Source organism: Lissotriton vulgaris, chromosome 9 (assembly GCF_964263255.1).
Source record: "Lissotriton vulgaris chromosome 9, aLisVul1.2, whole genome shotgun sequence".
NCBI classification, from domain to species: domain Eukaryota; kingdom Metazoa; phylum Chordata; class Amphibia; order Caudata; family Salamandridae; genus Lissotriton; species Lissotriton vulgaris.
In genome coordinates this window covers 486,476,593-486,620,771 of record NC_141697.1, presented here as the reverse complement: position 1 = coordinate 486,620,771, position 144,179 = coordinate 486,476,593, and the positions used below count along the sequence as shown (strand labels likewise).

The 144,179-nt window shown below is 43.8% G+C and overlaps 1 long non-coding RNA gene across 1 annotated transcript; it reads left to right on the top strand.

The window, feature by feature from the left end:
* Positions 1-51,597: 51,597 nt before the first annotated feature.
* LOC147690308 (uncharacterized) lies at positions 51,598-141,762 on the top strand. Its single transcript, XR_015299951.1, has 4 exons — positions 51,598-52,081; positions 88,744-88,845; positions 136,240-136,340; positions 136,433-141,762. It is a non-coding gene; the product is annotated as an uncharacterized LOC147690308 (long non-coding RNA).
* Positions 141,763-144,179: the final 2,417 nt, after the last annotated feature.

Sequence of the window (144,179 nt, the reverse complement as noted above, 5' to 3'; positions counted from 1 at the left end):
AACCAAGTCCTGGGGAACCTGGACCCTACCGCAGACCGAACAGTACACTAACTGTTCTGAGGATGGAGAACACATCCGCCACCCGAGCGGCACTACGGATCACTGCGCACTTTACCACAAGAGACCCTGGGCTCACCTCCACTGAACCGCCACTCTAGGAGTTCAGGGTAAGTTCCGGAGTCTACCCGTGATGAGCCACGCCTTCACCACAGTACCACCCGGTCGGATTTCTACAAACAATATACACAAATATTCGCCCAACCCCCCTTAAGTCTGTCAGAGCGCCTACTCGCACTCTGAGTTCCCCGGAGCACACTAGCCCCAGGAGCGCACCGGCTCCTCAAACCATTGGAGACACCCTAGTCTCCCGGAGCACTCCAGCTCCTCGAACAACAACAGGTGGACCACTCACCTTCCGTATGCGGTACCGACCTCTACCGTTCTCCACCTCCGGCTGCCAGGACCAACACGGTCAGCTCCAGGTTCCGCCTTCTGGACCCCGGCATAAGATCCGAACCGGGACCTCTCCCGATCGGCAGGGTGGGGCAGCGCTGCGAGAACCAAGCTCGGCATCAGATGGGTACCCGGGCCCACCTTGCCGACCAGCGGGTCCCCGGTCTTCTGCTACCCCCCTACGGGTGAGAAAGATCTTTATCGCGGGGTCCCTGTTCGGGCGCCATCTGATAAGCGTGGCTCAAATCCACCCGAGTGACTTACCACACTCACCTATAGTAACTCAGTAAAAAGTCAGCCGGACAGTGGAGAAGAATAAACAGAGTAAATTTATTAGGCCACAAACTCCCATATGAGAGGGTCCTGTCCGACCTCACCCCTAAGAGTGCGCAGAGAGGACTGACTCATATCATCACAGCAATACATTATAATGTGGTACAGTACATTGGGGTACGCCCCTTCTGGAAAATTACTGAAACCCAGACAGAGGAACAATGTCCTCATACAAAAGGCATCTGCACCTGCAAGGGATACATTTGCTATCTTTGCCCAAGGCCGCGGAGCTAAGCCTCAGCGTCTCTGGTGCATGAGAACATTACTGATAAGAGACTTGTTAGTTTCGGCCACAGTTAGCCGAGAAACGAAAACTGCTGCATTAGTGAAATTTCCTATTCCTACGGGAGGGGTGAATGAGCGAGTGCGACTCGCAGGCTCAGGGTGATACACAAAATGGAGGCACACGAGCTAAGCTAAGGAAACTAATATCATCACACATATAAATGAATAATCATGTAAGGAGCAAGAGTAATGCAGAAACATATATATGTATGTATATATACTTCATCAGTTAGACACATGATGCTAACTCACATATGTAAATAGAGATGGATGGGGCATCGAAAAGTGAATTATATCAATTTAAATGTGCCACTTCTACGAGGCTTTTTGCGGAGGATCACCCACCCTGCATACATTATATCTGGCACAGGTATAATGTGGTGCAGGGGTTTACAAAAAAATGCATCTGCCTGGATGCGTCACTTTGTAATTAGGCACAACATGGCACATTTTTTATGCCGCTGGTGCGTCACAAAAGTGATGCACTGGTGGCATAAAAGCTAAGCAAAGCCTCATAAATAAGGCCCTTAGAATTTGGACGAGTGTTCCTTTGCTTTGTCAGGGACCTATTGAAATGAAATAGTGTATTTAATAAAGCGTACAGCTACTCAGACTAGAGTGTCCCGGGGCATGGCAGCATGAGAAAAACGCAAGTATAAGACCCATCGGTTATTAAAAAGCCAGGTTTTTACGTTCTTCCTGAAAGAGAGTAGGTCTGTGGTTAGTCTCAAAGACTAAGAGTTTATTCCACAATTTTGCGTCTAGAATGTCTAAGGGTCTGTCTCCAGTGAGAGCAGGGCATATTTTAGGAAAGATGGCCAGGTTGGCATTGGAAGATCTTAGGGGTCTAGATGTTTTGTAGCGATTTACACACTTATTTAGGTAGCCGGCTCCTAAGATTTGGAAAGCTTTAAAGAAGATTGTCATCGCTTTGAAGTCAATGCTTTCTTTTATGCGGAGCCAGTGTAGAGACTTAAGACTAGGGGGGTCATACTAAATCTAGGTTTCGGTCTCTGGCCACTGCATTTTTTACCAATCATAGGCACTGGATAAGGGATTTGGGAAGACCGAGGTACAAGCTGTTGACATAGTCAAGCTTTGATGTCACCGGAGCCTGCACCACGACCTTTCTGCTCTCAAGCGGTAACAGTATCAGGAATTCTTTTAGCATTTAGCAGCCTGAGTATGCCAAAGCAAGCGCCTTTTAGATTTTGGATTTGAAAACGCATGGAGAGTGTCTTGTCTATGACAATTCCTAAGTTTTTTACTTTCTCCTTTTCTGCGGGTGGGGGCAGCATATCTTTTGGCCACCAAGAGCTCCAGTCAGGCGTTTCTGGATTACCGAAGAAAAAAACTTCTGTTTTGTCAGGATTGCACTTCAGATGATTGATCTTAATCCAGTTAAAAACCGTTCTGAGGCAAGACCTAATCATTGCCCTGTCAAAGTCGGTTCCTTTTTCACATGTAACAATCAGCTGCGTGTCATCAGCAAAGGAAACAATTTTAGCGCCCTCTTCCTCTCCCAGAAATGCAAGGGGGGATAGATACATATTAAAAAGGGTAGGACTGAGAATGGAGCCCTGAGGGGCACCTACATTCATGTCGGAACTGGGGGTGAGAAAGCGGGATCCAGATGTCCTGAGATCTATTTGCCAAGAAGGATGACATCCATGTTAAGGCGGTCCCCCAGGCCGATGTTAGCAAGACCTCCAGGAGCCTCTCATGTGGGATCGTATCGAAGGCTGCCGAAAGATCGAGCAGTATCAGACCAGCCTTGCCTCCCTGGTCCAGCTTACCCTTGAGAAATTCAGTCACTTCCAGCAGAACAGACTCCGTTCTGTAGTTAGCCCTAAAACCACTTTGGAACTCATGAAGGAGCTTCTCATCTTCAATGTGTTTTGGAGGGCCTTATTTACATGCTTCTCTAATACTTTGGAGAGGGCCGTAAGAATGGAGATTGGTCTGTAGTTGGCATGGTCTGTCGGTTTGGCGTTAGCCTTTTTTATCAGGGGAAGAATCTTAGCATTCTTTCATAATTTCAGCATGTTGCCTGAGGAGAGGGAAGCATTAAAGAGCTGGTTTACTGTGGGGTTTATGGTGGGAGCTATAGATTCAGGATATTTGCTTCACATGGGCCGGTAGGAGAGCCAGACTTAATGCTGTGGAGAAGTGTCAGTGTCTCTTCAATCTAAAACTCAGGGAAAGCTAGTAAAGATGGAGGATCCAAGAAGTGAAATTTGCTATTAGAACTAAGGTAGAAGGTCAGTTATTCCTCCGAGATGTTAGTAAAGGCTTGTTGGATCACAGAGATCTTCTTGTGGAAGAATTTAGCTATTTGTTAAGACGATTCTTCCTTGCATAACCCTTCCTTTGTGCCAGCTTTCAGGTGGTAAAGGATTTAACTATGCTACAGATTTCCTTACTCTTATTTTGGGCATTTTCTATCTTGGTTTGAAAGACGTTTTTCTTGGCTGCCTTCACGAGAATGTAATGAGCTTTTAAAGTGTCTTTATACATCTTCCTGTCCTCAGGTAGATAAGATTTACGCCATTTCCCTTCCATTTTTCTACAATTTCTTTTGCTAGATCCGAGGGAATCATTAAACCATGAAGCTGGTGAGGCTGATCTCTTTGAGGAGCCGGAAACAACTGGTACGGCTGCACCAATGTTGGTTCAGAGCCATGAATCTCTTAAGAGGGTGTCCGAGTTGGGCCACCAGACAGCTCCTGTGAAGAATGACCGAGGGCATCTGCTAACATCAGGATGGATATTTTATGTAACGTCTTGTAATTAGGGACCCTCTGCCCTGTGTTAGCCCGAGGGGCTATGGCAGAGTTGGGAATGACAAATTTTAATAGGAGGTGGTCAGACCAGGTAATGGGAAGAGGTAGGCTTACTGATATGTTAAAGTTGTGAAAGGTTTAGTCTAGGGTATGGCCCTTCTCATGGATGGCCGAAGAAATAGATGGAAACATGTTGAAGGCCTGCAGCGTCTCTAACAAGGAAAGTGCTTGAGGGTCGTTTCCATTGTCCATATGTATCTTGAAATCTTCCAGAATAAGGCAGTTGATGTATTTTAAGGCCAGGAAGGTGGCAGCGGTATTAAGCGTAGTAATAAAATTTCTAATTGCGTCCGTTTGCATCGGGAATATACAGGCTATTGCCTATGATGCAAACTGGATTGCTAACTCAGCTGAGGAAGCGGAAACTGCGTGGATGGAAGTGAAGAGCCCAATAGTAGCCCCACCCTCTGCACAACTGGCGTATCAGCTGCGGTGGACCAGGACTGGAGGAATGTGAGATGCGAATCGGAGCAGCTAAGGAGGTGTAGGCAAGCAGAATTAAGTAAAGTGCAAGTCGTACGTAGGAGAAATTGTTAAAAGGCACAGAGTAATTCAGCCACACATATACAGTTCAAAAAGTATTAAAAACCTAATAGCAGGGCATGAAACACTAAATCCTACCACTGTCAGCTGCGTGCATCTGTTTACATCGGGAATATATAGGCTAAAGTCTATGATGCAAACTGGATACCTAACGCAGCTAAGGAAGCGGAAACTGCGTGGGAAACCGGGGCTTAAATTGGATCATAAATTCAAAGCTGTTCTGAACAGGGGTCCCCAAAATATGTTTGCCCCAGGGCCCCCAAAATCCTTAAAATGTCCCTGACTATATGCGTTCTCTGTCACTCTGCCCTAACCCCATATGAACCTAAAGTAACACTTACCTAGACTTACAGCCAATACTACTACCATAATCCCAACTATACAAAGTGTACAGATTGACACCCAATGTTCACCTTTTGTTGCATCACCTACCCTACCACTGACAGCTGGCTGGCATATGCAGTTTTTGAGGCATATGACAGCGGCAAATTTAGGAAAGAGCTAAAATAACACATCTGATGGTGTTTTAAGTATATGATATAAATGTCAAGGCTCTTTGTAAATTACTGTTTGGGTATTCGAAAATTGTGATTTTCAAAAACGAAGAAATATGCCGTAAATTGGTTGAAATATCATGTTTTGTAAATGTTTGTTGAATGTGATTTTTTTATATAATTTTTTGTTTAATAGGTGTAGGTAATGTTTTATGTAAATATTAATGTTTGTAATGCACTGTGATGAAGCAATGGAACTATAAGTGTGTTATGTATGTTGTGTCTTTTCTCTCTATGTCTATGAAATTTGGTTTCAGATGAGAGTTTTTCTACATAAATAATAAGTGAAAGGTAAAATAAATACACCTGACCAGATTCAATTAAATTGTTTATTTGGTCTCTATAAAATCATAAACTTGAAATAATATATGAAGGGAAGCATTCTATGTGTATTTGAATTCATAAACGGTCCAGCTTTCCCTTCTGTCCCACTAAGGACCTAACTCCTTTTTTTGAGCATCCCTTATGTCCTGGCACTGCTGAATGTAATGGCAGTTTGTGGACAAATTCTGGAAAAGGAATGGCTACCTATGATGAGAAAGGGGCAAAGTATTTGGTAAACATCTGACCAAATTGCCCTGAGGGTGTTCACCCGTGAGGTGCCTTCCTCTCCGCCACACATTTTTTCTGTATTAATTGTGTATGTGTGGGTGTGTGTATGGTCCTATTTAGGGCTGAAATTTTAGGTTGCGCCGAGTTGAATATACAGTGAACCCCCCCCCCCCCCCTTTTTATTAGAAATCACAAACTAGGTGTTTGTTTGGGACAGTGGGGCATTAGAGATAATGGATACCTAAACATAGAATCAAGAAGAGGTATATCCAGAATTTTACTATAGAAAATTCTAGTGGAGAATGTTCTCATGCCCGTTAGATAATTGCTAACTTGAGTCCTGGGTACAGGGGATTATTTGGATTGAATTTCACAAGACTGATAATAAGTATAATATCTTTATTGCTTGATTAATAAAGATAATTGCAATCAAAACATCTTCACAATCACACAATATATAAAAAATACTGTACCACGAAGATTATTAAGAGTCCACCAATACATTAATAGTTATATCATAAAACCAATCCAATTCACCATATATTATGCATCACAAAAAATAAATTATAAAATCTATCAAACATGGGCTAAATAATGCAATTAATAGTAATCCAACATATTATAAAGTGCATCAATAATTACTATAGTAGGATATTGCACATATTGCATATTAAAATGCCGACGTACAATAATTAGTAATTCCATTGTACAAAACAATAATAAAGTGCTTCAATAATTACAATAGCAGAGCAACTTCAATTATTATATTTCTAATTATTACCCGAGCAACATGAACAATAAGTTCTACAAAATATTAAAACTATGCAAAAGTCTCTTAAGTACAATTGATTTAGATCTAACACATATTATACTATCTGACCAAACATTTTTCGGCTGGATTTAAAAATGTTATCAATTGGCATAACTAGAGACCTAGTAAGTGCCTGGCGAGCAGATCTAACCTCGATCTTCAAAAATATGGGTTTCAAGAAGATACGCCGGATGTTGATCAATTTGGGACACACGCATACTAAATGAACTAATGATTCTTGTGGCCATCCGCATAGTCTACAGATAGTATCCAGCCATTGCTGAATCCAAGGCTGCGTGCCCTCTTTTGTTAGATGTATTCCCATTCGAAGATTTTTAAAAATATTTTTTATTTCTGAAGAGAAAGAAGCAGTCAGGTATGGCCGAATACTTAGAGACTGGTATGAGTGAATCACATACCATGCATGTTTTTCTCCTACTAGTGCATTTTTATCCAACATAAGGGATTCAGCTATGATTTGTTTTTTTTAGAATTAACTTATAATTGGGCATTTTCAATTTTTGGGGCCCTATTTGCAGACCAATATTCTTGAGGCTAACCGAGATATGAGATCTCCATTTAACAGCATAAGTAGACTTATTTATTACAAGCCAGCAATTGTTCCCTTGGGAAGCAGGAGCAGAAGAAAACATAGAGTACATACATTTCAAAAAAGTTCCTTCTGTCACCAAACATTGTCTTTGGAGACAAAACTCCAATCTTATTCCTGCCTGGCCTACTGATCTGGGGATCTCAAAAGTTGATTTAAAGGCCTTACGTACCAGTAAGTCTAAGAGCTTTGCATCTTTCCCTTTAGTAATAGGTGAACCATATAAAAGTGTTGGCTGTTATTTGGCTTTCATGACTTTAAGAATATGATCATAAGATTGACAATTCAACTATTTTTTCAAACATTTAAAAGCATGAATTAAAACCACAGTTTTGCCCTTAGGTCTTTAAAATGGTATTTAAAATATACTTTGTTATCGAACACCACCCCTAAATATCTATATGTTTTACAACTTCAAGTGGGCCTCCTCTGGCTCTCCATGTGTTAAACTTCTGTTTAGCAGGTCCAATTTTCAACAATTTCGTTTTTTTAACAATCCGTTCAAGGCCATTTGTTTGTATATAGTCATCAAAAGCATTTATGAGTCTTTGTAGGCCAATAGAAGTGTGGCTCAAAAGGATAGTATCACCAGCATATTGGAGGTAGCTGATTTGCATCTCTCCCAACCTTGGGACATGAGCATTAACAGAGCCTAATTGCTGAAGAAGGTCTGATCAAAATAAGTTAAAAAGGCAAAGGGCAAGAATACAACCTTTTCCTTGATAAAGAACTACCATCACCCAGCCTGACTTAAACCAAAGCATCCATTTACAAAAAGTTACGAGACTGGTCTTATACCGATGTCCTATTCCATTTATTAACGCTTCCAAACAATCACTAACCTGAGGCCTCTGAAGACAGTGCTGGGAGAGTTACAATTATTCCAAGTATCTAAGGAAAGTCTTTGAGGTGATCCTGCAGAAAGAACTTGAGGAATGCCACAAACAGAAACTTTCTGGGAAGATGCTCTTGATGTCTGGCTTGAAGATAGACAGCAACGAACACAGGTGAAGAACTGAACCCAAGCAGGGACTTCTCCTTGTCACAGGGAGTGAGTGTGGCTTTCATAGACTGCAGGATTCTCGAATCCTGCACTAGATGTTGATATTACACAATTCTCGAATTCTGCATTACATTCTTGAATCCAGGGGATTCTTGAATCTCTCTGCAGCCTGCCATTCAGATGGGGCATATGGTCATGGCTTTTGTAGGGCTCTGAGGTAATTGAAATTTTTATGGTCAATTGTGTCCCCTAACGTGTACCCCAACGGCTCCATGTACGTATTTCCCTCCACAACTGAATCTGAAGACGCAAATACATTTGCGTCCAACGTTAACATGTCCTCTATCAGATCCACCATGAATGGATCGATAATTCAGTTCCTAAGTATGCCGTGCCACCGTCTTTATATGGTGCACTTTCACGTTTTTTCCTGGCTCTGCCGAGCTAGGCCCTGATTTCTGTCTTCAAGCCATTTCTGTCTCTGCCTCTGAAAGCTGCAGCATGGAGATGCATCCCTGACCTCTGCCTTACTTCCTGCCAAGCGAGCGGTGCCCGGCTCAGCCTGGTCTGCCTGCCAAAAACAGTATTTTACCTTCAAGTTATCAACGTAGCCAGCTCAGCTCCTCGAAAACACATTCCTGTCTAGTGATTTAGGTAAACATATCCCCGACTACAGAGCAAAGAGCAAGTCTTCCTGTCTCCGTGCAAGTAATTTACAGTTCCCGTTACCAGAGTTGGCCCATGGCTCCGCACGTAGACACGCAGACACCTATGCACGCACTAACATTCAGTATAGAATAGCCTCTGCCCGAAAGACCTTTTACTCCAGATTAAAACATTCTCCAAATACTAGATATCAGATATGTTATAGGGACAGGTCGATCTGACATGCCAGACTTCTGTCTCCTCTACTAATGCTAAAAGTCAGACCCTTAGCTTCCTCCAGATACACGTCAATTACACGTCATGTAAGCTGCGCGCGCATTCAGGTCACAGGTTTCAGCTGACTCTGCAAGAATTCTTTATGCATCCACCCACTTGTGACACTTTTCTGTGACGTTTCTAGTACACGCCTCTGTGCACACCCCTATTCACGCCTTTTTGCTACGCACATGTGTTCTTATCATATACATTTCACTTGTCACGCCTACTGTATTCACTGCTACTGTGTCATTTTACTATATATGTCATGTACTGTTAATAAATCGTTGACATCTTTCCTGCCATCATTGCATACCCGAACCCTTGTATTGATGGAATAGATTTCCATGACTCGAGTCATCATTTATGATTAAAGCCCGTATGACTCTGATGCCACGGACTCTGCCTCTCATTTGATTGAGCTATTTCTTTACTTGACCGAAATTATCTGGCAAACTCGTATACGGTAAAATATTTACCACATAATTTGGCGCCCGAACAGGTACCCCTCCCCCACCCCACGCGCCGGTGATGCGTCGCAGGCTTTGCCCCCGACTACAGCTGTGACGGACCCCATGCGCATCTGCAGGTTTTCCTGTATCTCCCTCAGGCCTACGGAGGTGACGGAGACTGTGGTCGACATCCAGACGAGGCGGTGAGGAGTGCGGAGGATCCCGACCAGAGCCCAGCCGAGAGAGCAGTGTCCGAGGTATCGAGAGGCCCACCAGTAGTGTCGAGGCGCATGCGTAGTGCGCAGCAGCAGCAGTGACGTCGTAGCGGTCCAGTCCAGTCGAGTTTCCGAGGCCTTCCGTTCCGTGCTTCCCGGTGAGTACCGTTGCTGGGAACGCATCAAGACGGGTGCATTAATTTGTGTCCGGTCAAGACGGGTTTGGGTACACAGATCCGGTCTGCACTGTTTTAGCAGTTTATCTGTACTGTTTAGCAGTGCATCCAGTATCCAGTTATCTTTTTTGTTGTTAGTTCCGAAATGTTTCAATGTGTTTTGGTGTCGTGGTATGAGTGATTGTTTGCATTTTCTTACTGTGTTTATAGTGTCTAGATCGAGGTAGCCATGCCTTTATTTTCGAAGTTGCGACAAATAGGAACTAGGAAAGGGATACTCGAAGAAGCAGTTTCCATCCCACCCAGAGACACTCCTGGACATTTTATGTACCACAAGCACGGCTTAGATGCCATATTATACCTAGACTTGTGGATGGACTATACGAAAGACTTAGCAGAGAATCAGAAATGGCCCGTTACAGGGACATGGGATGCCGAGTGCATCATGAGAGTAGAGGAAGCGTTATGGAAAAAGAAAGCCAGACAGTCACAGAAAGATGCCATTGAATTATGGCGTAAAGAATCACATAGACGGACAGAGAAAGCACTCAGAAAAGTAGAGAAAAGCAGAGAGGATTCCGAAAAAGCTAAAGAAAAAGAACTACTAGAAGAAGGACAGCGAGTCAGAATAGAACAACACGAAAGACAGAGCAACGCAATTATGACAGGACGGTATCCAGTCCTGGCCGAGGGCCTGCCCAAGGCGACCCCGGAAATACCGAAAGATCTGCCCCCTCCATTGGTTCCGACTAAATTACGTCACAAAACCGCAGCAGACATTTTCCTTTCTTCCTATTTAGACGACTTAGCTCCCGCATATACCAATGTACCCGTACCACCTGTACCTGTACCACCCGTTGATCGTCTGCCCCCAGGTCCGCAACAGCAGACCCCTCCCGCACCGCTTCCCGCACCTGTTGTCACTTCCCCTATTGTTCTCCCTGGTATTCATCCACTTAATCCCTTTGGGCCTGGCGCTGTCCAAGGCCCAACTCCGTTACAAATACCGACCCTACAGCCAGGTTACGCTCAAGCCTCCGCCCCGGGAGGTGCTACAGGAGGTTATCGCACCCCGCCACAGTTACATCGTGTGACAATGAGAGAATTAGCAATGCAGCGGACACCTAAAGCTGCCCCAGCCGAAAAGCTTAAAGAACAGCTTACAGATTGCAGATATGACACAGTGCCTGGCAAAACAGGACCCATGATGTTAGCCTCATTACGTTTAGGACGTGTTACAGATTATTTGATATTATTACCAGAAATGCCAAACCATCTAGACAATATATATCATTTTATTAGAACAGGAGAAAGACCGGAGTGTGTTGGTGAAGCCATGGCACATCAGAAAGTTGAGACACAAGGTTTAATAATGCGATTTTTGGTTAATTGTTTCATAAGGGAACAAGACCAGCCCAGTTTCTCGCAAGAAGAGATGGGGAGATTGACCAGATGGAGTCAGAATATTGCAGAGGGTAAACATGATAGAGAGAGAAGTATACATGCTATGATTAGAAAGATCCGTAAAGAAATAGTCGCAATACATGCCCGACGAGAATCTGAAAGGCAATCTGAGTCAGACGATAAAGACACGTCAGAGGAGGAAGAACCAGAGAATGCAGCAGAAACCTTGCAATCGGCGAGGGGAGACATGATAGCGTACGTAGGTAGAGAGAAACTACCTAGACAGTATCCTCTTGATAGGCCCTTCGACAGACCCATTCGTTTAGAAAATAAGAAACGTTACCTTTGTCCGATACCAGAGCGATGTTCTCTTGAACATATTTTTCAAATCACTGATAAAGTACTGAAAGAAAGGGTAGGTTATCACGAACTAAATACCTTACGTGATCAGGAACTAGCCCGGTCCGCAGTACAGTGGGCCGGGGATGACAGCATATATAAAGACGATTCAGTAGTGCAAACATTTTTAAGTCTTTCCCCAGAAGAACAGCGACTAGCTGGTATATACCTGACCCAACACCTCATTATACAGTATGAAAACCAAGCATCTGATCCAGGTCCGTTATATAATTTATTGCAAGACTTACTCATGAGAAGATGGAGAGGTCTAGGTACCGATTTAATTGAAATAATCTTAGAACAACGACATAAGTATAGAACTTTCTTGACTCCACGTCTTGTTTCCGTTCCACCCCCAGTAAGACAACCATATCACCTAGACAAACAGAACCCTTTACGAGAAGTACATCCAATCCGGAAACCCGATGATACCCTTGAACGCGTGTTTGTATACACGCCTAAAACTAAAATGGAATTGTTAGAAATGAAGAAAATAGTGCCCAGTCATGATAAAGACCCTGCAGGTTTCCACCGTGAAATAAAAGACATGTTACTCATGGGTGATTACACCTATCCCGACATTATGAAAATACTGAAAGTGTTATTGCCTGCCGGTATTTACGAGAAACTCAAGGAAAAAGAATGGGAGGTGGGAGACAAAAAGATTAATTGGGCTGAATTAGAAACAGAAGAAACTGGTCGAACCCCAGGTTTAGGTCTTGGGGAGAAAACTAAAGCATTACCAGGATTGTTAGTACAGGTTCTGCCACGGTTATTGGCAACTAAAAAGGAGGATTGGGATGCAATCTCAGCCTGCAAACAGAAACACGACGAAGACACTAGTGATTTTTATTCCCGATTCGAGAAATGTTTTATTATTAACAGTGGCCTGAAAACAAGTAGCGAGTCATACCCACATCTTTTTGTAACCAAATTAGTCGAGAATTCCCTGCCCCAGGTTAAGAACCGTGTATTGAAGGTCGAGAGCACATGGCATCAAATACTCCTTCCCAAATGTTACAGATGTTACAGTACCACCAGAACAGAATTAGGGAGGAACATGATCACGAACAGAGACGTATGAAAGACACGAAAATGAAAGTACTAGTTGCTCAGTCAGTTCCAGCTGATGGTCATAAAAGGGGTACGACGCAATCCAATAATTCAAATTCAGCAGCTCCTGTTAAAGGGACATGCAACTATTGTAAACAGCCAGGTCACTATGTAAATGATTGTACAGTTTTGAAACACAATATAGCCACAGGTAAAACTAAAGAGAGACCGCGTCCTCCTAGACAGGACCAGGTCCAACAACACATTCCACAGAATGTTCAGCCTATGCAGATTCCACAACAGACCGTAGCAGTACCACAGCCACAACCCATTGCCGCAACACAACATGTAACACAGCAGATGTACCAGTATGCACAATCTGACTATCCCGATTATCAGCAATACACATGAAACAGCCTAGAGAGGGAGGTTGGCTTGCCTCTTATTGAGGTTCCTGTAGATCAAGAGGGTCCTTATGTACATAGTCAGGTATTAGGAAAGGATAGAAAGTTTTTGATTGACACAGGGGCAAGCAGAACGACCATCAGTCATGACGAGGTTCCAGGGGCACCCCTATCAGGCTCACAGAATGTTTCCCTTGGATTTTCAGGAAAGCCTATTGTTAATGAAGTTTCAAAACCTGTTCCCCTAGCAGTTGGTCCATTATCTCGTACTACAGACTTATTGCTCACGAAATCATGTCCAGAAAACTTGCTTGGTATAAAGACTCTGAAAGCTCTAGGAGCTGTAATTTGTTGTTCTCCGGAAGGAGTCAGGTTATTCCTTCGTGATTTTAAGGGACATTATGTATTGAGAGATTTTGACCCCAGGTTACAGAATGTTCCTGCACATTTATGGGCAAAAGGCCCCACTGATGTAGGTTGTATGCACATTACTCCATATCGTGTCACACTCAAGCCAGGAGTAGTACTGCCACGCATGCGACAATACAAGTTACCCCCAGATGCTGTAGTGGCTTTACTGCAAATCATTGACAAGCTCATTGCACAAGGAGTGGTTGTAGAAACCGACTCAAATGTCTGTAATTCCCCTATCATTCCAATTCTTAAACGCACTGATCCTAATGCACCTCCAGTTTATCGATTAGTGATCGATTTACGAGAATTAAATAAATGCATTGTACCACAGTATCCAGTGGTCCCAGACATTTCGTCCCTATTGACAGCTATTGATTCTGAAGCGACGTTCTTTACTGTAATAGATCTCAAGAATGCCTTCTTTAGCGTCCCCATTGATCCGGAAAGCCAATACCTTTTCGGATTCTGTTTAAATGGCCGAAGCTTCAAATTTGCACGCGCACCTCAAGGATTCACAGAAAGCCCCAGTATCTACAGCCAAGCATTAAAAAGACAACTTGACAGTATTCACATGCCTGCCAACACTGCCTTACTCCAATACGTCGATGATCTATTGATCGGATCACTGAAATAATATAGACTGCCAAAATATCGACCTGCAAAAATATCGTTGCCAAAATATCGACAGACAAAATATCGACTTTCTATCTACAAACAGGTAAGTACAAAAATATCGAGTACAAAATATCGTTAACAATAATATAGATGTAAAAAATATCGACTTTATTAAAAACAGTGTTAAATTAAATTAATATTAAATTTTAATTACTAAAATATACTTAAAAATACTTAAATTAAATTATAATAATTAAATAATAAATGAAAATAATAAAAATAATTTTTTACAATCTTATTTGTTGACCCTGAACCCTAAAATATACCCCTTTACCCAAAAACCCAAAACTGACCCTGAACCCTAAAAATACCCCTTTACCCAAAAACTAAAAACTGACCCTGAACCCTAAAAATGCCCCTTTACCCAAAAAATGAAAACTGACCCTGAACCCTAAAAATGCCCCTTTACCCAAAAACTGAAAACTGACCTTGAACCCTAAAAATGCCCCTTTACCCAAAAAACTGAAAACTGACCCTGAGCCCTAAAAATGCCCCTTTACCCAAAAACTGAAAACTGACCCTGAACCCTAAAAATGCCCCTTTACCCAAAAACTGAAAACTGACCCTGAATCCTAAAAATGCCCCTTTACCCAAAAACTGAAAACTGACCCTGAACCCTAAAAATGCCCCTTTACCCAAAAACTGAAAACTGACCCTGAACCCTAAAAATGCCACTTTACCCAAAAACTAAAAACTGACCCTGTATGCTAAAAATACTCCTTTACCCAAAATTTATCAAAATTATTTAATTATCAAATAATTATTAATTAACAATAACAATAAAGTAAATATATTAGCACATTAGCTGTAATTATTTTAATAATTAATATTATTTTTTCCCAATTAATTACTTAACAATAACACAAAATTATATATATTAAAATGTACTCTAATTAATGTAATTAACTAATTACAATTAATCAATTACCAATTAATTACTAATTCAAAATATGTACAAAATTATATTAATTAATTAACTAATTATTATTAATTATCAATTAATTATTAATTATAAATATTTACAAACATATATTAATTAATTAATTATTATTAAATTACTTCCCACCCTATTCCCCTATAAACCCACAACCCGCTACAGAATTACATAACGCAATTATTAAAAAAACAAAATCCATTTAATAAAATATTTTATAACAGTAATACACACTTTTCACACATATTATTACATAAAAATACACTATAAAATATTATATATTATTATAAATTCGATATTTTTGCTATCTATATTTTATACAGTCGATATTACTTCACTTACCTGAAAAACGATATTTTTGTAGTCGATATTATGTCCAGTCGATATTTTGTCCAGTCTATATTTAAAACTCGATATTATGTCCAGTCGATATTTTGGAGTCGATATTTTGTCTGTTTACCCTATTGATCACCGCCCGTAGTGAACCAGAATGTGAACAAGCATCACTGACAGTTTTGCATTTCCTGGCGGACAAGGGACACAAGGTGTTTCCTTCGAAGCTACAATTCTGTGCCCAGCAAGTGGTGTACCTTGGGCACTTGCTGTCCAAGTGGGGTAGGCAGCTGACACCCGAACGAATACAGTTAATTGCACATCTTCCGCAACCCAAGACACAGAAAGAAGTACGAGCCTTTATTGGACTCACTTCCTACTGCAGACAATGGATCCCACAATATGCATTCCTAGCTAAACCACTTATACAGTTGACAACACAGGAGGCAGCGTCTTCGACTGTCCTCCCTTGGACTCAGGAACATACACAAGCCTTTGACGAATTAAAGAAAGCCTTATGTCAAGCACCAGTTCTAGCAACACCATGTTACAGCAAACCTTTTACACTTTTTGTCACAGAACGCGATGGCACAGCGTTGTCGGTTCTCACTCAGGTTCAAGCAGACAAACACAGACCGTGTGCTTATTTTTCGAGTACATTGGATCCAGTAGCCCAGGCCTTGCCTGTGTGCTTAAAATCAGTTGCAGCAACAGCTCTAGCAATCAGACAAAGTGATTCCATTGTATTAGGACATCAATTGACAGTACAAGTTCCACATTCTGTAGAGGTTCTCCTAAACAGAACACAGACTCAACACTTGACTATAGCACGATTGACAGGTTATGAATTGACGTTATTCCAACCACACATAGAAATCAGACGTTGTAATACACTGAATCCTGCTACACTTTTACCATCGAACACAACAGACCCTACTACACATGACTGCGTAGATGTAGTTGACACAGTTACGAAACCCCGACAAGACTTAACAGATGTTGCATTACTCAATCCAGACCTGACACTTTATGTGGATGGTTCATGTTTAAGAACAAGTACAGGAGAACTAGTGGCCGCCTATGCAGTGACCACTGAAACTGAAGTCATAGAAACACATCCATTGACACCCTGTCAGCTCAAGCAGCAGAGCTTATTGCTCTGACCCAAGCTTGTATACGAGCCAAGGACTTGAAAGTAAACATATACACAGATTCACGTTATGCATTCGGAGTCGTACACGACTTCGGTGTCCTCTGGCAAGAAAGAGGTTTTTGACCTCTCACGGAGCCAAAATCCAGCATGGTCCCCTCATTCAAGCCCTGTTAGAAGCAATACATATGCCTACAGCCATAGCTATCATGAAGTGCAAAGCACATACGAAAGTCACAGACAAGATTTCTCAGGGCAACGATTTTGCAGATCGAATAGCGAAACACACAGCACTGACTCATACTCAAACGACGGACATGACAAAGACTGATGTAACCTCACTGACACATTGTATGACAGTTAAAGACCCCACACAAGATGTCATCGACATACAGACACATGCTACTCCAGATGAAATAAAGAAATGGGCTGAACAAGGAGGGGTCCAGACAGACCAAGGATGGATGACGAAGGGAAAGACCACATGGTTTCTCCCCGACTCTATGGTTCAGGTTATCATCAATACAGCACATAGTCCAGCACATTTAGGAGAAAAAGCCATGTTAGACAGTTTACAGAACCTTTGGTTCAACAAGCATTTACGAGCAGCAGCAAAACAGAAAGTGCGTACCTGCATGATCTGTTGTCAGTTCAACCCAGGAAAAGGTGTTCCCGTAGAGCAAGGTGGATTTCATCCTCCCGACTATCCTTTTGAAGTCCTCCAGATGGATTATAACCAGATGGAAAGATGCCGAGGATTCAAGTATGTCCTCGTAGTTGTTTGTGCTCTATCCCGATGGACAGAAGCATATCCCGTCCCAGATTACACTGCCCCGACCACTGCCAAGCAGTTGGTTCGTGAGTTTTTCCCTCGATACGGTTTGCCCCGTGTCGTGTATTCAGATAACGGTCAGCCATTCTCGTCTGAACTTATGAAGCAAGTCTCACTTCTATTGGGGTACCAGTGGAAGTTTCACTGTGTCCGGCATCCTGAGGCAGCAGGTCTCGTGCAGCGGCACAATCAGACTCTGAAAACTCGCCTTGCCAAAGTGTGTAAAGAAAAGGGTGTAGATTGGATAGTAGCTTTGCCAGTTGCTCTTTTTTACATGAGAATGGTAGCCCACTCTAGGAGATGGCTATCCCCGTATGAGGTGGTCTTCGGTAGACCTCCTAATATGTGGGGGACGCCTCTGCCGCGAAAAATTACCGATGTTGATAGTACTATGTTGACAGATTACCTTGTTTCCTTGATGTCTGCACTACAATCATGTCGTTCACAGGTCGCGGCAGCCTTCCCAGACAACACCGAGGTGAAGCCACATGAACTGGTCCCGGGTGATGTTGTAGTCGTTCGGAATTTCGACAGATCAAGCCCTTTGGAGCCCCGCTGGAAGGAGCCGAAGATCGTTTTGTTAACAACCAGGACTGCTGTCAAACTGGAGGGGCGCAAGGGTTGGGTGCACTCCAGTCACGTTAAGAGATTCTTTGGACTTCCGCCAAAATCCGAATCCCAGAACTCCCACGTACCAGTGACTGATACCAAACTCCCCCTTCTAGAGAAAACTCCCCAAGAGGAGTACAGACAGAAATTGAGGTCTAGTAAGTCAGACAGTTTAATTGTTTAAGTCCCCTCCTGGGTGAAGCGGTTAGGCAGTTTCTGACAATGTACAAGTTAGACCCAAATAGAGAGATAGATAGACAGGAGACCAAGAAACGAAAATATTGTAAAAGTCTCCGGAGCAGATGCGTCTGCACACTACTTATTATGTTTTTTCTGAGTCTTACGGTTATCATTTTGAGTTGGATGTTATACATGTATTTTCCTCTTGCACATTCTTTTTCTAATGACACTGTCGAGCACACGTTTAGTGCTCTTCCTCCACACGAATTGTCTTATCGCCTTGCGCTGCGCAACAATACATTCATTCGTATGTTACACCATTCTCACCAGATCAACAATGCTACTAATTGTTGGATATGTGGCCGACTCCCTCCCTATCAGAACTACAAGGGAGCTCTGCCCCTCTTTCCTACCCGTTTACACATAATGGTTCCTGTGGTGCATGGTTTAGTTTAATATCTTCTATAAACACCGAGTCTAGAGTTTCCCAAAGCAATTGGATATGGGGAAATCTGAACACAGTCATGAACAAGGCATGTTTCCCAAACGAGGAGGGTCTTCCACAAATGACAGGGACAGATCTAGAAAATGAAGTGTATGGATTAGGCAATTTTACACTTAACCTCATGATTCTAAATGTTCAGTCAGAAACCAGCCCAGACTTGCCATCCATATCAGTTCTACCAGCGAAGGGTGTATTATGTGTCAGAAAGAATGGTTCAGTACATCTCGGTCACGGTGACTGTACTACTGTGGTCGAATTCAGTGATAAAGGCAAGTCTACATTCAAAGCTTCCCGACATTCCTATTTCATATGTGGTCAGACAGCCTATGTCCGTTTACCTCCAGACTGGGATGGTACTTGTTTTATTGCATTCCTATTGCCACCAGTTTTCCTAGCCCCATCTGACTATCACAGGAATTCCCGCCTTAATATTGTCAGACACAAGAGAGATCTCCCAATAGTTGATCAGACTGAAACCACATGGGAACAATACACAGATTTCAATAAAGGATTCTTTCCCTATCTAGGCACTGTCTCCAATAGTAAACTGATACGCAAATTAACCAGAATACTTGAAGCCGTAGTGAATGAGACTACTTCTGCCTTGGGCAACTTAACAGAGGAGCAGTCTGCTATGAGACTTGTCGTTCTTCAGAACCGCCTTGTCCTTGACGTCATCCTGGCCGATAGGGGCGGAGCTTATAGAGTCATCGGATCCAGTTGTTGCGTGTTTATTCCAAATAACGCGCCATCAGTCTATAATGCCATTACCCGACTTCATGAAATTGCCCATCTGATACACCAGAATCCAGGCTCCTGGACTTGGTCCGGTTGGCTCTGGAGTGTAATCACAGCCTGGGGATGGAAGTTACTGTCATTCCTAGGAATCATATTGGCCATAGTATTCAGTTGTTGTCTGTGTCTGCAATGTGGGCCAGCGATTTGCGGCTTGTGCGCCACAGCTTGTGTTCCCCATCCAAGTTCACGTTCCCATTCCAGAAGAAAGAAAGAAGAGCAAATGATGTTATATGAACAGATTGATGGTCTCATGAACATCGACATATCATGAAGGGTCCGTAGGGGACAAGGAGGGAATGAGGTAATTGAAATTTTTATGGTCAATTGTGTCCCCTAACGTGTACCCCAACGGCTCCATGTACGTATTTCAAGTACATGTAATTTCCCTCCACAACCGAATCTGAAGACGCAAATACATTTGCGTCCAACGTTAACATGTCCTCTATCAGATCCACCATGAATGGATCAATAATTCAGTTCCTAAGTATGCCGTGCCACCGTCTTTATATGGTGCACTTTCACGTTTTTTCCTGGCTCTGCCGAGCTAGGCCCTGATTTCTGTCTTCAAGCCATTTCTGTCTCTGCCTCTGAAAGCTGCAGCATGGAGATGCATCCCTGACCTCTGCCTTACTTCCTGCCAAGCGAGCGGTGCCCGGCTCAGCCTGGTCTGCCTGCCAAAAACAGTATTTTACCTTCAAGTTATCAACGTAGCCAGCTCAGCTCCTCGAAAACACATTCCTGTCTAGTGATTTAGGTAAACATATCCCCGACTACAGAGCAAAGAGCAAGTCTTCCTGTCTCCGTGCAAGTAATTTACAGTTCCCGTTACCAGAGTTGGCCCATGGCTCCGCACGTAGACACGCAGACACCTATGCACGCACTAACATTCAGTATAGAATAGCCTCTGCCCGAAAGACCTTTTACTCCAGATTAAAACATTCTCCAAATACTAGATATCAGATATGTTATAGGGACAGGTCGATCTGACATGCCAGACTTCTGTCTCCTCTACTAATGCTAAAAGTCAGACCCTTAGCTTCCTCCAGATACACGTCAATTACACGTCATGTAAGCTGCGCGCGCATTCAGGTCACAGGTTTCAGCTGACTCTGCAAGAATTCTTTATGCATCCACCCACTTGTGACACTTTTCTGTGACGTTTCTAGTACACGCCTCTGTGCACACCCCTATTCACGCCTTTTTGCTACGCACATGTGTTCTGATCATATACATTTCACTTGTCACGCCTACTGTATTCACTGCTACTGTGTCATTTTACTATATATGTCATGTACTGTTAATAAATCGTTGACATCTTTCCTGCCATCATTGCATACCCGAACCCTTGTATTGATGGAATAGATTTCCATGACTCGAGTCATCATTTATGATTAAAGCCCGTATGACTCTGATGCCACGGACTCTGCCTCTCATTTGATTGAGCTATTTCTTTACTTGACCGAAATTATCTGGCAAACTCGTATACGGTAAAATATTTACCACAGCTCACATGGGAGTACAACTGACTGTGCAGTGCAGGGAATGGGATATTTGCGATCCTCATATTACCATGACTAGAGAATCTGGATTCAATTAAAGACACAGAGGCTGACATTATGCATTATTCCTTCAATGCAGTCCAAGCAGCCGGTTACATCACAATATTGAATGGTTCCAGAATAGAACAATAGCAACACATGAAAGGCATGGGCCATCAACAATCTGCCTCTTTTAAATGTGGAGGAAAATAAGTTCATGAAACTTGAAACATCAAAATGATCTTCTGATGAGCAGGATGAAGGAGAAGGAAGAACGAAGGTAAAACCTAAGGCCAGATGACACGCAGTTGAGGAGCTTTACCTGAAAAGAGAAAGAAGTAAATATCTCTTGATTGTTAAAAATTGTGTAAAGCTTATCAAGCTATGAGAACAAGAGATGAAACAAGTACTGTTCATAAAAAGTACAGTAATAAACTGTAACAAAAACAGCATTAAATTATTGTAAGACCACAAAGGGGTGGGATGGGATGGATAATGTCAGCCTCTGTGTCTTTAATGAAATCCAGATTCTCTAGCCATGGTAATATGAGAATCGCAATTTCATTACAATAACAGAGGCTACATTATGCATGTTGGTAGCTTTGTAAAACAACATCAGACATGTGTTCAATAGGCTTGCAATAATGACGTGCAAAGGTGCTAGCATTTGACCAGTCAGCAGCTTTGAGAAGGTCGTCCAACTTAACCTCCAGACTCGAGAGATTTACTGGCCATAGCACCTCTAAGGGAGTGATCTTGAAATTTCTTTAAGTCAATACCTGCTAAACTCATAACAGTCTTAACCCATCTAGCAATAGAGGTCAAGGATATGCCTTTGTGGGGTTTAACAAAGGATATAAGTAGTTGGTTAACATCGTGAGAGCGAAGAGCAAACATTCTGAGCTCATACTCTCTCATGCAGTCCACAACGCAAAGTTTTGGAAATAAATTGTGGGTAAAAGATTGAATCCGACATAGTCTTTGTTCTTCTATAAATCTTGAATTTGACTCCAAACAAGTTATAAGATCTATTTGATATCTCCAGGGCTTTGACATCAGAGACCCTTCTGCATGAGATTTGGCATAGTAGAGTAGCCAGCTTAATGGAAAGGTTTTTTTCTATTGAGGAGAGTATTAACAGGCCAGTTATTGAAAAGATCAAGGATTAGTTTGACATCCCAAAGAATTTCAGATTTAGGTTTAGGAGGTCTTCTTAAAAGAATGCTTTTCTTCCATCTACAAACAATGACATTTTTATCTACCGTTTTACCATTGACAAGGACATGACCAGCAGAAATAGCCGATCTATAGCAATTGATAGTTCTATAGCTGAGGCCTTTATCAAATTGTTCAACAAGGAAGTTAACTATGTCAACAATAGGTGCTTCCAAAGAATCCAGGTTCTTTTCCAGGCACCAATGTACCCAGATTCTCCATATGTTGTTATACATGTAGTGAGTGCCTGGGGCCCAAGACTCTCTGAGGAGAAATGCAGCCGTCGCCAAAAATCCTGAGATTTCATTGGATCTCCCGACACTCTCCATCAAAGAAGGGTTAAACTCCCGTTCTGAATTAGGGGCTGAACTCCTCCATCTATGTCTGCAAGAAGATTCCCTAGGGTAGTAATTAAGAAGGGGGGGTTACAAGCTAGTTCTAGAGTGGTGGGGAACCATGCTTGGGATGGCCAAAAGGGAGTTATTAGGACAAGGAAGAACTGATCCAGCCTCACTATCTGAAGAACTCTCTGAATCATGGCAAAGGGAGGGAATGCATACACCTTGGCTCCATTCCAAAATTGTAGTAAAGCGTTGACTGCTAGAGCACCCGGGTCGGGCATCCAGCTGAAGTTGTTCTCCAGTTGAAAGGTTAGTCTGCTCGCAAATAAGTCTATCTCTAGAGGGCCCCAGATCTTGTTTAGGGTACTGAACACGGAAACATTCAGTTTCAAATCGCTGTGATATAACAGGAATCTTGAATTCCAGTCTGCAGAGATGTTCGATTTCCCCGGAAGGTATTCCGCTTTGAGAGCGATCTTGCGTTCCAGACAGAACATCTAAAGTTTGTTTTCTAGATTCAAGAGGTCCGCAGATTTGGTTCCTCCCAGATGATTTATATAGGCTACCGCAGACATGTTGTCCATCTTTAGAATGACTGACCTCCCCCGGAGAGAGTGTTTGAAGCTCATGAGGGAGTAAAGCCCAGCTGTTAGTTCTAAATAATTTATGTGGTGAGATGATTCCTCTTGTGACCAGATACCACCAGTGTTCCGATTGAGAAGAAAAGCTCCCCAGCCATGAAAGCTCACATCTGATTCTAAAACAAACTCTGGTTTTGAACCAAAGATTGCATTTTCATTCCATGTGTCGAGGTTCTTGAGCCACCAGGCTAGTTCTGATTTGGCTTCTTGATCCAGACAGATCCGATCTCCGTACTAGAGGCCAGATAGTAGGGCTGTCGCCTTTTCCCTTTGGAGGGCCAAATAGTTGAGGAGACTAGGAAAGATGGCTTGGATGGAGGAGGAGGGGAGACCCAGAAGTCTGGCTAGCTCTCTCAGAGATAAGTCTTGCTGTTTCAGGACGTTTCTTATTTCCTTTCTGATTTTGGTAATCTTTTTGGAAAGTAGTAAAAGGAGGCATTTCAATGTGTCTACTACGAAACCTAGGAACTCCAGTGATCTGGAAGTGGTCAGAATTGATTTTTCTTTGTTTATGATGAATCCTAAACTTTCTAGGAGATCCATCACAGTCTTCAGGTCTTTGGCTAGTTGTGAAGGATCTTGAGACATTATAAGAATAGTGTCTAAGTGAATGATTAATCAAATGCCCTTCATTCTTAGAGATGAGGCACCAGCTCTCATGACCTTGGTGAAGCACCAAGGGGCAGAGGAGAATCCGAAGGGGAGAGCCTGAAATTGGTAAAGGTGATTTTTCAAGACAAGTTGGAGAAAGGGTTGGTGGGATTTGGCCATAGGAATGGTGAAGTAGGCATCCTTTAGGTCCAGTTTGACTAGCCAGTCTCCCTCTAGAAGTAAATCCCTCAAGAGATGGATGCCCTCCATCTTGAAGTGATGGAAAACCAAATGTTTGTTTAGTTCTCTTAAGTTTATGACAGGTCTCCAACCTTTGTCTTTCTTTTTTACAAGAAAGAGTGTGCTTAAAAATCTTAAAGTTTCTAATTGGACCTCTATTATGGCTCCTTTCTGAAGCATTGAGGAGATCTCCTCCACTATTATTTTTTGTTGCTCTGGGGAGAGAGGCATGTCTCTCAGGAAAGATATTTGTAAAGGTATGTGAGTAAAATCTATCGATTCAATTCGATTTCAAAGCTTTATTCGAGCAATATACTCATAAAAGCACAACATACATTTAGAAAATACAAGACATAAAATTGACCCTCTTATACATTCAATAATAAAAACCGTTGTGCAAGCTTTAACAGAAAAGGAATAAAAACAGTTAAATACACATTTACACAAAAATCAATGTACATTAAAAGAGATAGCCCTCCGTCTGATAGACCATGCCCACCCCAGGTATTTTGCTGTTCCCAAAACAATTGGCAAATCAGTGGAGATACAAATAATTCTTAGCGCCTCAACACCACTAGATGTCCCTAAGTTCCTACAGACGGGAACTAGCCATACTCTTCGAGGGGTTGCGTATGCCTTACAGAGGAATAAAAAGTGGCCTATGCTTTCCTTGGCTGCACCACACACCGGGCAGCACGAGGTGGTCGTACTCCTCCACCTGCCCGTCAAAGATCTCAGGGGGAGAGAACCAGATCTTAACTGGAACATTAGCTTCCTGTCTCCTGGGACGGTGATGCTGTCCCAGTATAATTCTAACAATGGACACTGTTTAATTTCCAAGAAGCGCCCCCCCCCCATCGTGTCAGATCTCGTTCTTCTCCAGAGTCTGCCATCAATCCTATCCCAATATAAACTTTTGATGGTGTTTTTACTAGGAAAAACTTCCCCAGAGGGATTATTCCAGAGATTGGAGAGGCCGAGTTCACCTAGAGCAGCCCTGAGGTGTTTAAGCCATGTTATTTTATGGAAAACATCAGCTTTGATTATTGCAAGGAACCCATCAGCATAGTGCCGTATCTCTGGGGTGGTCCAGAGGCGTCGCCAATAAAGGATTGGGCGAAATCTTACTCGGTCCTTGACTGATCTTCTTCCAAGATCAAGACCAAGCGGGATTACTGGGGTGCTCTGGGGGAGTCCCGTTATACCCCTAATAAACCTGTTCTCTGATGTCTGCAAGGGAAGAACCTTGTCAAAGCCCCATAGTTCCGCCCCGTACAGGGCAGACCCAATGGCTTTTGCGTCATAAACTGCCAGGACTGGTTTAATAGGTTTAGATTTTGATTTTTTGTGTTCAACCCTTAATGCTCCCGCGATCTGTTGGTGTTTCAGGACCGCCTTTTCTATATGGTAGGACCACTTTAGATTGTTAGTGATCTGGACCCCGAGGTAAGTAAATACACTGACCACCTCTAACTCGCAATTATTCAAAAGTATTTTTGGGCAGGCTCTACGCTTAGGCGAGAAAGTCATCAGCTTGGTCTTGCCCACATTCACTTCCAAGCCGTGTTCCCCACAAAAGTGGTCAAAGATATGTAGGGCGCGCTGCAGGCCACCCGGTGTTTTGGACAGAATTAATGTGTCGTCGGCGAACATCAGGATCGGGACCCTGAGGCCCACCAATGAGGGTGCATCAACACAGGCATCCAACATCCGAGCCACAATTCCGTTAATAAATAACGAAAAGAGCAAGGGTGCCATTGCACATCCCTGGCGAACACCACGTTCAACGGGGAAGTCGGCGGAAGATTCACCGTTCGTGCCCCATTGGACCCTGGCAAAATTAGCCTCGTGCAGCCTCATAATCAGGGTAAGTAACTCAGCTGGGAGGCCAACTTCACTCAGGACTACCCAAAGCTTTCCCCTTGGGACCAGATCGAAGGCAGCCCACAAGTCGACAAAAGCAACATACAGGCTGCCCTCGCCAAGCACCACCGTTCCCCATTGGAGTAAAGAGAGAGGGGTCCCAGTAAGGGAGGCGTTTTAATAGAGACAATTTAAATACAACAAATGAAACGTAAATGCATCTATAATGTTTAATTCACATTATAGGAAAAAGGTAATCAATTACACAAATTACAGTTGTATCAGTGCCCCTGGGTATCAAGGTGAGGAAGTCTGCGTATCAATTTATGTAAGGTATATCCTTTGTCCCCAGTGCAGGAAAGGCAAAACGTCCGTTTTAATCGGGATCCGTATCCGGTCTACTGCGGCTCAGCGTAGATTAGGCGTCTCTCTCGGCTGCCTCGAGGAGGTTCTCCTCAAGGCAGCCGAGAGAGCCGCAGTAGACCGGATACGGATCCCGATTAAAACGGACGTTTTGCCTTTCCTGCACTGGGGACAAAGGATATACCTTACATAAATTGATACGCAGAGTGGTCCCCCCCAGTTCAGCACCCGGATCGCTTCGCCATATCCCCTTCGGGATATTGGACTTTACCTCTCAAGATTGAACATCCCATATCAATTCTCTGAAATGATTACTTACCAACACTGATATATTCAGGTTGTCCGCCCCACTACCCCTATCTCGTCCTGATGAAGACCCACTTGCAAGGACTTTACTGATTCCTGCTCCACCTGGGTCGAAACGTCGACTTCCTCACCTTGATACACAGCCCCCGCCTACCCATAATTCCTGCATAGTATGGACTTTGGGGCATGTGCATTTTGAACTGCATGTTGATTTATGTTCTTTCTATTGTCTTTTTGACACTTTGAACTCATATGAATGTTTGAATAATACGTGTTTTTATTATCACCATCCCTTCATGCACTACCCCCACGACTGCCCGTCCCTCTTACCCCCAGGGGCACTGATACAACTGTAATTTGTGTAATTGATTACCTTTTTCCTATAATGTGAATTAAACATTATAGATGCATTTACGTTTCATTTGTTGTATTTAAATTGTCTCTACTAAAATGCCTCCCTTACTGGGACCCCTCTCTCTTAACGCCAGATACCCAGGTCCCAGTGACATTATTGGGTTAACCCTCCCTTTTGGTACCACCCCATTGGGTTAACCCTCCCTTTTGGTACCACCCCATTGGAGTAAGGCAAACCGAAACACCTGGTCAACCGTACTTGTGGCCCGCCTAAAACTGGCCTGGTAAGGGGACAATGCACTATTCTCTTCAACCCAATCCATTAGCTTGTTTACCACCATTCTCTCCACCACTTTTTGAATGGTGGCAATCAAGCTTATCGGCCTATAGTTAGCCGGGAGGGACCTATCCCCTTTTTTATATATGGGTATAATGATCGCCCCCTTCCATACTTCCGGGACTTCAGCTCCTTTGGCGATAGAATTTCCCAGAAGGGAAACATACCTGACCCACCGACCCATGTCATTTTTAAAGACGTCAGAGGGTATCCCGTCAAGACCCGGGGCCCTTCCCCCTTGGGCAGCACATATTGCAGCTTCTGATTCTTTAAAAGAGAATAAATTCCCAGTTGCAAATACCACTGGAATCGTTTTCACAAACCCAACCTCCTTAGACTCTGCATATTGGGGTTTAAAGTATTCCACCCAGGCACCCTCAGCGACATTGTTATCGGGTTTGTTCGGAGTGCCACCTCTACCCCACTTTAATAATTTCCAGAATAACCTGGAGTCCTTGACCCCTGACGCTTCCTTCAATTCAGCCCAATACTCTTCATCCCATGTTTTTTTCGCTAGTAATATACTAGCCTTGTAGTGCTTCCTGGCCTTACTAGTAGCTTCCCTATCCCTATTCCTAATAGCGCTACCTAAGGCTAACCTGGCTTCCCTGCACTGGTGGTTGAACCACCTAGCTGGTTTAGGTGGTTGTTTCCTGTTTGTCTTACGTGCTCTCATAAAATGTGGTCTTATGAGGGTAAAGAGCTTGTTATGTGTATCCGTTATTTCCCTAGACCCTGGGTTAACGGAATTTTCAGATTCTATTGCAGCGATTGCAACATCCAACTCGGAACTTATAAAGTACATTGAATCTGCATTCGCCAAAACACTTGGCCAATTAAGTCTACGCATATCGTTAGTCATTATGGGCATTAGATCATCATTCAATTGCTGGCTACCAGGCATGATTGACCACCAATTATGGGTCACATAGAGGGGATTGCGATCACTTTCCAATCTACCCTCAACTTTCATGTCCCATACCCACTGCCATAGACTAAGGCTGCAAATGACATAGCCTATCCTACCATGATTAAGACCATTGTCAAAGGTACAAGCACCTTCCCTATCACCTTTTGTTCTCCCGTTGAGAGCTCTCAACCCATATTCCAGGCAGATAACATTCATTAACAGCATATCTTTCGTCCACCGTTTGACAGGAGCCAAGGTTAAGGTCGGGACACCCCATTGTGTGTCCTCGTCCTGCCCCAGGGGATCATCCATACTATCAAGTGGCTCGAAAGTCCTATTCAGGTCACCAGCTACTATAATTTTGTTCCCCAAGGACTGTGATTCTAGGAAAGTGGACAGGGCCTCTAGAGTGGGGGAGCTTCCTGAGTTGGTGCCCCTAGCATAGATATTATAAATATCTATCACTCCCCCCTTTTCTGAAGCCAATCTTAGCATTTGAATGTCCCTACGGCCCAGATCGACCACTTTTGCTTCAATTTGTAAGCTTTGTGTCACCCAAATTGTGAGGCCACCCATTGGTCGACCCCTGGCACCTTTACTTGCCGGGATTGAGAAGTTTAGATAGCCGGGGAGGAAAATAGGATCGCATGCCCATGTCTCCTGGAATAGACAGACTTCAAAACCATTAACAAAATCTATCCAATCCTGGGATATCAGCTTGCCGGCCAGCCCGGCGATATTCCACGAGAAGAACTTCCCTATACTTGGGCCGTCCCTGGGCACTGGTCCTACTGGAGACCTCATTGGCGGATTTTTCAGGGTTACATCTGTTCCCACCCTATGTCTTGTTACGTCTGCATTGTTATGCTCAACCCCCTGATTACTTAAGGTGCTTGAAGTAGTCGAATCCTCACCCCCAGATATTTGGTTACATTCCCCACATAATTTCTCCAAAGTCACAAACCCCAAACCAGTGTTCATTCCATTTGGTTCCACATTTTGGTCCTTGACAAGTTTAACAAAATTCCCACATGGGTTCCGGCTAGTCATCCCCTCTACTTTGTTCGTACAATTATCAAGCATCTGTCAATACCCCCACCCCGGCTCCCTCAATACTCCAAAGCGATTGGTATTTGTGCCACCATAGTAACTATTCTGTTGAAATGGTACAGTGAAGGGGGCAGACCCTAGAAACGGTACACTGGTTAAGGAACTTGGGTAATTTGTCATAACAGATTCAACACCCGCTGGTCTCGGATAAAAGAAAGTAAGATCTACGATACCAATTCCCCCACAACTTGTACCCCCATCGTGTTTCGTTATCAAACTTGCCACCCTAGGATCTTGAAAATTGACAAATATACAGTAACCCCACAAGTTCTAAGAAGTACAACCTATCCACTCCGTCCTTCGTACTCCAATGATCAAACCATCAACTTCCCCGGGCAGTGGTCTATTTACCCTTAACCAGTGCATTACCTTATTTTTTAGCATTTGGAAGGATTCCTTTTGCCCAGCCAATAGCGGTGGCACATTTATAAGGACAGCCACGTAAGGAAAAGAATCTGGGGTGAGATTCATGGGAGGTATCCTGCGCGGCGCCTTCATTGGAAGTGGTTTAAGCAGGCTATTGGCAGGAACAACAGATCCGGAAGAAGAGATGTCATGTGGTGGTTGGGAGCTATTTGATAGAGTGTTTTTGTTCCCAGAGATGTTTCTGCTGGTGCTGGCTGCAGTACCATTACAGGGTATTAGGTTGTTCGATGGGGCTTGAGGGGCATTAGATGGGGGGCTAACACTGCTAGAACGATCTTTTGTACCCGTAACAACTATGACAGGGAGCTTAGCTTCATTGGTGGTCTTACTGCTTGGGTTATTCATTAGCTCCAAATTGGTCTTTTTAGTTTTTCCTTTTCCCTGAGGCCTACTTGGAATACCATCCACAGGTAGAAGGGATACAACAGCCGACACACCTTTCCCCTGACCACTAGGTTGGTGAAGATTACTACACTCCCCTATCCTTGTGTGGGACTTGATTAATGATTTCGTAGTGAAAAAATTGTCCAAGGTTGCCTGCTCAAAGTGGTCTAGCCTATCCGCTAGTTTTTTGACTTGTTCCTCGAGCGGAGTCAAGAAAGATCTCATTAACTTGTCCAACTCGAGTAACGGGGTGGGGGGAAATGTAGGGACTCAACCACTCCCATTTCTGGGAGGTCGTTGGTCTTGGAGCTGGAACTAACTGGCACATTACCCCCCTCAAGAGGCAGGGGGGAGACTGCAGGTGGAAGCTCTGGCAATCCCGTAGCTAGTGGATCAATGCTATTCGAGCCAGAACTAACCGCCTCAGGAGCAGCCCCCACCTCGCATGTCTTTTCCCCATTGGGACCAGCCCCGATAGATTCCTGGGAAGAGCGGGAACATGCTACAACTTTCCTTAATTTTTTCGGGGGTTTGGGCAGGTAGCACTTCTTTGGGGCAGGACATCTCTTCCTTTTGGAGCATGGCTTTGCTCTTACCACTTGATTTAACACACTCCGTTGGGCCGGGTTTGGCTGCCCTATTAGTGGATCAGTAGGTAAGGGAGGTGTACTTACAAGGGGAGAGCGAATATCAGAGTCCACAAGCGAATCAGTCAACAACTCCATCGTAGGGGGGAAAGCATACGGAGTTTCAGCTACCACTGGCAGAATTAGGGATGACCGGGGGGAAACCAATGCCGGGAAAACCTGCGGTTGTCTTTTTTCCAAGGGTATTTTAAGAAGTTTGATTGACAACCTACGCTCAGCGCGTCTCTCCGCCAATGCAATCTCTTTGTCGATGTCGTTGGCTACCCGACAAAAATATTTATCCAAAGGGCCCGAGATTGCTGGCCCCACCTCAGCCTGAGAAGGGATACCGGTGGTGGAGGTTGTAGGTGATGTCATATTGGTGACCTAAGTATTTAATGAAAGTACTATGTTATACAAGTGACAATACCTACGATCTTTATGAACACAAGCGCATAAAAGGAGACCTAAGTGTCACAAATACAGGATGACAGAGGGGGGGCCCGGCCCGGCCTCCTTCGGCCCCTGACGGCCACAGACGGTCCCGCCCTTGTCCCGGGCTTCTCCCGGTACGCTCCCGCGCAGCGGGTAAAACAGCTCCTGTTATAGGAGGGAGGTGTTCGGGGGCGGGGCAAACAGGGAGAGCGTCCAGGTGCAGGTGATGACAGCGCAGGGACTCCTGGGAAATGGAGTCCCTGTCCCTCACCTGGCGCTCGCAGCCCTGCTAGTCCGCTCTCAGCCCACAGGTCTCAGGTCCAAAGTTCCAAGCCCCAGGAAAGCAAAGCAAAGCGCCCAGGCAGACGGGCAATGCGGGACCCGCGCAGCGGGTACCGCGAGGTTCCTCGGTGGTGGAAGCAGTCAGAAGCAAAACGGCAAACAAAAGGCTCTCCCACTTCAAAACGGTAAGGCGTAAGGCGTCTATCATATATCTGTTGACAGTGTTTAAAACCCACGGATCTTGAGTGATCAATGTCCAATTGTGAAAGAAGTATTTGAGTCTGTCACCCACTTTTTGGGGGAAAGAAGGAGAAGGGGAGAGAGTACTCACTTCCGTGGTTGTTTGAGATGAAGGCTCCACAGGATCTAAATTAATAAATCCTCTGATGCGTTGGCCTCTAATTCTCTGGGGTAGAATTGAGGCATGTTGTACTGCTGATACCCTCTTCCGAAACCACAGGATCTTGGAAATGGCTTTTGATTGAAACAGCGGCCGGAAGAGAGGCCCAGTCTTCTGGCCCGCCCAAAAAGTTTAGAATTGAAAACTCTGAGAATATTTTGCTGTGCCTTGTCCAGGACGGTGAAATTGGAGACGTATTTTCCCAAGGATTTAATGAGGTCTTCTCCAAAGAGTAAACCTTTTGGGTTTCGCGAGGGTTCTTTATCCGCCATGTCAGTTAGTTTTGGATTTATTTTAGTTAAAACGACTCTTCGTCTTTCTGCATTACTGCTAGCGTTGAGAGGGGTGCCATTGATAAGGCTGGCTTCTGCGGAATCTAAGATTCTGGCTAATGGTCCCAGTACATCGAGAAGACGGTCTTGGCACCCTTTCAGGGATTTTCCATCCCATTTCTTGGATCACGTCCAAGTTTGAATAGGAATTTAATGATTTTGGGGTCCCAATTGGGGATATAGCCGCTTTTATCCTTGATAGAAGGTCTAGAGCATTCAGCTCTAAGGATGTTACGAGTGTCCCTTTCTAAGAGGTTTCTTATCCATTTTTTAATGAATTTTGCGGCGTGGTCCTAAGGGAACCACTCAGAACTTCTTGGGTGTTTCAGATTTAATGGGAAAAACATTTCTTACCCTAAGAGGTCAAGGGTAATGTCCTTGGAGGATGATGGGAGTTCCTCTTCTGAATTGTAAAATTCTTGATCAAGATCAAGGACATACTCATCAGGTATATCTGAGGATTCTATATAATTAGATTTGTTATCTCCCATATTGTAAAGAGCATTATGATATTTTGTGCCGCTAGGGGCACCCAGATGTTTTGTGCCGCTAAGGACACCCAGATAAGTCGTGCCTCTAGGGACACCTTGGGAGTTTAAAGTGCGAGGACCATCATTAGAAGTTGAGGTGCTAAGACCTCCCTGAATTGATGAGGTGCTTGGACCTCCTATATTGCCCTTATCAATGTTTTTACTTTTCTTAAGTCTTTTACCCCTTAATTCAGTGATCTTGTCAGAGTAGGGGTTTGGAATTTCTGAGATTTTATCCTCATCAGGGAGTGACCTTTGAGAGGACATGATCTGGCCTAGGTCTCAAACATGCAGGACCTCAATTCCTTATGAAGGATTTTTTGCAGGGCTTCGTTGTCTATGTTAGGAGTAGGGGCAGAAGCCTCGTCTGAGTCAGAGTCAGACATGGTATATAGGAAATGTTAACTTGTAAAAAGTGATAAAGCCCTTTAATGACAGATAATTAGGGAGGATTTCCCTCAATAATTGTAACAAGGTTTATAGATGAAGGAATGTCAAGAGAATAATTCCTCTCTCATTGTAATTAATTTTGTTATAGAATGTTGAAAAGGCCAGTTAAATGAGGATTTCCTGCTAAAACCCCTTTTTAAAAATTGTTATGAATAAGGTTGTAAAACAATAACTACGTGCAGTGATACGAAGAGCAGCAGCTGATCGCGTTAGCGCCAAGTAACTGACACTCTTGCGATCAGCTGCTGTTGCTAAGATGAAATCCAAAATAATAAAAGGTAGCGATGCAGAGCCGCGTTGGAGTGTGCGGCCTGCGTCGGTGGAAATAGGTGAAAAACTGGAGTTAAACGAAGAAATTAGGTGAGCTCATTTTGGCATGAGGAAGTAGAACAAGGATGAAATTGAAGAATAATCATTTACACAAAAAACTAATTATTAAGGTTCGATTAACATCTAAAAATGTTTAAATATATTCAAACATTAGAAATAGTACATAAGCTGAAAGAAAAGGCAGGTTAATCTGATTGATCATGCAAGGATGGGACTAGGGAAGGGGGTGTAAGGAGATCTTCGTCATTGGAGATCGGTATAGAGGCAGTAGGAAGGGGGGGGGGGGTTTAAGCCACAAGGGAATTTCAAAATAGAGATAAAAATGATTAATGGCAATGAAGGAAAATTAACTTATCTGCTTGGAGCCTGTGGTATCTAGGTTACCTGTCTCTAAGTAACCAGATGCCACTGGGTTCTGGGATGTTATACCAGAGTTAGTTGTATGGTGGCTGAGGTCTGAGGTGGTTGTACCTGCCTGTTCTTACGAATAAACTAGCTTCAACCTGATTACCAGTTCCTGTCTTCTCTACAATTTGGCGACGTTTGGGATGACTACTACTGGACCTACTACGGGATCTACCACCTTCCTCTTTTCAACAGGCAGAGTAGAAGAACTTCGTTAAATCTTCCCCACTAAATTGGATGCTTCCTGTCTACCCGTCTCTGAAGATATACTGTTAGTTTTTTTGTTTGTTTATTGTTTCTTCAGATATTGGACATTCACCGGGTGAAACAAGACTAAGGAAATTGAGGTACTTTATTTTTATTACTGACCGTTGAGCTGTGTGCCGTTGACAGCGCGTGGTGACTGTGTTGATTCGATTTGAGTGTCCTCGTGGATCCCTTGCGCAAACGAACGTTGTGCTTTCACGGGACTGCTCTTCCAGAAATCACGTCACAGCGTGAACGTGCTAACCCCCTTCCATGCTTCTACGTCGGCACGTAATACGCGTATACATCATCACGTCAAGTGTAACGTGCCGCCATTTTGATTATTTTTGCTCATTGGTCACGAATCTCCGGTGATACGCACACCTTGCCATTGCGTATTGTGCAGAGGAACCTCCGGTGATACGCACACCTCATCTCAACTTAAATCGTTACTAACTGTGATTATACGCACTCAGTACCATGGTTATATGGTGATACACACATCTTTCTACTGCGTATTGCCTCTTGCATGGTGTTTCTTGCATCTTTGTCATCATCGGGATTTTAACTGAAGAGAGGAGCAACCTTATTCTTGGTACTTACCTTATACATTATTTATAGCAAGAGTGTATATACTGTATTTCATTTCTATTGTTTTTTTTTCTTGCTTCCTTTCCTTGTGTTGCTTTGTCACTGATTGAGAATGAGCAATACTAATTCAGGTATTACCGCTCCAATTCCCTTCTTGGCACATCCAGGTGAGCCTATTCTAAAATGGCCAGAGTGGAAAGACTATTTTTTAAATTATATTTCTGTTCTGGAAGAAGAGAGTGAAGACTCTTATTCTGCAGCTAGAAAAAAAATTACTATTACACAACTTGGGCCCTGAAGGGCTACGTGTTTATTATCAGACTAGCAGCCCGTCCCGACATTGTCCGGGTATGAATTGCTGCCGGCCAGTAGTATATTGTTTTGATAGCATTTCTTATCTGTGAAAGGCCTGTGAAACGCTCCGATTCACTTTTAAGAGTGTGCGTTCAGTAGTGTGTGAACTCAAGTTTCCCTACTTTATTTTTCCTTGCAATATTATATAGCACGAACTCGACAACATGGCAGGAGCACAATTTACATTACAGAAGAACACATTCATTTGTGGAAGGCACGGGGAGACAAAGCGATTTGCATGGAATCACAGAATGTTGAGCTGATGCCGAGATTCGTACGTAGCTCCCCAGCTCTAAAGTTCGCAATTCTAGAACTTGTGGCGGGAGGTGTGTCTAAAAGTGTATGTCGGTGCTGGCCATCAATGAGAGAGACCTGTGCATTTTTCATATCGGTGGGGAAAAAATACGAGTATGTTGCTGGAGATGTGGGCCGCCGTGCAACCAATGTACTAACCGGGGGAGGGTAAACACCCATTATTCCGCAACTTTCTTTCCGCATACCATCACTCTGCATACTTTCATTACGAAAGTACCATGACTCCGCAATGCCATTATAACGCATGGCATTACATTTTATATGCTTTTACCACGCATACATTTACAACGAAATGCGTTGTAAATGCATGAATGGTAAAAGCATGTTTTTTTTTAATGTTTGGATAAGGTAAGTATCGCTATAGGGGTATATGTTTTGGGGGTACTGAGGTATATGTTTTGGGGTGTTTGGGTATTTTAAGGGTTCAGATATAGTTTTGGGTTATGGGGTACAGGGGTAGTTTTAGGGTTTAGAGATATGTATGGGTTTTGGGGTACTGGGGTATTTTTAGGGTTCAGGGCTAGGTTTGGGCTTTGGGGTATAGGAGTATTTTTAGGGTTCAGCGGTAGGTTTGGGTTTTCGGGTACAGGTGTATTTTAAGGATTCAGGGCTAGGTTTGGGTTTTGGGGTACAGGGGTATTTTTAGGGTTCAGGGCTAGGTTTGGGTTTTGGGGTACAGGGGTTTTTTAGGGTTCAGGGGTAGGTTTGGGTTTTGGGGTACAGGGTTATTTTTATGGTTCAGGTCTAGGTTTGGGTTTTGGGGTACAGGGGTATTTTTAAGGGTTCAGAGGTAGGTTTGGTTTTTGGGGTACAGGGGTATTTTAAGGGTTCAGGGCTACGTTTGGGTTTTGGGGTACAGGGGTATTTTTAGGGTTCAGAGGTAGGTTTAGGTTTTGGGGTAGAGGGGTATTTTAAGGGTTCAGGGCTAGGTTTGGGTTTTTGGGTATTTTAGGGTTCAGGGGTAGGTTTGGGTTATGGGTACAGGGGTATTTTTAGGGTTCAGGGCTAGGTTTTGGTTTTGGTGTACAGGGGTATTTTTAGGGTTCAGGGGTAGGTTTGGGTTTTGAGGTACAGGGGTTTTTATAGGGTTCAGGGCTAGGTTTGGGTTTTGGGGTACAGGGGTATTTTTAGGGTTTAGGGATAGGTTTGGGGTAAAGGGTATATTCATAGGGTTAAGATGGGTTAGTGTTTAAGAGTGTTGGGGTATTTTAAGGAGTAAGGGTGGGTTATGATTATGGGGTGCAGGGGTATTTAAAGGGAGCAGGGTGGGATTAGCACACGATAAAAGACATGGCATGAAGGGCGGAACGTACCACACGCCCCCAGCGTTTGTCACGCCCCCAGCACACGCCCACAGCACAACGCAGACACGCCCACAAGGGACTACTTTGCTGGCACGGTTCTTTTACCTTTTAAATGTATATGGCGGGCGTCTGCATAGCCTATGTCCTTCTGCTGCAACTGCCCTTTCCAACGCTGTATTGGGTGTTTTGATTGGTGCTGTACTTTTTGAGTTTACCCGCCTCAAAGGTTTAGGCTGTCTCTTTATATTATTAGTATGGATGGAGAAGAAAGTCAGAGTCAGCAGCAGTGATGTATTTCTAGAGGCATTGAAGGATCTTTTCTTACATTATCACCCCACTGTCTGTGTGGGTATTGACAGATTCACATTCTTTCAGAGAAAGCAAAATGCAAATGAAACAGTAGAAGACTATCAGGCACATGCATCAATCTCGGCATTTGCGATTCCTTAATTGCGATTTTTAAGGAATCGCAATCAAGGAATCGCAAATGCCTATGCATCAAGAAATCGCTAAATAAATTGCGATTCCTTAGAATTCCTTATTTGCGATTAGCATTTTGCGAATCGCAATTAAGGAATCCCTTCCCATTCATTCCTATGGGCCTAGAGGCCCTTAGGAAAGAATGGGAAGACAATCTCAATTTGCGATTCGCAATTAGCTAATCACAAATTGAGATTTCGATTTCAAGGGTGCAGGGGTGTCCAAAGGACACCCTGTTGCACCCCTGAAATCAAACAATGCACATATGTTATGTACACACATGCCCTAAGGGCATGTGTTTGCACAACATGAAAGTTAAAAATATGAACAAAATTGCATATTTCTAACTTTTCGCAAAATTACCATGAGGTCCAACCTCATGGTAATTTTTTCTCTCTAATTGCGAAATCGCAATTTTTTTAAGTTTCATGCATTGCTTTTAAGGAATCGCAAAATTGCGATTCCTTAAAAGCAATCGCACTTTGAAAAATCGCTAAAATAGCGATTTCTTCACTTTTAGGTTGATGCATCCCAAATAGTGATTTGGGAATCGCAAACGGCCGAATTTTGCGATTCGCACCGTTTGCGATTCCTAAATCGCTTGATGCATGTGCCTGCTAGTTGCTGCGCTAAACAAATTTGCGATTATGTGTAAATTTGGTAATTTGCACGATGATTTAATCAGGGATCAGCTTGTTATGCATTCTGCTTATGATGCCATTCAGGAGAATCTGTGGGTAGTGGGAGAATCTCCATTATCGGAAATTACTGATTTAATAAAAAATGCAGAAATGTCGAAAAAGTGAGCTAAAGCAGCCTTAAAGAAAGAAGGTGAAGTGGTTGGAAAAGTATCTAGCAACCAGAAAATAGAGAATAAAAAACCCAATTCAAAAGATTTTCTCAAACCTAAAAGTAGTTCTCATGACAAAAGTGTGGATGATAGGGTACCTACGTGCTTTAGATGTGGCAACAAGGGTCATTATGCTAAGGACAAGAATTGTCCAGCTTGGAAATCCAAATGCACATTTTGTGGAGTTGCCGGTCACTTTGCAACAATGTGCAGGAGGAGACTCAATAAGATGGGACAGAAGCATGTCATGGGTGTTTAGGACAATGGAAATGATGACATGGATGATAATGTATCTTTGAATGAAGATGGGGTTTTATGTGTTGATGGCGAAGAGATATATGATAACATTGTTCTGGGTGTGGAATCACAATTTTCAAAGAAACCCCATTGTATTATAGCTACTGATGGGGAACTCTTGGAAATTATCGCAGACTATGGATCTCCGTACACTATCATTCAGAAAAACATATGGGAAGAAAAATTTCTACGTGTTTTAAACAAAGAATTAGACCCTACTGACATCTATCCTGTCACATTCACTGGGGAGGAGATTCCCATGGTGGGCTTTACCTTTGTCAAATTTGAGTTTAAAGGGAGGTCAGCTTCTGGCAAATTGTATGTGGCTCAAAAGGGTCCCTCTGTCTTGGGCTGGGGGGATCAGGGTGCTTTAGGCATCATACTTGATCCGAATAGGAGGGATCAAGTCTTGTTACTTCAAGACCAAAATATATCATTTATTGATACTTTAAAGGACAGGTTTCCGAGTGTGTTCTCTGGTAAAGTGGGGAAACTTAATGGTTTTGTGAACAAGATTATTCTAAAGGATGGAGAAGTGTGGCTCAATGATTAGAGCCGCAGACCCTGATGCAGAGGTCTAGCCCGGGACCAGGGTTCAATTCCCCGCCTCAGCGGGTCTTGGGCTCAAAATTCCACAGACCTGATAATTCTCACCTCAGTGCCTATTCCAATCATGGAGTCCCACTCTGCAACTCTGGGCAATAGCTTGCTTAATCTCCACAACGGCCCCCACAACGCTAAGGTGGACTGGCCTTCACCTTGGGAGTGCCCAGGAGTGGACACCTCACAGGGAAAGCCATGATGGTTCCACAGCGGTATTCGTACAAGCGCCTTGAGACCCTTGCGGTGAGTAGTGCACTATACAAGTATCAATTTACATTTTTTCATTTACATTTACAAAGGATGGTGCAATACCTGTCTCACATAGAGCCAGGAATATCCCTTTAGCTGTAAGAGATGGAGTCTTAGCAGAATTGGATGCCTTGGAGGAGAAGGGGATAATTGAACCTGTAGAATGCAGTGAATGGTTGGCTCCGTTGGTCGTGGCCAGGAAATCGGATGGCCGGCTCCGTCTCTGCATTGATTTGAGGGATCTTAATAAAAATATTGTTGTGGATAAGTTCCCACTTCCTAGGATTGAAGAACTACTAGCTCAATCACATGGTATCAAATGGTTTTCCACTATCGACTTGACCTCGGTCTATCACCAGATTGTATTACATCCTGGAAGTAGAATCTAACTGCATTCATAACTCCCTTTGGGTGTTATAGATTTGTGCGTATGCCCTTTGGGTTGGCGTCAGCCGCGGCTGTCTTCCAAAGGTTGATGTACAAGATATTTAGGGACATGAAGGGAGTAACTTACTTCCAGGATGATATTCTGGTGATGGGTCGAGAGAGAACTGAACATGACAAAAAACTAGACTTAGTTCTAGGGAAACTTTCTGATCGTGGGTTAACAGCAGAGTTGAAAAAGTGTAAATTTGCCATGAACTCTGTTACGTACCTTGGACATGAGGTTGGAGGTACTGGAATTTTACCAAAGAGGGATCTAATTAAAGCCATCAAGGAGGCCCCTTCTCCAACTTCAAAAGAAGAATTAAGGTCCTTTTTAGGATTAATTGAGTTTTACTCAAAATTCATTAGGAATTTTTCTTTGAAAATTCACAACTTAAGGAATTTGTTGAAAGTCAGACAAAAATGTATGTGGAACCCTGACCTTCAAGGAGAGTTTGTGTCTATTAAAAATGAGCTATGTCATGTTGTTCCATTGAAAGGTTTTGATCCCTTGGCTCACAGCATAGTAACAACTGACGCCAGTGGGAAAGGGTTGGGTGCTGTACTTTCCCAAGTTAATGACAAAGGTACTGAAGACATTGTGTCCTCTGCTTCCAGATCTCTAACACCTTGTGAGTGTAAGTTCTCTGTTATTGAAAAGGAAATACTAGCTACTGTATGGGCTACAGAGAAGTTCAAGCAATTTATTTGGGGCAGTCAATTTACTATCAGGACTGATCATAAACCTCTTCTGAAAATTCTTACTTCTGATGGGTTGAAAAAGGCTACACCTAGATTTGCCAGGATGACTTTACGAATGTTGGATTATATCTATGATGTTATTTATTTACCTGGCAAAGAAAATTTAGTGGCGGATTTTCTGAGTAGAGCACTTTTACCCATTTCAGATAAGGTTGAGAATGAGTGGGATGATTTCAGTGTAGCATGTGTTTCTGACTCTGGTGGAACTATTTGGGAAGACACAGATGTGTTTAGTATTCAAAACTCGGATACCGATGCAATTTCAAAACAGGAATGGTTGGAAGCTTATAGTAATGATTCCTTGCTTCAAAGGATCAAATCCTTCATACTTAATGGCTGGCCTTGTAAGAAGGACGTGTTGGTAGTTTGCAAAAGTTTTTGGGAAGTCACAGAAGAACTTTCTGTGAATGATGATGAAGTCATTATGAGGGGAGAGAAGTCTGTAGTTCCGGAGTCATTAAGGAAAAGAATTCTTGAGATATGCCATTGTGGGCATCTTGGTGTTGTAAAATTGAAGAAGAGAGTAAGCATGGGCGAATTTTGCGAATCTGGCGTTCGCGAATTTTGCGAATTTGCGAACTCGCAATCCGCAAAATTAGCGAATTCTCGCGAATTTGCGGATTTTTTTTTTGTGTTCGCAAGGATTTCTGCCAGTTTGCAAGGATTTCTGACAGTTCACGAGGGTTTTGTAACAGTTCGCAATTGCGAACTTACATGTCGGCTCCCAACGGTCACGATTTTGTTGTTTCTACGTCTGGTTCATCATTACAGGTTCCCAGCACCCTCTGTTTCACCCCTGCCACCCTCTGTTTCACCCATGCCACCCTCTGGTACATCAATGCCACCCTCTGGTTCATCATCACTGTAGATTGTGGGGGGGAAAAGCAAGCACACCTGCCTGCTTCAACTGACATGAATTAATTTGGGGTTGATTTATTAATGTGTCACTGTTTTAAAATTCCAGTCTGGCACCTGCTTCCTTATCTGTCATTTGCTTTCTGTTGCAGTGCAATTTTTTTTTCCAGGACCTTTGTGGCCTACTTGTAGCTATTCTATGAGCCTGCTGTGAGGGTCAGAGCAGGGTCATACAATTGTTGCAACTAGCAACTGAACTCTGGAGGGGCCCTTGTCAGGAAGCACTACAGGGAACGGTTACTAATGATGAGTTTGAACTTTTGAACCTGCTTTCACTTTTGCAAAACTCGTTTTTCTGCAGAACAGCATTACAGCAACTGTAATGCCCCATCAAGCTTATATGAGAAAGTTGATTTCTAATCCAAAAGTTATCCAGAGAAAATCAAAAGGCCTCAAATCCAAAAAAATCCTGGCAAATGTCAACCTGAGGAGTTATTCTGATAAAAAAACATCATTTTCAGAAGGTCTATGCTGCTTGCTAGTAGATTTCTTGTGCAGAATTGCAATTTTTGTAATTTCGCGAGTGCGAGATTGTTGCTGCCCGCCGCACCTACATGTTCGCAATTGCGAACTTACACCGCAAAGAAAAAAAATCCGCTGTGTGCGAATTTGCGGATTTTCGGTAAATTCGCGAGCGTTCGCGGATTGCGAATTTACCGAAAATCCGCAAAATCCGCGAGCGTAACGGATTTTCCGCCCATGCTTAGAAGAGAGTCAAGCTTTGGTGTTGGTGGCCTAACATCGACAAAGACATAGAAGGTGTAGTTAAATCATGTGTGGTTTGTTCAAATTCTGACAAATCCCAAGTGTTGCTTAGACCTTCTTTAGGAGAAAGGACCATTCCTCATGGTCCCTGGGAGGAGTTAAGTGTTGATTTATTGGGTCCGGTGTCTGAATCGGATAGTAAGCCTTGGTTTCTTCTTGTCATAGTTGATAGCTTATCTAAATGGCCTGAAGTAGTTTTAATTGATAACACGGAAAGTAATACCATTGTTGATTGTTTGGAGAACATATTTTTGAGGGAAGGTATTCCGAGAATTATACTAACGGACAATGGTACTCAGTTTTGTTCAGGGAAGTTCAATAGTTTCTTTACCTGGAATGGTATTAAAGGAAAGAAGACCCCTATATATCACCCTGCCGGGAATGGTATTGTTGAGCGTTTCAACAGGGTTGTCATAGGAAGCATTCAGAGTGCCATTAGTATAAACAAGCACTGGAGGAATGAATTGTTTAAAACAATTTGGGCATTTAGGATTACCCCCACGGGAGCTGATTATAGCCCATTGAGAATGCTGAGGGGAGGGAACCTTTCACAAGGGAAAATGTCACTTGGAATCATAAGAAAATGTGTAGTGAATGGTCTCCTGCAGTAGTTAGGGCTAATCTCAAGAAACTTCAAGAGAATTATAAGATCTATTATGATTGTGCTCATGGTGTTAAAGATGTTTCTTTGCAAAAAGGTGATTTTGTTAAAGTAAAATTTGCACAGAAAACAAAAAAAGGTTGTAGCAAATTTTCGAAACCTCTTAAGGTTCTGGAAGTATATTACAAATCTGCTAAACTTAGTGATGGAAAGATTTGGCATTTCAACAGAATGTCTAAGTGTAATGAGATCTTGAACTGGAGTAAACATGATGATGTTGCAATGGATTCTGCAACCAATTGGTTATGGGATGAAGTCACAAATTCTAAAACTGTGGAAGGTAAGACTTCTTTGAATGTTAGTAATGATTCTAATCTACAACAAATTGCTTCTTCTTCAAGGAAGAAACAAGTGACACTGCCTAAGAAATTTAGTGATTTTGTGATGTAGTTTTTTTTGTTTTGTTCTTTCATTTCTCAAGGAGGCAGTGGTGGTCTCTTACAATTGTAGTATTCTTGTTGAGCCTCGTTAATTGCTTTACTATGCTATCACTACATATGTTTTATTATGACCTGTTTTTGTTATTACTATTTGTTCATTAAAGGAAGAGGATGTGGTATCTAGGTTACCTGTCTCTAAGTAACCAGATGCCACTGGGTTCTGGAATGTTATACCAGAGTTAGTTGTATGCTGGCTGAGGTCTGAGGTGGTTGTACCTGCCTGTTCTTACGAATAAATTACCTTCAACCTGATTACCAGTTCCTGTCTTCTCTACAGACCGCATTTAAAAGAGGCAGATTGTTGATGGCTCATACCTTTCATGTGTTGCTATTGTTCTATTCTAAAACCTTTTATTATTGTGATGTAAGCGGCTGCTTAGACTGCATTAAAGGAATAATGCATAATGTAGCCTCCGTTCTTCTAATGAAATTGGGCAGCTGACTTGTGATAGACACAATCCTGGGCACTATGACTTGTCACGCAGTATGGATGCCATCCTGAGTGGCACTTCTCTAAATAAGGAGTGGAAGGGGCACCCAATAATGCCTAGGAAGAGAGGTGGGCGGGGCTGGGAGTGAGCACCTGTGGGAAGCAATGACAATGATATGTAGATGATGCAGGGAGATACAGACGTGGTCTGCTTTGGAAATGCAGGACAAACTGTTCTGCAAGGGATTGCCTTTTTTGTCTATCCCATAAGTGCTACTCCAAAAGGCTGATGATTGTTGTCAGGTATGAGAAATTCATGCCACATTTTGCTCTTAATTTTGATGCTCTCCCTCATCACTCCCTATAGCTGGGCCATCACCTAAAGGCTAAGGGCTCTATGTAGAGTTTGCCAGATGGGCTTGACTCCACGGGATGGCGGAGGGCCATACCTCAGCCACTCCGAGGAACTCCTGCCTACCAAATTTAAAGTTGTCTGCAGGCAATTCTCGACATTGCCAGGAACTGATGTCATGGAGTTTTCTTCTAGCGTTTGGGGGTCGTTATTGTTTTTCCCTGTCTCCCACTTGTTGTATTCCTATTTGATGTCGTTTGTAGAACTTCTGATGTCATCTAGAATGCTGGAGTGTCAGGAGCTCATTCTGCTGTGGGATGCTCTTGCGTTAACTGCTCTACTTTTCCTGTGGATGTTAAGTTGTCATTCCTGCAATAAAAGCTGTCACATCTAACCTACGCTTGGATCTCTTCTCTACATAATTTCTGGCGACGACTGGGTAACTACAGCTACTTCTCAGCTAGAAGGACATATCGGATGACAACGTTCACTTTTCAGCTGAAAATCCCGGTAACTGCCTTCGTTTTAGCACTGCCGACGTCTTTACTATCGAGCTTTGAACTTGCCACCGTTAATGTGCTAGCCGTGAGTTTTCCATACTTGTTTTTTACAATTTGGCAAATATTTCACATACCGAGTGTTATGTTCCGTTAAACGCATCCTTCAAATTGCGTGGAACCTCTGCACCCGCTGTATCTGCACCCGCTGCACCCGCTGCTTCCAGGCAACACGGAGGAATCTTCACTGCGCCTAGCAACGCCGAAGAGCTTCCATCTTCAATTGCCGATCGCTCCTTTCCGGAAATCAAGTGAATTGTGGGTATTACCCTTTCACCTTCACAACATCTGACGTCACAACGTGCCGCCATTTTGTTTATTTACTTTGCAAATCGGAAAGCAATTTTCACGAAGATGTTCTTCTTTTCATCAGTTCTCCATCATTTTGCCTCGTTTTTCTAGCGGATTTGCTGTCTAGCGGTTTACTAACAATAAGGTACTGGAATCTATTCTTTATTTTTATTTTTTCATTTTTTTTATTTTCTTGTCAATTTCAGTCACACAATACAAAAAGCATGTCCAATATCTCTGCTCCACCTCATTTTTTACAAAGTGCTGGTGATCCCAATATTGAATGGGATTTATGGCACCCAATGTTCTTAGCCTATGTTGAGGTTTTAGAAAAAGATGGATGTTCGGCTAAACGCAAGTTAGCTCTCCTCAGACACTGTCTTGGTGGAGCTGGCATTAAAGAATTTGACAATCTTCCATCACTTGATGATGCAGGAGACATGGATGTTTTTGAAAAGGCTTGTGCACAGATGAAAATTCGTTTTGGAAGAAAGATAAATACTGTTATGGAACGCTTTAAATTTTATTCCCGTGTTCAAAAACAGGATGAATCTATTGAGGACTATGTCTCTGCCTTACGATCTCTGGCTTGTTCTTGTGCCTTTGAAACCATCTCTTACGAACAAGTTCTCAGAGATCAGATAATGATGCGCACCAAAAGTAAGAAACTTCAAGAAAGACTTTGGTTAGGCACAGAATCTTCTTTGAGCTCTGTCATCAATATTGCTAAAGGCATTGAGCAATCCGAATTGTTTGTTTCGGAAATCAGAGGTCAAACGCCCAAGCCTCAAGTTACTGAAACCGAAGTTGCGTTAGTAAAGAATCAAAATACTTCATCCAATTCTAATAGGTTACTTCCTAGAAAAGACAATGAGAAGAAAGTGTTTGAAAATAAGAATATTGTCGAAAATAAGTTTTCCTACAGGAAAAATATGTATTGTTACAGATGCTGTAGTTCTAACCATATAGGAAATTATAGAGGATGTCCAGCTTGGGATAGAGTTTGTGTAAAATGTAAAAGGAAAGGACATTTTGCTAACGTTTGTCGTTCTTCCCAAAGGGTCAACTACATCTCTCAGGAAGAAGAAGAAGTTTTACAAAGTTTCAATTGTATTCTATCTGTGGATGACTCTGAACAGAAGGAGTTTCCTTCTTACACCATTTTAGTTGATAACCAGCCCATTCTTTTAATGATGGATTCATGTTTATGGTACTCCATTATTGGTTTGAATCTGTTTAAAAATCTCTGGGGGGATAGGAAATTGTTGACTTCTGATATATCTCCAGGTGGTTACACTGGCAAAAAAATAGATATGGAAGGTTTCTTCTGGGCTGATTTTCAGGTTGCTGATAGATTTGCCAAAGGGAAAGTTTATGTTGCCACCAAAGGTGTTGCTATCTTCAGTTGGCCACATCAACGTTTACTTGGCATTAAACTTGATCCCAATGCCAACCCTCCAGTCTACTTGGGTGAACCATATGTTTTAAGTATTTGCGATGCGGGAGATAATTCTCTGTTTGTAGAGAACACTAAGAAAATTTTCCCTGATGTTTTTAAGGACACCTTAGGTAAATTTGTTGATTTTCAGCACAAGATTATTCTGAATGATAATGCCATTCCAGTCAGACACAGGGTCAGAAATGTCCCATTAGCCTATCGGGAGAAGTTAAAGGACATTTTGAGTGATCTGGTATCAAAACAGATTATTGAACCAATAGAATCCTCCCCTTGGGTTTCTCCCATTGTTTTATCACTCAAAAGTTCTGGCGAGCTCCGCCTATGTGTGGATCTCCGCAGTTTAAACAAGGAGATCTGGGTAGATAAACATCCTCTCCCTAACATCCACGAATTAATTTCTTCCCTTACAGGTGCTACTGTCTTTTCAACCATTGATTTAGCTAGTGCCTATCATCAGGTTGAGTTACACCAAGATTCAAAAAAACTTACAGCTTTTGTGACTCCGGAAGGCATGTTCCAGTATTTGCGAATGCCTTTTGGACTCGCCAGTGCTGCTTCTGTGTTCCAACGCCTGATGAAAGAGGTTCTTCTTGACTGTAAAGGAGCTATCGCGTTCCAAGACGATATCCTTATTTTTGGAGTAGATGTCAAGGAACACGATCACAATTTGCATTGTGTACTGTCTATTGTGCAAAAGAAAGGCCTTACTCTAAAGTTTAACAAGTGCAAATTTAGACAATCTAAAGTCGAATACTTAGGGCATGAAATTTCCTGTGATGGTATAAAACCTAAACTAAATCATGTAAAAAGTATCACTGATGCTCCCACTCCTCTTTCAAAGGAACAGCTGTTGTCCTTCTTAGGACTTACCGAATTTTATGGGAAATTTGTGAAAGATTACTCTACCATTGTACATCCTTTGCGCTCTTTACTAAAGAAACAGGCAAAATTTGTGTGGGGTACAGAACAGCAAACCTCTTTTGATTCTTTGAAAAGCAAAATTGTTAATGCTCCCTTTCTTAAACCTTTCTCTGTCCACAAAGATTGCATTGTTTGTGTAGATGCCAGTAATGTAGGGCTTGGTGCCGTTCTTATGCAAAAGGATCGTTTAGGTGAATATGTTGTATCCTATGCCTCTAGGACTTTACGGGACGCCGAGTTTAATTACTCTACCATAGAAAAGGAGCTTCTTGCTTGCACTTGGGCCACTCAGCATTTTCGACAATTTCTTTGGGGTACGAAATTTACTTTGAGGACTGACCATAAACCCCTTGTCAACATGTTGTCAGCTGGGGGTGGTAGGACTCTCACTGCTCGTCTGGCTCGTCTCGCTGCTAAACTGCAAGAGTACCGGTGTGAAGTTGTCTATGTCCCTGGACGGCTTAACGTACATGCAGACTGTATGTCACGTCTCCCTGTTAGTGAAACTCCTAACACAGTTATTTCTGATGAATGTGATGTCGCTTTCTCTCTCTGTGATATTAATCTAATTGGCGGTAAGGATTTAGAAAATTCCATCACTGAAAGTGTTTGGTCCGATGCTATGCGTCACGATGAGGTTCTTGCCAAGGTTAGAACTTTCTTGAGCGCTGGTTGGCCTGAAGAGAGGAAGTTGTGTGGTGATTTAGCTTCTTTCTTCAAAGTCAAGGACGAATTGTCAGTAATCGATGATATGGTTTACAGAGATGACAAAATTGTCCCGCCCTTCAATGTCCGTGAATCCATTTGCAGGTTGGCCCATGAAGGTCACATGGGGATGTCCACGACTAAAAGAAGAATCCGAGAGTATTATTGGTGGCCTAGTATGGACGCCATGGTTGATAGGTGGGTAAGGAATTGCTCTCCATGTTCTTTGAGCGACAAATCTGTGAAACCTATTTCTTCTGGGTTTTCTCCTATTGAATTTGTTTGTGGACCTTGGAGGAAGTTAGGAATTGACATCATCGGTCCTTTTAATTACCAGTCAGGAAAAGATATGTTTGCCGTGGTACTCGTGGATTATTTCTCCAAGTGGCCCGAGCTTAAAATCGTTGAAAAAGTCAATTCTGAAGTTGTTGTTGAATTTTTAAATGAAGTTTTCTGTCGAGAGGGTTTACCTGAAGAAATTGTCTCCGACAATGGGCCGCAATTTGTAAGCGAAGTTTTTTCTGCTTTTCTAGAAACTTGTGGTATTCTTCACAAAAGGGTTTCGAATTATTCTCCACAATCCAATGGCCAGGTGGAACGCTTTAACAGAGTGATTAAGGAGTCCTGCCAGTTGGCCCTACGGAGTGGACTGAAGTGGAAAAAAGCTCTACAGGCCACTTTGTTCACATATCGTATGTCCCCCAACTCTGTTACTGGTTTGTCCCCCTTTGAAATGCTGCGTTGCAGGAAACCTGGTACCAAGATCTTTCCTTGGTGGCTGAAGACGAAAGATTCTGGGTATTTAGAGTTGGATATGAATAGAATTAGAGACCGCGTTGGTAAATACCAAGACAAAATGGTTAAGAACTCTTCCCCGAAATTTTTTTCGCCCAAAATCTCTGTTGGTGATTTGGTCAGGGTGAAGTTTGGCGGTATCATTCCTAAAGGCATATCCAGGTGGTCTTCTCCTGTCAAAGTTACAGAGGTCTTCAGTAAAGCTGTTAGAGTAGAGGGTGGCAAGATTTGGAATTTCAGGCGTATTTCAGCGTGCAGGTCAAATGTCATACATGAGAAGCTTGTTCATTCAGACCCCAGTTCCTCTGATTCTGGTTTTCATGGTTCTCATGAAGCCTTTGATAACCTGCATTCCTCTCAGGTATCTCTGCCTCGAATTTGTCCTAACAATTTTCCTTTACAGATCGTTCCGTCTAACACTCATGATGTTGTTTCTCAAAATACTGTGCCTCATGATGTTGCTTCTCAAAATGCTGTTTCTCAGGCGTGCTCTTCCCAGCCTGTTAGTTTACGCAGTAGTTCTCGTGTAAAACATGTTCCCGTAAAGCTTAAGGATTATATTTGCTCTTAATGTTTCTTTTTTTTTTCCTTTCTTTTCTTTTCTTTTTACTTCCTTTTTCTTTTTTTTTGTAGGGTTTATCGTTTTTTTTTTTTTTTTTTTTTTCGGTGGGTGGTTTGTTGTATTCCTATTTGATGTCGTTTGTAGAACTTCTGATGTCATCTAGAATGCTGGAGTGTCAGGAGCTCATTCTGCTGTGGGATGCTCTTGCGTTAACTGCTCTACTTTTCCTGTGGATGTTAAGTTGTCATTCCTGCAATAAAAGCTGTCACATCTAACCTACGCTTGGATCTCTTCTCTACACCACTACCATGCTTTTCTGACGGTGTCAGACAAGGAAGAAAAAGATGTTACATTTTCCACCTTAAATAGGGTGGAAAGTGTAAACTCTTTCCTCCAATGGCCCCTCTGTAATGAACGAGGAATCCAAATAAAGTATTAAACATATAAGTTTAATAGAGAACAAGCACAACAGTCCTTTCCAGTCAGGTCTCTTTCACCAACAGTCAGTAACCTAACATTCTGGAGCGTGGATGTGGTGCATCACCTGGAACTATGGTAACAGAGGATGCACCACGAGCACAACGCCACACCCTCCTCCATTGGGCCGTTGGAAGAAGTATTCTGTTGACGGAGCCAAATATGGCCTCTATCGGCAGCGTACTCACGTTCGGCATGACTCTAAATGAGGCGGGCAGACTGCGGCTTTGGTGGACAGGGGCGGACTTGGAATTTGTTGTACAGAGTACATGGCCATGCTTGTGATGGGGTGACCTGTCCATGTAAATCAAAATCAGGCCATAAAACTGTGTATTGTCTGGAGAGTAAAAATATCCTAACAAGCAAGATTCCATCCCTAAATAAAGATTGTAAGAGAAAGCTTGAAACTTCCTGAAAGAGTTCTAGGATTTCACACTGGTTGAAGAGGTAACACTTAAAAGAGTGCCAGGGATATTATTGAGCTCCAGGGCTGGTGTGGCAAACAGCCAGTCTCACAAAGGTGAAGGCATATCATCTTAAGTCTGCTGGAGGGGAGCTTTAAAGTGGTCTTCTTTGCCTGTGAGAGAGGAGAGAGGTGGGCACCCCTACAGGAGGGCACATGTCCAGGTAACAACCCCAATTGGAGAAGTGTGGCTCAATGGTTAGAGCGGCAGACCCTGATGCAGAGGTCTAGCCTGGGACCAGGGTTCAATTCCCTGCCTTGGCGAGTCTTGGGCTCAAAAATTCAACGGACCTGATAATTCTCGCCTCTGTGCCTATTCTAATCATAGAGTCCCACTCTGCAACTCTGGGCAATAGCTTGCTTAATCTCCACAACGGCCCCCACAACGCTAAGGATGCCTGGCCTTCACCCTGGGGGTGCCCAAGAGTGGACGCCTCACAGGGAAAGCCAGGACGGGTTCCACAGCGGTATTCGTACAAGCGCCTTGAGACCCTTGCGGGTGGGTAGTGCGCTATACAAGTATTCAATTTACAATTTACAATTGCATTTACCTGGAAGAGGAAATGGCTCAGAAGAAACAGGCTGGCATCGATTGTAAACTGGTCCCTAGTGTTTGAGAACAAAGCATCTGATAACTGATACTGATATCTCTACTTCCCACTCCGCTCCTGTTCACTCATTTAAGGTGACCTCCTGCTCTACGTGGACTCGTATCCTGCTAATGTGTGTGCCAACCACTGTTCTGCTATGCACCCATTATGCGTGCACTTTTCTGCAGTGCACCAATAGGGTCGGATTGGGACAAAAATAGGCCAGAGCACCAGAATACAAGAGGCCCCCAGTAGCAAATCAGATGGCTTAACAAAGTGGCCAACTTGGATACATTCGGGCCGTTTTGAGCTTGTGAAGACACACCATACAGGTGTTTGTGAGGTATGTGTAAACCAATGTATTTGTACTTGCTGCAGACAATGTTTCTAGTCATATCAGGGACATCAAAAGTAAAATCTGGTCCACAAGAAAAGAAAACAGCCACAAAACTAGCCCAAAAACTGACTTTTCCGAGCAGCTCTTCTGGCGCTGTCTCGTTGCCCTATAGGCTAATTCGACCCCTATGCACCGATGTCGTTCACCTTACTGTGTTGCCCAGTCTGTGCTGCTGCAGCGTTACTGAGTGGAATAATGTTTGTACAAAGGGTTCATTTTTGGCAGTAGATGGATTATTTCTTACATAGCACCGAGAAAGCTGAAGGCGGCCCGGTAGTGCATGCTCACAGCACTCTGTTTTGCGGCTCGGGTCTACACGCTTCACGCTCTATGGATGCTGTTGTCACAGTGAACACTCTCCGGGCAGTCTGCTCTCCAAGCACTCAACGCTCGGGCTTCCGCTCAAGTTGCTGTAGAGATGCTGAGGGCGTCATCGTTGCTCGGCAACTAACCCGGCAACGGGATAACAGCTGCTTCCCTGAGCACCAATGGGGAGGGAGGAGCGGCGAACGAGCTCCCGCGAGCTGCTCGGGGTGCGGAGCTACAGGTAGAGCTGCTGCTGCTGCGAGGACGGCCAGCTGCTGCTTTCACTGAGGCGCCAAGCAGTGGCCCGAATCCTGCACTCGGCAGTCTCCCCATCTCAGGGAGTGCGAACGCACACTGAGGCCACCACTCTTCAACACTACTGAGGTTCTTCAGGACCAGAACCCGGGCGTCCTGCCTATTCCTGGCTCAGCCTAGGTGCAAAGGCTGCCCCGCCCAAAGTGTTCCACAGGTCAAGGACTCCGGCACAAGAGAGATCAGAGGAAGAACAGACGAGCAACAACGGACCACTTGCGACTGGACTGGGCGAGCGGAGACGGCTCAAACACAGAAGGGCAAAGCGCCGAAACTCGGAGCGAGGAAGAATATTAGTAGAAACCACGACGGCGCCGGAGGGGTCAACTGGAGCCGTTGTGTGACCTCTCCTTCAGGTGAGCAACTCCCGAGTCCATTCATTTCCTCTGTGAATAAACAGTCGCCTGCACTTGCACTGCGGGCACCAAAGGGAGCCTGGCGGATTCAGGCAAAACCGCATGGCTGGATCTCTTCAAACATGCGTAAGGCTGAACCCTCAGCGGCACACAAGCTCCTTACGAATTGCTGAACCCAAGGGGTGCACAGTGCAGACTCAGTTGTCCGTTGAACAAAATGCATCTGCATTACACCGACCTCAGGTGGTACAGACTGTAATCTCCGAATACGATGCTCAACCCCAAGAATGTACATTACAAGCTCCTGGGACGCCGCCGCGGCCCAGGAACGCAGGTTCGTTTCTTTCATTCACCCACGAATCCCTCTGGGTGCACTTAGCGCGCTCGATATACACTGCGCGGCCCAGGAGGCAAGTCTCGTGCTCCGGGCGCGCGGGAGAAGTCCAGGAACACGTAGAACAGGCTCCTCGCGCCACTGACCTTCAGGGATGTGCAGTGCTTGTTCACTCACAACGATGCCGCGTGCCCTAATGCGAGCCAGGACATGGGTTCCCTCTAATCCTCTATTAGCTAATAAAACATCAATAACTGGAATTCGGCAGGCCCTTCCCAGCCTGGGCCCTTGTGCCACGGTACCTGTTGCACCGCTGACAACGTAGCCCCTTTGATTAAGCAAAGGGACATAAACTACTCACCACACGCACACTAAATGAAGTGCAAAAGATACAGGCTGCTCTTTTAGGAGCGGACATGGGTTCCCTCTAATCCTCTATTAGCTAATAAAACATCAATAACTGGAATTCGGCAGGCCCTTCCCAGCCTGGGCCCTTGTGCCACGGTACCTCTTGCACCGCTGACAACGTAGCCCCTTTGATTAAGCAAAGGGACATAAACTACTCACCACACGCACACTAAATGAAGTGCAAAAGATACAGGCTGCTCTTTTAGGAGCGGATTGTGAATACCCCTGTGAATACAACTAGGGCGTCGAAGACAACTGAGGTGTTAATAATATGTGAGGGTTGCTGGGTTATATGTGTCTGGTGTTTAATTATGTGACGTTTGCACATGTCAACAAGTACGCCTGTGCATCTACTCATCTATAAGAGATGATTACATATTTGATTTCTTTAATGCCATAGTTGGATCATTGTACCAACACAAAATAAAAAATAAGACCTTTCACTTAATTAAGTGAAGGCCTTGAATATGCAGTGTCCTATTATGTGCAAAGGAAAGAGATAATTTAGAACGTTTTTTTCCATAATCCATATTTCTGTAATGTTATTTAGAGCGGCTATTTCACTGAAGACTTTGAAGAGGCACTTGAGGCGCTGGTGGCTTTTTAAAGTGCCGAAGGAGGACTCATAATTAGTTCAATACTTTCACTCTGTGTCAATCAAGCATGACCCTCCCAGGGGCATTGGTTGCTCACCATCACCAACAGAAGTGCAGAAAATGGTGTCAAAACGGTGCATTTTCAGCACAATTTCACTATTAATTGCTTAACTAACCCCATACTTTTGAGATAATGAACCTTAAGCAATTTCACATCAGCCTATTATTTTTAAATTGAACGTAGCCCCTTAATTAAACTCTGTTTCACCTATTTTTATGTTTCCATAGTGTCTCCTCTAAGTGGATTCTAGTCACATTTTACGAGCGAACTTCTATTTAGAGAGGGAAGGGAGAGAAACTTGAAAGTTACACAAAACTCGACGTAGATGGCAGCTGCAGACGGATGGGACATTGTAGTGATGCAATCACGCCTTCAAATGGTTTCTTAAAGTATTTATTTGTATTGATAGTTGAAACAGGTAGGAGCCAGGCAGCACAGATTCCACTCCAAGACCTCCGGTAACGAATGTTCTGGAATGGAATCTGCAAGTCGAATGTAACCACATTCCATGCCTCGCTCCTACAGAGAATACAATAAAAGAGAATGCAATGACACAACAGACATGTTTATGCCTCATGCAGCGCAAGCCATAATCATAATGCCATCAAATCCATCTTCACTATAAATAATGGAATTTCACCACCAATCATCAAATTGCAGCCATAGCAACATGTGCCCCTAACACTGGAAAAATCAGTAGCAATAAATCTCCCCAACTCAACATACATCTTCACTCAAATATTAGGCTTACCTTTATTTCAGACAAGCAATAATACCGTCCCTACATTTTCTTAGAAATAGAGACTCTGATATCATATAGGAGCCTTTTATTTTTGATAAATAAAATAAAATTTCTCCAAACAAAAGCAAGGCAACTCGTGAAAAACAAACTTCACCTTTAGGCAATTGCTTTTCGTTTTATGGAAATGCAGAATTGGTCCCTAAACATCAGTTTATAATTTATGGATGGATCTGCATTAGTGCACACATAGTAGTGGTGATGATGAGGTGTTTGATCACAGCAAAGACACACCTCGGTGAGGCTACATGCTGTGACTTGGGAAACGAGGTGGATCAACCTTTACCTTAAACTCTAATTAGGATAAAAGGTTTTTAGTCTTAAGTGCTAACTCATTCATTCATTAGAAACTTTATTCAGTTATTATCATTAAAAACAACCATAAAAGTACATTCAGAGTTTACAGTATTAAAAAACAATAATCATGGCAGAGTAAACATAGACTTATTAATTTTCATACGTAAATTGATTTCCGCAATCTAAAAATATATTTTGAAAAGGCAGAAACAGTTGCAACAGTTAATGTGGTATCTAATTTCTGTATAGCTAAGAAAGCAGGGCGACACTGGTTAGCTTCCATGATCTTCAGTATGGGCACAATCCATCTCTTCCTTGGGGTAATATAACTCTTACAAAAGAATAAAAAATGAATATCTGATTGCTCCGATAGATCATCACAGGGGCATTTACTTAATTGCTTTGACAATTGTTCATATCTGGGAAACTAAAAGTTCTAAAAAGAATATTTAGCCTGAAACGCGTTAATAAAAAACTTTCGCGATTACTCATGTATAATGTTACATATGGTTGTATGTTGCTAGAGGTCATTATTAATTGATGAGCAACCACTGTCTTTTTCTTCATTACACCGTTAATTCTTCTTTCTTCCAGGTACTGCATACAACAATTTTTAAGTTCCTTTCTGGGGATATGACACATTAAGAGTGGTTCATCGTAATAATCTTGACGTCCTAGATTTATTAAAAACATTTTAACATAGGATAGATAGCCATCCTATCTTGCTAACATGATCTAGGCTCATCACGTCCTTTAAGATAGTACGGTTAAAAACACACTCCTCGGTGGTCCAGACCCTGTGCCACCAAAGTACTGGTTGTACCTTAATGATATCTTCAATATATGGCTGACCAAGTTCCGTGTGGCAAATATAAGTAGAGACACTTTCTGGTACAGCTAGAAGGTATCTCATAAACATGTTTTCCACCACCTGGAGGCATTTCACATTGGCATATCCCCATAAACCTGCGCCATAGATCGTGATTACTACGCATGTTGCTCTATAAATTGTTAAAAGTTCCCTAATTGTTTTTTTGCCGATCTTCTTGCTGAAAATTGTTAAGGCCATTTTAGATTTGCAGAACATCAGTCTTCTTGCCCTTATTGCACTTGACCACAGGCCATATTGCTCAAACAATATACCAGGTATGGAAAACTTGGGGTGAAGTCCAAGGGTTTTGAATTAATGTACATCGTTTTTTTCTTTTTATCTGCCCCTGAACCACAGTTCATGCAGAACGTTTTTGTACAATTAATTCTCAAGTCCAAACTAGACATAAAAAGGGTGAATGATGTAACCATCCTCTGCAAAGCAAGCGGGGCCCGAGCCATCAAGACCGTGTCATCCGCATATAGTAGTGCAGGGACTGATCTTTTTGCTATCATAGGCATGTCCCTGCACTCCTGCAGCAAATTTCTTTCCAGGTCATTGATGTAGATTGTAAATAAAAAGGGAGCAAGGACACATCCTTGCCGCACCCCTCTCGCTATGCCAAACGATCTTTGTGCACTCACCATTCTTGCTATAGCGGACTGAAGCTGTAGCCCCAGAATAGAGCTCCCTAAGGAAATACATTATATTTTTCTCCACCCCCAAGTTCTCTAAAATCAACCAGAGTTTACTGTGGGTAACGCAGTCAAAAGCTGACGTTAAATCAACAAAAGTTAAAAAGATGCGTTCCCCCTTAACCTTGGTATATTTTTCTAGTAAAATAAACAAATTAAGACCCTGGGCAATAGTACCAAGGCCCTTCCTAAACCCCTATTGAAGATCACTTATAATTGATTGTTCGTCCACCCAACTTTGTAATCTACTTAAAATCAGTCTACCGAAAATCTTAATGGATGAATCTAGTAATGAAATAGGGCGATAGCACGCGCAACTTTGTCTATCTCCCTTTTTAAAAATAGGGACAATGATAGACTCAAACCATGATGAAGTTAGTCCATTAATACAGGATGCATTAAATAGTTGCATGAGAATAGGCCCCCATAGGTTCATGTTATTTTTATACAGGTCAGCTGGTACTCCATCGGGACCTGCTGCCTTCCCACCCTGGCTAGCTTTTATACTTAGATTTACCTCTTCCACTGTAATGCCTAGTGTAAATTTCCTATTAGTATCATGAACCCTCTCAACCGCAGTCATTTTAGATGATATTTGCTGAAGTTCACACGATGCACTATACAATTGGGCATAGTGCTTTACCCATACATCCTCAGAAATCGCTATTTTTACCCGAGCCTTAGTATAGTCATAAAAAAATGGGGCATTCACCGCTTTCCAAAAAGCCGTTGTGTCCCTACTCTGAGAGGCCTCGCACAGAGAGTCCTAGGCATCATTTTTTATAATATCTTTTCTTGTTTTCAATGTCTTTTTATAAGCTTTCTGCAGCTCCCTAATCGAGATGGGATCACGAGTGGGAGCATTCAGGGCATGCTTACGATTAGAGTGAGCCTTGGTACATTCTGTGTCAAACCAACTCACAGTTTTTTCTTTGTGGTTTTTCAATTCCATCCATAAACTGTTTTTGATGTATGTGACAATTATTAAAAAAAATGTAATAATAAAATGACTATCAGAATTTTCATCCAGACAAGCCTCAATACTGGTTGAACATTTCTTAATTTATAAATGAAATCACCCGGGACCACCTTGCTCCATTTTAAGGAGTATCCATTTTATCTATTCAGGGTGACATCAGAGATAGCCTGCCTTAATGTGTTATCTCCCCCAGAATCATAATGTGGATTTAAAATTTCCGCAATTAAGGTGTAATGATCACTAAGTGCTGTATCAAGGGTTTTAAAAGTTTTAACCTGTCGTCCATATCTATGGGACAGCAAGATGAAATCAATTGTTGAGGAGGCACCTCTACCAATAAATGTGGGAAAAACAAGGGCCTCTAGTTGACAAATTTGATTTGCAAAGCCCAAATCACAGGAGAAAATAATCTCATTTAGAAGGTCCCCGCATGTGGTATGTTCAAAATGCGTTAAGCTGGTATCGTGGTCCAACGTAATACCACAGGCCCCTTGTTCTCCCCTTTTATATATTGAACAGTTGAAGTCCCCTCCCCAAATAACAATGACTTCTTTTGAACTTCCCCCATCAAATATTTGATATCTGCACCCAGTGATTTCAACGTTTCTTTAATTATCTCCATGGGAACGTTATTATAAAAATTTACAATTACAAAACACAGTGACTTATTAATATGTATCTTAACCATATGGTAGTATCTATTATTAAACACTATCTCAATTTTCTCACATTTGAACTGGTTCAATACATATGTGCACAAACCCCTTTTTGCCCTGCCATGTGGTGAATTTATTGCTGGTGAAAATAAAGTTTAAAATCCACATAAATGGTAAGCCTCTGTTACCCAGGTTTCTTGCAGGCTCACGATATCGTAGTTGTTTATGGTATTAATCCATATCTGGTTGGACAATTTTGTTTTTAGGCCTGCAACATTCCAATACATTATCAGCCATCTTCCCCTATTGTCTAATGGATCTATACAGTTAGAAGGACCACTCTTCTCTACATTTTCACTATGTGGGTTCCCCCCTATAGCATCTCCCTTACAAATACCCTACTCTACAGGGTTAGATTCTTCTGAGCTCATACTTGGAGCCTCCATTATACTAATCACTCCTTCATTCGCTCCTCCACACTCCATTGTCGCATCTAACAGATTCGATATCAAGTTATCCCTAACGCCCTCTGTACTAAGTCAGTCTACCCCCTCTAGTTCTGAGAGCATGTCAAAATGGTTGAACGTGGGAATACTAAATCTAGGGCACACCATGCTGCCCTTATGGAAATTCCCAAGTCGATGTCTATTTGGTGGCATAGAAGCGGATGGGGAATAGAAATGACTTAGATCAAAGGTATGTATACCACCATCTCCTCTCTGATGATGCCAATCACAGATGTGGCTAACCACCCGTCTATCCCTAAGGCACACCTCAGTGAGGCTACATGCTGTGACTTGGGAAACGAGATGAATCAACCTTTACCTTAAACTCTAATTAGGCTAAAAGGTTTTTAGTCTTAAGTGCTAACTCAAGAATGAGATGTGCGATATTGTCATCACGTGCGGTCATCATTTGAGAAATATTGTTCTATGACCTTCGTGATAGGCAAGATTCCAATTGCTGGTGTGCTAGGGAAATATTTTACTCTTGGGCTATGTACACTTATGTAGCAGACTGTACTCTTGACACTGTCTCTAGGTTTAATGTTTTAGATATCCTGATATTTTTTGGCCCAGCATACATGAGAATCCTGCATGCATGCTGAGGCCTTTGCTTTTCGTCACTGTTTTGAACCCCAGAGCCCAGATCAGTGGTCTGGAGTGACGAACCAAGAATGTTTTCTAGTCGATGTGTGACTACTATCCCTGTCCTGGTTGATATGCATTAGGTCGTGGTGGCAACATACCGTTTTTCTGAATGATTATACTGACCGGACTATTTTTATGTTGATGGATGGGGGTGGTGCCTACAGGCCCCGTGTATGTAAAGTTCAACTTGAATGTGATGCTCAGACCCTGCACTGATATCCCCCTATACGTTAGTGTGCATGTTTTTTTATTGGTGATGGGTGGCAGAGAGCTCCATATTGGTGTGAGTGTGACTGGGTGAGCAGTTGCAGAGACAAGTAGGATTCATTTTGGATACTCCTGGCAAAATATAGCACAAAATGGAGGTTGAGTACAGCCTCCCCAGGTAGTGCCAGTGAATTGCTTGGATTCTTTGCTAGTAGATACAGCCGCACAGAATGACGTGTGGTGGGCTAAAGCCAGGGCTGCCTTAGTTATTCGATTGAAACCTGTTACCAAAGATCTGATGATTATCTCTTTCTGAGCAATGTCATTGGTAGGGCAGGGGAGGTGCGTCAGTCGATTCCGTTGTTAGACTAAATCTTCTAAAAATGACCTGTCCTCTTTTTCTCTCTCTCCTGAGTGCTATCCCAGAAGGCTGATTACAGGCAGGCACTCTTAATTACGCTCTAGCTTTGGGTGCTTCAGTTGGATCTAGCTTTGCCACTACCTGCTGGGGGAGCCTTCGTCTTTGACAAAGAATGTGTCTGCGGAAGAAAAAATGAATCAGGAAAAGGACCTGTTCCAAACTGGTTTCTGGATACTGATAGTGGGGTCAACAAGCCCTGATTCCAAAATGTGTATAAAAGTGAGACTCAAACCATCCCACATGGTTCTAGTTCCAAGTTCTCCATTGATCAAGGTATGGGGGCTCCGTAAAGTACTTGAAGGATTGCTAAACTCATCTACCGCTGGTCTCTTTGTTACCCAGTTTCCCAGAGGTGAGGGACAGCCCCTGAATGTTATGCATCTTGCTGGAGATGTGTAGATCTGCCCGTGGCCTGCCCTGCTAAGAGAGAGAAAGGGGCACCTGACTTTGCAGAGTCAGACAGCCTGAGGAGGAGAAGATCAGCTACTCTCCCTGGATTGTTGGGCAGTGTGCAGAATTGTCCTACGACCCTAGTAAGTGTCAGCCATTGTCACCAATAAATGGCTGTCATCTGCCAGAGACCTCGTGCTGACTCTACTCGGACATGAAGGCTCGCGATTGAAGACCTGAGACTGCCCCGGTGGTAGGACTCCTGTCAGCAATGGACCTATAGATGCTGGTAGACATGTGGCACTTCCACCCAGAGCCACTAATACCACCAGTCAGAGGAGGTGAGGACACCAGCCCACACTATTCAGAGATGCGAGTATGACCACTCAGCATTGATGTGGTTACCAGCTGCTGCGCGCTTGTGTGTTCCTAGAACCCAATCTACCAGATAGCCTGAGCTACATGAACTTGAACATTGACTGTGTCTCCCTCTGCTAAAACCCCAGAGAGTTATTTATTCCAGTGGGGCTGAATTGCCCTAACAAACCTTAGTAGTGACATACAAGGTCAGGCTTATGGGTCAGAGAACCAGGAGACAGGATGAAGAGCTCCCAGGAGCAAGGGTAGGTAAATCCTTGGTGGTTTTTGTTAAGGAGCAGTTAGGCAAATTGGGTGAAGAGGATCTAACTGTGACGAGCACCAGGGAGGTTACCCTGGGAGGAATCCAGGGATGGAGAGTTAGAATGTCAGGCTATTTTAGTACTTTAGCACAGGTTTACAGTAAGACATGCCTAGAGTGTCATCTAGTTTAGTTTGCACAAGACAACCCCTCTCCCCACTACTTACAAGTATTTCTTTGTCATCGACTCTGGGAGCCATCCCCTTAGATAGGAGAAGTGCAGCACACACTGGAGCTCTTCGGTTGGTCCTTTAGAGGAGGTAGAAGAGAAGGAGAGAGAGTTTGAGAGGAAGAAACTGACGCTTGCTTTCCAGGAACAAGAGAAAAGATGGAGGAAGAGACAGGAGGAACGGGCGGGGGAGAAGGAAGTAAAGGGAAGATAAGAAAAAGAGAGGGGAAGACAATAAAAAAGAAATGGAAATGTAGGAATAAAAGACAAAGAGTAGATAGCCTTAAAAAAAAGGCTGTTTAGAACATCATCTAAGGTGTAAGAATACATTTTCATGTGTGTTTAATACAGATTAAATAAAATGGCAGGTGAGAATGCAAGTGTGACACCCCTTTGTGCCTGCATCGAGGGTGACCAATGTTAACTTTGACCCCCTTATGTACACTGCTTATTCTCATAGTTGCTCACTGCAGATTCTCTCAGTCACTGAATTTAAGGGGTGTGCAATGCATGCCCAATAATCTGATACATTTCAGGTGAAGTACACTTCAGAATGCAGGCACATTGCAAATATACTGAACTATTAGTGAGCCTTTCAATAGAGTATTAAACAACATAAAAAAGGAGCTTGCAAACTTTTGTTTTCAAAACTTACAAAGTATGGACATTAATTATATAATAGGCTTTAAAGGAATTTTCTAAAATTAAATTCAATGAAAATGTTAGCGATGGAGAGTAATAGAACATTTGCAGATGGATTCATTTCTGAGCTGACTTTAATTATAGGAGTAACACTGAGTTCATTCGCACCTCACTGTGCCCTCTCATTCTGTTTTGTGAATGGTATGACCAAAAGCAAAAATCTGGGGCAGAGGTATTAAGAGGACTGGGGAGAATAAAGCCAACAACAAAAGGAAGATGACAAGATATGTAAACAATCTCAACATTTCTGGAAAGTGCAACCCATCTTTAGTTTGAAGCTTGCCAGACATCACTACTGTCTGGTTTGCTATAGACATACTGAAGGCGGACCTAGGAATGCATTCCGACTATTGCTTAACATTGGCTTTGTGGTCTGTAACTCACATTTGCTTGCTTTCTATTGCTGGCTTTATATGTTTAAGGCTATCCAATGAGCATAGCCCGTTTACAGTATTCTTTCATGAGTGTTCACTTTCTGCAAACAGGCCTTTAAAACGTGTTCTTATTTTGTCGTATTTGCTGTGTCTTCACAGACAGAGATCAAATGTCAGACTCTGACTTCAAGGGAGCTTGCTGTCTTCTTTTCTTTCACTGACTTCAAAGTGAGAGGCTTTATTTGACAAACTGGAGGTGCAAAAGGGGGTGATTTTTTCTCCATTTGATTCTGTGTAGGGTGTTCTCGTCTTTTTCATTTGCTGTTCCCTTCTGTGTCACAGCTTCTGGGTTTTGTTAGCACTGTGACACCTTCGGGTACTGTGCGCTCTATACATTTATTTTACGTACTTACTAAAAGTTTTTTTGTAACACACAACAAAATTAAATTGAACTATGCAAATGTTTCAGAATATATCAGATCTAGGAAAGCACAAATGAAGCACCTTTGTTTGTATATCTGAAGCGTGCTAGAAACTAGTATTTAAATATGATGTAAAAAATAAGAACACTAGGTGATGCCATTTCCACACATTATCACTGGTGCCCTATACATTTTTATCAGTAAAACTGTATGTCTGTGCAAATGAAATGATCATTTCAATTGGAAATGTTTTGTCTCTAATGGCAGTGCACTACCACACAATGAATACTCCACTCTACACCATTCACTCTGCACCACTCTACTCAACTAGATGCAACTCTACTGTGCTCCAATCTATGCCACTATACTCCACTCAACTCTATACCACTCCACGCTACTCCACTATACTCTATGCTACACTACTCTACTCCAATCTACTCCATTCTATGCCACTTGATTCTATACAACTCTACTCCACTGTATACCACTCCACTCTTTGCCACCTTAAGCCACTCAACTCCACTATACGACACTCCACTCCACTCCCCTCCCCTCCACTCCACTCCAGGACAGTCAACTCATGCAACACCCTGAGCGACTCTACTTTACAACACTTTACCCAACTTCACTCTATGCTACTCTACTCCTCTCTGCAACACTCCACTCTATGTCACTCCACCCTACACCAATGAACAACACTCCACTTTACGACATACTATGCCACTCTACGACACTCTATGCCACCCCCCTCTACTATACATCATGCCACTTTACTCCACTCTACAACACTTCACACAAAACCACTTCACTCTGACAATCCAATGTACTCCACTGCACTCTACAGCTCTCCACTCTATGCCACTCCACTCTATTCCACTCTACAACACTTTACTCCACTCAAAGACACTTTAATCCACTCTACACTACGCCACTCTACGTACCTCTACTCTATGCCTTTCCACATCACTCCACTCTATGACACTTAATGTCACTCCACTCTATTCCACTCTGTACCATTCTACTCCACCCCACTCTAGTACTCTACTTCACTCTATAACACTCCACTGTACAACACTCCACTCAATGCCACTCTACTCCACTTCCCAATGGCACATTAGTCCAGTCTTTGCTAAGCCAGTCCCCTCTAGGACACATTACTCCACTATACACCCCTCTACTCTACACCCCTTCACTCTATGCCCCTCCGCTCTATGACACTTAACTCTATGACACTCTACGCCCCTTAACTTAATGCCCCTCCACTCTGTGACACTTCAGTCTATACCCCTCCACTCTATGTCACTCCTATGGCAGTCTACATCACTCCACTCAATGACACTCTACTCTACTCTATGCCACTTCACTCTACACCACTTTTCTCTATGCCTTCACGCTATGACACTCTATTCCACTCTATATCACTCCATTCTACAACACTCCACTTCACTCTACTCCATTTTACACTACTCCGCTCTCTGTCATTATATGCCACCCCAGTCTATGGCACTCTATGCCTCTCCACACTACAATACCCTACTCCACAGCACTCTATAACACTTTGCACCCCTCTACTCTACACTCTTCCACTCTACAACCCTCCAGTTTATGCCCCTTCAGGCTATGACATTCCACTCTATGATATTTCAGTATACGATACACGGCTCTGTGCTACTCTACTCTACTCTACACCACTCTATTCCACTCTTTGCTATCCTACTCTACTCCTCTTAATACCACTCTACAACACTCTACTCCATGACACTTTACAAACCTCCACTCTATTACCCTTCACTGCGGGACCCTCTACTCCACTCCACTCTACTCCACTCCTCTCTATGACACTCCACTGCACACTGCAACACTCTAATCTATGCCATGACACTCCACCCTATGAAACTACATTCTGCAACACTTTACTCCAGTCTATGCCACTCCACAACAGTCTACTCCACTTTATGCAACTCCACTCTATGCCTGTGATCTCTATGTCCCTCACTCTACTTCACTCTATGTCACTCCACTATATGACACTCTACTCCACTCTATGCAACTCCATCTATGCCACTGCTGCCACTTTACTCCGCTCTACAACACTCCACTCTACAGCACACTTCTTCACTCTACTTCACTACTCCACTCTAACCCACTCTACTCAATGCCATTATATGCCACCACAGTCTACGCTTTCCCACTCTACAACACTCTACCCTGCTCTACTCCACAACACTTGATAATACTTTACACCCCTCTACTCTACGCTCTTCCACTCTACACCCCTTTAGTTTATGCCCCTCCACTCTACGACATTCCACTTATGACATTTCAGTATGCAATACACTGCTCTATGCCACTCTACTCCACTCTACACCATTCCACTCTACTCCACTGTACTCTACAACACAATACTCCACTCTACTTCATCGCATTTTGTAAAACTAGACACCCAGGAGATTCCAAGGTGGTGTGACCTACGTGGATCCCATTACTTTTTCTTCCTAGAATGCTGTGCAAACCTCAATCTTTGGCTAAAATCATCCATTTCCTACATTTTTGTGACTGAAATTTCCAATATCCGTGTGTGATCCACAACATTCCAGCCACCCAATATTCCCACACTGCTTTCCTTTGAAAATAGTATCCCCAAGCCATGTACACAGACCTCAGGAGCACTTTCAGCTAATAGCTGCTTTCCCCACAATTGATTAGACCACAACAATGAACATTTCAATTCTAAGCTACGTGGACTATCACCTTTCTAACTACAGAATATGATCCTGAAACAACAACTTATTAAACTTACTAAAATACCACTCATACTGACCACCTTGATGTTACCTTGGCCTGTACAACAGGAAAGTGCTAAACACATGCTTGCTGCATGTTCCCAACATCCCCAAAAGCCCACTACTGAAGACTAAAGACATTTTTTGCTTTCATTATCACCTTGATTTTGATAAACATATAACAACGAATCTTAACTAATAATTATAACTAGCCTGGCCTATCTTAGGCCACCATGAATAGGTGTAAAGCATGCCCAGGTTTATCCACAAGTTGCATAAGTTGCAGGTAAAGCAAGGCTAATTATCTGTCAGGGTGTTTCTTTGGCAACTAGATTCTCTGTGGAGCATAGATTATTATAAAAAAAGTACACATTGTCTAGTCTCAGCCTAGCTTTGAGTGCTATTTATTTTCAACACCAGAATGTCCCTTGGGTAGGTTGTGGGGGATGGTGTAGACAAAGCTTTATTTTTCTCCTCCTCTGGTAGATGTTTAACACTGCCAAGTCCACATCCGCCAGGAAAATGCGAGATGAATTGATGTTGAAAATAGATTACAGCACAACAGACTCTCACAGTTGAGGGGAAGATGATTAGGAAATGAATCAATTGATGGATAGAGGGAATTAGGGAAAAACTAATCAAGAAAGACAGACACTGCATGTTTTGTGGCCTAAAGTGGTTTAAGAAAGACATAGACACAGGTTATGTTGTTTGACAACGATTTATTTACAAATATATTGTGTACAGTAATTTTTAATAAACATTGCAATGCTTTATTAACATTAGTGAGTGTTACTGGCTAATGATTTCAGTAATGGATAGATAGATTTTAGACGTGCGATTCTTGGTCCTTTAATGTGGTAACCTTGACAAAGCCAATAGACCAGGTTTATTTAAAATGACACCCTCCTATATTATCCAGTGCTGCCTGGCATAGGGATGTATGTCGTACCTACGCATGCTTTTACAACGCATGCCTTTACCACGCAGGTTTTACAACGCAAGTCGTTACAACGACTTGCGTTGGGGAGCGCTGGATAGTGAATAGTTTAATTTACTATTCCAACTCCAGTCCCCGTGGATAGTAGGGAAGGTTTTGGATAGTAAATTAAACTATTGCCTATCCTACAGCGCCCCCCAGCGCAAGTCGTTGTAACGACTTGCGTTGTAAAAGTTATGTGGTAACGGTACTGTGTGGTAAAAGTTGCATTGTAAATGCTGTTCCCCCTGGCATAGATGGGGCTTCTGTGATTTTGGGGGACATGACCCATGAGGCATCAAATGTGATTTCAGAATGTCACCAAAGGTTTTTTCACCAACCTTATGTATATATTTGTAAATTATTGTGTAGCATTGAATAGATTGTGGGTAATAAATATGTTTTACTTTTCCAAAGAAAAAGCCCAGATTGGATAATCATATATTGAGTGTTATTGTTGCGTGCCCACCAATGGTGATTACCAGCCTACACCATCTCCCCTGAGTAGGCCTTGAACTGCTTTGCTTCGGAGCACTGAGAGAGTCCACAGTCGCAAACAGTTATCGTGTCAGCCGACACAAAGGAGAGCACTCACTGGAATTCTTTAAAGTGCTTTTTTATTCTTGTGCAGAACCTCGCCAATACTGACTGACGCGTTTCGCCACGCCGGCTTTCTCGATGTCTGTAAATCAATGTATTCACACCATTTTTAAGTGAAACAGTTCATGTCGGTAAAAACAGTTCTATGTAAACATAAAAGATGTCTCAAAAAGTTTTCTTCACCCAAATGTGACTTTAGTGGCGGCCATCTTAAAGCATGTTTCTGGCATAAGATAAAAATAGACCTTTCTATATAGCAGTGCTTTTGGTCCTCTAGAGTTAAGCAAACTTACAAAGGCTACAGGAACCTATATCATATATAACAGTACATACCTTATTTTACAAAAAGATGTTTAAAGCTACCTGTCCACAGTATTATTTTGCAATTTTTGATTGAGACCACGCTTGCCATCCTACTTCTGTGTATTATATATAGCCCTGAATGGGCACATCATTATTTAAAAAATAAGGATGAGGGTGAGGGTGTGTAAGAAAATAAAATGTTTGACTATATGGAATTTTCCAGTGATATACTGAATTTAGTCCTATACATAAAGAACATAGTGTCCTTAATGGACAATATCACCTGTGATCTAATATTCCCAGTCATCATCGTGCTTACCACCTCCACCAATAACAATCTTGTTCTTTAAGTGCCATGTCGTCCTGGATGGGCAAATTTTGTGTGGGCCATGCGACAAAAGGTAAAATTGAAAGCAAGGGAGGAAGAGGAGAAGTGGGAATGGAAAGAGGGGGAGGAGGAAAGGACAAAGAAATAATATTGTAATCACCAGACAATTCATCTGCTGGACTACTTAACAATGTACCAGATAAATTCTTACATAACATGGTCATAAATGCCTCGAATGGGCAGTGTTATAGCGTAGTCCTATGACTAATACCCTAATCATGTCATTGATTCTCGCAGAAAACCTACAGCATGAAAATATAAAGGATCTAAAATATGTGCACTATCAGGAACACAGTCTAGATGTAATACTAGAAAATTCATTCGAGATAGACCCATAGTTCCTCATCGTTATTGAGATCTAATGGGGCCATTGTACCTAGCTCTATGATGTACTTACAGTTCCAATGCTCCTAGACTTCTAACCCCACCACTCTCCTTTTTTGGGACCTGATAAATACAAAAAGATTTAAGCAGATCACAGTTGCTGTTATGAACATTTTCGAAGTGACGAGCTACAGGATATGTACTATCTTTTTTGGCAATTGCGCGCATATGTCCTAATACGCGTTTTTTGGCAGGATGAATGGTACTGCCAACATATTGTTTCAAGCATGGACATTCCATGCAGTAAACTGTAAATTCAGAATTGCAGTTCAGTTGCCAGTTGATGCTCTTTGTTTCTTTGGGGCCCTTTCCTGGTATGTTATAGTTGGTTACTTTCCGGCAAAATGTACATGCTTTACATTTTAAGCAGAGGAAGAAACCAGTTACAGCTTCCTTCCTCAATGGAATTGCATGATAGTGGCTAGATACAAGATGGTCACTGATAGATTTTGGGCATTTATACGTGATCAGTGGCTGAATTGGGATTACATTTTTAAGACATGATCAGTATGGAGAATATGCCTATTTTTTCTGAATATTTGTACTATTTTAGAAGTTTCAGCATTGTAGCAAGTAATTATACGTACGGGTTCTACCTTTTTGTGGATGTTGGTTTCATTGACAATTTTGGGAACCAAAAGTTCCAGTCTGGTTTTTTCTCTGCTACAAAAAGAACGTTTTTAGAGTACCCTCTGTTTTTATAGCGATTGAGAGCACCTTCTTTGGCTTTGTTGTAATCCTCCCCTGTGGCACAGTTGCGTTTAATACGCGAAAGTGTGTATATATCTATATATAATATATCTATATATATATGTACACCTATATATCTATATATCTATCTTTATCTATATGTGTACATATATATATGTATATATATATATATATATATATATATATATATATATATATATATATATATATATATATATATATATATATATATATATATATATTTTGTCAAGGGTCATATATGTGGAGTCAAACATAGTAAAACTAAGCTTATCTATAGTAACTTATCTTCGCGAATTGAAGGAGACTCGAGGTTCTCTGGAAGCAGCTAGGGCATACACATGTTGTCCTGGTTGGGTCAGGAGCAAAAGGGACTTTCCAAAAACAATGTTATGGTTCCGGAACAGCATATTCAACTATCGTTTATAGGAATATAGTGTCCAAAAATATTGTTTACAAAAATATTGCCCAATTGGAATCAATAGCAGATAATCTTCCCTCAATTAGATTTTTATTAAACAGTACTTAGGGCAAAATATTTTTGTCAGTTTACATTTTTGCTAATGATATTATAACCCACAGCCAGTGGCAATCCTTCTTGTGGTCCCTAGGTTGGTGTTAGTGATTCTTTCATTTACACAGAAGCTGTGTGACCTCCTGTCCAAGGATGTGACACAGACATCACATCCACAGAGGTCCACAGAAAAACATTGTCCTTACACACATGACCTCCTCTACAGTGTGCAGTCTAGCAATTCCTCACACAGTAGTCAGTGCACTTCTCCTTGCAAGACACAGTATAGCAGTGCTTGCAGCAGGAATTTTGGCCCAGAATTAGGCATTCATTTATCAGTGTGTCCAAAATGATGTTATTGTTTTTCTTGACAAATTTCACAAAAATTACGCTAAATCACTCCCGTAGAACAGAATTTGCTGGTTTCTCACTACTATTTTCACACAAAGACAAAAAAATTGCACAGACAATACTCATACTATGCAAACCAGTTTCTTGGGGGGAAAACTCTAGCCAATAATGCAATGTGAACATTTGAGACATGTTGAGAATTTCACACTTTGCAGGCTTAATTTAAATTCTGCGTAGGCCTTTATATTTAGAGGTTGTAGGTGTGGGACTTGTGTGAAAAATAGCAGATGTGCTGTCTGCCAGCCTTGCTGTCCCCACAGCACTTAGAAGTGGGGCCTCAGAGATTCTTGAATTATAGGACTGCCAGCTCACAGTTGGGCATAGCCCTGGCCTGTTAAGGGACAACTGGGTCTCCCTGTGAGGCATAGTGGTACCAGGCAGGGAAAGCAATCAACAGTCTTGATGCACAGTAAGAATTCTCAATGCACATCACATCAATTCTATATTCACAATTCCTAAACCCCTGACTTTTGAGCTGGTTTCAAAACACAAGACTCACTCTAAAGCATTCTGCTTTACGTTTATTCCATCCACTACACTGATATGGTGGGTAGTCCTCTGTCAGCAAGATGGGGGGGGGGAGGGGTAGATCTTCAGTGTCCACTGACCTGGCAAACTGACAGAACATCCATCAGGAAAGAAGACAGCAGCCAAGAAGTCTCTGTGCCTCATTTTGTCTCAAGTGCACTATTCAGGAAAGATTCAGGAATAAGTACTGGGAAGACTATGCAGAATGTATTCCCAGAGTTGACTTAGCGCTTATGCAGTATGATGTTTTGTTTAGAAGCTCATCCAATCAAATTCTGTTTGGCCACTGTCTGACTAGGTCATGTCAGCCCAGGCCCATTGACAGCAGGAGCCCTACTGCACTGGTTCCAGTCAGCTCAGGTTCTGATGGGTATTGGGACCAACCAGCAGGGCTTTTTGCAGGGGAACTACAGGCCAGTTTAAAGGGAGGATCTGACAACGCCACCCAGGGGACAATGTAACCCTCTAGAGGAGAGCACCAGAGAATTATTACCGAAACGGAGGTTTGTTCTGTCATACACCTATTCCTTACCGCATTCCCCACTGGGGTAACTTCTCAGAGCAATAACACCTCGGTTTCCGTTTTATTTCGTATTTTCCTCATGACCCGATACACAGGAGTTTAGGGGGCATATTATCAAGGGGGTTTATCTCCGCTTTTTTGGCTTTAAAAGCCAAGAAAGTGGAGATAAAATTATCTCAATATTACCAAGCTGTCCCTAACACCAGTTAGCGACAGCTAGTAGGAGATAGCGACCATCTTGGGCCCCGCTTTGCATGTCAGTGATATTTATCACTAATGACATGCAAAGTGGGCGTGCCAAGATGTTAGCGACTGGAAACAGTCGCTAACATCGCTATCTCCTATTACCAACTTTTGGAGATATTCGCGCTAAGCGCGAATATCTCCAAAAGCTAACATCTGCCCCTGAGCAGTTCTTAGCCATGTTATCCAATGGTAGGTGGATAACATGGCTAAGAGCATTAGCTCGGTAATGCATGAATATCGCGGACTTTTCAGCGATATTCATGCATTTCGGCCGATTTTTATCGCTTAGGAGATATACCTTGATAATAGCAAGGTTCCTAAGCGATAAAAATCGCCGCAGCTCGGCGATAAAAATATCCCCGCTAAACCAACATAGCCATAATTATCGCTAGTTGTTGGTAATATGCCCCTAGGTTCCCCCCTTTTTTCCTAGTAATTCACTAAACATTGGGCAACATTAAAGGGAGGTTATTCCCTGCACCGGCTATAGCACTGTTATCGTTTTTCTTCAAATGAGGGCACCACATTGGCTGCAGCACTGTTGTTTATTCTTTATTTTTTTTATTTTTTTAATTTTTTCTTTTTTCTTCATTTTGCGATTGTGTAGATAAGGAGACTTCGGGAGTCTTATGGTCCCATATTCTGTACCTTCACTGCCCCTATATATTCGGCTGGGTTTGGGGAGTATCCCTTTGAGACGTATGGCCATACAGTTTTCTTCCTTGCACTTTATCTTAATCAATAATTCCGATGATTGGTGGAGGAGCTAGCCTTCCTGGCTACTCGACAGAAATATTTTCTGTCTGGAATTATTGTCATCGCTTTAATCATTGGAATTTTATTTTCCGGAGCCCCCGTATGGTTTAACTGTCTATCTGAAAATGTTGTTCCCATATTTCCCAAAAGTTTACTCTCCTGGAACTTTTCCCTTTCCTGTCTAGTTTGTTATGTTTTATTACAGAATTTAACCAGCTTGCTTGTAAGGGTGGTGATGGTTTAACCCAATTTATGCAAATCTCCCTCCTCGCTAGTAATATCAGTACAAATAGGAGGTTTTCTTGTTTTTTAGTTAGCTTACCCGTGCCCGCCTCCTTGATATTATCTATCCCAAAGATAATAAGAGGGGTACTTACAATTATCTGGATTTCCAATATCAGGGTCAACGTCTTACCAATCTCATGCCAGTATGAGCAGAGTGCGGGGCATTTCTGGAACATGTGGATATCATCCACCTTCTCCTCCCCACACTTGGGGCAAGATTTTGTATTTGTTCCTTTAAATTTCGATAGTTTCTTTGGGGTCCAATATGCCCTGTGCATAGTGAACATATGGTTCCTTTTTAAAGCGGCTGGTTTTATACAGTTCCAACATTTTTCAAATGATCTTTGCCAGATAGCTTGTAAATCTAAGTCTTGGTCAGGCATGTCTTTCTTCCATGTTGCTTCTGGAACTAAAAAATCTTCTTCTCCAGCCCCGATGAGGGCCCAGTACCATTTTGATATTTCTTTCTTTACTGGTGATGATTTTATCATTTCATTTCCGAGATTCTCGTTACCCTTTTTTCTTTCTGTTAGTGTATTCGCCCAGCTGCTCAGTTGATAATATTTGAATTTTGATAATTTAGTTTCCGTGATTACATATAATTGGTCCCACGCAATTATTTTGTTTTCCACCATCAATTGTCCCCATCTTTCTATTCCTGCTTTTTTAGTGGTGTTGCCAAGGAATCTTTCAGACATTCAGGTGTCCCTGGAGAGTTCCATATTGGGGCCATTGAACTATAATACGGTATATTAACATTATTTCTGATCTGATTCCAGAGCCTTACAGCATTATATAAGATCTTTAATTTGATTTTTTTGAAAAACTTTGGGTGACCAAACTTAAATAGGAAGTGGTCTGTTCTGTCCGTTATATTTTGTAGATAGTCTGGGTAGAATTGATGTTTCTTTAATAAGGGTCTAAAGTTCTTGAATTGAAAAGATCTGTAATACTCATACAAGTCTGGGCTTGCTATTCCGCCTTGCTCTTTCCTCCTCTTTAGTTTGCTCCAGCTTATTCTCGTGCTTTTGTATGCCCAGATGAAGCTAGCTATCTCCCCCTGGATCTTCTTCAGAACATCTTTTTTGAATTCCAATGGAATAGTATTAAAAAGGTATGTACATTTTGGAATTATAGTCATTTTTATTGCGTTGGATCTTCCAAAAAAACTAAGTGGTAGCCCCGTCCAGACTCTGAGTAGTTTTCTCATGTCTTTGGCAACTCTGCTCAGGTTTATTTGTGGGATTTTTTCAATTTCTTTAACCAACATAATTCCTAGATATTTTATTTTGTCTTTGTTATATGGAATGTTAGGGCTCGTGTTCCAACTCATCGCCTCTGTTTTCTCCTGGTTTATAAGGTAACCTGAAACCCTTCTAAAGTTGTTTAACGTTTCTTCAATTGCTTGACTGGCGTTTTCATAGTGGTCCGTAAATATCATAAGATCGTCTGCATATAATGCAACTTTTTTTGACCAATTCTGGTGTTTGAAAGGCGTTATTGAGGGATGTTTTCTGATAGAGCAGGCCAGTGGTTCTATATAAAGATTAAAAAGTAGTGGCGACAGCGGACAGCCTTGCCTTATGCCCCTATGTATCTTAAAGTTGCTCGTTAAGTTCCCATTAACTATAATGTTTGCTCTTGGGTTGTTATATATTTCCCTTACCATGTGGCCAAAGCTTTTTCCTAGATTGTTTTTTTTAATTATTTCATTCAAGAAGGCCCAATTAACTCTATCAAAAGCTTTAGCAGCATCATAAGTGATTATAGTTAAGGGTAATTTTCCACAAGTAGCTACGTCTATTGCTGCGATTAATTCGTGGGTGATCTCATGAATTTGCCGTCCTTTTATAAAGCCTTTCTGGTCTGGATTAATCAGATTTTGCATGACCTTCGCTAATCTTTTTGATATAACTTGCATGAATATTTTGTAATCGCAATTGAGCAACGATATGGGTCTTCAAATGAGGGCACCACATTGGCTGCAGCACTGTTGTTTATTCTTAAAGAAGTCGCGCAATTGACTTACTGCATAGTCACTAATCTGTTCAATTATAAATGACGCAATGCATTATCTAGGATGACTATTTGGTCACCTAACCACTGACCATCGAGCTGGTCTATGCACGTTAGCATGGGTTTCCACTGTTTCAACTACGAAACACAAATCAAGACCTTCTTGACACCATGTCACAGTGGGATATTGTCAACAAGTGTAATTGTCTCATACCTACTGTAGCCTTAGTGTACATTTGTTTATTTTTTTAGCCCTGAAGAAGTCACTGTTTACTACCCTGAGACGCGACACAACATGTGTTGGCTAAGGCTTTGAACAGCCACATACAAGAAGAGCATTAAACTGAATCAAAGGACCTAGCAGCGGATTGTTGTTATTATTATACTGTCACAAATTTGTCCATACCCAGTGTCTATATTGCACAAATGCTTCCAATATTTTGGGGTGCCACATACTCATTGTGAACCCAAAATGAACTCCCTGTAGCAGTCTGTCACATGCATCTCTGCTCAACACTCATCCTGCACAATACCCTCAGTGTTCATGCCCCATAAACTCCTAATTCACAGAGACGAAAGTGTAAGGCGTTGGTTAAGGGAGTTTGGCAGAACCTTTGAGTTAGGGACAGGCAAAAGGCATTTCAATGAAATAGAGAGGTAGAAATGTCTGCCGTTTCACTACACATTTCCAATTTTTTATATGCATTGCACCCTACACTCTGGGCTGTCCAGAGCATGCACTAGGGGTGACATATATGTATAAAGAAAGGAAGGTTTAGTCCTTGCCTAGGTGTATTTTACAATCAGTGCTGCAGGGCCACTAGTGGCATTTAATTTACAGGCCCCTCGGTAGATGTTGTACCACTTTACTTGGGGCTTACAAGTAAATAAATATGTCAATGGGGCATAGGCCAATGTTACCATGTGTTAAGGAGAGATCATATGCACCACTTTAGCACTTTTTAGCTGGGCCAACAAAAACAAATTCAACAGAATGTAGAGAAGGAAGGCAGCAAGTCTCCACTGCAGAAAGGGACACGTTGGAGTTATTGGGGTTTGCTGGCCTTCTGATGATTAGGAGTATTGAAGCTTCCTGGCGACCATGCACAGGAAAGTTGGACATAGGACTAAGCTTATGGCCTTTGGGTCAAGCCCCATGCCGAACCACTGTGTATAATTATCCCTCTTTGTACAGCCTTTGATCATGAACTGTGGGGTTTCAATATATGTATTTCACTATAAATATCCTTTGGCCATGAAAAGTGAGTGTTGGATTTATGGTCTAGGCTAGGATCAAACCCTGTACCAAGCCCACATGCCCACAGAGAGCCCTGATCATGGACTTTGACCATGTGCTGTTGCACTTTGATTTGTAAAACTTTTTTTAGGATCAGCAGATTCAAAAAGCTTCATGGATCTGAAGCAGGCACAGTGCCTTAAGCTCAATAAGTTTACATAATTTTTTATCAGATTGCCTGCATACAAAAGTAGTGGCTGCTAGGATTTACAGACATCATGGTGAGAACAGTGCATTTTTAGGGGGGAAATATACTCCTTTGAGACCCTACCAAATTGTCACCCCTGCACGTTCTGCCCCATATGAAATTTTCTATGAGAATTAGAATCTGTGAGCATTTGCAGGTTCCTTTTAATACACAATGGAGACCACAATAAAATGTATGCATTGCGGTAAGCCAACCCAATTGCAAGGATTCATCTGCGATCCTTCTGGAATCCTTGAGGATCGCCTTCACTAAGACCACAAATGGTCCACGGTCGGTTTCTTATTTTTCTTATCAACAACTCCTAATCTGTTAATCCTGGTAATTGAATTTGGAGCCTCAAATCTAGAACTGGATCCTCAAATCCATATAATTGAATTTGGATCTGGAACTTCAAATCCAATTTTGTGACTCTCACTCCAAGAACTCAGATTATTTAAACATGTTTGCGTGACGCATCTGCCCTTCAAGACAATGTCACATCCTCCCTTGAGTCAGGGAGTTATCGCACATAAAATACATCTGAACTTTCCCCCGTACCAGTAGCAGTGTAAAATGCAGACTTTTCATTCTTAGTAGATTTATGACAGCAGCAACGATTTGCAGTTTAGTTTAGTTAGATTTTAGTTTCATAATCATTTTACTTTGTGTAGATCCTGGTTAATTTTAAAATGCCATGCACAAAATGCTGTGTTATGTATCTAGGATTTCTTTGTTAGTCCTATTACACTGACTGACCCATCAATAGTGACATAATTGATTTTTATAAATTGTGAGGTGATACATTATGTTATTAGTGATGTTAGAGATGGTGGGTACGATTCACAAAGGTAAAATGAGACGAAAGTCTAACTTTACGACTTTCGGTGTTCACAAATGCATTTACTACTCGTAAATGCTCTTTGTGAATACAGAAGTCGTTAAGTTCAACTTTTGGGATTCACAAAGGGCATTTATGAGTATTAAATGCCCTTTGTGAATACCAAAAGTCATAAGGGGGGCTTGGGGGAGGGCAGCCGACCCCTGGGAGGTCTCCTCCCCCGGGCGGTTTGGGAGATCTGGGTGGGGGTATTTCTTCTAGCAGATTCCATTTGGGCGTTTTTGGGCTGTTTTTTAGTTGTATTGTGCGGTCCCCTATAAATGGGCGGGGCTCCTCGCTCCGGGCACCATTTTAGGCTTGGTGGCCTGGTGGCCGGTTGAGCTTAGAATTTTTGTCAGTATTTTGGTAGTTTGTTCATTATTCCTTGTAGCTATTCCGCTTCGATATCATGGCTGGTGAAGATTACCGAGTGTTGGAGGCTATTCGCCTGCTTAGCGAGGCGGGGCGTTTGGACCTGGTCATTGGCGACCGGGGTCAGACCGAGACCCCGCGCCCCCAGCGGGAGGCCTCTGCGAGGGTGTCGGCTGTGGTGGCAGCATGTTACTCTCCGAAACGCCGGAGGCAGGACGGGGTAAGTGAACGGGGTCGTTCCAGGTCTCGGCGGGCGGGTTCTAGGGCCCGCCGTGGGAGTGATTCTGGTTCTTCGGATCCGTCTGTTTCATTGGATGCCGCGTTAGTGGAAGTTGTTGGGGAAGGTGGTTTTCCTTCTGTGGTGGGGGAGACTTCTAATGTTGGTTTGCGGGAAAGAGCGGCCTCTGCTCCCGTTTTGCGGGGCCGTCGTGCTTCCAGGCAACGTGGTTGCACGCGGCGTTCGGCTTCGGCCTCCGCGGGTGTGGGGGCTGACGTCACCGAGATGGTACGGGCGGAGGCCATTTTGGATGTGGTTCCTGTGACGCAGCAGCCGTTACGGGGTGTTTCGGGTCAGGACGTACGGGAGGTGGTCGCTCCTTTGAGCGTTATTCGCCACCATGTGGTTCAGGTCCCAGTAACGGTTGATGGTGGTTCGGTAGGTGTGTCCATCGCTCGGCCCTTGGTAGCAGGTCAGGGAGTGGTCAGGCCTGAGGGCCCTGGTGTGCTTGTACGGTCTGTGGGGAGGGATCTGGTTAGTCCGTTACTGTTTTCTCCTTCGGGGTCTGCCGGAGGGGAAGCTGTGTCCGTAGGTTGCAGTTCTTTGGGGGAGGGGGAATGGGCCCAGATGGGTTTGGGGGAGGGTACTGGGCGGACTGACGTTCCTTTACCTGGAGTGGATTTGTGTGGTGCGGACGTTTCAGTGGGGAGTTGCCGCCCGTTGGACGTGGTAGGAGGCCTTCCCCTCGGGGGGGTCGGGAGTGGAGAGGGTTTTGTTCGGCAACATGAGGTTGGTGAAGGTTCCTTTTTTAGGTTGGCAGGGGATTTTCAGTGTCCTGGTATGAGAGTGGTTTCGGGGCCTGTCTCTCGGGGTTCTTTTGATGGTAGGGGGGTTCAGGATTTGGCTGCTCAGGGTCCTGCTTCGCGGATTATTCAGGCAATGTTGGATGTTAGTTCGGATGAGGAGGTTTGTCCTCCGTCTCCTCGGCTTTGCGATGCGCTAAAGAGGAAAAGTGCTGTTGGTTCTGGGAGTTTGGTGGTGTCTGGCAGGGGTGGTGGATTTACTGTTGGCGGTTTGTCTTCTGCACATAGGGTTGGTTTTAGTAAGGGACCCGGCACACCAGTCCGGCCTTTTTCTTTGCAGGAGGAAGCTCGACCTACGGCAGCAGACTTGGCAGGGCGGCAGGCAGCCCAGGTACGCCGAGGAGAAGTGCGGGTGGAGCCTGGCGCGGCACGTCCCATACCATCGAGGGATCCCGCCGCGGCCATCACACGCAGGTTTACTACGACCTCGATGGCCCCAACGAGGGATTTCAACATGGGCGGTGCATCCGGGTCCAGCGCGACCTTCCCGGCCTCAGCGGTGGAATCCAACGTTGTACATGGGAGTGGGTTACGTACGACCTCTCTCGTGCCACGTGGTGGTTATAATGCTGGTTTATCTTTTTCAGGACATCAACAGGTTGTCAGTGGTTTTGCTGGGGGGATGTGTAGACGAGTTCAGTCGTCCTCCCCGCCTAGGTCAAGAGTAAGGGCTGGTAAGGCCCATGGTCGTTCGAACACGGTGGAGTCAAGGCAGACTTCGGTGGTTGTCACTGCCCCTCCTCAGTTAGAGGAATCGCTCATTTTAGATTATGACGAAGATAGCCCTGAAGAGGGAGAAGTTCGTGAGATTGTGTCTGGGGGGGGGCATGTTAATGTTTCTCATAGTATGTTGCAGGATCAGGTGGTTCGGAGTCGTGCGGAATCGTCAAGGCCACGAGTGCTCGGCCCCTCGGTGAGGGCTCCTCGGAGGGCGGACGACGGTGCACAGACAGAGTGGAGGACGGAAGCCAGTCAACCGCCTCTTTTACGCCCAGGTGAGAATGTGGTTCAGGCCGTGCGGCCACATATGGTGTCTATTGGTGTTGGTGTAGATTTAATATCTACTGAAAAGGATGGTAAATTACACAAAGGACGTGTTGTAAGAGATCAAGGTGTGGGTACAAACGGGGATGATCTTCATACAGGTGAAAAAGTGGATAGCGGCACGTCCACTGTTGGTTTGGGCACTAAAAATGTACTTCACAGTAAGGAACTAAAAATCAAAAAGTTGCCGTATATGGGTGTTACGAAGCCTTTGGGGGCTCATTTGATGCTTAGTACAAAGGAAAGGATATGGAATGGTGAGTATGTGGAACTGTTGAAATTGCTCCACAGGGAGGTCCGTGCTAAAGAGGGTTCCAAGGAGGAGGAGTTTGAATTGGCAAAACGCCCTAAGGTACCTTTGACCATAGAGAATTGGACGGCGGCCTTTTTAATTTATGCCAGCGTCTACTGCGAAAAGTTCCCTGAGCGCTGCGCGTCCTTATTTAAGTACATGGATGTCATACGTAAGGCTCAGCTGACTAGGAATGATTATGCTTGGGCTCAATATGATGAAGAATTTAGGGCGCGTATGGCTTGGGATCCCGAGGCGAAATGGGGTGAGTTGGACTCTGACCTTTGGCAGCACACGATGGGGTCGTCTGCCTCTGGTAAAACAATTTTTACAGCCAGTGGTCTCCCTATAGTCTATCGTCCCTTTCAGTCCCGTCCCACCCGGGGAGCGGTGGGGGCCAACTCTACCACCCAGTCGCCTACCGGCACGTGTTGGGATTTTAACAGCGGGACTTGTACTAGACAGTTCTGTAAATTCCGTCACGAATGCTCACAGTGTGGTAGGAAGAGCCATCCGTTGTCCCGTTGCTGGGGTCCTAGGACATCAGGCCCCCAGGGTTCCCAACAGAGTTCAGGAACTTTCGTGCCACCCCAGCAACCTTCAGCTCCCAGGGGAGGGAAGTCTTCATCCGGTGCTGGGCCCAAAGGCTCGTACACCGGTTAATGTTACTCGATTGGCCGCTGCTTTACGGGATTACGAGCCTGCCGAGCTGTGGTCAGTCTTGTTGTTGGGTTTCCAGGTTGGTTTTAGTTTGGGGTATGAGGGTCCACGTTTGAGACGTTGGTCCAAGTATTTGAGGTCGGCAAGTGAACACCCTGCCATTGTACAGTCAAAATTGGACAAGGAAGTGAGTGAGGGAAGAATGGCGGGCCCGTTTGATGATTGGCCTCTGGTGAACCTAATTGTATCCCCTATTGGTGTGGTCCCAAAAAATGAGCCTGGTCAGTTCCGGCTCATTCAACATCTATCATGGCCTGAAGGTGGGTCGGTAAATGATTTCATTGACAACGAAGCTGCATCGGTATCTTATTCTTCGGTGGATGTAGCTATGCAACTGGTTGTCACGGCGGGCCCTGATGCTCTCATGGCAAAATGCGACATCAAATCTGCATTTCGGCTCCTTCCAGTCCATCCTGAAGACTGGTGTCTTCTGGGCATCCATTTTCTTGGAAAATGGTACGTGGACAAGGCGTTGCCGATGGGTTGTTCCATGTCTTGTGCGTTGTTTGAAACTTTCAGCACGTTTCTACAATGGTGGTTTACTACACAGAGTGGCCATGTCCTCGTCACTCATTACTTGGACGATTTCTTTTTTGTGGGTACTGCCAATTCGTTGATTTGCCAAGCTGCTCTCACATCGTTTCAATCATTGATGAGTTATTTAGGTGTACCATTGGCCCCGGAGAAGTCCATGGGTCCTTGCGCGACCATGTCTTTTTTGGGGATCGAGCTTGACTCTCATTTGATGCAGGCTCGTCTTCCATTGGACAAGAAACAAACAATGCTTGAACTGGTTGGAACCATGTTGGGCAAAGAGAAAGTGTTTGTGAAAGAGATACAAGTGCTGCTGGGACACCTCAATTTTGCCTGCAGAGTGGTTCGGGCGGGTAGGACTTTCTGTAGGAGGTTAGGCAGAGCTTTGTCTGGTCATTCACTTCCACATCATAGGGTGAGACTGTCCGCGGGGGTGAAAGAAGACTTACGCATGTGGGTCTTCTTCTTACATTCCTTCAATGGTGTGCCTTTGTGTTGGGAGGTGGATTGGCGTTGGGATGTCCAGATCTTCTCTGATGCTGCTGGCAGTGAGGGTTTTGGTCTGTACTGGCAAGGACGGTGGTGTGCCCAACAGTGGCCTGTGCAATGGAGGAAGGGTGGTAGAAGTATTGCCTTTCTGGAACTTTTCCCTGTGGTTGTTGCTGTCACTCTGTGGGGTGCGGATTTGGCCCACAAAAGGGTTCTTTTCCGGATCGATAATATGGCTGTGGTCCAGGTAATTAATAAACAGTCGGCCAGAGATCCCCAGATTTTGAAGCTCCTTCGAGTATTTGTGTTGGGTTGTCTGAAACATGATATCTGTTTTCGGGCCCTGCACGTTCCTGGCGTGGACAATGACATTGCGGATGCTTTGTCTCGTTCACAGTGGGAGAGATTCCGTGGGCTTGCTTTGGAGGCAGACGAGGAGCCGACTCCCATGCCAGACCACCTGTGGACGGTAGGCAACACCGGGTCATTCACCTGGTTTTAGGTTCCCTGGCTCCTTCCACAAGGACAGCGTATGAGTTAGCCTGGACAGAATTTTTGGAGTCGGGTGCGTGTTGGCGGGAGCTGGATTGGCAACGGTCTGAGGATGTGGTTCAGTTCATTTTGTGTCTGATGAATAAGAAGTTGTCTAGAGTTACTATTTCCGGCAAACTGGCGGGTGTTTCTTTCATGGGTAAGCTTTTGTGGGGTTACTCTCCGTCGGCTGGGGAGTTGGGTAGGAGAATGTTGGAAGGGTGGTCTAGTGAGAGTGGTGTGGTTCGCACTTTGCGATCCCCTTTGTCGTGGCAGAAGCTGTTTCAGGTCCTGGACACGAACGGCCGCTCCCCTGCCTCCTCCTGCGAAGACCTGGTATCGTAGAGCCTAACTCAGCAGATTTCTCATCGTAGCGCTGTCTGTTAACTTGTGACTGTAGCGCCTGACTCTACCTCTGCATTTACCCTTGTAGCGCTTTTGTGCAGACCATCTCCTATTTATTAGCGCTTGACTGCTCTGTCTATGCTTTAACCATTGTGCCTGCATTGCTAGTAATTCACATCGCTAGCGCGCACTTCCTGGCTGTACTTATCAGAACTACTTGGTTCTTTCAAAAGCGCCTCCGTTTCGCTTGTTGTTGTTGCTGCCATTTTGGGTGCATCCCCTGGCCCTTCCCCCACCTCGCTCCCGCCTCCCGGCTGACCCTCCCACCCACGGAAACCATAGGACGTCCTCACACCCTCCTAAGCTGTGACCGTCCTGTCCTGGACACGAACGGCCGCTCCCCTGCCTCCTCCTGCGAAGACCTGGTATCGTAGAGCCTAACTCAGCAGATTTCTCATCGTAGCGCTGTCTGTTAACTTGTGACTGTAGCGCCTGACTCTACCTCTGCATTTACCCTTGTAGCGCTTTTGTGCAGACCATCTCCTATTTATTAGCGCTTGACTGCTCTGTCTATGCTTTAACCATTGTGCCTGCATTGCTAGTAATTCACATCGCTAGCGCGCACTTCCTGGCTGTACTTATCAGAACTACTTGGTTCTTTCAAAAGCGCCTCCGTTTTGCTTGTTGTTGTTGCTGCCATTTTGGGTGCATCCCCTGGCCCTTCCCCCACCTCGCTCCCGCCTCCCGGCTGACCCTCCCACGCTCCGCCCCCCTCCACTCTCCATTTATGGCCAATGCCTCCACGAGCTACGGACACGCCGAAGGTGCGCCAAAGGTAAGCCTGTCTACGCCCGTCCGCGCCTGGACCGCGCCCAGCGCCAGACCCCCTGCCCCTCGCGCTGCCCAGCCCCCCCGCGTTTCTTACGATGCCGCCACCCTCCTAGCCCTTAACCCCGGCCGCGCCCCCAACTGCTTCCAAGCCGCTCCTGGACGCACCCATGGACCGTTCTCCTGCCTCTCCTGCAAATTTAGCGGCACCGACACCATCCCCGCTACGACCACTCCACAGACTCCCGACCCCAACCACCTAGAATGCATCCTCCTCAACACCCGATCGGTCCACAGACACGCCATCGACCTCTGGAATCTACTAGACACCATCTCTCCAGACGTCGCCTTCCTAACAGAAACATGGATGAACGCTTCCTCCGCCCCTGACATCGCCATTGCCATCCCAGAAGACTATAAGATCACACGCAAGGACCGCACCGACCATACAGGAGGAGGAATCGCTATCGTCCATAAGAAATCAATCCGCATCTCAACCAGCTCGGACGCCAACCTCGTCAACTCCGAACACCTTCACTTCCAGATCCACATCGACCCCAAGACCACACTCAGAGGCACCCTCCTCTACAGACCACCAGGACCCCGCGCAAAATTCAGTGAAGACATCACGGACTTCGTCACCCCACACGCGCTCCCCTCCAAAGACTACATCCTTCTGGGAGACCTCAACTTCCACCTTGAAAAGATCATCGACCGCAACACTGCCACCCTCTTGGACAACCTAGCCAACCTCGGACTTAAACAACTGGTCACTACCCCCACCCACATCGCAGGCCACACTCTCGACCCAATCTTCACCTCCAGCAACCACGTCTCCTTCAGCCACACCACAGATCTCCTCTGGACTGACCACAGCTGCGTTCACTTCACCTACAACAAGCCGAAACCCATCAACCACCTCCAACCAACTCTACAAAGAAACTGGAACAAAATCACCACGGATCAGATCTCCACATCGCTCCTTCGAACCTCCCCAGCCCTCTCCTCTAACGCCAACGAAGCCGCCTCCAACCTCACCCTTTGGCTATCCAACACCGCCGACACCTTAGCACCACTGAAAAAACGTCAACACAAACTTGGCAACAAGAAGGCTTCATGGTTCAACGATGACCTCAAAAAGTCCAAGAAACTGTGCCGCTCCCTTGAAAAGGCCTGGAAAAAAGACCCAACCACCAGCACCAAGGACGCCTTCAAAAGCGCCACCCGCACTCACCACCAACTGATCCGAAAAGCCAAGAAAACAGCATTCAAGGATCGACTTGACAACAACGCCCACAACAGCAAGGAACTCTTCAACATCGTCAAGGAATTTTCCAACCCCTCGGCCAACTCCAACGACATCACCCCCTCTCAAACCCTCTGCGATTCTCTAGCCTCTTTTTTCCACAACAAGATTGCTGACATCCACAACAGCTTTGACAACCAACCCGGAAGCCAACCCACCCTACCACCAGCTGACCATCCTCCCCCCGTTAACACCCTTAACGCCTGGAACCCAATCTCCACTGAGGACACCATCCGCCTGATGAAGTCCATCCACTCTGGATCCCCCACAGACCCATGCCCTCACCACATCTTCAACAAAGCAGACTCCGTCATAGCCCCGCACCTCCGAGACGTCATCAACTGCTCCTTCAACTCCGCCACCTTCCCAGAAGACTGGAAACACGCTGAACTCACCGCCCTTCTGAAAAAACCAACAGCAGACCCCACCGAACTCAAAAACTACCGCCCCATCTCGCTTCTTCCATTCCCGGCCAAAGTCATCGAGAAAGCTGTCAACAACCAGCTCGCCGCCTTCCTCGAAGCCAACAAATCACTCGACCCCTCACAATCTGGCTTCCGAGCCAAACACAGCACTGAGACCGCCCTCATCGCAGCAACAGACGACATTCGAACTCTACTGGACAATGGAGACACAGTCGCCCTCATCCTCCTGGACCTCTCAGCAGCCTTCGACACAGTCTGCCACAGCACCCTTCTACAGCGCCTCAAGGACATCGGAATCCAAGGAAAGGCTCTGGAATGGATCACCTCGTTCCTCACCGGAAGAACCCAGAGAGTCCGCCTCCCACCATTCAAGTCTGAGCCCTCTGAAATCATCTGCGGCGTACCACAAGGATCCTCACTCAGTCCCACCCTCTTCAACGTATACATGAGCCCCCTCGCGGCCATCGCCCGCCAACACAACCTCAACATCATCTCTTACGCGGATGACACTCAACTAATCCTATCTCTCACCAAGGACCCCAGCACCGCCAAAACTAACCTACACGAAGGAATGAAAGAAGTCGCCGAATGGATGAAACAAAGCCGTCTGAAACTTAACTCAGACAAAACAGAAGTCCTCATCTTAGGTAATTCCTCCTCTGCATGGGACGACTCCTGGTGGCCGGAAGCCCTCGGAAATGCACCCATCCCGACAGACCACGCACGGAACCTTGGCGTCATCCTGGATTCTTCACTCTCAATGAACAGACAAGTCAGCGCCGTATCCTCTTCCTGCTTTAACATTCTTCGCATGCTCAGAAAAACATTTCGCTGGATCCCCACCGAAACAAGGAAAACAGTCACCCACGCTCTAGTCACGAGCCGACTGGACTACGGAAACACCCTCTACGCAGGTACCACCGCTAAACTCCAGAAGAAACTACAACGAATCCAAAACGCCTCAGCCAGGCTCATACTAGACATCCCACGCAACGAACACATCTCTGGTCACCTTAAAGACCTCCACTGGCTACCCGTCAACAAGAGAATTACTTTCCGACTGCTTACCCACGCACACAAATCACTCTACGACATCGGACCAGACTGCCTCAACTCTCGACTGTCCTTCTACACCCCCTCCCGCCAACTTCGCTCTTCCAGCCAAGCCTTCGCCACTGTACCTCGCATCAACAAGACCACCATGGGAGGCAGATCCTTCTCATACCTGGCTGCCAAAACATGGAACTCACTGCCCGCTTACCTTCGCCTCACCCAGAATCACCTAGCGTTTAGAAAGCAGCTTAAAACGTGGATATTCGACAAATAATCCTCCTCCCCTTCCTAAGCGCCTTGAAACCCTCTGGGTATGTAGTGCGCTATACAAATTCTATGACTTGACTTGACTCCCCTTCCTAAGCGCCTTGAAACCCTCTGGGTATGTAGTGCGCTATATAAATTCTATGACTTGACTTGACTTGACTTGTTCTCCCGGCTGTGTGTTTTGATCGAGTGGAAGCGTGTTTGTTCTCCACGTTGATGGTGTGGATGTTTTTTGGAGCCTTTCGTGTGTCTGAATTGCTTGGCAACAAGTCCTCTCCTGGCCTTCTGTGGGGGGATGTTCAAATATCGGAAAGGGGGGTCCACATTTGGCTCTCCCACTCCAAAACGGATCAAAGGAGTATGGGTAAGGGTGTCTGGTTGGAGGCGGTGTCCCCTCCGGACACGTGCCCTTTACGTTGGGCTCTTTGTTGGAAGAAAATGTCGGGTGGGGCATTGGACCTTCAAGTTTTTCGACATTCAAATGGTTCATGTGTGTCGAATTATCAACTGCGCATGGTTCTGCGAAAAGCGCTGCGACATATTGGTTTAGATGGATCAGCATACGGTACTCACTCCTTCCGGATTGGGGCGGCCACGGAGGCTTTCCACAGGGGCTGGTCGAGGGAGGACATCATGGGACTGGGGCGCTGGACTTCTGATTGCTTTCGGCGCTATGTTCGTAATGAGGCTGATGGTGCGCTGGCGTCTTCATCTGTTTTGCCTGTCTGATTCTGTTTTCTTTTTCAGGTTCTGTGGCTGGTCCTCGGGCTGCTTTCATTACAGTTTGGATCGTGGGCCATTCCTTCGTTAAGAGAGCTCAAATGCAAGCTCGTCAAAGTTATTTTGGTTCATCATTGGGTTTCAATGATCGTTTGTTTAATGTTGTTTGGAAGGGTAAGGGGGGTATGTTATGGAAGGAACTGATCCCTGCTTTAAATTCTTGGTTGGTAGGGGGGGTTTGCCCGGATGTTCTGGTTCTTCATTTGGGTGAAAATGACTTGGGTTCCGTCAAGGGGGTTGTCCTGCTTCGAGCGATTAAAAAGGATTTGGCTCTATTGCATAGCCAGTGGTCAGGTTGTCATGTCATGTGGACTGAAATGGTACCAAGGAGGGTTTGGAGGAATGCGGTGAAGCCGAAGGCGGTGGATAAATCTCGGAGGAAGGTGAATCTGGAGGTTTCCCGTTTCTGCAGGGATTTGGGTTTTGGTCGCATCGTACATAGTGACATCAAATATGATGCGGTGGAATTTTTTAGGGGGGACGGTGTCCATTTGTCCCGGATGGGTATGGACTTATATCTGCTGGAGCTGCGGGAGGTTTTATCTCGTTGTCTGACTGTGCACCAGTTTATTGGTGAATAGGTGGTCGTATGTGTTGTAGGCTTTGGTCTCATCTTTTGCTTTTCTGGTTTCCCCCACCCCTCCCCCCCCCTGTTTTAGGTCTGTGTGGGGGGCAGAAAGGTGGGGCTCTCTCCGTATCAGTCTTTCACCCCACGCTTTCTGGATGGCGGTTTTGCTATGTGATTGTCAGTTTTGGGCCAGTTTTGGACCCGTTAGTTGTAATCGGATCTTGTTAGGGGATTTTTTAGACTGATTGAGGTGGGGTTCGGAGAATATGGGTCGGTGGATATGATCAGTTGGTTTATAGTCGGAGATGTGATATTTGGTATTTGTTAGGTGATGTTATAATGTTATAATGTTATTGGGGTTTGTATGGTTTTTGTGTTGGGTATGTACGGGTGGGGGCGGGTGTGATGGAGGGTGTGGGGTGGGGGCGGGGTTTGGGGTTTGAAATAAAAACGAACAAAAATTTGGGTTGTGGTTTAGATTGTGAGGCGGTTGCCGAGTTTGTGTATTTGTAAATGTGCACCTGTTCCAATAAAGCGGCCTTTTTCACATGGTTCAATGGTTTTTGGGTCTGCTCACTCTCCCCCCACCCCTCTCTCCCAAAGATAGACTTTCGTCTCAGTTTACCTTTGTGAATCAGGCTTTCTATTTATTATGTTGTTATCTGTGACATTATGTTTGAGGTCATGAGAAAGGTACTGGAACATGGGTTACAGTTGCCAAGCACACTGTAATGGGCCAATTTCAGTGATATGAAAACAAAAATATATTTCATAACCATAACGCCACCTCAATTGCAGTTTTAACTGTATAATAATTCCTTACTTAACTAAAGAATCCATAACTTTGATGAATAGGCGGAGTGAAGGGGAGTAGACCCCCCCCCCCCCCTCCCAGATCGAGGATTGGAAATAGTGCGCATAGGCAGAGCAAGCCTGTGTCCAACTCCTTGGAGTCTCAAGGAAGAGTAGGGCATGGTGCTGGGCTATGCTTTATGTAAAGATGCAGAGGGGACACATCCATCCATCCAATCAATCCACCCATACACACGTCCGTCCGTCCGTCCGTCTGTCTGTCTGTCTGTCTAAAAAACAAACATCACTAACTTTTAAGCTGGCATGCGGCACGTGATTGGCGGATCTTCAGCTACTGTAGTTTGTTTATGAGATATCGGGCAAAGCGAACCCAGGGCGCCTGCACTTTCAAAGAAACCTGTTATGATCAACCTCCAAAACCCTTAGAAATATTCATATATATATATATATTTAGGGAGACTATATAACAGCTAACTGTGTAATATGGTTCAATATTACCACCTACCATGAGGACAAAGGCAGAGTGGTTGGTAAATGTCATCTTGACCGGATGAGCACAATTTAGGAACATAATGTAGTTATCAATTTACACATTGCATGATGATGGCACAAGCTATGGGTAGTTCATTAAACTATAACTGGCAAATGTAAGTGGTTTTTAGATTTAATTTTGGAATCAGAACTACTTTAACTGTGTTTTTTCGGATTATGTGTGTGTATTTATATGTAAAAACATTATTCATCTGTATTGATCTGAAATATCTGGAATGACAGTGAAAGGAAACATAACAAAACAGTATTTGATTGGACAGGTAATAAATACAACTTCGCTGAAAACACTGACGCAGCCTAACTTTGGGCTCACGTCTCCACAAACTCTCGAAGCACACTTAAAATAATCTTTCAGCTCGCCTGTTTTGTAGCCGGTTGATTTACTATACTCTGCGCTGTAAGCACAGAAGACTATTGATTAACATGAAAACTGAGCGCGTTCGTTTTTTATTGACCTCTGCGCCGTTTCCTTTTCTAATTACTTCCCTTTCTGTGACGTGCAGTGATGAATCTACTTCTTCCAACAGTGAGGTAAGTGCGTCGGTCCTTTACTCCTTCCTTTGAGCACTTCACTGCAGTTAATATATGAATGAAATGTTGTGCCACTTGTTCACAGTCATAACGTTCTGTGTTTTTTTTCTGGCAGATAATCATTTAAAGAAATGCAAACTGCGCAAGGAAGGCAACAAGAGGAAATTACTGAAACACAACTAGCTGGCTTCTTTGAAGACTGATTCAGTCTCGTCAGGTAAATAACAAGATATACTTAACTATCCTACGTTTTGTGCGTAATTATCAGCTTATCGGTGTTATTGGCTGTACCAGAAATGTAATAGAACCCCGGATGATAAAATGTTACTTGAAGAAACGTAATTCAGGTTTGAAGTGACAAACAGCTGTGTTTTGTCTGTTTAGTCTACTTTTAAAACCCGTTTATGAGCTTCTTGAGTGTTTTTGTGTTATTGGCAAGATATAGTTGCATGCCACCTTTTTTGTAGAACGTTTGAAGTGAACGAGTCACTTAAAACACGTTTTGTAAATTCAATTGACGTAATTGTATTGACTTCGGAAGGATGAAAGGCTGAGTCGGCCACAATAATATTCAAATCTGTGAACCTGCAGGTTAAGCTAATTTTTTGCAGCACTTAAGCACTTGTGTGAAAATGGGTAATGGTCATGGACGTGGACTGACCAAAATGATAGGGGTATCGGAAGTGACATCACATGCCCTTTGACCCACTATGACATCACAGGAAGTGACATCACATAACATCAGGCATGGTGCATTACAGAAAGTGCTGTTTGTGACCTTTGACTCTGTGGACACAGCATGACATCAATTAATTTAAACCAAAATCAATGCCCAATTAAAAATCAAATGTAATATTAATCACATAACAAAAATCACCAAGCCTAAACTAATTAAGACTGCCACCATGATATGTTAGAGATGAAGAAATCACATTCCCAGGGGCAGACATCATATGCAGTCAGCTTATGCCCAATGACAGCCTTATGGCCATACATAGCCCCATATGTCTGTGCACAAATACAGCTGGAAGCTTCCCTCAGGCACCCATGAGTAACAGTATGGGCTGTATAACCGTAGGCTTCCTTCATGATCCCAGAACAGACACATCAAAGGCAGCAGCAGTGCAAACTGTCCTCATCTCACAAAGCAGACACAGGATGGGCAGCTGTGATGCAAGTAAATGTGCTGGAGCCTCCGCTGATACTAGGCTATTGAGCAGGACTGTCTTGCCTTCCGCTTACCTTAGAATATACTTCATTCCATAGGCTTCCTTTTGTCAGTTGACTAGAAATAATTGCAACCAGTGCCTCAAACCTCACAAAGCAGACCTCTCTCTATGCATCGTTCATTCACAGGAGTAATGTGTAAATATTCAAACAACTTCACAGTGTTTCTGAAATATTACTTGCTGCTGCCCCTTGTATGATGAATGCTATGTTTACCAGCCAGCAGTGTTGATCAGCTAACCAGAGCTTGGTTTATTGGTTGGCTCAATGGGCCAGCTTATCAGTTTCCACAATGCTTCAGTGAAAGCACATATTTCACTCCTCTTTACAATGCCCTAGGTATATATACATTTTAATATCAGAATCACAATGCCTCAGATAAGCATGTGCAAGGAGGTTTTGGGTCTTTTCAGAATCTAACAGGGTGAAACAGAAGTCCCTGTGGTGCGGGCCCTGAACTGGACATCAAGCACTGATCCAGGGTTAAGGAAGCAAGCAGTACATGAGTTTTGGTGGCATAACAAGAATCATGGCCACCTTTGTCAATGTCTGATGGGACAAAGGGGCATATTACCAAGCATAAGCATAAGCGATAATTATCGCTATGCTTGGTTAGCGGCAATAATTTTATTGCCGCGCTTCACCGATTTTTATCGCTTAGGAGCCTTGCTATTATCAAGGTTTATCTCCTAAGCGATAAAAATCGGCCGAAATGCATGAATTTCGCTGAAAAGTCAGCGATATTCATGCATTACCGAGCTAATGCTCTTAGCCATGTTATCCACATACCATTGGATAACATGGCTAAGAACTGCTCAGGGCAGGTGTTAGCTTTTGGAGATATTCGCGCTTAGCGCAAATATTTCCAAAAGTTGGTAATCGAGATAGCGATGTTAGCGACTGTTTTCAGTCGCTAACATCTTGGCACGCCCACTTTGTATGTTATTAGCGATAATTATCGCTGACATGCAAAGTGGGTCCCTAAATGCCCGCTATCACCTACAAGCTGTCGCTAACTGGTGTTAGCGACAGCTTGGTAATAGGGCGATGAAATTATCGCTGCATTAGCGGGAAAAAGTCCAGTTCATCACAAGCAATGGACTGAAGCACTCTTTGTTATTCCAACATTGTGACTTGCACACAATTAGCTGGATATCTTGATCCTTCCCAGAAGCACCCTCAAGATTCCAAGCTGTTACTCAGCACAGTTTTCTTTGCACCTTAATCCTACCACAGATGACGCCTGCCATTTTAAGTTCTGTAACTCACAGCTCTAGTAGTGCAGCTCAGACCTTATCTGCAGAATGCATACTTCCTGTTTCCAACACACAGCTATGCCATAGCATCTCGGTTGAACCACCTGAAATTACATTTCTGGAGTCTGCACACAGCAGTGCTATTGTATGTCAATCCAGACCCTCATATGCCAGCACTAGGATCAAGAATGCTCTGTCTGTGCTTCTCAATCCTAGTTTGCAATATCCATGTTGTTCCATAAAAATCCACCACATCAGAATCTGCACCAGCTGTTACTCACAGCAGGCATATTAACTCTTTCTGGTTAAGAATGAAATTGCGATGCACAGATTTCACACTGACCTTAGCAATACATTCATTTTTTTTGTTTGAATATCTTTTATTGATTTTTAGTTATTCACTTACAATATACAACAGCAGTTGAAGCGAGGTGATACAATATGGCATCTTGCAATCGTTCAAGTGATGCAGGAAAAAAGGGATAGAAAACAATGAGTTGCTACGGAGCATCTCCCTTGTGTCATATCACATAAAGCAATAAGAAGAAATAAGAAAAAAGAAAAAGAATAATTTGCATTCACAACGACCCTATCATAGCCAGGATGAGTCATGTGTCTCAAAAGAGGTAACTCCATGGTAAATTGAAAGGGTGTTTTGTGAGCCAGGGCTGTGTGATAGGCCCCCTTGCATGATCTGTGCAAGTAGAAGAGGTGTGTGTGCTATAATTAGTTTTCGAGAGTGTACAGCCTTATAGGTATAAAACTTTTGCTTCTCAGGCCTAGTGGGCGCGTGTCAATGGGGTGTAATGGCCTAGCTGTGTGTTCGTCTCCGTCTATGCTGGAAAGCGGGCGCGCGATCCAGCGTTGCAGGTAGTGTCATTGGTGAGCGTTGATATATAAAGGAGTAAGATTCGGATAAGTTGATATTCATAGTATCTTAACAACTAGAAAAACTGTGAAAGAAATAATAAACCACTAGATTATAACCTTGAAAGAAAAAGAAAGAAAGACAAAGTGGGTGTGCGTGTGGCATATTTGTTTGGTAGTGTGAACGTGTGTCCTCAGTTCCGGGGGGGTGACTAGTGCGGGGCTTAGCAATACATTCATAACACCCACTATGGAGCCTTACTAGCATCATTTTGTAAATTAAAACTAAAGGTGTGATTATCTTTAAAAAGGAAGGAGCTCAGGTTTTTCAGTGGTCACTGTTAACTTGAAGGTGCCTCGAACAATCAATAAGAAGGACACATAACTGAAAGCCCTGCCTTTCATAAGTAGGATAAAAAAGTTATCCTGGAGCCAACAGGTAGTTGTGATAAAACATTAGGCAATACTCCATACTTTGTTGCACAATATTGCATGGCCATTTATATAGTGCTCTTTGAGAGGCTGAAAGCAATTTTTGTATTGTTGTGAAAGTAACTGCCCTATATGTACTATTTATATAGTTTTAGAAGTCCCCAAGTGGTCACTGTAGGCCTCCAACTTTCTACTGAGTTTGCAGTCGCCATTTAAAGCATGTTTGAAAATTGCAGTTACATGTATATAGGGAAACTGGGGGGGGGGGGCATATTTACAACCCCCTTGTCCTGCCGGTGCGTCACTTTCTGTGATGCACCGGCAGCACAATTTGGTGCCCCATATTTACAAAGACATGTAAAGCCACCCTGCATGGCTTTTCATGTCCTTGAAAATACAACCCCTTTTCATGCAGCCATTTGTGTAATAGAGGCGTTCCATGGGTGTTGCTGTGGGTTTTCCCACGCAACACTCAAGGATTCTGCCGCATTTCCAGATTTACAAGGATTCGCAAACCTGGGAACGCATCAGAATTCTATGCCTCCCCAAGGGAGGTGTAAGGGGGCACAACAAGGAGAAATACTTTTATTTCTACTCTTTTTCCTTTTTCTATGCATGCTGCATTCGGCAGCACACATAGAAAAAGTGAATCAACTCTTAAGATTGTTTTTGTGAAGAAAGGTGCCCCTTCCTGCACAAAAACAACCATCCCGCAACACAGGTAGTGCAAGGGTGCCTGCCTTGGTGAATAGAAGCTAATTGTGTGCCAGCACAGGAGAGAGTACAGGGATCCATTATATTGTTGTAAATATGACACATCCCTGTGCTTTGAAAGTATGGCAGCATGGCACAGCCAAATGGCTTTCGGCACCGCGCTGTGTTACTTTCTTAAAAATGAGTGCCTGGATGCTGTGCATTAGGTTTGTAAATGAGGTAGAATTGTTGAACGAGCTACTTCACTCACACATGGACAGAATGTTGCAGAGGAGCATTAGTTTAGACACAGCAGTGCATACAGATGTGAGGAGGGCAATGACACCAGATTCCGGCTTGAGGGGTGGCTAAATAGAGCAATACATCACATTTCTCCTTCCACACGTAACAGCATATAAAATCACGTGGTTCAGCTGATTCCTAAATCGGAGATAGGGATTCATTGGTTTTAAGTGTTTAGAGGCACATATGTAAGAAAGACATTAGCTGTGCTGCTGTTGGTGTTTGTCAGGGGATGAAATTGCTGGGTCAGGATTTGTGTTCTTATGAGTATTGTTTTTCTGGGTATCATGTTAGGGAAGATAAAAAAAAGGAGATAAGCCGAATGCACCTGGTGGGTTAGAACTGTTGACTTTTAACCAGTGCTTAATTTGTATAAAAAAGAAGTGCAGGTGCTGAAAATTTTGCCAAGGAGGCCACCGCTCACGTCTTCCCCCGGTGATCCCAGGGTTCAATTTGTAAAAAAAGAAGTGCAGGTGCTGAAAATTTTGCCAACGAGGCCACCGCTCACGTCTTCCTCCGGTGAGCCCCACTTTCAACACTCTCACTGCCGCAGTCTCTATCTTCTAATCTTGATCTGTTGTCTGTCCCCTAAGTCTTTGCTCTAAGAGTCTATCCTCTCACCTCTCTAATTGTTTTCTATCATTTTTGCCACACCGTGTATTTCTGATTTGCCCTCTATTTATTTTAGCCCTGCCCTTTTTTTCTTAACTTTTACCCATGCTCTGCTCTCTCTCCCCTCGATCTTGACTCTTTACTATCACTCTCTAGCAGTCATTAGCTGTCTCTCTATTTTATCATTTGCCTCTTTTTTTTCCTCTGTCGTTTCCTCCACATCCTTTCATTCTATCTTCTCTCTTCTTAATGCTTTCTTCTTCACAACATGGCTGCTTTCTCTTTGTATCTGATTTGCTCTCCTTTTCTTCTACTTTGCTCCATTTTATCTCTCTCTTCTCTTGTTGTTTCTTCTCCTCTTTACTCTTGCTGTCTCTCATCTCTAACACTGCTGCTGCCTGTGACCCCTGTTGTCAGCCTGTACATGTCCCTGCTATTTTGAACTCTGCGTTTTCCTGTTGTCATTCCTAAAGACGTGGAAGATGACGTGTTTTACTTTCTTACCTACACTGAGTGCAAAAACAAAATGTACACCAAATGAAAATGCTTTTTTGCATATAATAATCAGTGTGGTATGACTGGGTTTATTGCGGAATAGGTGGCTGCTTGAGCACAGCAGGTCACTGCTAGTACTGCCTGTAATTAGTAGGTCCAGGGATGGTGACGGCATCGGCATCCACTGCTCAGCTTGCTGTGATCCTGCCAGCTACAGCCCAGGCATTGTCCCCAGCCGTAATGCTGCCAATGCCGGTAAGTATGGCTGTGGTGCCTACTGGACTCACTCACACTCAGCAATTACCATGCTGGGGTGCACGCACAGATTCTACTGGTGACGCCATGGCGCACAAAAGTTGTGTTGGGCCACAGCCACATCGAGCACATTGAGGATAGCAGCAATGCAGGGCTGCCGGATATGCTACTCTGGCTACACAGCAAGTGGAAAGTTCACACTTAATTTCATATATTCTTCCTCAAGAGACCTCACTCCCAAGTTCCAAATGTGCCCTTGCAGCTTCCTTGGCTCAACTCCGTCATGAGCCAGCCCCCAGCGACAATTATCCAATGGGAGGTTTAGGTTCAGGCACTGGCTGGGTGCAGCAGACTAGGGGAATAGAATGCAAGCCATAGTTTGTCGATGACTTCTTGGATTTGTGATCAGCGTGATGACATCATTACTAACGTGGTGAATCACAATCATACCTGCCTGGACAGGCGTGTGCTGGCCAGCCTATGAACATTTACCAGCCAGTCACCATGCAATGTATGTTATTCTTTTTATTTTGAATTGAAAAATTAATATTGAGTCCACCACCTACAGGGTCAGAAATTGTCGCCCCTGCCCTGTGAAAGAAGTGCAGGTGCTGAGCACCTGAAAACACCTGCTCAAATTAAGCACTGCTTTTAACTCAGCTCCTTCCATATTAGCCCTATGAGCTTTCTCACCGAAATCATGTTCGTATCACATAAACGTATACATTATAACGTTGATTTTTTTTAATGACATCCTCCACATAACACTTATTTTAATTCCTTTTTATTTGAAAATTGGGTATTTTCCAGACAATTGAGCAGTAAATGAAGGAAGGTGCAGGCTTCCTACATCACAAGTGACAGACTATGAAGCAGGAGTATGCAAAGGACATGCTTTCTGCCTGCAGATTTCACCACACACTATCCCCATACTATGCCCCTTTGGGCACGGCCCTTTGAAATGCAACAAAACTATGTTCTAGGTTAAACACACACATTTTCATAAATATTATGCTCACATAATATAGGATCGTTCAGAATTTAGAAAACCTCATGAGTGGAGAGCGTGAGTTTTACCTGTAGTACAATGGTCATACTTTAAATGAATATGTGCTCACATAATCTAAAACTCAGCCTACACGAACACTATTCCCAATAAAAGGACCTTAGAAATGATTGCTAGAGAAAATATCGGAAAACAAGGAGTACTTGAACATGAGGTAGATACAAAATTAAAAGAAGTGCAAGGGCACATGGTAACTGTCTCAAAAAGGCTACTTTTTTTAACACTGCTAGCACCCTTCTGAAAGACACTAAAACATTATTTCTAAGCATATACATTGAGTCCTATTCACGAAAGAGTATTAAATCTGTGTCAGAAGAAATACTTCTGCATGCACTTGCAGATTTAAAACTTTTTGGAATTCAATAATTCCGATTGGAATCAGCACGGAAAGCTACACCTTGGGACATATTCTCAAGGAGCTATCGGCGAGTTATCAGCACTTTATCGCAGCCAAGTCGCAAATTAACCACCCCATTCACAAGCTGGTGCTAACAGCCCATGTCACCCGTTTTCTGGCAATAGCATCCTCAAAAAACATCGCCACGGATGACCCCGGCCACTATCGCTAATGAGATGCAGAGTAGGCGTTCCTGACCAAAAATCAGCGACAACACCACTCAACAACATTCTCAACGACCAGCCAGGTCAGCGATAAGGCACATTAGCAGCAGGAAACTAGCACCTGCTCTGACCTGGTGTGAAGTCGGACAACAACCGGCAGCAGCCAAGGGAGCACAGCCCATAGCCAAACATAAAGAATGACAGATGCCCCCGAGCAACTGATCATGCAGCCCGGAGCCCCAATAGGGCACAACACCAACCGCCACCACCCCCAGGACCCCACCACCCACCTCCCCTCCCTTTGGATAAAGAGAATGCACATCAACACCACGAAACCATGAACCAAACAAATCGCCAGAAGCCGCACAATCACAACACCTAACATACAGGTGTGGCCAGAAAAAGAGGGAGAGAGAGTGCCGATACTGCAGACCCAGACTTCACTGCTCACGGCAGCTACCAGTGTGTCTCCAACCACATGCCGGTACACACTGCAGTCTCCCAGGTTCCTCATCTAAAACAGTTGCCAGAGACATGAATGGCAGAGTCCATACAGTAGCACACACCAGCCGTGCTTCCCCCTCCTGCGCACACAGGCTGCTGCACCCCAACGCCGCCCAGCAGTGAATGGCCACCCCTGGCCAAGCAGGCTTCCCTGCTCACCTTCTGCTCACCTTCTGCCACCGACGTGTCTCCAAGAGGGCCCACCACAACGTGCCGCTGGCAGCCCCAAGCCCGGGGCCCACGACCATGGCGCCCTCGACATCATGCAGCCCCGCACTGCGGGCCACCAGGTCACACACTTGATTCTGGGTCTTGATTTCGCTATGGCAGAGAACATATCAGTGCACCCAACCACATAGCAGGCTTCACACCCGCTCAGCACTAGAGGTGCCACTAACTGTGTTAACTGCGAAGCGACGCCATGTGTCGGTAGGCCTGCACTGCCTGCTGGCTCAGGCCTATACTGCGGTCCAGCAGGGCTCACACCAATGCTACCATTCCAGACTGCCTGGACGGCGCATCATCGCAGGCTGCACACCCGCTCAGCACTTTAGGTGCCCCTACCTCACTGCACCTAAAGACACCGTACCGTGGCAGTGTGCCTGTGCCGGATGTACCATGTTACTCCGCATACTTTTACTCCGCATACCGTTACAACGCGACTTTTACAACGCATACCATTACAACGCATAGCGCTTTGGGGTGCTGGATAGTGGTAAGTATAATTTACTATTCTAACTCCAGTCCCCGTGGACCCTAGGGAAGGTGTTGGATAGTAAATTATACTTATTCCCTATCCTAGAGCGCCCCCCAGCGCAATGCGTTGTAATGGTATGCGGAGTAAAAGTCGCGTTGTAATGGTAGTGCGGAGTAAAAGATGCGTTGTAACGGGTGTATACCGCCTGTGCCTGCCGCAATGTATCCAGTGTCACTAAGTCTGTGCACAGCAAGCCAAGGACCTTTTATGATTGAGTCTCATGGTGTGGACGCCATCATGTCACCCCGGCACCGGGCAATGTGCTGTGCCCGGGCCCTAGGCCCTCAGGCAGAAATGATACCCACATGGAGACACCCAGTTAGAGAGTAAAAATGGCGACCAGCACGTGCGCCAGGCCCTTTTTATTGGCAGGGTCACTGTGGGTGTTGACCAGCTGTGAGGGAGTGGCTGTGGCATGCTGACAACTAGACCTGTGAGCAGCAGATCCCTACAGGGAAGACCTGGGACATGTAGCATTGTCGTCGTCCCTGTGAGTGTCAGAGGAGTGGGCTTGCCTGGCGTATGCCAGTCCAGTGCAAGGGTGTGAACAATGACCCCGGGGCTCTGGGCGTGCTTCTGTTCTGGGCTGGACAAGGGAGTGACTAATGAGTGTGCCTCCGTTCTAGTGTCGGCGCCACCCAGAATGCAATCAGCAATGTGTCAGCCTGTTACCCAAGACCCACAGCATGAGCAACATGGACATATGGGGGAATCATTGACCCTGCATTCATCCATACCTCCACACTTGCAAGATCATAGACATGACACATCGCTGTGACTATGAATGTTTAATGCACATTCAATGGAGTGTCATAGCTGGAACAGTACAGGGCCATGCAAGCCCAAGTTACATTGATAGCCAATGGAGGGCCAGTCAGAGTCCTTCAGGGAATGACAAGTACATCAAATGAGGAGGAGTTCAGTCCGCAGTCTGATAGCAGTGTCATTTGTGAGCAAACAAAATATGCCAGTCCATGTCGAGGTCCAAGGTGAGTGTCGCAGAGTGCATTGGAGACAGTGGAAGGTGATGATGCAGAGGATAGAACCAGGCCGGAACAGGCCATATGGCAGTGATGAGTGCTACCACTTCCTTCTGACAAGTGCAGATTCATCCGCATCTCCGTCCTCTGCTGTTTCAAGTGCCTCACATATGGGTGGTTGTGTTCTGTCTCCAGCACTGGGTGGCAGTGACACCTCAGGGGCTGGAGGTGGAATGTGTGCCGCACTGTGTGGCACTGACACATGAGGGGCCGGAGATGTGGATGGAGTGAAAGCAGTAGCATGCATCACCACCATGCCTCGTGGCAGCAATGCCATGAGGATGGTCTTTAGGGCATTGAGGGGCCCATCTACCTCTCGCTGGTGTGTAGCAGTGGCAGCTGCCTTTTCTGCCCGCGTCCGCTCCCTGGTCTCCATGAGTAGCCACATGAGTCCCAACTTTCGGGCGAGCTCGCTGGAGCCACTCTGCCTGGACAGTCATTCTTGTCTCTGAGTCAGGACTCTGGCAATGTCAGCCATGGTTCATTGGAGGGCATGGAGCAGACTGTCAGTGTCTGTTAGGGACTGTGAGTGGTCCCTAATGGGACTTAGAATCCCACGTATGGCGTCTAGTTTGGCGTAACCCCACTTGCACCTGTTCAGCCAGCTTCTCCTGGCACCCCCATACATGGACCTGGAAGGCCATGTGTGCATTGTGGGGGTCCTGGGAGGCAGCCGTGGTGCTGGGTGCTGCCTGCTGTCTGTACTGTGCAAGGGGTGGGTTCTCCTGGTAGCAGCTGGGCTGCCCTGCTCCTGGAAGTGGGCTCCGGAGGTTCTCCATGAGCTGTTGGAGGGCAACAATGCAACAATGGCCAGAAGGGACCTTCATTGGCTCCCAATTCCATCTAGGATCTCCTTCAAAATTCTCTGTCTGGCCCATGGTGCTATCCATGGCTCAGGATCTGAAAGCATTAGATCTCTTCTGTGTGCCTACACCCCCACTAGAACGCTTCGCTCATCTTCAAAGAATAGGCTGGTAGTCCCTAGGTTTGCTAAGGTTAGATGGGGAGGTAGAGCCTTTTCCACCTTGGCTCCCAAACTGTGGAACTCCCTTCCCCTTGAGCTTACCAGTCAATCCTCCTTGACAATCTTCAAAAAACTTCTCAAAACCTGGCTTTTTTCTCAAGCATATTAGATTCTTGCTCTCCCATTGGCGTCTGGTCTAGTTATCTGGAGTCTGGACTTTCCATGTCTGTTCGTATTGCGCCTTGATGCCCCTTGGGGCTAAGTTTTGCGCGGTATAAAAACGCTATTCATTCATTCATTCATTTGAGTCGAAGGTGTGGTGGTCCTCTTTGTCATCAGAGAAGAGAGGTTGGGACGGCTCTGCAGGAGGTGTTGTTTCTCCCTCTGCAATGTGAAGGGGAGATGCAGTTTAACATTGTGTTCACGTCTATGTTGATGAATTGTACATGTTTACATTCAGACTGCTTGACAGTGTCCATTGTGACTGTTTTGGAGGAGCTGCCTATTTGATGCTAGACAGTGGACAATTCGACAACATCACAGATGTGTGTTTGTACTTGTACATTGTCAACTCACATTTCCCTCAAATGCCATATGTGATTGGCCAGTTTCTGCCCGCAAGTGGCACCAGTTGTGTCCTCTGTTCTGTTGTGGACATGTTCCGGATTGTGCCACATCGTTGTCAATGTTGATGTGCTGTGCATGTGATGTGTGTGTGCCACATTTTGGGGGAGTCGCCCCTGCAGCTTTGATTTGGAGGTCCCTTATCCCTTAGATGCAGTGTGCCTCTGACGTCTGTGCTTATACAGTGCTGTGATGTTGCATACTTGGGTGCATTGGTCTTTTGGTGGGAGTTGGGGGTCTGGGGCATGGTTTGTCCGCAGATGTGCTATGCTTACTTGTGCATGTGTACCATTGAGCCGTTCTCCCCCGGTCACCCCAGTACCTGGTCGTTACTCACCCTATTGCTGTTGTGTCCAGTCATGTTCAGCAGTGTCCGGTCCCCCAACTCATGCCACCGTCTCCCCACTGATGACTGTGGACACCATTTCCTTCATCTCATCCTGCTCCTACTGTGGCGCTGGCCTCCCACCTCCAGTCTGTCTTGCTGCCTTCTGGTTGTTTGCGAGTTTCTGCTTGGTTTCGTGCTTGACATCATTCCAGCACTTCTTGACCTCTTCCATTGTCTTCTTCAGCACTCCGACTGCATTCACCTTGTCGACGATGGTCTGCCATGTTCCATTTTTAGTTGCCAGTGACAAGGTGGAGGTGAACAGTAGTTGATGGTGTTCTATCACCTCCGTTATCAGGCTCCTGTTTTCCTGCTGACTGAACCTTTTCTTCCTACTCTTCTTGTCCTTGCCCTTCCCTGACCCGAGGTCCCAGGCTGGTCTTCCGGGGTGCTTGTGGGGTTCTGGTTGTCCTCTGCACTTGCTCCGGCTGACTCCATTGTGCCTCGCTGTTGTTTGGATTTTGTATGTGTTTTTTTCCCAACTTTTGTAGTGCATTTTTTTCCTGCATGCCCGTGTGGGGATTGCAGGCCTGTGGCTGTTTTTTGCTGATTTTTGTATTGCGATTTGCGTCATCGCTGCTTTTTTCACGTTGGTGTTTCGCATTTTTGCAGTGTCGCGTTGATTTTAATGCTTTCATTTGACGCGTTGTGGTGGGTCTATCGCATTGTACCGCCGGCTTGTGAATACCACGTTACCACCGTGCTAATTTCCTGTGATAGACTGCGATGTGAAGAGTTGCATTAAGCTACTTTTGTGGCAGTTATCATACGTTCTTGAGAATATCCCCCCTAGTGCATTGTTTCCATATGGATTCCATTGGAAATACAGATTCCTAACTTTTTCCCATCCCATTTGTACAGAGTTCTCTGTGGGGGAGAGCTCTGTTCAGTGGGAATGGATTTCCACTGTGGATATCTCCACACTCTTGGGCAAGTGGTAGAGAGCTCCTTTGCCGTAAATGGGCTTACACCTTCCAGGAATCTTTTTGTGAATTCCTAGAGTTCGTAGAAAAGGGAAATTTGGTCATAAACTTAAGTTAATAACCTATTTATCTTTGTCACCAGGGCCCATGGATATTATGTTACAGAAATAATTGTATGACCAAAGTTAATATGATTTTTTTTTAAGGAACCAGGTTCTCCAAAATCCACTTGAAATATTTTGTAGTATCAGTGCATTGTATGTAGCCCAGTGCTATACTAATAATGCAAAATCAGCATTTTATAACATATCACAGAGCACACAAGTAGTAGGTGAAAAGTCAAAAGAGGAGGCTACCAGGGATCCTTGTCCATGGATTTGCTTCATGTTGCCCTTGCCCAGTGAGCATACGGCTAAGGTAGGCAGCTGCTGCACAATAAAACCATATCCTCAGCCACATTTCCACACACATTTGGTCGTTGTTTGCACTAAATGTGTGCTTTTAATAAAAGGATAGCTTCAGTGGCGTAGCTAACATTGGTGCAGCAGGTGCAATGGCACAGCTTCTCACTAAACCCTCATAACTGCTGTATATATCTTCCCCAAAAGATGACATAGATTCCATTTTCCTTGCTTGGACCAGAGACCAGGGCATCCTCTCTACTCTACATAATTGAAAGTATCAAGGTTTACTAGGGTTGCCACCTGGCTGGTATACTGGCATGATAAGCATTTTAATGTCTGGGCTGTAAAAAAATTTGAAAAGTCTCCTGAGGCCTGTATTTTTTACCCATATCACCTTATTGGTACATACCTTAAACAGTAAATGTAATGTGAAATCCCTTTGAAATCTATTCTTCAGCTGCCCTAATGACCCCCTGACTGATAAACAAAGACAGAAAGTCCACGTTCAAAGTGAATATGGATAATTTCATACATAGTTCTACAAAAATATCATGTCATGCATGTCCTTTGCAATATGTTATAATGTGAAAAGCTGGCCGGTATTTTTCTCAGGGAATGGTGGAAACCATAGGCTACACATTAATAATAGAGTAGGGTTTCCGAAGGAGACCCTAAGATGCACTTACTTAAATGCAGAAAGCACTGCCACTGTTCACCTGCTGATTACATGCTAGCCCTTTTAAAACTAGGGTGCTCAGGGTAATTGTATTTAGCAGGAACATGCAACTTTCTGGCTTTTCTACATATGCTAATCTTGTTGACATATGGAGGAAGGAACATTGCCATCCTCTCCTGTCCCTCCCCTGGACCATAAGTGGCCAATAAGAGGCATGAGAAGATAGGTGAAAATAAGGAGCTACTAAGCCACACCCTTTTCCAACACGTATACCCTTTTCAGCCGCCTCTAACATCATACAAAATGGCTGAAGAAGAGCGGTTTATTTAAAGAATGTAAGCACGTCTCTTGAAGAGCCTACTTTGCTTTTATTTTGTATTTTGTGCCACTTGATATCCCAGAGCTATGAATTGCAGGACCTGTGCTAGGGGTCGCAAACAGAAAGTAGCAACCCTTAGTGACACATAATTGATGTCCATGGTGCGCAAAACTTTGCTCAGAAGCCTGCGGTCGGGGCTATTAAATGTTGGCGCCCAAATTATCAAGGCTGCGTAGTCTTGGATCCATCTCATGCCTCTTCCATCCACCACTGGACAATTCCTGCCCACTTATAACTCTTGCAGGTACTTGCTTTCCCACTTTGTGACGGTTTTTCAGTCTTTCTCTTTCTCCTTCTATCCTCTTTGTGTATTTTTCCATCTCTTGCTCACGGTAAGCAAGAGATGAAGACTACATTCACTTAGCTGGTCATGGTGAGGTGATTGCCGATTTTGTCCCAAGGCACTTTTAATGGGTTTCCAGGAGTAGTGTGAGTCTGAATTTGGCAGGCCACCAGGTGGATTCACAGAGTGAGGTTTCTTTGCAGAAGATTACTACTTTCGCCTTGTCTGTGTTGAATTTGAGGTAGGTAGAATTAATCCATCTGAGTTGTCTGAGAAATTGGCCTGGGTGTTTGGTGCATTGTCGGAGAGGGGAAGTATGAGCTGAGTATCAACAGCATAGGAATTTATGTTGATTCTATGGGGGCACATAATTCTGCAAGTGGGGCCATGTTAACGTTGAACAGAGTGGGGCTGAGTGAGCATTTCTGTGAAACTCCACAGATGAGGTGGACTGCATCTGAAGTGAAGAAGGCGAGGCAGACTGATTGGGTGCGGACTCACCAGAAACAGGCTATTATGAACATTTCTATCAAATCCTGTTTCACAAGTAGTACAACATGTTGTAGGGACCCTGCGTACACACACAAGAAACAGTTTTCTACATGCATTTCATACAAGCATTTTATAATAAAAGTAATACCCAAAAGGCCTGGCCCTGTGTGTTGATGTCAATCATAATAATTAGGGTAACAATTTAGGGATAAAGAAGTTGCTCTCAAATTCCCCGAATGCCCGTCTGCAAAGCTGAGTAGTTCTACTACGTGGTTTTATAGTAATTGCATTGTCTCTTTTGTTGAGTGTCTGAAACCTCATGCAGTTCAGCAGGAGTAAAGTACTTCAGGCATAATTCATAAAAAAGTACTACATTTGCACTTGTAAAAGATCACCCATGCACAGGTGCAGCTTTACTATTTTGGATATTCACAAGCATATCTAGTAGTAGGCCTGAATAGTTGCTCTGGGTACAGGTTAGCAGGTGTACTACTTGGAGGGTTATGTGACACATTTACTGAGCTGCTGTTTACCAGTGGAGAAGTGTGGCTCAATGGTTAGAGCAGCAGACCCTGATACAGAGGTCTAGCCCGGGACCAGGGTTCAATTCCCCGCCTCGGCGGGTCTTGGGCTAAAAAATTCCACATACCTGATCATTCTTGCCTCGGTGCCTATTCCAATCATAGAGGCCCACTCTGCAACTCTTGGCAATAGCTTGCTTAATCTCCACAACGGCCCCCACAACACTAAGGATGCCTGGCCTTCACCCTGGGGGTGCCCAGGAGTCGACGCCTCACAAGGAAAGCCAGGATGAGTTCCACAGCGGTATTTGTACAAGCGCCTTGAGACCCTTGCGGGTGAGTAGTGCGCTATACAAGTATCAATTTACATTTTTCTTTTACATTTACCATCAGCCTAGTTCTACACGGCGTAGAATTACACACAAAGGGAATGGAGCCTGCTCTGCAAATGCACATATTTTTTCTTCGCTGGGGAAATATTTTTCATCATGGACTCTTCCCCTACTTCTCACCAGATCTGGAGGAGATCTGTTAACGTTCACATCATGCCCAGTATAAATATTTAGTGTAATTGAAACGCCTAACAAGAATACTTTTTACATGGACTTTGTTGTAGACTAAAATACAGTGAAACTAAAAACATGGGTGCATAATCTCAAGGACTTATCGCCAAGTTAGTGGCACTTTATCGCAGCCAAAGTGGTGATAAATGTATCGCCCTATTCACAAGCTGGTGCTAACAGCCGATATCACCAGTTTTGCTGTGATCGCAGCCGCAAAAAACATCGCCACAGATGACACCGGCAACTAAAGCTAATGAGATGCAGAGTAGACGTTCCCGTGCAAAAAGCAGCAAGAACACCACTTCGCCACATTCTCAACGACCAGTCAGATCGGCGATAAGATCACAAAACATGCGATAATGCACGTTAGCAGCAGGGAATTAACACCTGCTCTTACCTAGTATTAAGTCGGACGATAACCTGCACCAGAAATGGGAGCCCAGCCCACAGCCACACCAGAATAGCAACAGATGCCATGGAGCTACTGATCATGCAGTTCGGACACCCAAGAGGGCCAAAACACCCATTGCCACCACCCCTGGCCCCCTCCCCGGGTACCCCTCCCAGCCCCCAGACAAAGATATTTTACATCAACTGTACAAAATCATGAACAAAACAATTTGCCTTATGTCGCACAATTACAACAATCAACATTCATGTGTGGTCAGAAAAAGGAGAATCGTTCATTTATCTTTGAATTTCCATGAAAATTATTTTATTCAAACTCAAAACAACTATTTTGAAGAGTCATGGCGGGTCTTCTCTGGACAATCTGTAAGTCACAGCCTGCAGGACAAAATTCAAGATAAGAAGGTGTGTCATGCGCTCATCAAAGGACAGAGAGAAAGAGAGAGAAAGAGAGAGAGGGAGAGAGAGAGAGACAGTGAAAGGAAGAGATGGAGAGGGAGAGAGAGTCCGACACTGTGGACCCAGGCCTCACTGCTCACCTGCTGCCACCGGTGTGTCTCCAACCACGTGCTGGTATACACAGCAGTCCACTAGGTCCCTTATCTGAAACAGAGTCCAGATTATGGCAGAGTTTATATCATTGCATACTCCATCATCGCTTGCCCGCCCCTGCGCACACAGGCTGCTGCACCCCAGCCCCTACCGCCACCCAGCGGCGATTGCCCACTGCTGTGCACCCAGGTCTCACTGCTCACCTTCCGCCACCAGCGTGTCTCCACCCTCTACGTGCCGGTGCAAGCTCCAAGCCGGGGGACCGCGACCTTGGCAGCCTCCACATCATGCAGCCCCACACCGTGGGCCACAAGGTCACACACATTGTTCTGGGTCTTGATTTCGCAATGGCAGAGATCATATCAGTGCACATGGCATCATTGCAGGCTGCACACCCGCCCAGCTCTTTAGGTGCCACTAACTCTGTGAACTGTGAGACAATGCCACATGGCGGTAGGCCCAAGCTGCTCGCTGGCTTAGGCTACACAGGGCTCACACAAATCCTTACCAGTCCCGACCGCCAGGATGGTGCATCATTGCAGGTTGCACCCCCGCTCAGCACTTAAGGTACCCCTACCTCAGTGCACCGAAAGTCACCGTCCAGTGGCGGTAGGCCCGTGCCTGCCGCAGTGTATCTGGTGCCACCAAGTCTGTGCAATGCAAGTCATGGATCCTCTATGATTGAGTCTTCTGATATGCCAGGTGGATGCAGCCATGTCACCTCTGGCAGTGGGGAAGAACTGGGACACATAGCGTTGTTGTCCCCCCCTTTATACGTAAGCTGATTGGGCTGGGTCAGCGTATGCCAGGGCAGAGTAGGGGTGTGAATAATTATCCCTGGGCTCTGGGCGTGGCTCATTTCTGGGCTGGACAGGAAACCAACTGATGCGTGTGTCCCTGTCGCAGTGTCAGCACCACACGGCCAGCAATCGACAATGTTGCAATGTTGCATGCACCCGGAGGGCGGCCTCGCAAGACCACTCGGGCTCTTGGCTCATACAGGCAAACTGTTGTGTGTGTATCGTTATTGGTGCACCATAAGCCTAGGGTCTAGCCTCAATTGCAGCGTGAAAGCCACATCACATTTCCTGAATGCAAGCAGTAGTCAGACTAACATTAGGGATGAAAGCACCTTTGTCTCAGTACATAAGGCGGAAGGACATCTGCACCTCTGACCTTGGTATTGCATGCGGCAGGCACTCCCTGAGAGAGATACCATAGCAGATGATGAATACTCCCACACTACGCACATCGCTAATGAAAGACCAATGTATCCACACCCCACACACAGAAGTCCTGTTCGAGCTACTCTTGCATGGAATGCCCATGACACATATGTACACAACAACCCATAAGTCCAAACGTTGCACACACATACGACTCATTGGTCCGAGCTGTGGCATATCATCTACATAACTGCAGCAGGTCAGAAGAGTGCCGGTTCTACGAGAGCCACCAACGCAATGGCAGAACATCCTGGGCACATGCACAATGCCTGTCACGTGGAACTGTACCATGACCAATGTTGCCTGTTAGTGTCTGATGCATTGGTCTGCATGTTGTGGCCCTTGTCTTGCCCGTACTGACACGCACATGCTAATTAAGTCTACGCAACTTCACTAATGTTTAACGGTGATGAGTGTTGATTAGAAGGACAAGTTGTGTGCCTCAATGAGCATTGTCCATACACAGTGAGGGGCTGACTGATGCATTTCACTTAGGGGTGAGTACCTATTGCCAGATCCACCTCTGTGAGTCAGACATTGTGGTTGGGATGGCTGCTTTAGACCTGTGCTCTTACGTGACTTCAGCAATGTGAATATGGTGTCCAACTTCTTGCCATGTGGATCAATGTGATCCATCACTACAGGCTGTGTCTACCAAGTTGAGTGTGAGTAGGTATGCGAAGAGATATTCTGTTGTCAAATGTGATGGGGGACACTACTTTAGTCCTGCTAACGACTTTGACATTTCACACACAGCCCTATTTCTAACATTGCTTGGGGCAAAGTTGTGAAATTGAGCGATTGTTGTTGCAGAGCAATGAGGCCACAGCTAGTGCACACATTCCCAGTCATCGCACTGCCTAAGTGTGTCACGGTCACACATGCACATTGCTTTCATTTCCCAGGGTGTACCTTTTTGTGCAATCAATGTCCTTACATTCATCCATACTTTCATACTTGATCAATTATGGACATGACACAGCTGTGTGAATTTGAATGATGTATTCACATTCAGTGGAGTGTTGGAGCTGGAGCAGTACATGGCCATGCAAACCCCACATTACATTGTAGCCCTGTGGAGGGCCAGGCAGAGTCATTTAGGGATTGACAAGTACATCGGAAGAGGAAGAGTTCAGTTCGCAGTCTGATTGCTGTGTCATTGTTAAGCGGACAAAATATGGCAGTTAATGTCGAGGTCCAAGGTGAGTGCCGCAGAGTGTTTTGTGGGACAGTGGGAGGTGTTGTTAAGGGCATGATGCAGAGGGCAGAACCAAGCTGAAACAGGGCATATGGCGGAGAGGATTGCTACTGGCTCCTTCTTAATACACAGGTGGAATCACCTGCATCCTCGTCCTCTATGTCATCTGTCTTACATGTGGGTGCTGATGTTTGGTCAGCAGCACTGTGTGCCACTGACACATCAGGGGCCAGAGATGTGTTTGTGGAAGTACCAGCAGCATTCATCAGCGACTGCCTTATTGGCAGCAATGCGATGATGAGGATCTGCAGGGCATGGAAGATACCAACAACTTTTCGCTGGTGGGCATCCGTGGCAGGCATTCTTTCTGCATGCATCCGCTCCATATTGTCTATTATCCTCAGCATCTGTGCCAACTCTCGGCTGACATCGCTGAGGCCACTCTGTCTAGACAGTTGTTTTCCTCTCAGAGGCATGACTCCAGCTGTGTCGAGCATGGATTATTGTACATCATGGAGCAAACTATGGGTGTGCGTTAGGGACTGTAAGTGGTCCCTGATGTGACTTAGACACCCACGTATGTTTTCTAGTTTGGCTGCCATGTGATCGAACGAACCCCACCCGCACCTGTTCAGCCACCTTCTTCTGGCAGTCTAACACTTGGCCTTGGAACGCAATGTGTTCTTTGGTGAGGTGCTGGGAGTTGGTGGTGTTCTATCACCTCCGTGATGATGATCTTGTTTTCCTGCGGACTGAACCTCGTCTTCCTTGCCTTCTTCTCCTTCCCCTTCCGTGACCCTGAGGTCCCAGGCTAGTCTTCCTGGGGGCTTGTAGAGTTCTGGTCCTCCTCTGTACTTGCTCCGGCTTCCACTATGGTGCTACACAGTTTAAATCATTGTGTTTGTGTTTTTCAGTGCTTTTATAGTGAATTTTCCCACATGACACGTGGGAATTGCAGACCTGTTGCTGGTTACCGCCGATTTTTGTATCGCGATTGGCCACATCGCAACTTTTTTGGAATTCGTGTTTTTTCGGTGTCACGTTAATTTTAACGCGGTCGTTTGGTGCGTTATCGTGAGACTATCGCATGTTGCCGCCAGGTTGAGAATACAACATTAACACAGTGACTGCGATGTGCAAAGTTGCGTTAAGCTAATTTTGCGATAATTATCACACGTTCTTGAGCATATCCCCCCTAGCGTAGTGTTTTACTTTTTAACTTAAATATTATATTGTCTCATGCAAATATGATTTTCATTGTTAAAGGCTGCCTGACTAGGGAACAGATTAGCTAGACTACTCTGGGGCATGTGCAGTTTTTTCGTTGACATTTGATCTGTTCAAAAACAACATTTTGCTTTGAATATATGTGCTAATTTTTTCAGAAAAAATTACTCACAAATTGAATTCACTTTGGAGCATTGACTCTAGCATGCTTACCTGCAACAACAAGCTCGCTGATCCATAATGAAATACATTTATGTCCATGAAGCTGTAAAATAAAATGCTTCCTTTACAGGATAGAGGTGACAAACACACCCCTTTCATCCACACAGGCATGCTGTGGCTTGCCTACCCTTTTGGAGAGTTAGCAGAGCTAAGACACAACTCTAGAGTCTGTCGTCCTTTACAAATATGCCAATGACAAAAAAGTGACAAGTACTGAGCAATATTCATTTAGAGACAATGATGATGCCAATGTATGTTTGAGGTAAATTTGCTGCCAGACTGTGGGCATCCTTTAGAGTTTAGGGGGAACTGAAAATCCTCACAATACGTAGTGCAAGCCACCAGTCGAATCCACCCTAAGGACATTATTGTAGAGGAAATTCAGCCAGTGGATTCTACTCCGTATTTAGTTTCCACCAATTGTTGGAGAATTTTCAGCTTCCTCCAAACTTTACATTAGGGCCTCTGTCATTTAGCTACAAAGTTTGGTGTAATGCTGTTCCACTTCTGACAGACTTATACCAAACATTTAGCTACCAATATTTAGCAAGTATTTCATTTTATAAACTGAACAAGGTAATATCATTTTGTTTAAAGACTGATGCACTTGCTCCCTCTCTGCTATGATTTAGCAGCACACATTTGGCCTGGCTGGCAAATGCAATTACATTAGATTAAAAGGCGCAGTGCACAAATTTGAATGTAGTTCAGATAATGTAAATGTTTACTGTTCACTGACATTTTAAGAAAAATCTGCTAATATTTGTAAGTATGTGTGCAAAATCCACAAATTGCAGGCCTGATCCTCAATATGATTTGTCAATCTACACTCGTAGGCTTACACCTATTAGTGGAATAGTTAACATACTTTTGGAATTCCCAAATAATTCCATGAGTCTGAACCAAAGGAAAGGCATTGTTCCACGGCGTGTTGCATACACGATCTAACTTCAGTGAAAATGTCTTACTCCTCTTAGGGATTCAGTGGTTAATGATCAAGACAACTTGGTGCAAACTGTAAAACTGCTCAGCCTTCATTGAAACCATATGGTACATAGCCTCTGAGAAGGATGTGGTACTTAACGAAGCGAGAATAAATAAAATATACTTTTTATACTTTGCAAGTATGCAGTGCCGAAAGGCAAAAAAATGATTTGTTTAGTACTGATTGCCAGAAAAATGTTTTCATCAGTTATCCCCTAAAGTTTACAGATATATTGCCATGTTGCCACTGGTTATTCCCCAAAGTGTACATACATATTGCCAAAATGGCAGCTTGTAATGTAATTTCTTAAATATTTTATGGCATGTTCAACATAAATTAGGATATTCTGGCTACTCAGACCTTAATTGTAATGCATGTTAATGAAGTGAGAACATTTGGGATGTGAAGATGAAATTTGTGAACTATCCAATTTGTAGACAAACGCTTTCCTCTCAACACTTCATTTGAAGCATTTGTATCCATTAGCCACAAACATAGCATATTATCCCCAACTCTCTTTCATCCTCAAAAAAATGTCCCTTTGTCAAAGAAGTGTATTAAATACTTCACAGGAAGATTATTGATCTTGACTATATGTCTTTTAGTTAGCCTGGGACATTTCTGATATTGCTGAACAGCATCAATATTTTACACTACACCACATTTAACATAGTGTTATAGCCCGCAATAACAGACAATACCCGCTGTTAAAGGCCCGCTCCCATGTTACAGGCCCCAGCCGAACGGGAGGGACTTTAATAAGGGAGCAGGACTTTGTTAGCCGGTATAGCCCTGTTACGAAGGGCTATAGGGCTATTAGAACATTCTGCTACTAGAGGGAAGAATGTTCTAACAAATAAAACAAAGGCCTCTCGAAGCTCAAGGGGATTTAAATACTCTTGAGCTCCGAGAGACCTTTGTAAAACATTGGAATGTTGCTCTGCAGGCATTTACCCGCCCGTAGAAGCAGGGAGCACTCCGTTGTCTTCAATGGAGCTCCCAACATTCCAATGTTCTAATACAACCCTAAAGCAGATCTACACATACACTCGCAGGAGTAATGCCAATGTGTTTTTTCAGTCTTTACCTGGCTGAGCATCAATTGCTCAATCAGTGTGGTCTCGCCCTGTGAATGATTAAAATTCTTGACATATTGTGGCCATCAGTGGCATGATGCCCGTCACTTATAAAACTTGCAATAATTCTGCTAATCCTTCTTGAAACACTGTAGGCATTCAGGAGCACGTCTGTGGCCACATTCGTATAATGCTGAGCCTGACATAATGGTGGTACTTAATATCCCTTGGTCACCATCATAGCATGACAATTTTTACCAAGATGAGTAATTGCCACCCTTGATATATTGTTCTAAAACTCAATATATTTATTTTGTACCATAAAAAGACTTTACTTCATATAACAATATGTTCTGTGCGGCGGCTTCTTTTAGCCTCGTTAATCCTAGATTTCAGGTAGTCCAGCCAAGGCAGCTAATAAATAAGTATGTGTTCATCAAAGGGCACACCCCTTTCTGTTTGGCTATCACATAATTTTTTCTAGCGAGCTAGTTGTGGTCGGTGAGATATTGAATGGATCCTGGAAAACATTTGTAGTAAAGTTGAGAGTTTTACAAATAACATAAAGAGTACTGGGGCCAGTGTGCCCTAGTGGGTCTACAGGCATGGGGGAACAAAGAGCCATTGTATTGGAGATGGAATCTGCAAATGTACTGCTTTTTGTAGGGGTGGTGAGTTATGGCTTAGTACGAATGCCATTGGGCCCTAAATTCAGTGACGACTGGCATCCGTGGGGCGGGGGGTGGCTGGCTGGCAGAAAGACAATCAACAACGAAAAAAAGAAGGAAAACAGAAGAACTTGCCAGCAGCCTGTCACATTGCTGTTTTGTGTTCCTCTTATGGCTCCACTGCAGGCAGAGACTTCGAGACTCCCATGCAGCCAATCCTGAATAAAGCTGCTCTCTTCTTGAGAGCAGCTTCAGAATTGGCCTGAGCGCCGACAATTTGCACTCCCAGGGAGAGCTATGCTTCACTGTCTCTGGCCCTTCAATGCAACTGTGTTGGGAGAACTTCAGTGTGCATGACTCTTTTGCCAGCCAAACCGTCATGCTCACTGATAACAGTGCATACCACTCCACGGGAAACATATTAAAATGATAATAAACCCTGTTTTACTATCGTTTTTTTTCTTTTAATTTTTTACCCTGCCGTAGGAACCCCCCCTGGTAATGCGAGAAAGGGCACTGAGCCTTATGCCCACTGTTTGGGTGGTAAAAGACAGCCATAATTGGGGGTGCGATGCATGCCAATGCCGGGCCCCTGTGCCACCACATCTGCAGCAATCTTGGCAGGCACGCCCCTGGTGGTGAAGGAGCAAGGCACAAGTCCTAAAAAAAGAAGTGGGGGGACGCGCCAAGATAGGTGGTGTCACCGGAAGTGACGTCACGACAGGAAGTGACGTCACAAAATTTGCCGGTCTTCGTCTGAAATGCGTGAATACATACAAGCTACAAGTAGAGGTATAATACTGCAATAAGTGGCAGTCAATCAAAACACAAGAACCCACTGTGCACAAGACCCATACCTCGGATTACACGGTAATTACAGACTTGGGCCGTAGGCACTACTGGCATCTTTTAGGGCCCTGGAAGTGACCTGCTCGGCGTGTTGACAGCCCAGCTCCATGAAGCCTTGGCGCCTCGGCTGTGCTCTGAGAAAGGCTGGCAAGGGACAGGCGCGAGGTGGAAGGGGAGATTAGTCTGATCCTCGGGTGCATTTGAAAGGCTATCATTCGCACGCAGGTGCAGACTTGGGGACCGGCTCCATCTTTTGGGCAGGGGGACGGTGAGATGCAGTTGGTCATGGTTATATTGTCGGCCACACCAGTTAGGTGTTGCCGATGTGAGTGATTTGGGAACATCAGCCACTGTTGTGATATCCCACAGAACAGTTTGTTTTTAGGTCGAGCGTAGACAGCGCTTGCGCTGTCGCTTAGCGACTGACCTCTTGTGTATACTTCAGCTGTTGAACTCCTCCCATTGTTGCCAGATGGTTTTAATTTGCCTGTGCTACTGTCCTTCACAAAAACTTGTTTGCCAATTGGTAATCCTCCCTTTATGTCCCTCCTTTTCGTTTCCGTTTCGGACGGATGCAGCAGGGCCTAAGTATTATATTGTTACGCCTCGTGTGTTGATGTCTTCGTCTGAGGACTTCTTTTCTTGTTTATTTGAGCTGCACGCCGCCGGAGGTGGAATGATGGCGGGCGTACTTTTCTTTTCTTCATTGTATTCACGATAGCGTGCACACTGTGCTAAATATGTAACGTTGTGGCTGCGCTTTTCTTTTAAATGTTTGAAAGATTTATTTATTGATTTTTAACAATGCGGCATACTCCGCAGAGCATGCTTTAATATTCCAGACCCCAGAACACCTCTTGCAGATAAGCCTGTGTGTTTTACGCAGGGGCTACTGGACAGCAACATCCTTCCTATTTCCTTACATTTGTTACAGGAATCAGATAAAAGGGCTGCTGAGGAACAGAGGGCTTTCTCTTCGTAGCGATGGCAAATTGTAGTCTGGCGATCTCAACCAATCCAACCTTAAGTGAGGGGAGCTGCTTCTGATATTGCTGGGGAAATGCGCTTTCTTTCACTGAGGGCCCCTCGCCATATTGAGAGGGGCAACATGGGCCAGATGTAGGTGGCCTATTACCGGTCGGTAACGGACGAAATCGGCCATTACCGACCGGTAATAGGCTTTTCCTATGTAGGGGGCACATATACCGATTCGGTAAATACCGAATCGGATATATACCGATTCGGTATTTACTGAATCATCATTTACCGATTCGGTATTTACCGAATTGGTAAATGAAATGTAGGAAGCACTTTGCAGAGTGCTTCTGTGCTTACAGGATTCATTATTTACCACCAACTATTAGTTGGTGGTAAATAACGAATACCTCTGTAAATGCAAATATGTGCATTTACACCTGTGCCATGTGTGCCACATGTGCACACAAGCACTATTCAGGGGCGCAACAGGGTGTCAATGTGACACCCTGCCACCCTTGAATGTTTCCCTATTTTACCGAATCGGTAATTACAGATTCGGTAATTGAAATTCATTCCTATGGGCCTCCAGGCAAGAATGGCAATTACCGAATCGGTAATTACTGATTCGGTAATCACCGAATCTTAACGATTCGGTAATTTTGACCGATTTTTACCTACATAGGATTTACCGATTCTAAAATACCGAATCGGTAAAATTCGGTATTTTAGAATCGGTAAATCCAATTTACCTACATCTAGCCCCATGTTTCCTTACCTCACTGTGGATTTGTACTTCTAAAAGACACGCACTGTAATTATGTTCTTGTTATACTAGGCGTACAAACAGGAATGGTTACTACCCCCACCTGTTTTTTTAAATGTTTTATTAACCTGGTATATGAAAAACACTAACTTGTAAATGCTAATTGTACGGTAGGAAACTTATATTTTACTCTCGTAAAAAAAAAAAAGTTATAACATCAAATTGGAGCTATGTATAAAGTTGTTAAAGTAGGTAGTTGCAAACTCAGATCTGTGCATGATATGTATGTTCCAACCCATGCAGGGCCGTCTCCACATTTCATCTTTTGATGTGGGTAGATAATACTCCCATCTTCACTAGGGTGATACTGCTGCAATATACTTACTTTATGCTGTATGAATAGCAGTTCAGAGACATTACAGCAGTTCTTAAGCCCATATATATTACTCCCCAACCTCATTACCTCAACTCTTCCCTACTGTGATGTGGTTTAATGTACCGAGCGTAGAACGAGGGGAGGTTCTTTTGGATTTGGTAGGATCCAATTTCGTTTTTAATCAGACGCACATGTAGCACTAATTGTTAATTCACTCAGCTGGATTACCGTCCGTAGGCAGTATGAATCTAGATTTGTTTAGTGCACTGCAATTGGAAATTGGGGATTTGCTTTATGTGATTTGGCAGAAAAGGGCACAGTTGTGTTTATTTGTAAAGGAGACCACCATTTGGTACAATAAAAGGTTGTGTGAGGCATGAGGTGTGAAGCTGTAGCAGTGGCATGTGACACAAGGTCTGCAGGCCCGACACCTTTTACTGCCGGGTAACGTTGGTCCACATTTTTTTTCCTCAGGACCAGGGACTTCGTGAAGTGCCACTACAGTTTTGTTCAGTGATCCCTTTAAAAATACTCATACATGGTTGCCAACTTTGTTTTGACTGCATGGCATTCCTAAATTGTAAAAGTATCTATATCTAGAGTGTGATTTTTTTTAGGTCCCGTTTAGGCAGCGCTTGTGCAGCCGCAATTGTCTAATAAATAAATAAATAGAAAAAATAACATATGCAATGTAATAGGCCTTACCTTACAGAAAGTTTAAGCTATTGGCATTGCAAATAATAATGCAATGCCAATAGCTCTAACTTTCAGTAATGCGAGACCCGTTGCATTACAAATGCTTGTTTCCATGGCAATAATGATAGAGCACATTTGTGAAGCTGTTCCCTTATTTCGATTATGCTACTGCAGCACCATCTAGTGTTCACATTTGAGTAAGTTAGATCCCCTTTGGTCTTTCAGAACATAGAAATTATTTTTTAAAAAAACGTGATGCTGTGCCAGTGGTTTATGTACAGCGTTCAACTGCAGGACAAACATTTAACTACTTTATTTCAGAGTTGACATTTGGAAATTTTCTGGGGTACATCAATCATTACAAATGTTTTGTTGAGCCCCGCCCTCCCTGTACCTTCAGTTGATTAAATTTGATCGACTGGACCAATAGCGCTAATCTAACGAGAGAAAATGAATGTATACGAGTTAAATATGATAAGCGAGATTTTTGGGCTTGCCTTCCAAGGAATGTAGCTAAACACTGACATTCAGCAGAGCTCTGTATTTTTCAAAGTATCTATAGGTAATGTAAATACATTCAAGCTATTCAGTATTTTTAATAGAATGGAGCTGGGGTGCATCCTTAAACAAGCGTTCTAAAATGACATTTGGTGTTGCCTTTTTCTCATGATGTCTTCGGTGTGTTAAAGTAAAATCTGTGACCTTTTTACCCAGTCTTTAGAAGGACCATCGAAGTCGTATCATAAGAATACAAAGGTTAGTAGAAGTGACAGCACCTGACCTTTGACACCCATGACATCAAAGGAAGTGAGACCACCACTTATGGCCCTGACACAACAGGAAGTAACATCACCACACCTTTGCCCTTGCATTTCACAAACCACTGAGAAACCACAACTCTGGTCACACCAGTAGAACACAAAAACACTTACCCCATAAGCCACACTGGAATCAACGACTCTTTCAAGTTCATACTCCCCACTATGTGCACGCTACCATCCACTTATGTGCTGTGGCCGCTCAACAAGTATACAAAGTGTTTTGTAAATGCAACTGCAATAAACTCTTGCTTAAGCATTTTCAGATGCTGATTTGAGCCCTCAATGAAAGGCTAGAAACGTTATAAAATATTATTAGAAGGAATAAAAACGGAGTATCACAATAGGCATGACATCTGGATGTAGGAATTGGTGACTGTTAGAGAGGTTATCCCACTGTGGCTCAGGTCCGTTATTACCCCTTGGAGGGGAGCCACTGGGCACAGGAAGCATTGTTGTGCTTCTGGCTGCAGAGAAGCAAGAGTGCATGGCAGCTGAATGGCAGCAGAGCCCTGCTCAGAGGACTCCAGAAAGTTTCCAAATGTTGTCTATGACCTTGCCAGCTTAGCAATTCATGAAGATTGCATTGTTTAAAAAAATGATCAAGTGAAGTTGCGAAATTCAATTTTTTAGGTCGAGCCTGGGCAGTGCACGCGCTGCTCTGCGAGGCACTCTGTATTTGAGTATGGAGTTGAAGATCTGCCCACTCTCCGCCTATATTTTTCATTAACTTGTGCCATTGTCCTTTGTAAATGCTGACTTCTGATTTGTTAATAGGATTGTTAGTTCGCCCTAAGTACCGCCTTTGTCTTCAATTTTAACCTCCCATGAGGACTGGCCCTTTTACTTCTGTTGTTAAACGGTATGTCTTATTGGGGCATATTACCAACAACTAGCGATAATTATCGCTATGTTGATTTAGCGGCGATATTGTCATCGCTGAGCTGCGGCGATTTTTATCGCTTAGGAACCTTGCTATTATCAAGGTTTATCTCCTAAGCGATAAAAATCGGCCGAAATGCATGATAACGCTGAAAAGTCAGCGATATTCATGCATTACTGAGCTAATGCTCTTAGCCATGTTATCCACCTACCATTGGATAACATGGCTAAGAACTGCTCAGGGCAGGTGTTAGCTTTTGGAGATATTTGCGCTTAGCGCGAATCTCTCCAAAAGTTGGTAATAGGAGATAGCGATGTTAGCGACTGTTTCCAGTCGCTAACATCTTGGCACGCCCACTTTGCATGTCATTAGTGATAAATATCACTGACATGCAAAGCGGGGCCCAAGATGGTCGCTATCTCCTACTAGCTGTTGCTAACTGGTGTTAGCGACAGGTAGGTAATAGGGAGATAATTTTATCTCCAATTTCTTGGCTTTTAAAGCCAAAAAAGCGGAGATAAACCCCCTTGATAATATGCCCCTATTTTCTTTCATGAGTTTCTCCTACTGCAGGCACGACATGCTTTCCTGCAACATTCAGCGTGCCATGCGCACTTTCACTTTCCAAGCAGCCAGGGACAATGGCAGTCGCTTCTTTGAAATAAAATAGGTCTTGTATTTACAAGAGTTTGAGCTATTGGCATTGTAAATGACAATGCCTTTTATTTATGTGTAAAGTATCAAAACAGATGAATAAAATGTATTGTCATTTACAATGGCAATAGCCTAAACTCTCCCAAATGCGAGACCTATTACATTGCAAATGCTTGTGAAAGAGTCTCACGCTGCTATTCATTAATAGTGTTACTCAAAGTGTCTCTAATAAGCAGCACCACTGGAATTCTGTCATTCTATTGCTGCTGCGTTTTTCACATGGTTTATATGTAAAGTACTTATCATATAATCTACCATCTGCTGATAGTTCGCTGTATCCTGTCAGTGACAATATTGACATATATATATATATATTTTTTTGAAAACCTTTATTGCTAGTCATTCTCACACCGCAAAGCGCATTGCCACAACGAACAGGACCAGCTGGAGAAGCGAGCAGAGTTTGGCCGCAACTGCTGCCACTAGAGGTCAGCAGTGTGTTACAACGAGCCGCAGAGCTGTAGGAGAACAGCAGTACGAACGCGGAGCGCGGAGCACGGAGCGAACCAGCATCCCGGGACGGTAACGGGACTGTAATGTTCCCAGTTCGTAGTCCTGGAGCAGGAGGACCGTGAGGACCGTGTGAGGACCGTGTGGACGTGAGGGCGCCAGGTGCATATCCCGGTGAGTTAACTGTGAACTACTCGAGACCGGGAGCGGGAAAGCAGGAAGTACGCTCCTCCGAGTCTCCTCCGAGGCTTCCCTCCCCCTTAGCCCCTGCTGCCGCACCCGAGGCTGTCAGAGTCTGCCAGAGTCTAAAACGCCACCGGAGTCTCACTTTCCACGCCCGTCCCATGCCTGTTTTTGGTGCCCGCACTGTCATGATGCCAGGATGTGGGGGGGCCGAATCTGCTTAAGTCTGCTTAGGTCCCCCCTCTGGGTCGTGGTGAGGGGTGAGTGGAGAACCCTGACGCAAGGTAGGGGCGAGGCAGGGCAGTACTGACTGGACTTTTGATTCAAGGCCACACAGTAGCGTGCAGCGGCTTGTGGCAAATTGCATACTTGCACCTACGAACTTGTTGTATTGAGTGCTGGGAACATTATTGAAGCACTATTGAAGCACTAGAGCCGGAGGTTGGGCTGGGAGTACAGAGAGCTGGGGAGACGTTGGGAACGATTTAGGAGCCCAGAGCCTTTAGCCTAAGAGGAAGAGGACTGCACGATTGAGGACCACCTGGGGAAGTCTTAACAAAACCTGAGTAGAGCTATAACCCATAAATCCACCCACTAGTTTGACTTTTGGATTCCAGTGTTAATCCCTGACGGCTGGTGTGCTGTAGTAACTATACGGCCAGGTTGCTGGACCCTGGGTAATCACGCTGTACATGATTTGCTTATTCGATCATATTACACTGGCGGGGCTGGTGGTCAACAGTGTTGAAGAGTGCTTGGCTCAGGGGTTGTAGGTGGGGTAACAACAAATCCCTATTATTCCACTGGTGTTAGAGCAGCAGCATAACCGAGTAGAGGAAGAAGCGCACACAGGCTGGGGAGGTGGAATTATAAACAGTCTCAATAACAGGGTGAAACTCTTCAAAGACTCCTGACCACCGACTACACCTGAGGATAAAAGGATAAAAGTGGCAGAGTGTAAATATTGAGAACACACTTCAGACAAAAGGAAAAATAATCTGGGAAGTATGCGATCAGGAAAGGAAAGGACTGCAGGCGTAATAACAAAACGCACAAAAAGACTGCAACAATCTACAATGTCTAAAAAGGTAAAAACAAACGTATCAGGGTTGACCCAGTCTCTTATTTCGCCAATAGCACGAATGTTTAAGAAATCCGGTAAAATACCGGACAAATTTCAATTTATGAAGGACCCAACCGGAGCTCTGATGTCAATGAAATCGGAATTGGATAAGGACAAATTACAGACCCCTATGAAACCTACTAGCAGTGAAATTTTCAATATTACGCAATATAGCAAGCAAATTGTTCAAATAGAACAAAATTCAGATGAATTGCAAAGCATAGGTCATGATATAATAACTGGAGAGCAATTTCAAGGGTCAATAAAGCAAGAAATTCCAAAAGAAATGCAAAATTGTAATACACCATCTGGGATAGAGGCTAAGGCAAAGGATATTTACTCTCCTTCAAACAAACCTCACTCAAATTCTCCGGAAATCAACCAACAACATCAAGGAGATAGGATGGAACTAATGCTACCAAGGATTCCGATTGAAGTCAACGTTGAAATAAAAAAAAGGCTGTGCTTAGCCCCGGAGGAAACCGAAAATCATCTGAACAACCAAGGGGCAAAATACGAGAACGTCAACAATAACGTACAATAATGATATGGCCTATGGAACAACAAAAGAAGCTAAGCCGTTAGGGGAATATGAGGAAGGTAATAAAGCAACTAAAGATCCAGATATTCAATTTATGGATAATCATAAGGAGGAATATAAAATCAACCGGGACATCAAACATCCCAATTCTAAAGCGGTTCAAAACACTGAATTGGGAGTAAAACAGCAAGAAGCTGGGATAACCTGGGATATCCTTTACCAAACTTCGACCCTCTCCCTAGAAGCTCTTCAATACCAATCAAATAAAATGGAAATACAAATCGACCTCCTAAAAATGATGGCAAATACAGTTGTGGGAATCGATAACAAACTTGCCCAACTTAATGATTTGATAATTAGAGCACAGACAGAAAATGAAAAAACAACTACGGAATGTATCTACCTACCCATTATGGATAAATTAGCAGCACTACCTGAAGTTCTATCTTCTATAATAGAAGATACTAAACGAGACATTCAAAATAGTAAGGAGAAAGCTTATGCGGATAACACTATTATTAAGGAAAACAATAAAAACGAAACTACGAACGGGTCCGAAAGCTCTAAAGGCCCAGAAACAAAACAACTAACAAAGCAACAAACAATACTAAAAGGGCATGGTGAAACACTTAATCTATCAGTTCTCCAACCACGGGAACATCTTGGAGACGAAATAGTAAATCTATCAGCCCTGCAACTATCGGATCATTCTGGAGATGGATCTATAGGCAAAAAGATGCAAGATGATCAGATCCATAATGATAACGACACAGATGGCTTTACTGTGATGTCAAAACGCCAAAGAAAAAAACTACGCAAAGCAAGAAAAAATGAAAAATCGAAACTACGTGTCACAATTAAGTCAGATGAAGATCGGATACCATCAAGTACAGATGCTACGCAGAATGGTAGAACCAAGTACTTTTCTGTTTTTGCTAAAAAGCCAACAACTGGACCAAGCCCAACAAAGTGCCCCAAAATTAATGAACCACAATTCCCAATAAGGAGCGATAGCAGATTAGTAGAAGGGCGAGCCTCCAATAGGGCCCTAGATAACCCGCCACAGGTAGTAAAACATGAAGCAAAGCGAGAGGATGAAGCAAGTGGGTCAATTAACTCTAGCTTTAAAAAAACGAACAAAAGTAGCCCCACTAAATCAAACCAAATAACTACTCTCGCCCAAAAACAAAGTTCTAATGAAATAATAATAAAAGACGGGGAACTGACAGCGAGGGAGGTGGGGAACTGGCCATTAAAAATGCCTGAAAGGGAGCATCTGCTGATTGAAAGTCGGAAAGGGGTAAAAACAATTAGCTACAAACCTAAGCAGAGCGAGAAAAGTGAGGTCCCTAATTACCAAATTCCTAAGATTAACGAAAAACTTATATTCACACCGGAATTTGAGTCTAGAGGTAGGCACGATATACTAAACCGTGGGAATTTACTCAGATTATTCAAATCAATGGCACCACTAACTAACATTGTAAGTGAGGATATTCTCTCAATTGAGTTTATGGAGGGGAAACATAGCAATCAGACTCCAACACTAATAACATTGATATCACCAATAGTAGCTGAACAGATTATGAATGAGCAAAAGACATTCAAAACCTGGGGTATAGCAATAACCAAACAAACCCCAGAGGTATACCCTACCCCTTTTATTGGGGATGAAACAAAACTAAAACACGAAAAGGTAGATACGCAGATCGTTTCAGTCCTAAAAAACGCACTTGGTAGATCCCCTACGAAAAAAATACGGACCCCTCCGCAAAGTGCTGTAGATAGGAATCTAGAAATAAACGAAAAATGGATAAATATGGCATTACATAGTAACAACAAACAATGAGATGATAGACCGAGGCAAGTAGCGGTTAATAGCAATGAGACGGAACTAATAACAATGTGTTCATGGAACATTAATGGATTGGGAGGTAAGATCCAGAATGCTCATATAGATTCTATAGTGGGGCCATGTCAGATTATTATTTTACAAGAAACATGGGAAACCAATCCATTCTTGTTACATGGATACGCAGGCTACTACAAAAATGCAAAGAAAAAGCGAAGGTTTGGCCGAGCAAGTGGGGGTCAGGCAATATTTATTTCTAACACCATACAGGCATACCACAAGCAAGTGGAAGTAGGTAGTTTGAACATCCTAATAGTTAAACTGAACTACAAAATAAATAACCAAAAATCTAAATCTTTATATTTGATTAACATATATATCCTCCCAACTCACACGAGTAGGGTGACAACTTGTTTAACTTTTAACAATTTTTTAATTAATAAAATGTTGGAGGATCCGTTAGCAGATTTCCTGATTACTGGCGATTTTAATCTTAACCTAATGTCTTCCCATGCAAGAGACGACATAACACAATCGCAAAATCACCAATGGCTAATTCCCCAGCAGGACGTAGGTAAAGAGACTAACCCCACTACGACCAGAATGGGTATACAATTTGTCAATGACATTGAAGCGATGGGATTGCGAATTCTCAATGGTAGATTAAAAACTGATGTGCCACCAGCATATAGTTATTTTGGGCATAAGGCAAAATCCAGGATTGACTATACTATGACCTCATTATATATGTTTCATAGCATTATCTCGTATCAATTACACAAAGTAAATGAGAGTGACCACGCCCAGCAGATAATTACAATGAATATGGGAACGAATACAAATAAAGCATAGCAAACTGCCCAGGGCTCCATTGGAACAACTAATTATAAAAAACTGTTCTGGAATGTTGGAAATAAAGAAGAAATGAATGAAGGGGTGGAAAGTCTTTTGGAGGTATGTTTTAAAGACACCACATCAGAAACAGTGGTAGAGCAGTGGGAAAATTTCGCTGGGAAGATGATCAAAACGCAAAATCAACCACAAACAAAAAAGAACCCAAAGTGGAAAGAAGAAAATAGGGACAGGGAAAAATACATAAACCTTCCATACACAATAATGAAATTGAAAAAAGAGCAAAATAGGACTATTAGGCTAACAAAGAAACCTGGGATAAAAGTAGAAACCCTGGGAAAGCTGAAATTACTAAATCAAAATTTGAAGAAACTCATATGGAGCGAGAAAAACCAAGCAAAACAGGCAATTTGGGCAAAACTATTCCACGCTAGCAAGCAAAAGAATCCAAGAGAATTCTGGAAAATTATCAACGGACTTGCAAGACCAAATAAGCATGTGGTCTCATCACCATTAACCGAGCAGGAATGGGAGACGTTTTTGAGGAAGCATCTAAACCAGGATAATACACAGTTACGGCAAATGGAAACGCAACCCAGGTGCAAACACGATACGGACAAGGAAACCTCTTCTCATGACAACGACACGGACACACCCATACAATTAGAAAAAGAGGAGATAATAAAGCTAATAAAAAAACAGAAGGACGGTGCTCCCGGACCAAATGGGATACCGTTCGCACTTTACAAAGAAAATCCGGAACTATGGGCGACTTACCTAGAGAAACTATATAGAGAAGTCATTCTAAAAGGAGTTGTACCCAAGTCATGGCAAGTATCCTTAATCACCCCAATCTTTAAAAAAGGAAACTGGGCGCTTGCAGAAAATTACAGGTTGATTACTCTGCAAGACACGGATGCCAAGTTGTTTGCCAGGATTTTGTTGACTAATCTCTCCGAATGGGTCAGAGAAAGCAAGCTACTGCCTATGAACCAAACAGGCTTTATACAAGGCTTGGGGACAACAACAAATATAATGATTCTAGCTCTGCTTATGGATAAATCACTCAGAGCTAAGCAACCCCTCTACCTATGTTTTATTGATTTTAAATCTGCATTTGACTGTGTCAATAGAAATGTACTATGGAAAAAACTCGAGGAAATGAAAATTCCGGCAGCCCTTCTGAAGCTGATTCGCCTCTTATATACCAAGACTTGGGTACGGGTGAGGATGGGGGATGGACAAACACTATCTAAGGAGATTCCAGCAAATGAAGGCTTAAAACAAGGATGCGTTTTAGCCCCTCTCCTCTTTAATCTGTTTTTGGCAGACCTAACCAGAATACTGGACGATGTAAATGCTCACCCCCCGAAATTAGCTGATAAGCGTCTCACTAACTTGTTGTATGCGGATGATGTCATACTGTTAAGCCACACTAAAGTCGGACTACAGCGCTTAATCACTAGTACTCACATGTATGCAAACGATAACGGGATGGTGATAAACGAGACAAAATCTAAGATCATGGTAGTTACAAAAAATAAAAATATCAAGACAAGATACAAAAGTAAATGGTTCATGGAGGAAACGCAACTAGAACAAGTAGAGGCATACAAATACTTGGGTGTGCTATTCGATGAGAAGGGTAATTACCAGCTACATAAAAAGGACATTCAAAGGAAGACTAATGCACTGACTGCAGCGTTCAGAATTGTACAGAAGTCACTTCCCAGCCTAACTTATGGCCCTCTCCTGAGTATCATAGGAGCAAGACTCCTACTGACCGACAAATATGGTAGTGAAGCAGCAATGGGCAAGGATATTGAAACCCTGAACAAAGCTATAACAAGAGCATATCGGGCTCTTTTTCATCTCCCAGCAAATGCGTCACCTGTACAAATAAGATTGGAGTTTGGACTAACAAATCAGCACTGTGTAAGGAAGGGTCACTTTATAAAAATCTGTAATCGAATAAAAAATGATCATGACAATGAAATATCACAGCTAATATGGAGGGAGATAAATAAAAATGAAAACTCTACCGCATGGCACTATCTTAAGGAAGCAATAAGGGAGTTTGCAGTCTCGCCTATTTGGGAAAATAATATAACCAAGGCATTGTTTAAGAAAATAATTAATAAAACTGCAAACCAACTATCCATTGTAAATGACAAAGCGGTCCTTACAAAGAGAAAACATGCCTGGTCAATAATAGATGGGTACAAGAAAAAGGAAATACAGCAATATTTGGAAACACCCTGGACGGAAAGAAATAAGCAGGTGCTCCTTAATGCAAGATTTGGAATATTGCCCGGCCTATGTCATCTTCCACCGTGGGAGAAAGTGGAAACCCAAACAATATGTAGACTGTGTAACAACGGTGAAGAGAATATCCTCCATCTATTATGTACTTGCCCGGAGCTCTTACAGGAGAGAAGAGAATTGCTTAAGCTACCTTTTAATGAACGCAGCATAAGGACATGCAGGCAGGCCCTGATTAGGTGCCTACAATCAAGTGATATAATTTTGAATGTTACCTTTGTAAAGTTCTTATTGATAGTTAAAAAGAAATTAGGAGAATAATTACTTTTATTATGTAAATTACTAAGAAACTAAATTAATTTATTCGATGTAATGGTATTTTAAGTGTTTTTATATTTGAACATAGCTTTTACTGTTTTCTCGTTTTAGATGTGTAATATTGTAAGATTTTAAATAATCACTACAATAAAGATTACTTACTTACTTACTTACTTACTTATTGTGTAAAGAAAAAGACAGTTACAGACCTACAACCACGGAGGCTGGTCAGTCAAACACAACAACATCAACATCAAAATACACAGCTCATCAGCCGACAACCCGGGGGTACGGCAGCGATGTTTCGTGATTATGTAGAAGCAGGTGGTATAGCTAGGATCCGTGAAAGGTTTCACATTTTATATTTTATTTAAATAAAACCACAAACAAAAAAAAACAAAAAAGAGATCGAGGCATTGATGTGTATAAACTGGCTGTCCCTTATGGCAGTGGGAGACGGGTGAAAGACGAATTTCAATAGAAAAGAAGAGAAATATCGGGGAAGGTAGGGGGGGAATCCCGGTAGCAAACCAATACAGTGTAGTCAACAAGAACTGAGTACAGGGAATGCACGGTCAAGGGAGAAGAAGCGGATCCGGAAGGTCAGTGAATGGGGGGGTGCAAATCACTCTACGGTATGCGTACCATTGACCCCAGATCCTACCCCATTTCTTGGGCCTGCCACGGGAAACATACACAACTTTCTCTCTGAACATGGACCGGTCCATATTTTCTTTCCACTTTAGGAGCGTTGGTGGCCTTGGGGAACCCCATAACTGGGCTATGTCCCGTTTAGCAACCATATTACCCAATGTAACCCATTGAGTTTGAGCAACAGTACAGTCATTTGGTTCCCAGACATTCAACAGACAACGTCTGGCCTCAGGCAACAACACAACCCCCGTCACTTCACCCATAACCGCATGCACTCGGCGCCAAAACGTTGCCACCTCCGGACATTCCCAGAGGATATGCAAAAAAGTAGCCAGCATACCACATCCGCGCCTACACAATCCATCCACAAAGAAACCCATATGTATCAGTCGTGGACCCGTGACATATACCCGATGCAGTATTTTGAGTTGCACCAGCCTAAGACGTGCCGGAATCGCAACCTCCTTAGGGGAGGTTATCGCCGCCTGCCAGTTTTCATCGTCCAGTTCTAATCCGTCACTGATCCAAACAGTCCGCAGTTGCAGAAGGAGATCCGATCGATCGTTGATAAGTTTCTTATAAATGAGAGATATAGTGCTGTCAGGGACGTATCCATCAAGCACTCTATCCTCAAGAGGGGAGGCCTCCGGGATAGAAGTGTCAGCCGGGAAAACCGAGTTAATCGCATGGCTGACTTGGAGGTACCGGAAATATTCCCTGTCACTCACTTTATATTCTCGCTGGAGTGCCTCGAAGGTCTTAACTGTGCCCTTGGCCCAGAGGTCGCCCACCCTGCTGATACCGATGAGATCCCATCTGTCAAAACCCTTCGACGTCCACAGGCAAACCTAGCGCTTCCGCAGCATACAATGGGGTAGATTTCGTCAATTTATCCGTCCAGCCCGTGGCGGGGGTCGCGCTTCCCCAAACTCGCACCGCCACTGCAGTAGGGCCCGTGAGGTGCTTCCGGTCGGCTCTGGAATAGAGCGCTCGATTGTAATCTCCTCCGGGGAGTTGCCTTCTGTCCATCTCAAACGCGGGGTTCGGGACAGGGCCGTAAATAGCGTGGTTCACAGCACTCAACTGGGAGGCCCAATAGTAGCGCTTGATGTCAGGCAACGCGATACCTCCATCGTACCAAGGCAAAGTCAATTTCGCCAATGCGATACGAGGTCGCCCACCCCATACCAGCCGCCTCTGCAAGCCCTCGATCTCTCGGAAATAGCTGGCAGGTACCAAATCAAGTGTGTTTTGAATGGCATATAAAAAGCGGGGGAGAGACATCATTTTGAACAGGGCCGCCCTTCCCAAGGGGGATAGTGGCAAGCCGCACCACGCCGCAACATCCGAACGAAGCCGGGAGAGCGGAGGCAACAAATTCCGCTCATAGCGGGCTTTGGGGTCCAGTGAAATGTAGATCCCCAAGTATTTAAAACCATCTCTAGAAACCGGTATCGGACAATGGCGGGGAAGAAGGGGCTCATCATCCGTGAGTGGATAAATACAGGACTTGGACCAATTAATGACCAGACCGGAATTCCTCCCAAAGGAGCGTAGCACATCAAACAGGATGCCTAACGACTTACGAGGAGAGGTAAGGTACAACAATATATCATCGGCATAGAGTGATATACGGTCCTCGAAATCAGGCGACCATTGTATGCCCTTGAGCGATGGTTCCCACCGCAACCAAGCAGCCAGGGGCTCAAGGGCAAGCGCAAAGAGGAGCGGCGACAAGGGGCACCCCTGTCTCGTTCCCCGCCCGAGGTTGAAGGGCTCCGAAGCCCTACCATTAACCACCACCTGTGCCAGCGGCTGCTCATACAAAAGCCTGATCCACCCAATGAATTTAGGGCCGAACCCAAACTTAGCGAGAACAGCCCACAAATACGGCCACTCAACCGTGTCGAAGGCCATCGAGGCATCAAGAGAAACCAAAATGGCCGATTCTCGAAGAGACCCCGCCCTTGCTAAGATGCCATGGAGGCGACGTAAATTAAGCGCGGTGTTTCGGTGGGGTATAAATCCAGATTGGTCTGGATGGATCAAGTCCGCGATCACCGTAACCAGCCGATTCGCCAGAAGTTTAGCGAGAATTTTGGGCTCAACATTCAAGAGCGAAATCGGCCGATATGATGAGCAATGATCACGGGGCTTGCCGTCTTTATGGATGACAACAATGGACGCCAGTCTCTGATCCCGAGGAAGAGAGCCAAGATCTCGCGATGACAGAAACATCTTACGAAGATACAGTGCCATTTTGTCTGGGCATAGTTTATACAGTTCCACCGGTATACCGTTGGGGCCCGAGGCCTTCCCGGATCTAAGTGAACGGATAGCGAGCGCTACTTCATCGGTGGAGAAATCCGCCTCCATAAGCTCCTTGTCCGAATCCGACAGGCCAGGCAGGGCGATATCTCGAAGCAAAAGATGCAAGTCCTCTTCCGGCCTATCAGAGACTGGTGCATAAACCGCCTGAAAGTGACGGGCAAATGTTTGGACTATGTCAATCGGGTCCACGACTCGCACACCATCCACACGCTCAACAACAGGCACCACTTGGTTCAATCTATCCCTTTTGTCCAGCCATGCAATCAACTTTCCCGCCTTATCACCAACATCATACAAACGCCCCTGTTGCTCACGGTGCATCGCCTTGGCCGCATCAGTGACCAGTGCCTTATAATCAAATGGTTTCACAGCCAGAGAATGCAGCATCTCCGGATTGACCCCGGACTCCATCTGCCCCTCCAAGTCAGTGATCTCATTTTCCAGATCCAACACCGCGGCATTCTTACGCCTCCTTTCGCTGGCAATGAGGGACAAAACTTGACCACGAATCACTGGTTTATAGGCCTCCCACAATGTAACCGGGGAGGGAACCGATCCCTCATTCTCAGCGAAATAATAATCCATACATTTCACTATCTCCGACCTGATCTTAGGGTTACGAACGTGCCAGGGGTTGATCGGAGCGACACGGCCCTCGGCACCCAATTGCATGTCAACTGTAAGCCAAAGCGGAGAGTGATCAGAGATCCCCCTGGCCAAATGCCTAACCTCCCGCACAGAGACCATCTGTGCTGCTGGCATAAGAATATAATCTAATCTCGATAGACTCCTGTGTGCACCTGAGTAGAAAGTATATTGGAGCTGACCAGGGTGTAGCTGCCTCCAACAGTCAGCCAACCCAAGCGTGTCCAGGAGCTTCTCGAGCCAGAGCTGTGCCGCAGGCAGAGTCCTGGGGGGGCTACGATCCTCATCCCCACTAACTACAGAGTTAAAATCGCCACCCACTATCAGCACGCCGTCAGGAAGCCCCAGGATCACATCACCCAGATCAGCAAATGTGGTAGACTGTAGGCCAGGGGGGACATACACAGACAAGAAGGAGACCGTTTTCCCTTCCCACCGACCCGTAATAGCCGCATAGCGGCCCCTGTCGTCCAACACTACATCATCTATCTCCAAGGGGAGGGAAGTACGTACCATGACCCCCACCCCTCTCGAACCAGAAGTGAACCCCGAGTGTGCCACCATACGGTAGCCCCGTCTGTTTAGTGCACGGCATGCATTTCCAACTAAGTGCGTCTCTTGAAGCAAAATCACATCTGGGGTATAACGTTTCAAATATTGCAATACAATACCCCGCTTTATTCTATCTCCAAGACCGTTAACGTTCCAACTCAGCATCCTAAGCTCCCCCCCCCCCATCCCGGCAATGAGCACCCAGCCCCCTTTGCCCGGGAATAAGCACACAGAACAGACAACAGGAAATGAAGCAGCCTCGAACAAAACAAAAAGGAAAAGACCCCCCACCACCCCCAAGGAACCCTGAAAAACACCCCCCCACCCTGCACCCCTGCTTTAGACCAGAAAGCCACCCCAACTTGCAGTGTGCCTGTCGCCCCATGAAACTAACCTACAAGAAGAGAGAGAAAGCCCCCAGAGGAGGAAGAGGAGGCCCGATTCCCCCCACCCCCGGGTACCCACAGTAGAAGCGAGTCTATTAAAAAGCCACTGCTAGAAGTCCAAAGTAACCAGTTCGCCGCTGCAGACTCACTACTCCTGTTCAGCCAGGCCACCCTCGGCACCTCTCGAGCTCTCGCCGCTCATACGATTTGATGGCAATGTGTCCAACCAGTCACTGGCCACGTCGGGGCGATTGAAGAAAAACGCCCGCTCCTCATACTCGATCCTCAGTCGGGCAGGAAAAAGCATGGCATATTTCAGACCAATATCTCTGAGCCGTCTCTTCACCCCGGTGAAACCCATGCGCTGTTTCTGCACCGCTTGGGTGAAGTCTGGATAGAAACTGGCCGAGGCATTGTCAAATTTAGTGGGACCCGTGGTTCGTGAAGCTTGCAGGATAGCATCCCGGTCCCGGAAATTAAAAATCCTGGCGATGATGGGTCTCGGTGCGGCCCCCAGCTTCGGCTTCCCGCCGGGAACTCTATGTGCTCGTTCCACGGTAAAAAAGTTACTGAGGCCCTTAGGTGCAAGATGTTTAAGGACCAGATCCTCCACCAGAAGGTCCGTGGAGACGTCCGATGAGTTCTCCGGAACCCCTATGATGCAGACGTTGTTGCGCCTGGCCCGGCTCTCGAAATCCTCCAGCCGGCGGGCAAACTGGTCGTTGGAGGTACGGAGAGTGCGAACCTCAGCCTGAAGGTCCGAGACATCAGTGATCAAGCTCGCAGTTTTAATGTCCAAAGACTTGACCTGTTCATTTGTCTTACCCAGGTCCGCCCTGATAAGATTAACCTTGATCGCCACTGTGTCGATCTTTGCAGCAAGAGTCTCGTATTGTTGGCCCATGTCCGTCCGAACACTAGTAATGGCTCCCATGATGTCCTTTAGTGTCGGCTCCTCCGATGAGGGAGTATCATCTACAGTCCCTTCAAGAGCCTTGCTCACTCCACATGGGGACCCTTTCGGGCGAGTGTAGCGCTCTATAGTCTGGGTTTGGATGAAACCCCCACGATGCGTGCCCTTGGTGTTCCGCTTCTCGGCATCTGCCTTGCCCGCCATAGTGGGCTTTAAACTCCCACGGAGTCGTTGTGATCTGGTCAAAATGATCACGCTCTCGATGGACCACAAGGGCAAGAGGGCTAAGAACTAGAGCAGACTCAGGATCCGTAGCTGGGACGAGAAGACGAATGGGGCAGCCGTAGAGCGTCGTCAACAATGGCCCAAAACGAAACCGAAAGTACCACAGGGGCTGTGGGCGTGCCCAACTGGCCGTTGTTGTTGAGTTGCCACCTGGGTACCTCGGGGACTCAAGGCCGGGGATGGTCTACGATGTAGGCCACAAACTTCAGGATGCAGCAAGCCCGGTTTGCGGCGTCCGATTTAAGTTCCGAAAAAGTCCTCAGAATCAGCAGGGCATAGTCAACAGGTACCCGTCGATCAAATCAGGATTTGTGGCAGGATAGATGCGGGAGGCGAAGAGGGTCTCAGGAGCCCTGTGCTCACGCGTCCATCTTGGATCCGTGCGAAGCTCCTCCTCCAATATTGACATATATTAAAATGTCAAGCTGGAGTAGTTATACTACCCTAGAAGGTGCACACATGCTGAATCATTATTTGCCTTTTCTTGCCCCATAATTAAGCCAACCATGGGCCGCATTATACATGCAATAAATTTTCCTTCATTGTGCCGGGTGCACCTTTAAAACGGTATGCCCGGTGCAATAAAGGAAAATGTGCCGCATTATGGGGAATGCGCTGCTACCAGGGCAGCAGCGAAATAGCGCATTCCCGTGAAAAACAGAGTGGCTGCATTAAAGCCACTCCATGTTTCACAGTCCAGGCGTGAAACCACCTGCACTTTTAAAGGGGGATAGAGATCCCATTGTAGGCAGGTACACTCAGTGACTTCACCCGCCTTCAAGGGGATGTCTGTGGGGTCCAAAGGACCCTCTTTACCCCCTGCAGAGGACTGCTCTCATAAGGCGCACTGTCAGTGCACCACCTTTTAGGTGGTGCACTGTCAGGGCACCTCCTGAAGGCTTCTTTGCCTCTGTGCCCACGTCGGTAATACAACATGGGCACAGAGGCCAATGGATGTCCTCATTGGCATAGGGTATTGCCCCCATGCAAATGAGGGAACGCCTCCTTAAATGTAGCGCTGGCGCTTTGTGTGCGCCAGCACTATTGGTATTACAGAAGGCGCCGAACAAGAATCCGTGGCCCCTCCTGTAATAACAAAATGCCCCGGGGCGTGCAAAGTAAGCGCAAAGGTCTGTTGGGCCCCCAGGGCACTTTATGCAATAACGCCCTAATTTGCATAATTTGGTCTACAATTTCCCAATAATGTCGATGAGACCACATGAAGGGCATTAAAACAGCAAACTGAAAATATGAAAATGTTACAAATAAGCAAAGAGAATACTTGGCACCTTTCAGCAACCTGTATTATTTTGCTCTGGGTGCTGCATGAAATTTTGCCAATTTTTCTTTTTTCCGTGTAACCGGTGGTGCCCCAGGGAAGCCATGTGAGCTGACTGTTCTATTATAATGCTTTTTTCTATTGTTCTTCTACTGGCTTTTTAACAAGGCTCCTGCATATTTAAAATACAGCATCTAACCTGGCTTAGGGTTTGCTTTGGATGTTCTTGCCCATATTTACAAGGCCACACAAAGCCTCCCTGCGTGGCTTTTCATGGCCCCTATTCATGCATCAATTTGCATGAAGGGGGCTTGCCATGGGTGTTACTGTGGGTGTTCCCATGCCACACCCATGGATTCTGCCGCTTTCCCAGATTTACAAGGTTTTGAAAGCCTGGGAATGCGTCAGAATAAGAAATAACAAAAAAGAGACCAGGGAATGAGCCTTCTCTGACTCCTCTTCCGATATTTTAAACTCACAAAAGAGAGAATGACAGTAAAAAACAATACAAAACAGGGCCAGGGATGAAAACCTGGGTTGAGTTGTAAGGTTCCTGTCCCCTGTATTACATAATAGTCATTGCTAAACGAGAAACATAAGAGAGAAGGAAAATAGAAAATGTCTTGATACTGCCCTCACCTACTATGCAGTGGCATGCTTCATCATAGGGCCGCTGCAAAAATGGCTTTTCATGGCCTCTTTTTATGCATCAATTTGCATGAAGGGGGCTTGCCAAGGGTGTTACTTGGGTGTTCTCACGCAGCACCCATGGATTCTGCCGCTTTCCCAGATTTACAACATTTTGTCAACAATGTGTCAGAATCCTATGGAGGCACAACGAGGTGAAATACTTTTATTCAATATATCGTTTTTTCCTCTTTCTATACGTTCTGCATTCTGATGTCTGCTGTATCATTTTAAAGGCACAGGGAGGCGTCATATTCACAACAATATGACACATCCCTGTGCTTTCCCCTGTGTCGGTGCACAGTTGGCTGCCATGAGCCAATGCAGGCACCCTTTCACCATGGTGCAAAGGTACCTGCGCTGCCGGGATGATTGTTTTGTGCAGCAAGGGACACCGTCCTGTACAAAAACTATCATTGATGGTGTTTTTCTCTTTCTATATGTGCTGCAGAATGTAGCACGCTTAGAAAGAGATGAAAATGAGGAGAAATAAAAGTATTTCTCCTCAGTGCGCCTCCTTACGCCTCCACTGAGGAGGTGTAGGATTCAGACGCATTCCTACATTTATTAAATATAAATCTGGGACTGCAGCAAAATCCATGGGTGTTGCGTGGTAACACCCACAGTGACACCCATGACATGCCCCTTTCATGCAAAGTGGTTCGTGAAAAGGGGCCGTATTTACAAGGCCATTCAATCCCACTCAGGGTGGTTTTACGTGGCCTGGATATATGGGCCAGCACACTGCGCCACCGGTGCGTCAAAAAAAGTGATGCTCCGGCAGTGCAAGAGGCTTGTAAATAAGCCCCCCCAGTGCCTGAGGCTTGCAAGGCCTTGAAGGGCATGTTGCTAGGTGACACATTGTTGATCAAGTTTCAACTGTTCCCTCTGACCAACTAGCAGTAGCCTGGAACACTTGCTTTTTTTTTTACAAATGACAAAGAAGTGATCTGAAGTTTATTTTGTTAATTTATTTTCTGCTGCCAAGATACCCATATCCTCTGATTGTGCTGTCTATGCGTCCTCTGATGCCAGAGTGACCCCAATAACAGTGTCAGGGGTCACAAGGGGCAAGCCAGGGTTCACAGTTGTATCCTTTGGCGATTCTTAAATAACATCCATTAAAAGGGCCCTTCCTGGGATAAGTCCTGCAAATTCACAGAGAACTGGCGTATGCATCTAACCTCTGTGCCAATTTTTCTTTTGGTGGTGTCCCCGAGTCTGTGACTAGTGCAGATTCAAGCACGTCCCTTATTCACAAAGGGTTGCAATGTAATCTGTTTCTGGCACGTCCCTATGTTTCCTACAATGCTCTTGATCTAATGCAGGGGGTGGTGGAGGAGGAGGCCACTATATTACATGCAATATATCCCATGATAAAAAATATCTCATCCATTATATAGCCTACCATTACTGTGTCAAGGTACATATGGCACTAACAATAGCAAATCTATACTTGCTTGACGATGTAGTGGTAGGTGATGTGGTCAGTGCAATATTTTTGTAAACCTACATTGTTGCTCTCAATATATTGACAAAAAACCCAGGCAGAGGACAGAAATATCTCAGATAAACATTGCAGAGACAGTAGGACATCACTCACGATTGCCTTTATGGGGGCATGCAGATTTACATTCCAACCCCAAGCACAGAAGTGGAAATGTACATTTCTGCAGTGAAATGTATAGGCCCTTTTTGGCCCATCTATTTCAAAGTTGTTCTCTTGTGTGACTTGAGTATGGTGGTGGAAGCCTGATTTAACATCAGTGGGCCCTTATCATAATGCCAAAGTGTCACATGTGAGCCAGTTTATATCAGAAAAGTGTCTCATGTCTACTTACTTTGTGATACCTGAAAATGTGAGCATAGCATCCATGCTTGTTACCTGGTCCGTCCATTGCCTGCATACCCTCATCGTGAATTGGCATATTTGGGTTTATAAACTGTTCACACACATTTCCTGGGCAAAGTTTGCTCCCAGAAATATGCAAAGCTTGCTCTGTGAATTAGGGATTTTGTAAAGGAAATAGCTAAAAATAAAATCCTGGGGGGTTTAGTGATGGTACACCCAACACATTTAAACATAAATATGTGTTCATTACATGACATGATGAAATTAAAATTGTGTGACTATATTGAGGTTTCCCTCCTAAAAGTATATTTTTTAAAAGTATATTGGCCAAAAAATATTAGTTTTCATAAATATATGGGAAGGATCTGGGAAAGTGTTAGTCGCTGTCTTGAGTTTCATTTAACCATTCATTGCTAGTCGCGCCTCCTTAAAATTTCAAGACCATTTGTAAAAGCCTATAACATTTTGTGTTCAATCACCATTCCCCCACTAAATGTTATTTCTCTTGCTTTGTTTTCACAGCTGATACATTCTGATTAACAACGTCGAAAGTAGCCTATTTTAAGAGAAAATATGCAGAAGAGGAAGATGTACACAAAGAATATGAGAGATACTTTCCAAAAGTGAGCTTCGTTTTCTATTTGACATTAGGTGATATCAGTATTCTCGATTCTTGTTTTTCAGTAGTTACACCTTTACCATTTGAATATTTCAGCACCTGATATTACCCGAAGATCGGACTTGCATTCTGAAACTCTCTCTGGAGAAGCTTAGGTTCCTTGAAGACCCAGAAACTTATCTGAGGAGGTCTGTTTTGATCAACAACTTGCTAAGGAAGATACATCTCGAGGCCGAGAAGGAGAGCTATGAATACTTTAAAGACGAGCCTTGTTGTAGGACCGCATATGCTGATACTAGAAAACGGCTGAAATTGATGGTCCAAGATTGCTGTTCTCAGTCTATTTATTATGAGGAGCTGCATTCCTACCACATTGTGCCTTATCCTACAGAGAATGTAATATATGGGATAGGGTACACAAGAAGTCACTTGGAGCAGAATTCTCAGGTGTTGATTTAGAGAGTGAACCAGAGTGTATTTTAGATTCCATGATACTTGTTTCTAATAAACAAGCTGTTGCTTAGCATGTGAAAATTAGGAACTAACTCAGGAGATCAAAGAAGGGATGAAGTATAAAGTGAGTGATAGGTATGAGACTTATCTCTTTGATGAGAATTACTAGGAAATTGTTTGCTCAGAATAAACATACATAGCTACTTCTTTAGAATGGTATAAGCATAAATGTAGACAAGTGTCAAATTGTTTATCAGAACTGAGTGGATAATGAAGTGCACAACAGTTAGACTGTTTAATACTCATAGGAAGGATTAGCCAAAGCAGGGTTGTTGTAATATCAGGACACTTTACTAAGTTTCTCGATTTGTCTCCGAAAGGCCTTGTGGTTCTTTCTGGTTTACTAGCATCTGCAGTGTAATTTAGGTTGTGTTGGCCTTACAGTTTACAAGGCACAAAATATTTGATTTAAAATCTTCAGAACTATACTTTTAATCAAGGTAGACCAACCAATTTTGTAAAAGGTAATAAAAAATAACATATGGCATACTGTTTTACATCAAAGTGAATCATGACTAAATAATAAACATTTTTGCATTAGATACAAATTAAACAGATAGGACTACAGACAATGCTTCATTATTTTTGGTCACTTTTCAAAGTACAGATTACAATTATCATAAAACACGTTCAAGTATGCCCTAAAAATATTTTCAAAAATTATTCCAAAACACTGAATATGTAAGCCTCTATGTATTCTCCTTTAATGAAGAAATTGACAATTTGCTAGATGCACGCTACATAAGAGTTTATTTGTTTACAGATGCTTCTTTCATGCACAGTTTCCCAAAATAAAATGTTATGCCACCATATTGGCTATCTTTGATTTAATGCAACATATTCACATTTAAAGACAACCAAAGAGTGATGTCAGATACGGATGACTCAAAAGCCAGTATATTATATAGATGCTACTTTATCAGTATTCTAAACATATAGCCATATAAATGTAAATAGAAATGACCAGTTCACCTTAAAGTAGACCTTGGAATATAGCAAAGTGTATTTTGAGGCTTGGGGTGATGGCCTTTATTTGCCAAAATATATATATTTCTGTCAAGGGATCTTAATTAATATTCAAAAACACGGACCCCCCCCCCCCATGTGTGAGTTCCTAGAACACTCTCAAAGTAAAGGAAAACACAATCTTTATTTTGTAAAGGAAAAATAGTAAAAAGCACATTATAAAATGAACATGTGTCTAAACCACATATAACAGTCATGCTACCCCCCAGAAAACAGTTCAATATTGCCTTTTCAAAGTCAATAATGAAAAGATAATGATCTTATAGATTTGCAGCCAATCATAAAAAAAATCGCATCAGCCACCCTAATCACAATATGCAACAGAGATAGAGTTAAATCTTCAGTTCTGTTTTTTCTGGCTCTGTGACATAGATCCAAGAACTTAAAGCTCTGGTCTTTTGCATTCTTTTCAAAAGAAGTTTGAATAAAAGCTTTTTCCCCCAACATTTCCACTTTATAACATACCTTCTAATAGGTAAGTTTCCTTTTCATTTTATTGGTGCTTCAGTTTTCCTCCATATGAAGTTCCCTATATTTTGATAAGGATTTGTTAGGTAGAGATTTGTTTCTTGTTGTGTTCTTTTTCGATCTGTGGCATTTGTCTTTTTCTTTGTGCAGAATCTGGGGAAAATATTGAGTTGTTACTAAGCTGGGGGTGTGTGTCAGGGCTCTTTGCTAGGTTGGTGATCAGTGGAGTAATTGGAACCTAGAGGGGTGAAGTGCTTACCAATGCCTTGCTGACCTCTCCCACTTGAAACCCTCCAAAGCCCTTTACATATTTCTTACAATTTTAAAGTCTAACATACATATTGAATCTCAAATATCATTTACAAAGTAATTGTCCCATTGAATGTAGATCTTTTATTAATAACTCCAATGGAGTAATATTGTTGTAAACAATGTTTAGGGTACAATATTGATAGACTATTTTGAGAATCATATTCTAGCACCACACCCATTTTTATCTGCGTTGACTTTTGATGTAGGCTCTCAAGGTTCGGAGAAGCCCACAGATATTTCCTTCGTGAGATCCTTTGGGGTGTCAGGTATTTGTCGTAATTACCTGTTTTAATACTTGTACACAGATACAAACATAAGCTCCTCAGTTATTAATTCACAGCCAATTTCCCATACTTGACCATCTTTTCCATTGCAGCATTTCCGGACAAGTTCTTTCTTTCTGAAGCAAGATAATTTATCTCAATTCTTAGCAGAAATGTTTGTAAATAAACGTTTTCTACTGTAATGTAAGCAACAAAAAAATCTTATTTTTGTAATTTGCCCAGCTATAAAAGGGCTATTCAGCATATAGTTGCACAAGGAAAGTAAAAGACTGACAAATGTGAGGAACAGCAGAGATAAACGACATACATTTAAGACTAACAGCAAGGCGGTACAGTTTGTCAACTTTTGCAGTGCAATTATGGCCTCTGATATGTGGGCAATTACTAATGCAACCTTTACTAGATTTCAACTGTAGTGACAGGTTTGTATTTTACAGTAAGTGTTCTTGCACACAATGGATTAAAAGGCATAAAACAATGAAATGTAGAATATTTTTTGGGGGGTAAATTGTGCTAGTGTCAGCCAATTTAGATTCAACTCTACCAGGTGTTTCATCTTCTACAACAAAACACATTGCAGTGATAATTTTTAACAAACTGCAATTGTTGCAATTATGAGTCCTCAACTTTGAGCCCAGGTTGCACATATATTGACTGAAAAGCCAAAATTATTTTATGGTGTTGGTGTATTATTATTCTTCGCCACAGCGCTGGGATGCCTCAGGGTAGCCATGCACTATACAAGAGCGTACTCATTCATTCATTCATTCATATTGCAGTTGATTTATTGACCCTTTTGAAATTGAAAGGCCGGTCACATAAAATATCTAATGAAAACGATGTAATGACATGTCTATATTCATTGATTAGACAGTGTAAAGCATAGAACACTTACCAACTCATAAAGTAAAGATTCATGGTCATTTTGTTTCTCCAATTAATGTTGACTCGCATAGCTCTGTTGAACTATGACATGTATCTGCGTTATTAGAAAATTTTGACTAAACATCTCCTTTACCTCTAATTTAATAAATCCCTTCAGGGTGTAGTTGAAAACAGTTCCATTTACCTAGTTATGTGTATTTAACAATCACCACATCAGGCATTCCAGAATTCCATTTCTTTGATGATGTGTGCTTGGATTTTAAGTAGGGGGGGATATAGCTCATATACATTATCTGTAATTACGCAAGATGCATCTTGCACTGAAAAAAGTACCTGAATGGTCTGTTTGGGTAAAACAATTGGCTCAAAGTTTAATTTTGAGTTGATTTCGAGTTTCTCATACTCAACACACTGCCACTTGCTTTCTGATTTGTAATTTTGCACTTAAAAATTACCTAAATGGTTAGTTCAGGTTAATATTGACCTAAAATATTTGTTCACTGCCCATGTTAAAGAAACTGCCATTTGCGTTCAAAACACTGCCTTTCACGTTCAGATTTGTAGTTTTGACTGAAAAAATTACCCGACCAGGCCATTCGGGTAAAAAAACTGTCTGCAATGGCGCTCGTGTAAAAACAAAATTACCAGAATGGTACATCTTGTGTTAAGATTTCTCCCTGAAATAAGGCAATGAAGAGTAATTGCATAATTTTGATAATTTCACATCATTTTGTTACGAGAAATTACCTAAATAATGCCATTTACTCCGGTGTAATTAGAATGCAGGAAGACATCATCTAACAAAGCAACATTCTTGAATGATTATTGGTGTTGCTTGTTGTATGTAAGACTGGGTAAATGTAACTGCTTTTTTCTCCAAACTTAATAGCCCCTTTAAGGTTCAGAAATATTTCTGCACGTAAGCATAGCACCTTTGTTGAGTATTTCAACACATTAATTGTGAATAGATTTTGGTAATAACTTGTCATTGTGAGAGAATGAAACAATTATGTTGGTTGCAACAAGATTAAAGTGGAAGGATACACTTTCAGCACTATGTTTTTACATGTTTACAAATGATTTCAACAATACATATAAATGACCGTGTCCATTTTTAAATGGAAACCTGGCTCCACATTTTAAGACAAGCATTATGTTTCCTTGATTGATTCTAACTAGCGCTCGCTGAAAATGCACCTCAAATGTGGCAGGGATGTTGTATGTGTGTAATCAACATGTTAACATATTTTTTTACATAGAGTACTTTAATTACCCAGGCTTCTTTTTTAAATTACTTTGAACTGCCTTCTGTAAATTATTGTAAATATAATGCAGTGGAGCCTTGCCAGAATTGCCTAACAGCTACAAGATTGTATTTTTGTATGTTAATGTAGTGTGATGTCCTAGAATTTATGCCTCTAAAGCATCTCCGAGTATTCTTCTGCATATTTGTAGGTACCTTAAATGAAAATATTTAACTTGAGACCACTGATGGAGAGATCAAAACTCTCAGTGATGTTTGTTTAGTTTAGTAGATGCTATTGTGCCTTCTAATAGTCGGCCAGTGTGTACCGTCGGTGGATCTGATTAAAATAAAATACACAGTAAATGGACATTATCACAAACTAAGCATTTTAATGATTGATACATGTTGGAGCACATATGATAAAGGATGCAGGGTTAGGGATAGCCACACACTTGAGTTATCCCGCCATTATTTCTGACTTGCATTGTCTTAAAATGGTTTCAGAATGTACAGGACTACATCCTGTTGGCTAATAAGGATTTGTGATAATTTATTAATTTTATAGGGGTGTGGCATGCCATTCTAGTTGGCAAAACTGCTTGCATTGTTTCCTGCATACAGATAGTAGAACCCCTCTGTATTTATGTGAATCAGGTCTGCATTCCACAAATAAAAAAACGATGTAAAATGCTGATCTTGTTGACATTTGTGTGAGTTGGTAAAAAAAAAATTGATTAGACACAGTAATTAGACCACACTGATCATCAAAAGAGAAATAACACACTTTATAATTCGTATTATATTGAAAATTAAGCAAATTAAATCATCCCGAAATACTATTCTGACACCAAACCCAAAATGTATTTCTGCATGTATGGGTCCATCATACAAAAACAGAGATATAGTCTGTTGTTTGGGCAACAGGTAGAGGGCAATTATAATTTTGCCAGTGACCTTGTTTCTGTTTGTCAAATCTGCATTAAGTGTTCTAATCAACTAGTGAAACTGGCTAAGCTTTGGCATTTCAAATTTCACGCTGATCTGTTTGCGATTTGGGCAATCCACCAATCCACGCACTCTAAATGCCTGGAAAAATTTCTGTTGTGGCCACCATTAATTAACATAGTGCATTGAACACAGTGTTAGGAAAAAAGCAAAACAGAAATAGGGCTCAAGAGGGCAGAGTGAGCATACTCTTACCTGGGGACACAAGTGGAGGGAGGGGGTCTGAAAGAAATCTTTTGGCTTTAAAATTAATTTGTAAAAGGTACATTTTGTTAAGAAATGTAAAGATCATTGCCTGGATTCAGCGATCCTGGATCCATTGGTTCCTGAGGGTTGGCAGGATCTGCAAATCCATCTCCGGATCAGTGTACCTTGAAGAAAAAAAAGGTTGGTGCACCTTATTTGTGCTTGACCAAGAGTTGTGTGCAGCACGTTTTGGCTGACCGGGGGAGTGTAGGCCATATGTCTTAGGTCTCCCTTTCAGGCTAACAGATGTCCTGTATTTTTGAATATGTAACTAAATACTTTCCTTTTCTTTTAATCCAGGATTTCACTTATTGTTTTCAATAAACCTTTTCTTACTTCAATTTTTTTTTAAATAATGTAATTAAAAAAATGAGTAACAGGTAACTTGTTTCTGTTTTGCCATCTTGGGGTTCTGATAAAGGTTACATTCAGTCTTGTAGTTTATGCTCTCGTCAGAGCCCTTTGATGGCAATATAGGACTAATTCACACAGTTACGAGTTATGTACCATCTCTGGGACCGATTCGGATGTGGTTAGGAATGGCTCCAACCCTCAGTTGGAGCCATCCTCACCGACATCGGACCTGCCAGTTCGGATTCCTTTCTGACTAAGCTATTCCAATGGGGTTGTTTGGAAAGGAATCCAACTTGGTTTTCCAGATGGGTTCCGACGGGCTCGAAGAGCCCGTCCGCCATTTAGAAACCCTTCAGTACTCCTTGGTGGCTCATTCCTGCAGAGGGAGTACGATGAATGACTTTATCCTGTTCTGGGGCAGGTACATTGACGATTGCTTACTTATCTGGAAAGGCTACAATGATAAACTGACTAGATTTATGACACATCTCAACAGCAATGATGCCAACATTAGGTTCACCTACACCCATAGCAAAACCTCCCCCACTTTTTTGCATGTGGAACTTTTTGCTTACAACAATGAAATTGAAAGCAGTTATACAGGAAGACTACGGCGTGCAATAGAGTGTTACATGCAACTAGTGCGCAACCCAAACACCAGATCAATGCTATTCCCTGTGGGGAATTTATACAAGATCAACATAATTGCAGCATTGATAGTGACTTTGCGGGTTGCCTCAAAAATATAGGGTCTGATTGTGCACAGGGGTTACAGCCAAAGAATAATACATAATGAACTGAGCAGGATTTCACGAGTAGAAAGACAACAAACACTTCAAGACAGAGGCAAACGAGGGGATCCTAAAAGTATTAGGCTTGTCAAAGATTACAATGCACTCAAGATGACACTCACCAAGAGCATGCAAAAACACTGGCACCTATTGTGTGCTGACAAGACTCTGCGGGCTTTTATCTCTTCTAGACCAGAGGTGACATTTCGTAAGGGTAAGAGCCTCAGGAATCTACTGAGTCCCATCTACCCGAAAGAGGGTACTCACAGAAATTGGCTATTGTCACAGGGTCTGGGTTTCTACAAGTGTAGATGCTGCTCCGCTTGTAGATGGGCCTCACATAAAAAGGAGTTTTCTGGCCCCAATCACCACACTTACAAGATAAACACCAACATCAACTGTCAGATCAACTACCTTACCTGTGATAATGCACATAATGGATTGTCCAGCTCAAGGCATCCACAAATCCTTCTTTTTTTTCGATTTGACACATGCCTAGACATGTGAGGGGTGGCAATATAGAACTTTTGTTGAGGAGGATGGAAGCAACTTGGATTATGCGATTGAGAAGTGTTGAGATGGGCTTGAATACAGACCATAAATTACATTACTTTTTGGGGCACTAGTCCTCATGGTCTGGTCCATTCTTGTGCAACATTTCATCAGGACATAGTATGTCTACGTTACTGCATACAACACTACTCATGTGGGCA